This window comes from Silene latifolia, chromosome 10 (genome assembly GCF_048544455.1).
Source record: "Silene latifolia isolate original U9 population chromosome 10, ASM4854445v1, whole genome shotgun sequence".
Lineage (NCBI taxonomy): Eukaryota > Viridiplantae > Streptophyta > Magnoliopsida > Caryophyllales > Caryophyllaceae > Silene > Silene latifolia.
The window spans coordinates 6,121,807-6,265,985 of NC_133535.1; the positions used below are offsets into that span (position 1 = coordinate 6,121,807).

General features: G+C 37.9%; 5 protein-coding genes and 1 long non-coding RNA gene across 7 annotated transcripts; 2 read left to right on the top strand and 4 right to left on the bottom strand.

Annotated features, from left to right (window-relative positions):
• Positions 1–15,153: 15,153 nt before the first annotated feature.
• Positions 15,154–18,579, bottom strand: LOC141604864 (small ribosomal subunit protein uS13c-like). The gene is made up of 3 exons (XM_074423413.1): positions 18,317–18,579; positions 17,354–17,578; positions 15,154–15,454 (listed from the first exon to the last, which is right to left on the bottom strand). The coding sequence occupies exons 1-3, from the start codon at positions 18,425–18,427 to the stop codon at positions 15,281–15,283; spliced, it is 510 nt and encodes a 169-aa protein (XP_074279514.1). The 5' UTR covers positions 18,428–18,579; the 3' UTR covers positions 15,154–15,280.
• A 37,414-nt stretch (positions 18,580–55,993) lies between these two features.
• LOC141604865 (nitrate reductase [NADH]-like) lies at positions 55,994–61,871 on the bottom strand. Its single transcript, XM_074423414.1, has 4 exons — positions 60,698–61,871; positions 60,458–60,598; positions 58,818–59,050; positions 55,994–57,622 (listed from the first exon to the last, which is right to left on the bottom strand). The coding sequence occupies exons 1-4, from the start codon at positions 61,737–61,739 to the stop codon at positions 56,291–56,293; spliced, it is 2,748 nt and encodes a 915-aa protein (XP_074279515.1). The 5' UTR covers positions 61,740–61,871; the 3' UTR covers positions 55,994–56,290.
• Positions 61,872–84,661: 22,790 nt separating this feature from the next.
• On the bottom strand, positions 84,662–90,436 carry LOC141604867 (uncharacterized). Its single transcript, XR_012526241.1, has 3 exons — positions 90,326–90,436; positions 89,201–89,368; positions 84,662–85,920 (listed from the first exon to the last, which is right to left on the bottom strand). It is a non-coding gene; the product is annotated as an uncharacterized LOC141604867 (long non-coding RNA).
• A 3,758-nt stretch (positions 90,437–94,194) lies between these two features.
• Positions 94,195–100,193, top strand: LOC141604868 (uncharacterized). Its single transcript, XM_074423415.1, has 5 exons — positions 94,195–95,262; positions 95,366–96,144; positions 96,234–96,320; positions 98,593–99,345; positions 99,690–100,193. Exons 1-5 carry the CDS (start codon positions 95,172–95,174, stop codon positions 99,807–99,809), a joined length of 1,830 nt encoding a protein of 609 aa, XP_074279516.1. The 5' UTR covers positions 94,195–95,171; the 3' UTR covers positions 99,810–100,193.
• Positions 100,194–101,998: 1,805 nt separating this feature from the next.
• On the bottom strand, positions 101,999–107,055 carry LOC141604869 (beta-1,3-galactosyltransferase 7-like). 2 transcript variants are annotated; one of them, XM_074423416.1, is made up of 11 exons: positions 106,612–107,055; positions 106,180–106,276; positions 105,881–105,939; positions 105,565–105,773; positions 105,397–105,460; positions 104,835–104,907; positions 104,624–104,744; positions 104,426–104,513; positions 104,187–104,312; positions 103,116–103,225; positions 101,999–102,571 (listed from the first exon to the last, which is right to left on the bottom strand). In XM_074423416.1, the coding sequence occupies exons 1-11, from the start codon at positions 106,704–106,706 to the stop codon at positions 102,423–102,425; spliced, it is 1,191 nt and encodes a 396-aa protein (XP_074279517.1). In that variant the 5' UTR covers positions 106,707–107,055; the 3' UTR covers positions 101,999–102,422. The 2 variants fall into 2 exon arrangements, with proteins under 2 accessions (XP_074279517.1, XP_074279519.1); XM_074423418.1 differs by lacking the exon at positions 106,612–107,055 and adding an exon at positions 106,499–106,611.
• Positions 107,056–113,213: 6,158 nt separating this feature from the next.
• On the top strand, positions 113,214–117,496 carry LOC141604870 (putative eukaryotic translation initiation factor 5-2). Its single transcript, XM_074423419.1, has 2 exons — positions 113,214–113,370; positions 115,699–117,496. The coding sequence occupies exon 2, from the start codon at positions 115,984–115,986 to the stop codon at positions 117,280–117,282; it is 1,299 nt and encodes a 432-aa protein (XP_074279520.1). The 5' UTR covers positions 113,214–113,370; positions 115,699–115,983; the 3' UTR covers positions 117,283–117,496.
• Positions 117,497–144,179: the final 26,683 nt, after the last annotated feature.

Sequence of the window (144,179 nt, forward strand, 5' to 3'; positions counted from 1 at the left end):
TAGTGCGATATTAATGGTGAAGAAGCCAAAAGAAAAGAGTAGTGAGGATTAAGGGTGAAGCAAACAAAACAAAAGAATAGGGCGAGATTAAGAATGGATAAACCAAAACAAAAGAGTAGTATGAGATTAAGGTTTAATTTGAAAAGAAATCGGAGAAAGAAAATTGATTTGAAAAGGGGTGATATCGTACACGGTTTGTTTCTTCGTGAAAAAAAATTCATTCGCGTCTTTCTTTGGATATGCATGTCGTCCTTTTAGAGAAGAATATGTTCCATTTTCTTCTATGGAATCAGAGCTTAACTTAGTCTAATAGGAGATTCTCGGGAAAATGTCTTTCTTGCTCCAATCCCATTCCTATATACAAAACATGTTATAACTGTTTATTCAGACGACGATAGTGAAAAAAGTAATGAAACATGTAAACAATGAGGAAGTCAATGATTCATCCAACTCTGATAAATAGGATATGGATAATGAGTATGGATGCCCCGTGTTTAATGAAGATAAGAACATTATTGGCATGTTCTACTTTACGATGTCTGGTTAGCAGTATGTCCTATAGGCTATAGCTACCAATATCATTCTTGAACACTTTTCTTTCCTACTCAATCTCATCTCTTAATAAAAGAAGGTTATCTAGAAAAAGAAAAAGAATGGAAACTGTCAGTAAACCTACAAAAAAATAGAAATTGGATTCTACAAGTGCTGCTCCCCCATCAGAAAATCCAGGTGCACTAGTTCACCTCTAGTCCCTACTACTTAATATTTTATGCGTAAAACGTAATGGTAATCACTACGTATATTGTTATAATATATCGTCAAAATATATTTATTATTATGTATATGACCACAATTTACTGAATATTTGCCACAGTTTATTAGTATTTTGTCACGAATATTACTACGTTTGTTAGTGTTTTGCAACGATTATTGTTATTATTATTTTCTATTTTTTTTTATATTATTCTCTCCGTCTCGGTCATTTTCTACTTTTTATTGTTATATTTCATTAAAAAACAGTTGATCTATGTAATTAATTTAACCTTTTTTTTTCAAAATATAAATTTCTATATTTTTATTTGCGAACGATAATTCAAGGTATATTGAATGGTTAACATTGTTTTGAGAGAATATGGTAAGAAATATAAATGCTGAAAAAAATATATGATGATTTTGTCTGTAAAATTTATTCTAAAAATAAAATCCCAAAATTTAATTAGTATATGTTTTGATGTTTAATTTCCCGTTAGAATAAAAAGCCAAATTGTGATGATTATATTTAATGCTACAAATAGTTTAATTTTCAGTGAAAATCATGGGATCTCTATGACTCTTAAGTAATAAAATTTTGTTCACATGATTTTTTTTTGTTTCTATTTTTTGCCATGTCTTGATATTCACATCGTTCTTTAATATTTTTTATTGTTATTATAACATGTTATTATGTTATTCCGATTCTCATCTTAATTTTTGTTGCCGACCAATATCATTTTTGCTCGACGTCAAAATGATATTTTTGTTAATCAAATGTTATTAAATCTATAAATCTAATTAAAAGGCTAACTAAAATAATGTGACATGACAACTTTTAATGCGACATAACATTTTTATTGTGACATGACATTTTTAATGTGACATGGATTATCAATTAATTATATGACATTGATTTAATTCATTTATTTATAAATTTATAAATAAAATAAAAAGGCAAGCCAAAAATATCTCATTTCACCATTAGAGTCCTAGCAAATACATGATTATTTCTTATTTAAAAAGGAAAAAAGAAAAAAAAATCCGAATCATCAAATGCAAATAGTAAACAAACATTAAACTTTCGCCTTTAAATTTGTAGATAAGTTAAACAACAATTAAAAATCAAATTCATACTAAATTTTAAATTTCGACGTTTATTGTTAGAGTATTTGGTACACGGGTAAAGACAAAAGTCGTAATGGAGTGGGTATTGTCATTGATAAAGATTACATTGATGATGTGGTAGAAGTATCGAGAAAGAGTGATAGGATTATGAGCATTAAGCTTGTAGTCGGGGATGAGGTGGTGACGGTTATAAGTGCTTACGCACCTCAAGTAGGTTTGGATGCTTCTTTTCGACGAGCCTTCTGGGAAGATTTGGAAGAGGTTGTAGAACGAGTCCCTATTGGAGAGAAATTGATCATTGGTGGTGACCTCAATGGGCATGTGGGTACTAGTCGAGTTGGCTTTGAGAACATTCATGGGGGTTTTGGGTTCGGGGAGAGAAAGGAAGCAGGAAGTGACATATTGGATTTTGCTTTGGCATATGACTTGGGTATAATGAACACTTGGTTCGAGAAAAGACATTCTCATTTGGTGACTTATAGAAGTGGAGGTAATGCTAGTCAAATTGACTTCCTTTTGGTAAGGAATGTGTGGAGGAAAGAGTACACTGATTGCAAGGTCATACCTGGGGAAAGTGCCGCAACACAACATAGACTAGTGGTTCTTGATTTTCGGAGTAAGAAAGACTTGAGGAAGAGAAAGATAATCGGTGAGGCACGGATCAAGTGGTGGAAGCTACAAGGAGGAAACCAACAAGCGTTTTTGGATAAGGTTGGAAGTAGCGATATTTGGTCGGATTGCGAGGAGAAAGATATTGATGCAACGTGGGATAAATTGGAGCATGTTGTAAAGGATTTGGCGAGGGAGGTGTTAGGGGAATCTAAAGGGAATAGACCATCAAGTAAGGACACATCTTGGTGGAACGATGTGGTGAGACAAGCGATAAAGACTAAACGTGAATGCTATAAGGTTCTGGGGAAATGCATGAGTGATGAGAACTTTGAAAAGTACAAGGAGGCTAAACGAACCGCTAAAAAGGCCGTACGGGAGGCGAGGGCAAAAGTTAACCAAGAAGTGTATGCCAGGTTGGACACGAGAGAAGGAGAGAAGGATATCTATAAACTGGCTCGCATAAGAGACCGAAAGACGAGAGATATTGGGAGAGTTTGGTGTGTGAAAGATATGGACGACAAGATTCTGGTTCAGGATAACGAAATAAAGGCTAGATGGAGTTCTTACTTTGATAATTTATTCAATGGGCACCAGGAACAAGGTTTTGGGGATGTAGAGGTAACACCAAGCATGGTTAATCGGGAATTTGTGCGTAGAATACAAAAGAGTGAAGTTAGAAAAGCGTTAAGGAAGATGGGGTCAAAGAAAGCAGAGGGTCCGGACGGTATACCCATAGAGGTTTGGAGGTGCTTCGGGGAGAAAGGGATCGAATGGGTAACCATGCTCTTCAACAAGATTTGGAGGAGCAACAAGATGCCATCGGCTTGGAGGAGAAGCACTCTTGTCCCTTTGTACAAGAACAAAGGTGATGTTCAAGAGTGTTCCAATTATCGGGGAATTAAACTTATGAGTCATACGATGAAGTTATGGGAGCGGGTAATCGAGCAAAGGCTTAGGAGATGTGTAGACATCTCGGAAAACCAATTTGGATTTATGCCCGGGAGATCGACTATGGATGCGGTTTTTATCATGAGACAGTTGATGGAATACCATCGGGACAAGAAGAAAGACTTACATATGGTTTTTATTGACTTGAAAAAGGCATATGATAGGTGGTAGGCTATCGCACACCTATGCAAAAATAATATTTATACCCTAGACACAAATTAATGTAGTACGTAGGGGTCGAACCACAAAGAGACGGGAGTTGTTAATTAGTTGTTATGGAGTGAATTTTATCTTGGTAGATTAACGTTTGTTGATTGGTTGGTTGGATTATGGAAGAAAACAATAATGATAAAGAAATAATCTAGGGAGGTCGGGTCACACATGCAAATTATGTAAATGCTCAAATTAAACATAGGAGTTGATAAATGTAAATTGTTTAGGCTTAGAGACACCCACCTTACGGCATTAGTGTCAACCATAGACCGGGTCCTAGAAAAACTCTCGTCCATGACTAGGTCGTCCTACTACACATGCTTAGTCTAATTCAATTCCGTGCCTCTCGACTTTAGAACGAATGAACAAACTTAATCAATGAATAAGGCCTTTAAACAAAGATTAAACATTAAGGTGCAAACATGTGATAGAAACAATTTAGATAATATTATATCAACCTAATTTAACATTTTACAAATACTTTTTATGCATGGCTCCCTTCATTCCCTAGACAAAAGAAACTACTCTAACATAATGTAAATGTAAACTAAACTAATAATAAATGAAAACATGAATAAGAAATTACCTTGAAATTGGAAATGGAAATGGAAATGGAGATCAATACTTGTAATATAAATAACTTGTAAATGTAAATTGTTTTATAACTTGTAATGTAAATATGAAATGTAAATAACATAAAGTAAATCTAAACTAAACAAAACTAAAAGCTAACCTAAACTAACTACTAAATTTAGAGAGAATTATGAGAAATTGTGTATGAAAAGATGGTCTAAAGGTGTGTGATTAGCATCCCTTATATAGGAAATAAGAGAGCAAAGTTTGTAGAGGAATCCAAAATGACATCCTAAGCACACTCTTAATTTTCTCTTCAATTCTTGGTTTAATGCTCAAGGTATCCAAAGTTGGTGCTTTAATGCCTTGTTTATGAGTGTGGTTAAGAGCATTAAGGAGGGCATCTTAAGTATTTTGGCATCCTAAGCTCTTCTTTAGCATCCAAATTTTCCACCACATTTTGGACTTGAATTCTTGGGCTTTGAGTTGCACATTGACTTTGCTTGCATTTTCATTTTGATCCAACACTTTCTTCATGCAAAATCCATGCACTTCCAACACTTAGTCCAATCTTGCTCTCATACTTAGCCTTGCTTCTAGTGTTAGCACATTTTATAGTACTTTAGCTCATTTAGCTCATTTTCCTACAAAACACACTTGAACACACAAATGCACTAGAAACACAATATTAGCTTAAAAACACTTTGATAAGTGCTAAAATGATATATAAAATCAAACTAATATAAGGGGTTAAAATGTATAAAATATGCACTTATCAATAGGGTACCAAGAGAAGTACTTTGGTGGGCTTTGGCGAGAAAGGATGTGTCGCGAAAATATATTGACCTCATAAAGGACATGTATGAGGGGGCTAGTGCAAGTGTTCGCACTAATGTTGGGAGAACGGAAGAATTTCCTATTACCATCGGGGTGCATCAAGGTTCCGCACTTAGTCCTTTTCTCTTTGCTATAGTTATGGATGAGTTGACAAGGGATATTCAGGACGACATCCCTTGGTGTATGATGTTTGCTGATGATATTGTGTTGATTGATGAGACAAAAGAGGGGTGGAGAGAAAGTTGGAATTGTGGAGGCAGACTTTAGAGACTCGTGGGTTCAGTGAGCAGAGTAAGACCGAGTATTTGAGGTGTCTGTTCACTAAGGTGGCGGGGTTGAGATCGACAGAGGCGGGGAGTATTATTTTCGATGGGAATGTTGTTGAGGGGTCGGATTTCTTCGATATCTAGGATCTATTATTCAAAAAGATGGGGAGTTAGACGGAGATGTGGCTCACGAAAATTAAAGCGGGATGGTTGAAATGGAAGAGTGCTTCAGGGTTTCTATGCGATAAAGATATGCCCCAAAGATTAAAGGGAAAATTTTATCGCACGGCAATTAGGCCTGCCCTACTTTACGGCTCCGAGTGTTGGGCCGTGAAGCAGTGTCACATTCAAAAGATGAGTGTGGCGGAGATGCGCATGTTGAGGTGGATGTGCGGACATACAAGGAAAGATCGGTTAAGGAATGAGGTGATTATGGAAAAGGTAAAAGTGGCGCCAATAGAGGACAAGATGATGGAAAACCGACTAAGATGGTTTGGCCATGTGAGAAGGAGACCTATGGACGCACCAGTTAGGAGGCAGGCTGGAGACTTGGAGAACAGAAAAGGTCCCTAGAGGCAGAGGAAGACCGAGACAGACATGGTTGAGAGTGATAGAGCACGATATGAGAGTTCTGGGGCTTGAGGAGAGTATGGTGACGGAGAGGGCACAATGGAGGGAAATGATACATGTGAATTTTTAGTATTTGATGTTTTTTGACAGATTTAGTGTTTTTTTTTATTTAATTTAAAGAAATTAATTTATTTATTTTTCTCCCCTTTATTACACTTTTTCACCAACCACTTTCTTATAGATTTTACCTGGTTCATTCCGGATCCTTAACTCTATTTCGGTTTTTAAAAATCGTTTTAATCTTTTCTCTCGATTTAAATTTTAAGTTTTTTTATAAAAGATAGACGGAATTCGATTTTAAAACCCCTAAGTTCACCTTGACTTTCCATTACATTTTCGTTCTTCCTTTTTGTTTTTCATCTTCCCTTTTTTTATTCGCATTTTGAGGCGTGCGTTCACCCATAGACGGTTCGAAAAGATGATTCATGTCAGCCGACCCCAAATCATTTTGGAATTAAGGCTCTGATGTTGTTGTTGTTGTATTGTTAGAGTATTTTAAGCAACAAATAAATATCACATAATTCTAATTTTACGTCCTTTATAAAATAATAAATAAATTTTAAATATTAAGGGCAATAATAACATACTTAACATTAAACATTGGCCTTTTAATTTTTAAAACTAGAATAGGTTAAACGACAAATAAAAATCACATCATGTACTCTAATTTTAAACTGTTTATGTGTGCAATTCCCAGTTAAGTCTTATTGCTATAAACTTGCTCTCTTTCATTATATTTTTTTTTTAAAAGAATGGTATTTCTCATATATTCCAAAAGAGGATTTACATGAGTTTTCTTGCAAAGAATATATCCCTTATATGCTTTACATACATGTAACTTCCTCTATCTATGCGGCTTTTTACAAAGTGTGTGGTATATCAACACAAATTTAAAGCTTCTACTATCTCTTCATGTACATGTTTAGGAAGAATGCTAAATATCAGAGCACTAGTTGTAAACTGAACAACTCTAAAGACTGCCTGAGGGTCTCGTTCTTTACCTTCAAAGGCTATTAAGTTGCGTTCCTGCCATATTAAGTACACCAGACTACCCAGAGCACATCTGATCCATCTGCTATGCCAGTGCTTTATCCTCTTTCGATAGAACAGATATCAGTACTGTACAGGTTCAGTTTCAGTTTCATCCAATGTTTGAGCTGACACAGGAGGCCATTTGCATATGAACACTGGAAAAATAAATGTTGAGCACTCTCAGCAGCATATTTGCACAAAAAACACCTATTAACCAGCTGAATACCCCTATTTGCCAGCAGTTCAATTGTAGCCAGCTTATATTGAGCCGCCATCATGACTGTGATTTTGTGTCTAGAGACCATAATGCTTTGTTTAATGGCTTTGAAAGAAGCCATGGTTTGGTAAATTGTCCTCAGCCCCTCATAAGCTTTCCTAACAAAGAACCTGCCATTAGCAGTGCATTGCTGTAGCAGACATTTGATATCCTGCTCACTTCCCAGTTGTGCAATACATTCATTCCTAGTTTGAATAACCCCTCTTAGACTTTCAGAATACCGAGCCTTAGCAGCCAGGTCCCAAATAGAGCATTCAAAAAATTATATATGTTAATCCAGTAGACCCAGATGACTCATGTGCATTGATCCAGATGCCAAAGCCATTTGAGCATAACAACTTTGTTCCAATTATCTACTGCCTTAATCTGAAACCCTCCCTCTTCCCAGGGAGAACATATACTCTGCCATGACTTGAACACCTATTTCTTGGTATTATCAACCCTGCCCCAAAAATGTCCCTACTTAACTTTGATATATCTTTCCAAATTTGTTTAGGGAGTAGCAAGGCAGCACACCAGAAGTTACTTAGGCCAAAAAAACCAGAATTTAAGACCTGAACCCTGCCTGCATAAGATAGATGTTTGATAGAGTAGCTACTAATCAAGGTTGGAGTTTAAGAGTCAGGCTTCCATACATGTCAACTGTAAGCTTAGAAGAGTTGATAGGTATGCCAAGATACCTGAAGGGGAATTTACCTTCCTTTACACCCACGACATCTAGAATAAGATTCTTCAGAGCAAGCTGCACACCCCCAAAGTAGGCTTCTGTCTTTTCAAGATTAGCTGTAAGACTAGACCATTTGGAGAATATGGCCAGAAGGTGAGTAGCTGTCTGGACTGAAGGCAAGTCCCCCTAGTGAAGATCATAAGATCATCAGCAAATACCAAGTGAGTCAGACCTAATCTTGAATATTTTGGATGATAGGATACATTTGGAGCTTGGCACATTGTCCAGAGACTTCTAGATAGAATTTTCATACTGAGAACAAAAAGATAAACAGATAAAGGGTCTCTTTATCTTACTCTACTCTACTCTTTAAAGAAGGCATGATGAGAGCCATTTACTTTCAAAGTGAACCAGGATCCAGTGACACAAGCCATGATCCACTTAATGAAGATAGGAGGAAATTTGAGCTCTATAAGCATGTTGTGAATGAATGGCCATTGCAGGGTGTCAAAGGCTTTGCTGATGTCAATTTTAAGCATACATCTAGGGGATAGATACTTTCTTCTATACTCTTTGACCAAACTCTGAGTGAGCATCACATTCTCAGACAAACTTTGACCTTGAGTTATGATTATGGAGATAAGTGCATGTATAAAGAAGTATGTCATTTGGCGGTAATGTTGAAGAGATGGAGTAGTGGTTATGCTGAGAATTTTATGATATAGGTTAGATGGGATGCAGAATAATTAGAGGCACGAGAGTTGTTAGGGAGAGAGAGCCTTGGATATGGGATGGTTGTCGGTGTTGAAGTTACAGTCGGTGACAGGTGATATAAGATGAGGATAAGGAGAAGACTACAACTAAGAATCTAGTATTAGTGGGTTACAAGGACGTAACATTTATCTTAAGAGGAGTAGGATGCGACAAAGAGAGTTTGATGGTTGTAAGTATATTTGGAAGTTTGAGTCTTGGTGTAGAATAAAGGACGGATTTGTGTTGTGGTTGATTTTATTAAAAGCAAGGGCAGTGCTAGTACTAGTATGGAGACTATGAGTGTGAGTATACTTCGATAGTGTTGACAGTTTGGGTGATGATGTTTAAGAGCATGAGTAAACTTCGAGGACGAAGTTCATTTTAAGGGCGGTAGAATGTAACATTCCGTGTTGGTGGTTGATCTTGTTTGGTGGATTGTCTTGGTATTGAGTTTTCTAGTGAGAGTTATGGAAGTAAGACAGAGTTGGCAACACTTATGTTGTTGGTATTCGATAGTATTATGGAGTTAGGTGAGTTATTCTTTGGTTGATGTTATGTTGTGAGCTGCATTGTTGAGATAGGCGTTGTTGATTGAGTTAGCGTCGAGGATGTAGGATGAGAGTTGAGTGATGTTGGTTGGCTGAGTGGCATGTGTGTATGCTATGTAGGTATGGGTTTGAACTTCGAGGATGAAGTTAGTTTTAAGGAGGGAAGACTGTAATATCACAGTTTTCTGGGTCTTGTTACTCGGCCGAATTGGGCTAGCTCGGCCGAGTAATGCGTCGTGTGTTTCTGGTCAGGCTACTGTCTAGGAACACTCGGCCGAGTATGGTAATACTTGGCCGAGTAAGGGACATACTCGGCCGAGTATTCTCAAAACTCGACCGAGTATCCGGTCTGACATGAATTATTTTCGCGGTTTGGTTAAAGATGATTCGAGTTATAAATTACGATTAACAGTTTCACTTTTCACTTTTACCAAAACCTAAAATATTTCTACGTACTCTAATAATCTCTAATCTCTCCAAGATCTTTGATTGTTCGTGAGTCCTTGTTCATTTGTCTTTTGCGTCATTTGTGTGGTAAGTCACCCGCCTTATATCTTTGGTCAGTTTTGTCTTTTAGGTTTTACCCTAGTATTGGAAATTGGGGGAAAAGGGATGTTTTGCATGTTGTGATTGAATTATTGTGATTGTTGTTAGGTGGAGAATTTGTAGAAGAGCAATTCTATCTTCCATTTGTTGACTCGTAATCGGATCTGAGCTAAGGTAGGGTTTCTCTACTCAGTTGATTGCATAATTGATTTAAGATGTGATGTTGTGATTTAATTGGTATGATAAGTATTGTTGTTAATTGTATTCTAGAGTATTGGAGTTGTGATGCATTAACTATGATTGTGAGGCGTGTCCTCGGCTGAGTGGAGTCACTTGCGGGAGTGGCTTCACGCCCTTGATTCACCCCTTGTGAAACTCACCACAAGAGAAGATGTGCACATTAAGGAACATGAGTTATTGCTTGTTGCGATGAGCGGGGCTTAGGTGGGCAAGGCTGCGGTCCCCCACTGACGGTGTGGATTATCTGTTGCGGCAATGATCTGACAGGGCTATACACTTAAGTGTGTAGTCAGATATGTGACATGATTGGGAAGGGATAATGGTTGTGGAATAGTTGTTATCGATATTGTTGTATTTTTTTTATCTTAATTATTCAGTGAATTGACCCCGTTGTTGTTTTTGTAAAACTGTGGTGATCCATTCGGGGATGGTGAGCGGATTGTGACAGGTGATGGTTGTCTTTAGCTACGAGGACAAGGATGGGATGTCATCACTTCGAGTCTAGATTCCGCTGTTACAAGTTTAGATGTTTTGGACTTCATTTGTATTGAGTTTTTATACACTTTAAGTTTGGTATTTTTTTTGGGACAATGCAATCGTTTAAACCATATACTTTAATAAATGTTTCTGAATGGTTACTTTTGATATACTAACCTCGGGCAACCTAGATGGTAACATCTTCTCATGCTGGGGTGGTCCTTGGTAAGGCACCTTGGTATGTGAGGGTGTTACAACGTGGTCCAGTACGACCCTGAAATGGCTCAAAATGAAGTGTATATATAATACACGGTTTTTGAGATTCCAGGATTCCTGAACAAAATTCTCTGTAAATGACACTGAAAGTTCCTCGGATTAGGTAAAGCGGCTACACAAAATTTGAGGAACAAGAAAGGACATTTGGGAGTGCCGGTATGCGATAAACCAGCATTCGTCGATTTTCGGATAATCGTTAAAAAAGGATTAATACTCGTTATTTGAGGCTGGAATCGTATAGGTTAACTCCAGAAATAACCTCGGACACGCGATAGAAAAACCAGGAGGAAAAGAAAAGTGGTCCGGTACGACTTCCAGAACGGCTCAAAATGAATTGTATAAGAGCATCCACAATAATGGAGTTCCTCATATTTTACTCCCTTTTTCTTATTCGTCTACCTCATTTTCCACTAATTTTCCCACCTACCCTCCCCAATTTATAACTACGTTTATGCAACAATGAGGTTCCCCCCATTTACATGTAAAAATTTGGGAACTTCCCCAAAGGGAAAACAATTTGCCATTACTTTTTTTGGGGAAGCTTCTCGAAAAATGGTGGAACCTCAAATTATGGGGAAGTTGGTGCATTACTTAGGTTACCCATATGAGGAGAAAGGGTGCATATAGGGAGGCAATTTTCCACCTTTTGCGGATACTCTAACACACGGTTTCAAGATTCCAGGGTACCAGAACAAAATTCTCCTCAAATCACACAGAAGGTTACTTGGATCAGCCAAACCGGCAACACAAAATTTAAGGAGTAACGGAGGACATTCGGGGGTGCCAGTATACGATAAACCAGCATGCGTCGAACGTTAGATAATAGTGAAAAATGTACTAATACTCGTTATTTAAGGCTGAAATAGTATAGGTTAACTCCTGAAATGACCTCGGACATGTGTACAAAACCAGGAGAAAAAAGAAACGTGGTTCGGTACGACCTCCAGAACGGCTCAAAATAAAGTGTATAATACACGGTATTCGAGATTCCAGCGTCCTAGAACAGAATTCTTCGGAAATAACACTGAAACTTCCCCGGATCAGGTAACGCGGCCACACAAAATTTGAGGACGGAGCAAAGGAGGATATTTGAGAGTGCCGGTATGCGATAAACCAAAATTCATCGAACCTCGGATAATCGTTAAAAATGGATTAATACTCGTTATTTAAGGCTGAAATCGAATAAGTTAACTCCTGAAATGTCCTCGAACAAGTGGTAGAAAAATCAGGAGAAAAAGAAATGTCGTCCAGTACGACCTCCGAAACGGCTCAGAATGAAGTTTTTGAGATTCCAGGTTCCCGGAATAAAATTCTTTGGAAATCACACAGAAAGTTCCTCAGGTCATATAAAGCGGCTACACAAAATTTGAGGAACAAAGGAGGACATTTGGGAGTGCCGGTATGCGATAAACCAGCAAACGTCGATTCTCGAATAATCGTTAAAAACGGATTAATACTTGTTATTTGAGGCTGATATCGTATAGGTTAAATCCTGAAATGACCTTGGACACGCGGTTGAAAAAACGGGAGAAAAAGAAACGTGGTCCGGTACGACATCCCGAACAGCTCAAAATGAAATGTAATAATACACGGTTTTCGAGATTTCAGAGTCCCGGAACAAAATTCTCCGGAAATCACACAGAAGGTTCCTTGTATAAGCCAAAGCGGCCACAAAAAAATTGATGAGTAATGGAGGACATTTGGGGGTGCTTGAATGCAATAAAGCAACATGCGTCGAACCTCGGATAATCGTGAAACATGGATTAATACTCGTTATTTGAGGCTGAAATCATATAAGTTAACTCCTGAAATGACCTCCCATGAGTGGGAGAAAAACCGAGAGAAAAAGTAACGTGGTCTGATACGACCTACAGAATGGTTCAAAATGAAATGTATAATATACTGTTTTCAAGATTTCGGGGTCCCGGAACAAAATTCTACAGAAATTACACATAAAGTTCTTCGGATCAGGTAAATCGGCCACACAATTGAGGAGTAAAGGAAGACATTCGGGTGTGTCGGTATGCGATAAACCAGCATTCGTCGAACCTCAGATAATCGTTAAAAATGGATTAATACTCGTTATTTAAGGCTGAAATCGAATAGGTTAACTCCTGAAATGTCCTCGGGCACGTGGTAAAAAAAACCCGGAGAAAACGAAACGTGGTCCGGTACGACCCCCGGAACGGCTCAAAATGAAGTGTATATATATAATAAACGGTTTTCGATATTCCAGGGTCCCGGAACAAAATTCTATGGAAATCACGCAGAAAATTCATCGGAGCAGGTAAAGCGGTTACACCAAAATTGAGGAAGAAATGAGGACATTTGGGAGTGTCGTTATGCGATAAACCAGCATTCGTCGATTCTCTGATAATCGTTACAAATGGATTAATACTCGTTATTTGAGGCTGATATCGTATAGGTTAACTCTTGAAATGACCTCGGACACGTGGTTGAAAACCGGGAGAAAAATAAACGTGGTCAGGTACGGCATCCCGAATAGGTCAAAATAAAGTGTATACTACAGGGTTTTCGAGATTCGAGTTAAAAAAAATCTGCGGAAATTAGGCAGAAGTTTCCTTGGATCAGCCAAAGCGGCCACGAAAAAATTGATGAGTAACGGAGGACATTTGGGGGTGTCGGTATGCGATAAACCAACATGCGTTGAACCTCGGATAATCGTGAAAAATGGATTAATACTCGTTATTTGAGGCTGAAATCGTATAGGTTAACTCCTGAAATGATCTCGGACACGTGGTAGAAAAACTGAAAGAAAAAAGAAACTTGGTTCGGTACGACCTCCGGAACGGCTCAAATGAAGTCTAATAATACACGGTTTTCGAAATTACAGGTTCCCGAAACAAAATTCTCTGGAAATCACATTGAAAGTTCCTCAGATGAGGTAAAACGGCCACACAAAATTTGAGGAGCAAAGTAGGATATTTGGGAGTGTCGATATGCGATAAACCAACTTTCGTCGAACCTCGGATAATCGTTAAAATGGATTAATATTTGTTATTTGAGGCTGAAATCGTATAGGTTAACTCCTAAAATGACCTCGGACACGTGATAGAAAAATCGGGAGAAAAAGAAACGTGGTCTGGTACAACCTCCTGAACGGCTCAAATTGAAGTGTATAATACACGATTTTCGAGATTTCAGGGTCCCGGAACAAAACTCTACGGATATCACACAAAAAGTTTCTTGGATTAGGTAGGCTACACAAAATTTGAGGAGTATCGGAAGACATTTTGGGGTTCTGGTATGCGTTAAACTAGCATTTGTCGAACCTCGGATAATTGTGAAAAAAGATTTAGTACTCGTTATTGGAGGCTGATATCGAATAAGTTTACTCCTCCAATGACCTCGGACAGGTGGTTGAAATACCGGGAGAAAAAAGAAATATGGTCCGGTACGACCTACCGAACGGCTTAAAATAAAGTGTATAATATACGGTGTTCGAGATTTCAGGGTTTCGGAACAAAATTCTCCGGAAATTACACAGAAAGTTCTTCGGATCAAGGAAAGCGGTTACAAAAAGTTTGAGGAGCAACATAGGACATTTGGAGGTATCGGTATGCGATAAACCAACATTCGTCGAACCTCGGATAATCGTGAAAAATGAATTAATACTCGTTATTTGGGCTGAAATCGAATAGGTTACTCCTACAATGACCTTAGACACGTGGTTGAAAAACCGGGAGAAAAAGAAATGTGATCCAATACGACCTACCGAACGGCTTAAGATGAAGTGTATAATATACGGTTTTCGAGATTTCCGAGTCCCGGAACAAAATTTTCCGGAAATCACACAGAAAGTTCCTCGGATCAGGTAAAGCGGCCACAAAAAAATTGAGGAGCAACAGAGGACATTTGGGGGTGCCGGTATGCGATAAACCAACATTCATCGAACCTCGGATAGTCATGAAATGAATTAATACTCGTTATTTGGGTTGAAATCGAATAGGTTTACTCCTGCAATGACCCCAGACGTGGTCCAATACAACCTCCCGAACGGCTTAAAATGAAGTGTATAATATACGGTTTTCGAGATTTCATGGTCCCGGAACAAAATTCTCCGACAATCACATAGAAAATTCCTCGTATCAGGTAAAGTGGCGACACAAAATTTGAGGAGCAAATGAGAACATCTGGGAGTGCCGGTATGCGATAAATAGCATTCGTCAAACCTCGGATAATCGTGGAAAATGGAGTAATGCTCGTTATTTGAGGCTGAAATCGTATAGGTTAACTCCTGAAATAACCTCAGACACGTGGTTGAAAAACGGGAGAAAAAGAAACGTGGTCCAGTACGACCCCCAAACGGCTTACAATGAAGTGTATATTGGACAATAGTTTCCAAGTTCGAATCCGGGATTGTGAGTCAACAACAGAAGCATGCACTCAATTACAACCGAGATTGTGATTTGCAAGTCATTACAACCGAAAATGTATTAGCTTACAATGCACTCAATTACAATAGAAAAAAACAAACATGCTTGAATTATTTAGGACCAGGGGCCTTCTTCTTTCCAGCAATGGCAACTCTTTTACCCTTCAAAGTTCTGGTGTTGTTCTTGGTTCTTTGTCCCCGACACGGCAATCCTTGAATATGCCTTACCCCTCTGTAGCATTGGATCTCCTTCAACCTCCTAATTGCCATTGCATTAAATCGCCTCTGCATAAAAGAAGTTTGCGGTAAAATATCATTATCTACTCTTCAAAACATAAGAATCCTCTACCAACTGCTCAATAAACAATTTGGTCGTCACATTTTTAAGAAAAATTAAGAACAAGCTTTCCTATGAATAAATGAAACATTTCTGGAAAGTAAACCCATATGCACTTATGGAGGTCAGAGAGACTGTGTTAACCAAACCGAAACAAATCTAGAGTACCAGATCTTGGGCCCTTGTGTAAGCCGCAACCGGTAGAGTATGTTTTTGATAGAGAAAATAGAGAGGGATGGGAGGGAGGGAAGGGAATGGGACGGGGAATGGGACAAATGAGTTCTCCCTCCAAAACTTTCATATGTTAGGAGGAATTATCGACTAGTCTGAGGAGGGAAAATGGATCCCTGTTTGCTAACCGAGAAAGGAAATTTGTATCCCTCCCCTTACTTTACCTCCGAATCCTAAATCCAAACAAGCCATTAATACGACTTTAACCACTTCGGGTGTGTTTGCCTGTTTGGATACAAAATGGGAAGGGATGGAGGATGCAGGAAGAGAAATGGAGGGAATGGAGGAGGGAGATTTCCCTCCAAATGTTCCCTTTCGGAAGGACTGTAATCTGCCTTGTAAGAGGAGAATAGAGTGATCCATTTCCCTCCCTTCCAAATGCGTCCAATTCCATTTTGCTACCAAGAACAAAAGAAAATCTCGCCCTTGCCCTCCCCTCCCTTTCCATCTATATCCCCTATCCGAAGTCCAAACACACTCTTAAGCTAACTGACATTCACTAAAGTTGCGATTTTGATAGGTACTCCCTCCGTCCCGGTCAATTGTTGTCTTTTGGTTTTGGCACAAAGGCCAAGGAAAGAGGAGACGGCCAATTACTAAATGACAAGTGGACCAAATTGTGTGTGAATGATCAAATTGCTCATCAAGTTCATTCTTGAAATAGAAAGGGCATCAATTGACCGAGACACCCAAAAATGGAAGACAACAAATGACCGTGACCGGGACAGGGGGAGTATTTTGGAATGATTATAGGCAACAAATTCAAGCGTATTCTTTGCCTCAACATGCATCGCTAATCCAATGCCTCAAAGGCTCAAGAGTGTAACGGTGGGGGTGGGGGGCAGATACAAGCATCCTTTTCCATGGTACAAAATACAAAGACGTTATTGGGCTACTCATAGTGATAATTACATCAACTAGTTGCGGGTAATATTACAAAAGAAGCAAAGACCGTTTAGTAAACGAAGAGTTATGTCTCCTTGCTCCATCTAAAAACGAACAGTTCTCATGTCTCCATGCACAAATATCAACATAATCAATACTAGTTCTCTACATAACAGTTTACATCAAACCAAACCAACCTAGTAACTCTCCATTGTACTTTGAATCAAATAACGTAGAGTACTACTAGAATTGGATTAGACTATCCAATTTCGATCTGAAATCTGTTGGATATCTGAAAATTTGAAAACAATATCCGAATCCAATACGATGTCCAACATTTTCAGAAACGGATATCCATTTTTTGGGTTCAAATTCAGATAATATGATATTTTGCTTAGCCCTAGTCCCCTCGCTCGTGGAAAAATGAACAGATCGGGTGTCTCCACACACAAAAATTGTCGTAACCAATTTAGTTCTCTACATTATCTGCCAACACAAATTACACATACAGACTTACCGTATAGACCAAACCAACCTAGTAACACTTGATGTAGTTCAAAACATCAAATCAAATAAAGTTGTAACCTTTGATAGACATTGTGCATTCATTCAAACAAGAACTCCAACTGAATACTTGATGCTAATATAAGATCACAGTCAACAAATCCCCACACAAAAACTGAATCAAAACATTGATAAAGAAAAACATAAGAAAAGTAAAGGGAAAATACCAAATCACCCTCAATCATGTACTTGGAGACTTCATCTCTAACTTGAATAAGCTCCTCCTCAGATAAATCTTTCGTAACTTTATTGTCCAAAGTCAAATCACATAGAATCTGTTTAGCTCGAGCACGTCCAATACCATGAACATACTGAAGAGAATACTCAATCCTTTTGTTATTCGGTACTTCAACCCCACCCACACGCACACATGTTATGGTCAGTCCACCCACCTACAACCAACATTCCCAAAAACCCAACAATTAACTAACATAAATTACGGAGTAAGGGAACCTCAAATGTAGGCAGCATTACCCTTGCGTGTAGCAAGACAAACAGAAAATTTCCAAATCACCCAAAATGAAAATTGCATCGAATAACTGTTACTTCACGATAAAAAGAAGTGCGCTCGTGCATAACTAACCAACTAATTAGAATTAATTACAAACTGGGTAATAACCATGATGGGGATGACTGAATTACCATAAAACCAGCAATTGACCAACTAATTAGCTCTAATTACAAAATGGGTTGTCCTTAAAATGAGAAATTAAGACTGAAACTAATAGTAACAATAACTATAGTAGTAATAGTTAGTCTCGTGTAAGACGGTTTTACACAAATGAGAAATTAGGACTGAAAATAATTGGTACTAATCATGATTGGATGACTGAATAACCATAAAACCAACTAATTATTACTAATTACAAACTGGGCAGTCACTAAAATGACAAATTAAGACTCAAAATCACAGTGCCAACAACAATTTAGTAACAGTTAGTCTCTTGTAAGGCGGTTTTACACCAACCACCAATAAATCATGACCCTGGTCATATTAGGGGAAATGTAGTTATCAAACAAACCCGTTTTACAATAAACTTGTATAAAACCGTCTTACAACACGTAATTGTGTAATAATAACAATAATGATGCGAATTATTGAATAGTAAATAAATAAATAAAGGTGATACCTTTGGGGTTTTAGAAGAAGGGAAAGATAGAGAAGGTACAGAAAAAGAAGGTCTAGAATTGCAAATGAAAGAAAGTGAAGGTGCTAATGGTGTTGCCATAGCTTGCGCCATTGTTCCCAGTTCCCACACTTCGGAGGATAGATAAGGTGGATAATAGTGAATTTATTTATGAAGATAAGCTGAAAATTGAAAAATAAAATTTGGGTTTTTGTTTTCTCAAAAAATAAAAAATGGGTTTTTGTTCACTTGGGTTTGAAACTCTCGATTGAATATGTATGTGTATGTCCATATATTGAGTTTGGTACAAGCCCAAATAAAAGTGTTCAAGAAAAATTACGGAAAAAAAAAACATATACGACTGATTGCCGGAAAGGCGGGTGATCTGTTCACTCAGATTAGTTATGAATTACGAGTCGAGATGGTAATTATTGATACGACACGAAAACAACACGAACCTGGTCGGTTTTCCAGGTCTAGTTACGAGGATGATTAAAGCGGAATATGTTGTGTCGAGTTTGGGTTTTATCGATGAATATTGGGACTAGATTAGATCATGGACGAGTTGATCATCGAGGTGGACAAGTTGGTTCGGGTTAGGTAATCTTATGCTCTTGGCTTTGGATTAATGAGCTCATGTGTAAGCTATTTTTTTTTAACATTTATTTTATTTTGGATTAATGACTACTCTATTATACTAAAAATGCACATTAAAACCGAATATGAGAAAAAAATCTGCATGGAGATCACATCTTGTGTCCCATTAAAACCCGTTCAGATCCGAACTCGCTTGGATGAGTTGAGCTAAACTTAATTATCTTTTCATTAACTATATTTGGGCTGCACTTTTAACTCACACTAGTGATTTCAACTTGAATTCACGATTGGGCTTTTCAAATTTCAAGGGGTACACATCTTCATATTATTTGAAGCTGGCGCCTTAGGCCTCTTACCTAAAAACATGAAATTAAATAACTAATGTGTATCTCCCAAGTCCCAAGTAGAACTGGTAAAAGCTGACCCGACCCAACACGCCTGAAACTAACCCCAATACAATCCAAAAATTGGGTGAACCGTAACCGAAACCGTCCTGACCTGACCCGATAACCGTTATCAGCCTTCTTTTTTCCAATCCTACCCGATCCGACCCGTGAACCGATATTTTCTCAATCCGATAGATGACCTGATAATGAACTAGCTTAATAATGGTTTAAATAAAACAAACTTGATATTCATCTTAATTATTATCACTTAAAATTACAATTAATACATCTACCCTTTGTTTAAACATAAAATTACCATCTAAAACGAAATATATAGGATAAAATATATGTCAATAACTTAACCGACACTAACGCGACCCGAACCCGTCAATGACTCGACATAACCCGAATCTGCTTTGACCCGACCTAACCCGAATGACCCAATTATCACCTCTACTCCCAAGTTCGCTCTGTTTTTGAAGAAAATTTTGATGGATGATTAGTTGATTACCATTGATTTGCTATGTTCCTCACATGAAGACGATTCTTAATCGTATCTGAGTTCCAACTTTGACGAAGTCATGGAGAGTTGATCATTTAATCGTTATACAAAGCATAAATTAAATAAATTGTACTGAGTTTTGGTATTACCGTCTCACATACAATATGTAGAGTCCACTAAAATGATGGACCCTACATAAGAGCTTATGAAAATGTAATAGGAAGCTCTAGGACAAGGTATCAATTGCAATACAAAGTTGTAAATAACATATGATTTTATAATATTTGAAATAGATATATCATGAAAAATAAGACTCGTGACTTGTGACTCGTACATAAGTAAGCCCGAACTATGCACGCTTATGACTCGTAGAGTCCGGAGTCGTAGTCGGAAGCGTCTAAATTACTCCTGTGGTCTGAGTGGCCTCAAAGCTACGAGCAATTCTCAGTATCAAACTAATAGGAATATTTATGATAGATGAACTAACTCAACCAAAACCTTAAGGTGATGGTATCAGAGCCAGTGTGACCGAAGGTCACGGGTTCGAATCCTGACAACCTCAAAACCCCTCAAAAACTCTGGAAGTGGAATACCAGCACACGGTACGGGGGAGCCGGTGCACAACCAACCACTCTTCAAGCCCAATGGGCATTTGAGTGAGGGAGCGTAATAGGAATATTTATAATAGTTGGGCCTCAACCATCACCTTAAGGTTTTGGTTGAGTTGGTTCATCTATCACAAACTATCAATAAACATCGACTATGTCCTCTCTTGCCTCAATCAAAATAGTAAAAAAATGGATTCCTTATTTATTTTTAAGAAATGGAGAGGATTCTAACCTGTCTTGTACTCTGGTATGCTATAAGACCAAGTAAATAGTGGACGAAGTACTCCCTCTGTCCCGGTCATTTGTTGTCATTTTCCATTTTGGGATGTCTCAGTCATTTATTGTTCTTTCTATTTTAAGAATGAACTTGATGAGTAATTTGATCATTCACACTCAATTTGTTCCACTTATCATTTAGCTATTGACCATCTTCTCTTTTCTTGGTCTTTGTGTCAAAACCAAAGAACAATAAATGACCATAACGGAGGGAGTAATAGTTTCCTAGAATATACAGTAGAATACTTTGTCTATGGTAGAAATTATTTGACAATTAAACTTGCATTAGATATTTAGACATGGGATTAGTTGAGACAAAGTCACTCAAATAATTAAGAAATCACTAAAATTTGAGAGACGGTTTCTCTCAAAGAATGTTTAAATTACGTACGGAGTAATATTGTATTTTTAGATGAAAATAATGAAATCTTCATCTTTTTTTTTGTTCTTATTTATTACTCCCTTCTATTCTTTATCTTCTTCCACATTGCTTTTAGACAAATATTTAGTGGAATGATAGTATGTGGAAGAAAATGAAAGTAGGAGAGAGAATGTGGGGTTACATGTAATATGAACCACAAATTGATAGATAAATAAGGAAAGTGGAAGATCATTGTGACTTACCGATTAAGGAAATGTGGAAGATGTTAGTGAATAGGAGGGAGTACTATTTTCTATTATTATGTTTGTTCTCTTCTTTCAAGTCATTTTCATAGTTTGTTTTAGTTATGTAAATCTGATCTAATAAGAGCAACTCTAATAATCCCGCATAAAAGATGTAATTAAATTGGACGAATAAAAAGCCCTACCCGCTCAAAAAATATAAACAATCACGTTCCGTTGCATAAATACACGTCAATACACGATCATAAATGAGCAACACAAATTCTCATGGATAGTGGGGGGAAATGGATATCTGATAAGTTCCGTTATCGGGCCTAAGCCGCACCCGCATGGAGGAGAGAGTGTCCGGCTTATAAGTCTAAGGAGGTTTCATCCCAAAATCAATTGGCAATGGATGGAATAACTCATTGGTTTATATGATAGACAACTCTCTCCTCTTTTTCCAATGTGTGGGATACTCACGTGTGCCTTTAACATGGGTGAGCTGTATCTTGACAATACCCAACTTGCCTTCCCACTTACATTTTGTGAGAGAGCCACTATCCGTCTTCAGCTTATGACGGATAGTGGCTGTCTTCAATGAGACGACTGAATGAGTAAAAGAACATGAAATGAAACACTTATATAGTTGTATCTCATATTCTCATATGACTGATGAGTCTATTTTAACTATCGTAGTTGATACTGAATATTTTGTGGAGACAAAAAATAAATATAATATAATATATGTTATATCAAACAAATCCAATCCAAGTAGAGTTAATGATTGAAGCACACAATCCATATCTATATGTTCTTCAATTCATATCAATTTCCTGCACAAGGTTGGCTATTCACAGCAAGTAAGGTCAAACAAAGTGTAATTAACAGCATTACAGCAACCTTTGAGTGACCTTCAAAGGCGAAGACGGATAAGGTATGGGCCATATTTTAGCCCAATTAAGATGGTTAGAGTCGGGTCATAAACCTTAATGTGGGCCCAATTGTTCTCTGAAACTTCCAATAGCTATTGCTTTCATATCTAGATTCTAGTAGGGCAGAGCAAAAAATCCGATTATCCAAACTGATCCGATATCCGATCCGAATTCGATCCGAATGTTTGGATATCCGATCCGAAAGTTAAGTTTGGTTTGGATATCTGATCCGAAATCTTTGGTTTTGGTTTGGATATGGATATTAGAATTAAAACATTTGGATATCTGATCCGATCCGAAACTATAGTTTTCTTGTATAATTTCGAGAAAATAAAATTTTATTTGATACAACTTAATTATTGTTTAAAATATTAGAGAAATATCTAGGTGGTACTTAAATTTTATGTCGAGAACATTGGAATAAGAATACTAAAGAAACCATCACGTAAGACTATGAATATAATCGTGTTTCAAACTTAATTTTAAAGTAAATTCAAAAGTATGGATATTCGATGGATATCCGCATCCGAACCGATTATTTTGGATACCCGAACATTGGATATCCGAAATATTTGGTTTGGATATTGGATATCTAACTTCAGGATTTTTAATATGAATATCCGATCCGAACTAGCACTTTGGATCAAATACCCGATCCGTACTCTGCCCTAAATTCTAGATGCATCACCATCACCACCGTTATGTGATTTTAGTAATTGTAATACTCGTACGTGCATGATTGCATGCGTGTCATTTTGACACTTGTTTAGTTTGTCACGTAGATAGTGACGGAGTTAAGATTTTTAGTTAAGGAGCGAAATTAGGGTTTTGACTCGTATAAGAATACCTACCTATTTACAAGTGACATGCATGGAGTAGTAACAATTAATTACTTTTGTTATAATTATACATCATACAACGACTCTATTTTAAATTATTACTAGGTTTGATATTCGGCTTCTCCCGAGTTACCTCTATTTACCGTTAAATTTTATTTTCAATGAAATAAACTATGTTACAGTTGTCTAACTCACACGTTTACTATTTGTATAATATATTTTTCTATGACATATCTTGTAATTATGATGAAATAAAAAAATTTATTTTAAAATTATGAGACACGTTCGCTATCCCGCTATTAATATTATTACTTTCACGACATTCTTCTTAATATCATTAAGTTCACTACTCCCGTGGTTACTATTGTTTCTTTTACTAATTCCTCTATTTTTTTCTGTTAAATTCATTATTTCCGTTAATTTTATCCGGCCTATATTTAAATAAATAAAATATTTCCTTGAGTCGATTGGTTATTTAATTGTTCATACTTTTTCTCATTGTTACCATTATTACTTTTACTACATTCGTAGTTACTTTCACTACCCCACTATCATTATTATAACTGTCACTACTCCCACATTAATACCATTAATTAAATTAATCTCGGCTACTTTTACTTTTACTACATTTAATTTAATGTATAATTTTATGATGATACTAATTAATTCCATAAGTGGGGCATGTTAATTTTAAGGAAAATCATTATATTCCTGTGTTTTCTAAATTTAATTACTTTAATTTAATGTAATTTTCATAAATATTCTTTATCAAGGCGTGTTTATATTATTATTATACTTTTAACCAAAACTATATAATATTTACATTGAGATTCCTTTATCAGGTCCATCACACGGTGCTATTAATTTAAAACTATATAGTATAATTAATTTGTATAGATTTTTTTAATTATATTGAAATCCCTTGATTTCTGAAATTATATAGTATTGATTTATCTCATTTAGCAATAGTAATAATAATGATGTAGCGTTATACAACGATGTTATACAACACTGATTGATAGTAAGTCATACTCCAAATGTTAAACCAATATTTATTTGTGAAAATATTGTGAAAATGTTTTTGAAAAGTTTTCAATACATTCGTTAAATTCTCTTGTTTCTTATCTATATCTCGAATTTTACATGTCTTTTCTTCCCCGCTCGTCACAATTACAAACTTTCACTATTATTTTATTTTTATTTTTTTGATAATTTATCATATTTTCTTCCAACTGTTTTCATAATTTGAGGCATCAAATTACGGGTATCTCGAGTTGAGACCTAATTGACCTTTCTGGTCGCCAAACAATGAACTAGTAAGCTCAAGGAGACGACGAAGGCCAAGTAATAAACATCACTAGTACTTAGATATTCCTTCAGCCAACAAGTAACCTTGATTAGATTTGCTTTGGAAACTACCTTAAACTATGTGATTTTCAAATCACTTGTCTCCATAAGGTCAACCACTCCATCAATATTAAATCCACATAAGACAATTTTACAATAACATAGTGGATCGAGGGAGCTAGTATGTGCACTTGCCCGGTAGAAAATTGAAAACTATTCCCTCCGTCCCGGTCAATTGTTATCCTTTTATTTTGGCACAAAGATCAAGGAATGAGGAAAATGTCAATAACTAAATAACAAGTGGCACAAATTGAATGAGAATGATAAAATTACTCATTAAGTTCATTCTTAAAATAGAAAGGACAACAAATGACTGAAACACCCCAAAATGGAAAAGGACAACAAATGACCGGGAGTCCGGGACGGAGGGAGTATTAATTTACAATCATTTTTTTCAAATTTACCCTATGACATTACTAGTTGTTGGAGAAATGTATATAACAGAATTAGTTAGCTCTCTAACAGAATTAGTTAGTCTATAACAGAATTAGTTAGACTCCCTAACAAACTCTTGTATATATAGACATGTAACTGACTCTCTTCATTATTCAATAATATACCAAATTAATTTTGTTTGTGTGTTGAGCTAAAGCTCTAAGACTTCATTAATGGAGATTCATAGTTTTATCATGGTATCCCCGACGCTAGGTGAATTGATTCTGCGATTTCTTCACCATTTTTGATCAATTTCCTTCATTTGTTTACATTTTCTTTCCTTTAAGCATCACAAAAACACCAAAACACATCAATTTCTCTCATTTTTTCGATCAAAATACCTCAATTTTTTGATTCTTTTCTTTGATTCAACATTCATTCTTAATCATCATTCCGTTGTGCTCATTATTTTACGATCAAAGATGCCTGCTGCATCAGAATCCTTCTACAAAAATCCTTTACATCTCACTACTGGAGATCAATCACTCACACAGCTTGTTCCTCATGTTTTCGATGGCCAGAATTTCTTACACTGGTCCGGGAATATGCGCGTTGCACTCATTTCCAAGAATAAGCTCGGTTTCATTAATGGCGGTTGTCCTGAACCTGCTGAAACCAGTAATACTCATGCTGACTGGATTCGGACAGATTACACTGTCATGAGATGGCTTCAATTTTCTATGAGCGAGAATATTCCTCGTACTTTCAATTACGTCACTTCTTCGAAGCAGCTTTGGGAGGAGTTGAATGAACGATATAATCAATCAAATGCACCTCATTTGTACAAGCTTCGCAAGGAGATGACACAGATTTCTCAAGGTAACGATTCTGTTGCCGAGTATTATGCTAAGCTGAAGTCTGTTTGGGAGGACCTTCGGTCTGTGGATCCTTTACCTGACTGCACCTGCAATGCTATTGCTGAGTGTACCTGTCAATTACTGAAGCGGATTGTTGCACGAGATAATAAGAACAATCTAATTGATTTCCTCATGGGACTTGATAACAAGTATGATCAAATTCGTGGTCATATTCTTGCTTTGGATCCTTTACCTTCTGTGAATCAGGCTTTTGCAAAGGTGAATCAAGTTGAGATGCAAAAGCAGATTACAGAAGTTGTATCTAAGATTGAATCAGATGCAGTAGCTCTAGCTGCTACACATACTCCTGCTAAACACTTCCAGGCCTCCTCTTCAGGCACTTCTGCTCCTATTCCTTCTCAGAATGCAGCAAGTCAGGATAACTCTAATGTTTGGCGTAGGGATGGCAAGAAGCAGAAGGTCGTTTATTTTTGTGAGCGATGTCAAAAATATGGTCACACACTCGCATATTGCTGGTTTGGCTCTCAAGGAAGAGGCAGGGGTAGGGGAAGGTCATCTGGACCTCCTCATATGTCCGCTGGTGGACGAGGATATGTTGCTCATGTTGAAGAAGTTGAGTATGAGGATGAGGATGATACACCTTGTGAGATTGCAGCATCTGATTCCCAGGCTTCTCATACTGCTGTCAATACTCCTAATCCAGCATTTGTTCAAGCTGTTGCTAAGGAGGTGTTCAGAATGCAGAAACAAAGTGATAATGATACTCTTGTAGCTAACTTTGCAGGTATATCCCTATCATCTACTGTTTTGCATAACACTCCTATATCTGATCATACATGGATTATAGATTCTGGTGCGTCTCATCATATGACCTATGATTTTGGTCAATTTTTGAATCATAGGCAATTGGACAAGTCTATTGCTATTACTTTACCAGATGGCCAAGTAAAGTTAGTCAAGTACATAGGAGACATTCAGTTAACTGATAAACTCAAGATTTCTGATGTGTTCTATCTTCCTGATTTTAGACATAATTTGCTATCATTAGGAAGACTATTATAATATCAACATTTCCCATTTCCGTAAATTGGTTTAGGAGACTCCTCTAGCTTCTCTCTCTAGTTCCCCTCTCTCTAAAAAACAAAAAACAAAAAACCCTAATCAGTTCCTTGCGCCGCCGCCCCTCCCTTCCACACACTTCCTTTCCTTCTTCCCCTACCCTATCGCCGGAGATGGGTTCTCTCTTTAACCTATCTCCGGCGATGGTTGACGCCTCTTGTGATCTGCGGCTTTCTTACTCCTTTTCTTGGTAACGGATTTTCGCTCCGACCCGATTGTCCGGCTGTTTTTGTGGTGTTCTTGTGTCGTTCGCTGAGGTCGTTCCATTCCTTTCGTTCTCCTGTCCTGTCATCGATGGACTTGCAGGCCACTCTAGGTGTGTTTAATTCCCCCTTTCCATCGCCCCTTTCCCATCTCGGTATGTCCCCGTCTCTTTTGTGTCGTCTGTTGTCTTGTTGTTGAGCTTAGCTCAGTCTTGGTGTTGTCGGCCTTTTGTTTTGGGTGAGCTTTTGGGGACGATTGGTGTTCCCATTCCCCTTGCCCCTTGCCCTACTGATCGTTCCCTCTTCCTTTCCCTGTTGGTGTCCGGTCTGGGTCGTTGTCTTGTTTGGTTTTGTTGCAAGTAGCCGATGGTCCTGGGGGGCTCGATTGGAATTTGGAGTCTCAGGGTCTGTTTTCAGGTTTAGGTGTTTGTTGGGTCGGTCGTGTCGTTCGTGGTTGGTTTGGGAGATCTGTTTTGTTCGTTGGTTGGAGTGAGCTGTCGGCTTTTCTTGATTATGGAGGTGTTTTTGGGTAGGTTGAAGTTGGTTTGCTGGAAGTGGGGTTGGTTGGGTCGGATGCGGTGGATCCGCCTTTAACTAATGTTTATTTCCGTTTTTTCTTGTTTTTTGTTATTCCATATAATAATCTTCTTGTGGTTTGGGGTGTCATGTCCCCTTATCCGCGAGTTAGTTAAGCTGACTGGTACATTGCATCGTGTCGGTGTTGAGAATAGCTTGGTGCGGTCTCCTGAGATCGTTCTGGTAAGGGGGTGGTTTCCCCCTTTGTTATCTACCTTTTTACTCGATTTTCTTGGCTACGAGGTTCTGGTCAACGGGGGTTATGTTCCAAAGTGTAGGAGTTTGATCTCCTTTAGAGACAGATCTTTGTGGTCTGCTTTTCGCCTTTTCTTTCTACGTCCTTGGGGCGTAAGTGCACTTTGTTCTCTTTCGTTGGGTCAAGGGGCTCGTTGGTTTTTAGATGAGGTGTATCACAGCCAAGGAGATGAATCTCCGAGACGCTATCTTGAGTCTTGTAGAAGGTATTTCTCCGAAGCTATATCGTTTATGAAGAGTAAAAATGTGTTTGTGGGGGCTCGTTGGTTTTCCGAGGAAGATTTTCACAGCCAAGGAGATGAATCTCCGAGATCCTTGTTTGGGTCTTGTTGCAGGTATTTCTCCAAAGCTCCATCAATCAAGACAAGCAAGTATGGGTATTTTCCTTTGGCCGACGCTGCTCATCCATTAGAGAGTGTGGTAGATTTTGAGTTTGAAGAGCGTGTTCTGACTTCAGTCGTACGCCGTCAACACAACGTTATTAACCGATGCAAGTGTTACTTTGCTCTTCCACTGGTTGCATAATTCAGGACCCTTCCACTGAGGAGGTGCTCTGTATTGGTTGGAGAAATGCTGGCATATACCAGTTGCATACAAGATCAAGACATCTAGATGTAGTCTCAAATAACTGTAATAATGCAGTTTTGTCTGCTGTTAAAAGTGACAGTTTACTGTTAATGCATAGTAGGCTAGGACACTCTTCTTTGAATGTCATTCAACATGTATTGCCTGGTTCTACTCATAATAAGAAGGATTTTCATTGTGAGACATGTGTGCTTGCTAAGCATCATAAATCTCCCTATCCTATAAGTACTACTGTTACTAAATTTCCTTTTGAGTTATTGCATATGGATTTATGGGGGCCGTATAGACAAAAGTCTTTAGGAGGTCACTCTTATTTTTTCACCATTGTAGATGACTACACTAGAATTACTTGGACTATTTTTTTGAAAAACAAAACAACACTTGCAGACACTCTTCTTCATTTCATTGCTTATGTTAAGAATCAGTTTGGTACTACCATCAAAACTATTAGAAGTGATAATGGCAGTGAAATATTTCAGTATGAGTGCCATCAATTGTTATCTGCTAATGGTATAGTGCACCAAAAATCCATTCCTGGTAACCCACAACATAATGGGAAGGTTGAAAGAAAGCATCGTCATTTGCTAGAAACTGCAAGAGCATTAAGGATACAAGGCCATTTACCAAAAAAATTTTGGGGAGAGCTCATCTTGGCTGCCACCCATTTAATAAATCTCATGCCTACGGTAATTTTACAATGGAAGACACCATATGAGTCATTGTTTGGCAAGATACCAGATTATACACATCTAAGAATCATAGGGTGCTTATGCTATGCATTTCATAAAAGTCCTGACAAATTGGATCACAGGGCACTTAGATGCATCATGTTGGGTTATCCCTTTGGCCAAAAAGGATACCGGCTATATGATCTGGACAATCACAAAATCATCCTCAAAGATATTCAAGGAGGGATTATTTCCTTATCAGCCTGGTTACCACTCTTCAGTGACACCTAAGTTTATTGATAAACCAGTTCACTTTCAGCATCTTGAAGATGTTGGTTCTGCAGCACCTGATGAGACATTGTTCAATGATGTTACAACTTCACCTGAATCAAGAAGATCACCAAATAACATTAGCCCTTCCATTCCAAATAATACTGTCCATAATAATAATATCTCTTCAAATAACACAAATTCCCTCACAAACACATCTACTACTACATTACCAGTATCGAATCCTATTCTTTTTGAACCAAATATTCCCATTCCTTCTCCCATAAATACCAATGTTCCAAACTTATACAAAAAATCCCAAAGATCTAGACAAATCTCTAGCAAGCTACAAGGCTACATTTGTAAAGGATTGCCTCCTTCCATTCTGCAGACTACCACTTCTGATTCTCCTGCAACAACTACTGATATGAATCTAATTGCAGCAGCTATTGATTTGAGTGCTTATTCAACTGATTTTCAAAAATCATTCCAAAATACTTTGCCACTGTTTAAACCTTCCACTTATGCTCAAGCAAAAGAAGATCCTCGTTGGCAAGAAGCAATGCATAGAGAACTTCAGGCACTTGAACAGAATGAGACATGGGTGCTCACCTCTTTACCTCATGGACAGAAAGCAATTGGTGCTAAGTGGGTCTTCAAGATTAAATTTAATCCTGATGGCACTGTGGAACTCTATAAAATAAGGTTAGTAGCCAAAGGCTACAATCAAATTGAAGGCAAGGACTACAAGCACACATTCAGTCCAGTGGCTAAGTTAACAACTGTCAGGATCATCATTACTCTAGCAGCAGCACGTGGATGGCACTTACATCAACTTGATATTAACAATGCCTTCCTTCACGGTTTTTTGGAAGAGGAAGTATATATGCTTAAACCTGAAGGTTACACTGCTGGTCACAAGGATGATGTATGTCTTTTAAAGAGGTCCCTCTATGGCCTCAAGCAAGCATCACGTCAATGGGATGCCGAATTATCCAAATTCCTGATCAAGCAAGGCTTCACTCAAGCAAAGTCTGATTACTCTTTATTCATAAAAGCTGATCAGGAAGGGAGCTTGACTATTGTTGTGGTCTATGTGGATGATCTTCTGATAACTGGGAATAATGAATCCCAAATCTCATCCATCAAACAGTTACTTCATAAAGCCTATACCATCAAAGATCTTGGTTTCTTACGTTACTTCTTGGGGATTGAAGTTGCCAGGTCTTCTGCAGGAATCCTTATCAATCAACGTAAATATATCTTGGATATCCTCAAAGACAGTAAAATGGAGGGTTGTACTCCTGCCAAATTTCCTTTGCCAAGAGGTTTGAGACTTACCACAGATGAGGGTGAAGTCCTGCAACAAGCTGAAGTCTATAGGAGAATTGTTGGACGCTTGTTATATCTGAATTTAACCAGACCAGATGTGTCTTACAGTGTACAGCAACTCAGCCAGTTCCTGTCCCAACCACGGGTACCTCATTTACAGGCTGCTCTCCATTTAATTCGTTACTTAAAGGGCACCATCAATCTAGGGCTCTTCTATCCTTCTACTGATGATCTTACCATTACAAGTTACTGTGATGCTGACTGGGGGACCTGTGCTTACACAGGACGTTCTTTAACTGGCTATTGTGTTTTTTCTGGGCAACTCCCTCGTCTCCTGGAAAACAAAAAAACAAGCAACAGTGAGTAAGTCATCTGCTGAATCAGAGTATCGCAGTATGAGCCAAACTTCAAGTGAATTGGTCTGGATAAATGAACTGCTTAAAGAGTTACATGTCTCTATTTCCTTGCCTATCACTCTTTATTGTGACAACAAGGCTGCTCAGCATATTGCAGCAAACCCTGTCTTCCACGAACGTACCAAACACCTCAAGCTTGACTGTCATTACATTCGGGAACGCATACAAGAAGGTCTCATAAAAACTGCTCACATTTCCAGTCAATCTCAGCTTGCTGATGTCTTCACAAAAGCCTTGGGAGAACAACAACATTTTCATTTTGTTTCCAAGTTGGGCCTTCTTGATTCCTCACCAAGTCCCACTTGAGAGGGGGGGGGGGGGGTGTTGGAGAAATGTATATAACAGAATTAGTTAGCTTTCTAACAGAATTAGTTAGACTCTAACAGAATTAGTTAGACTCCCTAACAAACTCTTGTATATATAGACATGTAACTGACTCTATTCATTATTCAATAATATACCAAATTAATTTTGTTTGTGTGTTGAGCTAAAGCTCTAAGACTCCATTAATGGAGATTCATAGTTTTATCACTAGTTCACCACTTTTTAACTTCTTTGGCTCCCTAACTGGTAAATCATTTCACTGACACTAAATAAACTTATTGTGATACCCTCTAACATAATTAATAAGAGCATTTTTCATATACACCATAAGTTACCATATATTGTACTCCCTCCTATTCTTAATAACCCTCCCCTTTCATAGAGGGCACGGGAATTAAGGGAGAGGAATATTATATGGTAAAGTATAGTAGTAGGGTTGGAGATTGGAGAGAGGGAATGTATTGTGTGATTAAAATAAGTACTGTTGTGGGGTAAGATGATTAAAATAAGTATTGTTGTGGGGTAAGGTGATTAAAATAAGATAAAGTATGAGTATTGTGGGATATTGTTGTGGGGTGGGGTGATTAAAATAAGTATACAAGCTTTCCAAGTAAGGAAATAGAGAGAGTATTGTGAATAGACGAAAAAGGAAATAGGGAGAGTTATTTAGAATATGAGGAAGTAGTTTAACTTGTCACACAAGTATTTCCAAACAACTTCAATAGGTCTAATTCATATTAATGAACTAATAACAAACTAGTTACTTTTCTTTTTCGAAAACAAACAAGCTACTTAAAGTCAAGCTTGTAGCTTAGTAGATCTAGTGTAGTTTCGAGCGAGTCATATTTTTCCAGCTCTAATTATAATAGTGAACAACCTGCTAAAAAATTTAAAAACATTGCAAGCATTTGAACTTACTTGCAATTTTTAAAATTTTTCAAGCATCTCCAATAGTTAAAAAGATTTGGTTGATTTTTTTTCGGAAATTTTTACCATGGTATCCCTTAATTATAATTTTTTCTTTTTGATAATTCATCATATTTTTCTTCCAACTGTTTTCATAATTTGAGCATCAAATTACGGGTATCTCGAGTTGAGATCTAATTGACTTTTCTGCTCGCCAAACAATGAACTAGTAACCTCAAGGAGACGACAAAGGCAAAGTAAACATCATTAGTAGTGAGATATTATTCCTTCAGCCAACAAGTAACCTTGATTACGTTTGCTTTGGAAACTATACTATAAAGTATAAACCACGTACGTATGTGATTTCCAAATCAATCATGTGACCATTCTCAATAAGGTCAACCACTCCATCAATACTAAATCCATTAAGACAGTTTTATACTAACTCAGAACTGGATCGAGGGGGCTAGTATGGGCACTTATCCGCTGAAAATTGAAAACTTTGAAATAAATGAATATTTGATAAGATTATAGAGGGAGACTGCATAAGAGAATTATATTATTGATTGTTGTGATCTTAAGAGTAATACAATACATCATTATATAGTAAAACCGAGACCCCAACATAAGGAAACTAGATAACTGAATATCTTATACTCTAAGATATTATCACTATCTCATAATAGCTAATATATTATTCTAATGAGATATGTCGATATCTCGACAATATCTCAACATCCCCCCTCAAACTCATGGTAATTTGTTAAAATTTCCATGAGTTTGCACAAAATAAAATCAAAATAAAAAAAATCAATCTTCATCGACTTCTTCGTCTTCATTATCCATCTCCGTCTTCGCAAGGTTGGTAAAATAGACGAGTGTTAAGACTCGCTAGAAATTTCTTCGAACAAGAACGTTAAGTTTTTCGGACTTGTCGAATATCAAATAATTTGTTAGGAACACTAATCGGACCTAAACAAATTTCAGTAAAACGGAAAATTATCCGTCAATTTCAATATTTGGAGAACGCTAAGTTTTTCGAACTCCAAACAAATTTTGTACCACCTTAAACGAATTTGAAAACTTTTAATTAAGTATCAAAGAAGATGAAAACAGATTATCAATGGCTCCGTTCAATATGCCGAGGGGATTATCATGATTGTTATTGTACGGTCTAACACTTCCTAAAACAAAGAAGAGCACATACAGAATCCTTACTAACAACAATCTGTTAGTAATAATGCTCCACTAGAAAATTCTTCAACTCTTAGCCACAACTTTGATGATCCGACCAAGATCAATAGTCATAATTTTTTTTTTTTTTTTTTTTTTTTTTTTGAGTATTAGAAAGAAAGAGTATTACTATATTGGAAATCCCACCGGTGGGCGTTGTTCATTTTCGCCCACCGGTAAGAAAGCGGAAGCAGCGGTTTTTAGAGTCCTCAAGAAAGAGGCCCTGATACCATGATAAGATTATAGAGGAGAGACTGCATAAGAGAATTATATTATTGATTGTTGTGATCTTAAGAGTAATACAATACATCATTATATAGTAAAACCGAGACCCCAACATAAGGAAACTAGATAACTGAATATCTTATACTCTAAGATATTATCACTATCTCATAATAGCTAATATATTATTCTAATGAGATATGTCGATATCTCGACAATATCTCAACAATATTTTTTTTATTATTTCCCCTATAACATTATTCGTTCACCTCCTTTTTAATTTATTGGCTCCCTAATTAGTAAATCCTTTCTCCAGCAGTAAATAAACTTATTTTCTCACGATACCCTCTAACATAACCGATAAGAGAATCTTTCAAAAGCTACCATATATTGTAGTTTGACTTGTCACATAAGTATTTCAAAGCAACTTGAATAGGTCTAATTCACATTAATGAACTGATAACAAACTAGTTACTTTTTTTTTTAGGTCTAATTCACATTAATGAACTGATAACAAACTAGTTACTTTTTTTTTTTTGAAAACAAACAAACAAGCTACTTGAAGTCAAGCTTGTAGCTTAATAGATCTGGTGTAGTTTTTGAGCGAGTCCTATCTTTCCGACTCTAATAGTGAACAACCTGATGCTAGAAAATTTAAAAACATTGTGATGGGGCATACTCTGCACCCGCTGACCAGTCAACATATTGAGCAAGGTCAAAGATATCCAAAACAAGTCAACGGCTTAGACAGCCTAACCGACGCAGCCTGTCGGCCTGTCTCTTGGGTCCCGGCTGGGGCAACTGGCCAGCCGATGCACACATCCGCGAACTCATATCCAAGACCCCTCGGCGGTGAGTCAACAGGGCCCGCCGGCCTGCCATGGGTCCCTCGGCCGAGGGGTAGATCAGTCTTTCCACCTACTAGCCACTTGGCCACTACGTGACAAAAGGTGAAAGTCTATAAATACTCCTCAACTCTCATTGAGGAGGAGATCCACAATTTAACCTAAGAATCACTATTCATCTGGTAATATCTTCCTTATCTCTCTACAATATATACTTCACCAAGTAACAACAACTTATCTCTCTAAGTTTACTGACTTGAGCGTCGGAGTGAGTTCGCTCGGTCCAAAGCCGAGCCCTCAGTTTGTTCATCGTTTCAGGAGACCGCAAGGAGGATTCAACCAAAGACGTCATTCTACAAGCACGGGTGGTAACAAATAACTGCTCTGGAATTACACCCGGAACAATTGTCGCCGTCTGTGGGGAAAGATACTAGAAGCTAGTCACATTCATTCCCAAACAAAAAAAAAACAAAACAAAAACCCACCCAAAAAGCTAAGAAGATGTCAAAACAACAAGAGGTATTCGTAACTGACGAAACCGAATTCTGCCAAGATGATACCGTCCACAATTCTGGAGTTGCGCAGCCCTCCACCGGCCGGGTAATTCAACCGGAGTACGGGATGCCAATAATACCGGATACGCCGCTGCCCGCCAACCAGGTCACCATCATGGGACATGTGGTTGATGTAGCAAAACTGAAGCTACTCCTGGACCTCATTGGTAGTACGTCGGCTCACACTGTCACACCGACAAGAGCGGCGGAACCCGTCCAGGAGACCAGGGCCCAGAATGTGACTCCAAGAGACTTAAATGGAGCACTGGAAGAAGTTGGCCCTGTCAAGACGCCGGAGGAGCCCAGAATGCTAGTGGTAGACCCGAGTCCTTCCCGCACTCGCGGGAGGACGGCGTCGCCGCAACACCGACGAGGCATCCCCCAGAGGAGTGAAAGAAGTCCGACTCGCCAAAGTCGGAGAAGGAGTCCGACTCACCAGAGTCGGAGAAGAAGCCCGACTCACCAGAGTCGGAGAAGAAGCCCTTCCCGCCACGGGGAGAGGAGCCGGACTAGGGATGTGAGGAGTCGATCACCGCGTATCGTTCAAAACGTGGTCAGACAGCCCCTCAGCGCCTACGTCCTAGATACCCCGGTGCCAACTAAGCTGAAGTTGCCACCCATAGCATACAAAGGAGAAGGCGACCCAACCGACCACGTAGAGGCTTACGAGTCTCACATGTCGGTATGGGAGCAACCCGATGAGGTTTGGTGCCGAGTCTTCCCGACGACACTGCATGGGATGGCACAAAGTTGGTACAAGGGGCTACCCGACGGGTCGGTGTACTGTTACGCCGACCTAAAGGACACATTCTTAGCCCAATATTCTTGCAACAAGAAGAGGGCCGTTGAGACATCGGACCTCCTTACTATCAGACAGGAGGGAGGCGAGTCTCTCCGAAGTTACGTGAAGAGGTTCGACGCCGAGGTTCAGCAGATTCGTGAGCTGAACAGCGAACTGGCGGCCTTCGCGCTGATGAAAGGCCTCCCAAGAGGGCACCTAAAGAATGAGCTCATCAAGTGCGGCGGCCTGAACCTGGAGTCCGCCAGGAAGATGGCCGACCAAGCCATCAAGGTAGAAGACTATCACAAGACCTGGGTAGGCCACAGCGAGGCTGGGCACTCAGAGAAGAAGAGCCACCGGGAGGACAACCCGGATGAAAGACGCCGTGACAATAATAGGTCAGGGTCTGACAGGTCCACCAGGAAACAGAACTCGGCGGACGCCGGAGGGAGTTCGGGAACGAATCGCCAGAAGCGGTACAATGATCACACCCCCCTGGTCGTGTCCGCCGCCGAGGTCTTCGCCCTGAGCAAGAACGAGGGTCAGAAGTGGGAAAGGCCTCCCAGGCCGAGGAGTGACGGTGACACGAGCCAGTACTGTGAGTACCATGGCCACACCGGTCACTTAACCGACAACTGTCGGCATCTGAAGAATGCCATCGAAGAGCTGATCCGGAAGGGGAGCCTCGACAAATATGTCGCCAAAGGCCAAAAGACTGATGCCGGCGGCTCGAATAAGAAATCCGTCTTCGAACGGATAGGAGTAATCCATGTTGTCATCGGGGGTAACGAGAACGGTGGGTCCGCTCATGGGCACAAACGGCACCTGAACGAGCTGTATCAGGCCATCAACTTTGTGCCCAACACAGCGGCTCCCGCTTCCAACATCCCCGATATAACTATTGGGAAGAAGGACTACGAGGGAGTCATCGCCCCTCACAGCGACCCACTCGTGGTCCACTTGGACATAGCCAACCACCTGGTGAAGAGGTGCCTGATTGACACAGGCGCCTACACAAACATTATGTACAGCGAATGCTTTCTCAACCTCGGTCTGAAGGTTGAAGACTTGAGCCCCTGCACCAACCCGTTGTACAGCTTTTCTGGGGCCGGCCTGGTACCCCTTGGGTCAATCAGGCTGCCGGTGAGGTTCGGCGAGGGAAGTGCGGCCAAGAACGTTATGTCTGAGTTCGTGGTCATTGACGGCTCGTCCGCCTACAACGTTCTCATAGGCCGAGTCACCCTGAGCGAGGCCGATGCAGTAATGTCCATCCGGGCTCTGACATTGATGTATGTCTCGGACCGGGGGGAAGCGCATAAGCTCGTCTCAAAGAACGAAAAGGACGAAGTGGTCAATGTCCAAGTGTCCACCAGAGGGTGCAACATGCAATCCTTTAAAGTGGCGAAGAAGTCAGAGAAGGGGAAGAGCCCATCCTTGCAACAGGAGGGCGAACGCATGGATACCACCGTCGGCATGGTCGAAGGAGCGGAGACCGAAGAGGTGGAGATTGACCCAGGCTGTGACACCCCGCGATAAAGCGGAAAATAAAACTTATAAATTCAAGCGGAAAATAGGAAATTTTTGGAACTTTTAAAATTCAAAGCGCGGGTTCATTAAAATACAAAACACAAATAAAGAATGCGGAAATAAAGTTTAAATTATACAAACGTGATAGTCAAAGGTGAGGGAAAATATATCCCTCGAATGACAATACAATAAAAGGTGAGTCTAAACAATTCTAAGAAACCAACTTCTAGGCCAAAGTGCTCGCTAGCTCACACATGTCTTCACCCCATAGATGCACCAACTAAAACCTGTCATTCATGTAAACATGAACGCCACAGTCAGTGGGGAGTAACTCAAGGTTCTCCCAGCCACAAAATGTCAAAACGAACATAACAAGGAACTAAAGCAGGTAAGTCATATAAGATACATACAAAGATAAGAATATCAAGTTTATATGTAAACATGGCAAATAATTGAGATGGAACAAGATAGGCCAACATTAGCATAATAAAGATTCAACTGTTCACGTGAGACCATTAAATAATATGAAAGACAAGAATACGGTCATTTATGCAAAAGTACGCATTTCAAGGAATTACAACATAGATATGAGATTAGAATCTAAATCATGTGAAGCAATTAAGTAAGGGATCAACCAATGCAAATTACAAGAATAGAAACCGTAGCCATTATTTGGAAAACCACTTAGAAAACATTGCACGGACGTGGCTACTAATGTCACATTCATACTTATGGCTTGCATCTCACCATAAGAACGGATGGGAACATCAATCCCGACGATCATATCGCAACTAGAGGGCTTATAGCTCACCCCTAGTATCCGATAGGACCAAGACAAACAACACAAGGCATAACTCTTGCCTGGAAAGACAAATACCAATATCTATAACCAAGCAAGACCTTTACTACTCATATATCAATATATAATTCCCCTGGTAGGACGACAATGGTACTCCCAAGACTCGGTCCTAGTCTAAATCGCCGACTCTCGGGCGAACGGTCCCCGATTCGACATGCGGCGAAAGTCCGCATCCAAGACTCGATCGACGAACGGAAGTCGAGAACCCACAATCGGCGAACAGTCCGAAAGAGGCGGAAAATATGAGCTAAACCCACAACCGCAAAAAGTCCGAAAGAGGCGTAAAGACAAGTCAAGCAAAATGTATAGCATAAAGGCATTGTCACGAGAATACGATATGAGGTAACCCGCAATCGCGCAGAAACATCCGAAAGGGGCGGGAAAAACATAAATCAACCAACTCCCTAACGGCACGAGAGCGGCGTAAACCAATACTTGCGAACGTCACAAGTAAGGCGTAAAGATATATCATAAGAATACGACTCAACCAAGCGATACGAATCAACTTGGAAAGAGACTACTACAAAGATGAACCGATGATAATCCAAGTGAGACATTTCATGCCAAATCCTAATCACGAATATGAATAAGTAACCCATTTCTTCAATAATTGTCACTTGAATAAAAATGTAAACAAACGGAGGTGAACCATTTATAATAAGCAAAACAAGCATCCAATTATAAATGACTCAATTTAATTAAATAAGTTGAATAATTCACTCATATTTGAAGTACGATAGATAAATGAGAATGAACGGATTTAAAATTCGTATTATAGGTAAGTGAGACATTTCATCGAATTTTGACATGAATAAATACTAAATTCCACTTTTATGATTAATGTGAGAAAAATATGTGAATGAACGATATTTAACGAATTAAGTTATATAAAGCATGAGACGGAATTAAAATAATTCAAATGAACCAACTTATGCCGAGACAATCATTAAACACGACTCAAAGACCCTTTTTGGACAGCACCCAAACACGACTCAAGGGTGTCATTTGTACAAACCCTATACACGACTCACAACTAGACATGACCAACCCGCAAAATAGACCGATTACGGCCGTGTAAAGCGAGCCAATGCAGCCTTGAACCGCCCGATTGCGGGGGCAAAACAGCCGCATTGCAAAAGACCGCTAACACGGCCACTAAGGCACGCCGTGCCGTTCCACAAAAAGCGCGAGCAGCCCCGACATAGCTACCATTTGATTGCCCACAATCACCGATTATGACGCCCTAAAATAGCACCTCCACGGCGGTCCAAAACAGTCAAAGACATCAGATAAAAACCGTACCAAGAATGGTACCAAGACAATCCCAACAACCGTATTTTACCATCCAATTTCAGCACTAAAACAGTCCACTTCTAACCCGTTTTAAGACGACTCATGAGGCAAGGTTAAGGCGGAAACTAAACCCAGTAAATCCCTGAATAACAACGACCAAACAATGTCCAACAATACTCGGAATTACCATGAAACAAAACAGCTCATAACTGAGACAAATTTCCGCATTAAAACAGTCCCAAAATAGCATTATACAGTCCCTGAGTGACCTGCACAAAACGACTCAAAACAGTCCTAAAATACATACAACCCGTCCTCTAAACTCGACATGTATCCGCCTCAATTTCGGCTTTTAATACCTCCATTCCGACTGACCACAACACTATACCAACCAGACCAAAGATGGTATTCCAAAACAGTCCTTAAATCACCATTTTTACGGCTAAAAACAGTCCCGAAAACGCAATACAGAACCGTCCAATTTCGACCATTATTACCACAACAATAATCAACTTATACAAGTAACTAGCCATGGAGCTAAAGCCTCGATTTTTCTTCAAGTAAACACAATAAGGGAGCAAGATAAACAGCATACAAACATACATATGAAATAAACGATTCACATGAACACATAATCTTGACATAATGTCGAGTAACCTATCACCGTTACCTTTTTGCTCTCCTAAACGACAGAGGAATCGCCCAAGGATGATCTTAAACCCAAAAATGAAAGGAAGTAGACCAAATCCGAATCCTTAGTAAGCCGGCTGAATTGAAATAGGATCAAAGCTTGGGCCTTTCTTACATATAAAGAAAGAGGATGAGATGGGGAAGCTATTGGTGTAAAATAAATCGAATTTGGTTAAGAAACGGAGGCGGGATCTGAGGTTTAAGCTCGAAAAAATGGAGTTTGAAGCTCCTTTATGTCGTTGCTGTTGTTGCTCTATAACAAAAGAAAAGGGACGGGGGAAAAAGTGAGTAACAGGAGTGGTGGGGTATTATAATAATAATAATAATAATAATAATAATAATAAAAATTATAATTATATTTTAATTAGAGATAAGGTGAGTGTGAGTGTGTGTAGTAGGAATCGGATTAGTTCGGATAAATTAGCTTCAAAATGAAAATGTGACGGTCTTATACTAGACGGGAGTACGTCTCAAACCTATTACAATTTAAGACGAAACTTTTCTGATATTAATATTATCGTTACTATCCTGTTCGACTAACAAAATATATTTTTATATAAACAGGCTTATAAAAATATAGTTTTTATAAAAATCTTGTTTAAAATAAAATTAATAATTAAGTTAAATAATTTAAAATATAAATAAAATAAGAGAACGGTTAATTAAATCATAAATGTTAAAAGTGGGAAATTCGCGGGTGTTACAATCACCCCATCTTTTAAAAAGTTTCGTCCTCGAAACTTGAAAGTAGAAATGAAAGACTATATAAAATGAAACTGGAATTGGAATCGGTAACCAAAACATTTAAAAGGTTACTTGTAGGAATTAAAATTCTTTAAAAAGTTTCAACTGAAATTTTTCCGACAGAACCAAGTCGAAAGGCAAATCATTTGTATAAATCCAAATCAAAACACTTTCAAAACATTAAAGGAGAGCTTTCAAATGTGTAAGTCTCATTCATGGAACGAAATTGCTCTTGTCGTGCACACAAGAACGCTAACTTTCCAAGTCAAAGACAAGTTTAAAGCATAAATCATCCGCCGACAAGCGTAGAACAAGTTATTAAACGTCTCTAATAACGAGTTCTGACATCCGGTCAACGTTAAAATCAAAAGAGAAAGGTAATTTACTCAAATTTTCTTTTGCAAAAGCCACAATAGAAATAGAAGTTTCACTTTTAAAGTCAACAAAGAGTCAAGCTTGTGAAAAGATAACATCAAACCTTGACAAAGAAAGCATAAAAAAAATAGATCAAAGTTAACAGAAATTGGATAAAATTTAATGAAATCTCGGATTTAGCAATTAAAATTATGATAAACGTGTTTATACTCAGAGACCAAATAGGGAACTAAATCAAATTTTCAATTTCAAACCGTTTAAAATAGGTAAAGTTTGGCAAGAGTAATATAGATTTTTAACAACGAACCAAAAATGGTAGCTTGAAAAGTTTAGAAATTGGTCAAAAGAAAAGTAACTTAGACCTCATAAATACCAGGTACACTAAGAGAGTTCAAACTTAACTAATCAAAAGAGCTGTGATGAATTTCATAGGGATAAGATTCGAAGTCAAATCCAGAAGGATATCAACGATAGAGTTTTATAGATTACCAACATCAAATTGTAAGGAGTAGCATGATGAAGCGAGGAGATGGGGTATGAACGGTAACGCTTATGGTCACAGAAGAAGATGAATTAGACAACAAGGAAACGCCAGGAACTCATATCTCAAACAACAACATCATCCAAATGGTCCTGAAAGCTCCCTAACCACAAAGCTTATAATCACAACACTTCCAAGGATTTCCTCAAATCACTTATGTTACTTCACCCTAAGCAATTCCATGAAACAAGGCACTCCACTACGAGTGTAATCCCATCACTCCAAATCCTCAAACATCCACAAACAACTTCCATAAGATCAAAGTCACAGTTTCCAACAAAGCTATACTCATATACAACTAGTGTCAACCAAGGGTTTCCCAAAATGGTAAAATTCTCAATCAAGGATCCTAATTCCAAGCTCTAAATTCCCAGAAAAAGTTCCTCAAAAATTCCACAAGGTTCTCATTTCAAAACAAGGTATAACCTGCCAACCCAAAGTCTTCTTTCATGAAAGTCCACTCTATTACACTTTTTTTTTTAGAAAGATCATAAACACTCAACTTTGCCAAATCAATAGGATCTCGAGTCCTTCTATGCTTTACTTATTACGGATTCCCAAAAGCGGAACTACACTCGACTACAACATCATCCCATCATCTCAAGTACTCAATGCCACCACAAAGTTTCTAAAACCATAGGGTCAACAAAGACTTCTCAACAATGTAGCTTAGTCTCATCACACTACCTAAGTCTTTCCAACATCAAATCCTCCCAAAACTAGGTTATGGGTTAACCACAAACAAACTCCTCAAAAGTCAAATTTTCCAACCAAGGTCAACATTCCTCAATAGAAAGAGTACCATCAAAAGGCGTTAAGGAAGGATAAGTAAGGGACAAAGCACGAGTTAGGGTACAAGAGTAGCTTTCACGGTAAAACAGAAGAGAGTTTAGAAGAAGGATAAGCACCAAGAGACAAGGAAAAAGGCAAGATACACCAAGAATGAGAAACATCTTCGAGGAAGTAGAAGCATTCTTCAAAGGTTGAACAAATCTTCAATCCTTGGTTATAGGCACCAAATCTTGTTCTTCACGTTGGTAGGTTTACGGTTATTGTTCCAAGGGCACAACAATTATTAAATGACAATCAACAAACATGTTAGAACCTAACAAAGAGCAAACACATTACAGACTACCACCTTAGGTCCTTAAGTCTACCCATCTCTCATTCGTTATTTGAGGTCAAGTTCGAATTTAAATTTGGGGTACACGTGTGTGCGTCGGGAGCAACATAGGCTCTGATACCAACTGTGACACCCCGCGATAAAGCGGAAAATAAAACTTATAAATTCAAGCGGAAAATAGGAAATTTTTGGAACTTTTAAAATTCAAAGCGCGGGTTCATTAAAATACAAAACACAAATAAAGAATGCGGAAATAAAGTTTAAATTATACAAACGTGATAGTCAAAGGTGAGGGAAAATATATCCCTCGAATGACAATACAATAAAAGGTGAGTCTAAACAATTCTAAGAAACCAACTTCTAGGCCAAAGTGCTCGCTAGCTCACACATGTCTTCACCCCATAGATGCACCAACTAAAACCTGTCATTCATGTAAACATGAACGCCACAGTCAGTGGGGAGTAACTCAAGGTTCTCCCAGCCACAAAATGTCAAAACGAACATAACAAGGAACTAAAGCAGGTAAGTCATATAAGATACATACAAAGATAAGAATATCAAGTTTATATGTAAACATGGCAAATAATTGAGATGGAACAAGATAGGCCAACATTAGCATAATAAAGATTCAACTGTTCACGTGAGACCATTAAATAATATGAAAGACAAGAATACGGTCATTTATGCAAAAGTACGCATTTCAAGGAATTACAACATAGATATGAGATTAGAATCTAAATCATGTGAAGCAATTAAGTAAGGGATCAACCAATGCAAATTACAAGAATAGAAACCGTAGCCATTATTTGGAAAACCACTTAGAAAACATTGCACGGACGTGGCTACTAATGTCACATTCATACTTATGGCTTGCATCTCACCATAAGAACGGATGGGAACATCAATCCCGACGATCATATCGCAACTAGAGGGCTTATAGCTCACCCCTAGTATCCGATAGGACCAAGACAAACAACACAAGGCATAACTCTTGCCTGGAAAGACAAATACCAATATCTATAACCAAGCAAGACCTTTACTACTCATATATCAATATATAATTCCCCCGGTAGGACGACAATGGTACTCCCAAGACTCGATCCTAGTCTAAATCGCCGAGACTCTCGGGCGTAACGGTCCCCGATTCGACATGCGGCGAACAGTCCGCATCCAAGACTCGATCGACGAACGGAAGTCGAGAACCCACAATCGGCGAAACATCCGAAAGAGGCGGAAAATATGAGCTAAACCCACAACCGTGAAACGATCCGAAAGAGGCGTAAAGACAAGTCAAGCAAAATGTATAGCATAAAGGCATTGTCACCGAATACGATATGAGGTAACCCGCAATCGGCAAACATCCGAAAGGGGCGGAAAAACATAAATCAACCAACTCCCGAACGGCACGAGAGCGGCGTAAACCAATACTTGCGAACGTCACAAGTAAGGCGTAAAGATATATCATAAGAATACGACTCAACCAAGCGATACGAATCAACTTGGAAAGAGACTACTACAGCATGAACCGATGATAATCCAAGTGAGACATTTCATGCCAAATCCTAATCACGAATATGAATAAGTAACCCATTTCTTCAATAATTGTCACTTGAATAAAAATGTAAACAAACGGAGGTGAACCATTTATAATAAGCAAAACAAGCATCCAATTATAAATGACTCAATTTAATTAAATAAGTTGAATAATTCACTCATATTTGAAGTACGATAGATAAATGAGAATGAACGGATTTAAAATTCGTATTATAGGTAAGTGAGACATTTCATCGAATTTTGACATGAATAAATACTAAATTCCACTTTTATGATTAATGTGAGAAAAATATGTGAATGAACGATATTTAACGAATTAAGTTATATAAAGCATGAGACGGAATTAAAATAATTCAAATGAACCAACTTATGCCGAGACAATCATTAATCACGACTCAAAGACCCTTTTTGGACAGCACCCAAACACGACTCAAGGGTGTCATTTGTACAGCCCTATACACGACTCACAACTAGACATGACCAACCTGCAAAATAGACCGATTACGGCCGTGTAAAGCGACCAATGCAGCCTTGAACCGCCCGATTGCGGGGCAAAACAGCCGCATTGCAAAGACCGCTAACACGGCTGCTAAGGCACGGCACGCCGTGCCGCCCACAAAGAAGTCAAGCGAGCAGCGGCCCCGACATAGCTACCATTTGATTGCCCACAATCACCGATTATGACGCCCTAAAATAGCACCTCCACGGCGGTCCAAAACAGGTCAAAGACACTGTATAAAACCGTACCAAGAATGGTACCAAGACAATCCCAACAACCGTATTTTACCATCCAATTTCAGCACTAAAACAGTCCACTTCTAACCCGTTTTAAGACGACTCATGAGGCAAGGTTAAGGCGGAAACTAAACCCAGTAAATCCCTGAATAACAACGACCAAACAATGTCCAACAATACTCGGAATTACCATGAAACAAAACAGCTCATAACTGAGACAAATTTCCGCATTAAAACAGTCCCAAAATAGCATTATACAGTCCTAAAATACATACAACCCGTCCTCTAAACTCGACATGTATCCGCCTCAATTTCGGCTTTTAATACCTCCATTCCGACTGACCACAACACTATACCAACCAGACCAAAGATGGTATTCCAAAACAGTCCTTAAATCACCATTTTTACGGCTAAAAACAGTCCCGAAAACGCAATACAGAACCGTCCAATTTCGACCATTATTACCACAACAACAATCAACTTATACAAGTAACTAGCCATGGAGCTAAAGGCTCGATTTTTCTTCAAGTAAACACAATAAGGGAGCAAGATAAACAGCATACAAACATACATATGAAATAAACGATTCACATGAACACATAATCTTGACATAATGTCGAGTAACCTATCACCGTTACCTTTTTGCTCTCCTAAACGACAGAGGAATCGCCCAAGGATGATCTTAAACCCAAAAATGAAAGGAAGTAGACCAAATCCGAATCCTTAGTAAGTCGGCTGAATTGAAATAGGATCAAAGCTTGGGCCTTTCTTACATATAAAGAAAGAGGATGAGATGGGGAAGCTATTGGTGTAAAATAAATCGAATTTGGTTAAGAAACGGAGGCGGGATCTGAGGTTTAAGCTCGAAAAAATGGAGTTTGAAGCTCCTTTATGTCGTTGCTGTTGTTGCTCTATAACAAAAGAAAAGGGACGGGGGAAAAAGTGAGTAACAGGAGTGGTGGGGTATTATAATAATAATAATAATAATAATAATAATAATAATAATAATAATAATAATAATAAAAATTATAATTATAATTATATTTTAATTAGAGATAAGGTGAGTGTGAGTGTGTGTAGTAGGAATCGGATTAGTTCGGATAAATTAGCTTCAAAATGAAAATGTGACGGTCTTATACTAGACGGGAGTACGTCTCAAACCTATTACAATTTAAGACGAAACTTTTCTGATATTAATATTATCGTTACTATCCTGTTCGACTAACAAAATATATTTTTATATAAACAGGCTTATAAAAATATAGTTTTTATAAAAATCTTGTTTAAAATAAAATTAATAATTAAGTTAAATAATTTAAAATATAAATAAAATAAGAGAACGGTTAATTAAATCATAAATGTTAAAAGTGGGAAATTCGCGGGTGTTACACAGGCCGCACCGTAACTATCGGTGTTAACCTGGAGCCAAAATTCAGAGCCGCCCTCCTAGATCTGCTAAGGAAGAACAAAGACGTCTTCGCCTACTCAGCGGCCGAAATGCCAGGCGTGAGCCGGGAGGTAATTGTTCACAAGCTAAACGTACTCCCCATCGCTCGCCCTGTCAAGCAAAGGATGAGGAACTCCTCAGCCGAGAAGGATGAGGCCATCAAAGCCGAGGTAGATAAATTACTAGCGGCGGGCTTTATCATGCCTTGTACCTATCCTGAGTGGTTAGCTAATGTTGTAATGGTGAGGAAATCATCGGGGGCATGGAGGATGTGCGTGGATTTTACCAATCTTAATAAAGCATGCCCCAAAGATTGTGATCCCTTGCCTCGAATAGATAGTTTAATCGACGCGACGGCAGGCTACACTATGCTGAGCCTGCTGGACGCCTTCTCAGGGTATCATCAAGTGTTCATGGCCGAGGAAGACATGCCTAAATGCGCATTCATCACTGCTAACGGCACATACATGTACAAAATGATGCCGTTTGGTTTGAAGAACGCCGGTGCAACTTACACAAGACTGGTGGACAAAGTGTTCCAAAATCAAAAAGGGCGAAACATTGAGACTTACGTCGACGATGCTATTGTGAAAAGCAAGTCTGACAGCGAGCACTTAGCCGATTTACACGAGACATTTTGTTCACTAAGGAAATACAAGATGAAGCTCAACCCAATGAAATGCAACTTCGGTGTCCGGGCAGGTAAGTTCCTCGGCGTACTTGTCAGCGCCAGGGGAATTGATGCCAATCCAGACAAAGTCCAGGCAATCCTAGACCTGCCGGAGCCGAGGAATCGAAAAGAGGTTATGATGCTGACCGGGAGGATGGCGGCTCGAGCCCGTTTCATCTCTCGGTCAGCCGACAAGAGCACCCCATTCTTCAAGGTGTTGAAGGGGAATAAAGACTTCGGTGGGGAGGAGCGAGCACGGCTTTCAAACAACGAAAGCTCATCTTCGACTCTCCCAACCCCGTCCAGGCCGATCTTTGGGGAGACGCTATATCCAGTACATAGCGATTACCTCGGCCACGGTCGGTGCGTGATCGTCGAGAAGAGGACAAGCAAGAGACACCAATCTACTTTGTCGACCATTCATTGTTGCCCGCCGAGAGAAATTACCCGCTGATTGAAAAAGCAGCCTTTGCTGTCGTCGTCGCTGCAAGGAAAATAAAACCCTACTTCGACGCACATCCCGTGACGGTCCTAACCGACCAGCCATTGGAGAAAGCATTGGAAAAATTTGAGCAATCCGGCAGGCTCATCAAATGGGCGAGAGAGCTATCCGGCCGGCATTCAAGACAAGCCGATGCCCTCGATAAAGGGACAGACGCGCATTTCTGGCCGAATGCACATACCAAGAAGAGCAAAACCTCGGAGTATGGGAGGTATACACCGACGGGTCCTCAACGACGAACAGCTCAGGAGCCGGCATACTTATCATCAGCCCAAACGGAGACGAGTTCGAGTACGCCTTGAAATTTACCTTCTCGGCCTCAAACAACGAATCCGAATACGAGGCGGTGATAACCGGAGTCGAGCTAGCTAAGGCCGCAGGGGCGGAGCACATCATTTTGAAAACAGATTCACCTTTAGTGGCTAATCAAATCAGAGGAGAGTACGAGACTCGAGACGACGGAATGGTAAGATACCTGGAAAGGGTAAAAGCTGACACCTCAAAGTTGAAATCTTTTCAGATACAATGCATTCCCAGGTCTGAGAACAATCGAGCCGACGCTCTCTCAAAGCTCGCCAGTTAAACCATCAAGAATGTCAGCCGAACCGTGCTGGTGGACATCAGGAATGCCAAGAGCATTACTGAGGCCGTCGGCATGGTGGGTAACATAGAGACCGAGACAACGTGGATGACTCCGATAATGAAATACAAATTGACAAATGAACTACCGAAGGACCGCAGTCTCTCGCAGAAGATAAAGAGGTTCGCAGCAAGGTACTTGGTGTTTGAAGGGGAATTGTACAGGAGGTCCGCGACGAGGCCACTCTTGAAGTGCGTCGGTCCAGCCGACGCGGAGCTAATACTGACAGAAATTCACGAAGGCATCTGCGGCCATCACATGGGGGCAAGAACACTAGCCCACAAAGCTCTCCGAGCCGGCTACTTCTGGCCCACCATGCTTGCGGATTCCAGAGCCAAGACCAAAAAGTGCAACAACTGTCAAATGCATGCTCCGGTGATACATGCGCCATCCCGAGACCTGCAGCCGGTACTTAATCCCCTTCCTTTCGCACAGTGGGGGATGGATCTACTAGGGCCATTTCCAACGGCATCCGGCGGAAGAAAGTTCTTAATTGTCGCCGTTGACTACTTCACCAAATGGGTTGAAGCTGTAGCGGTACCTGCAAAGACGACGGCAGCCGTAAGAAAGGTAATCTGGGAAAATGTCATAACTCGTTTTGGGTTACCCCAAGTCATGGTATTCGACCACGGCCGAGAGTTTTGGAGTGACACAATAATGAGCTGGCTGGAGGAACTTGGTATCAAATTTGCATACTCCTCCGTCTGTCACCCACAGAGCAATGTACAGGCGGAGGCGGCCAATAAAACAATCCTCAACGGTTTGAAGAAGACAGTTGAAGACCTAAAGGGAAGATGGGCCGATGAACTACCCGGCGTCATGTGGTCCCTGCGAACCACGGAGAAAGAAGCAACGGGTGCACAATCCGTTCCACTTAGTCTACGGTCCGGCGCCCCGCCAATTGAAGCAACGGTGCCGACATTCAGAACGGCCACCTTTAACCCGATTGAAAATGAGGAAGGCTTAAGAACCTCCCTAGACCTGGTCGAAGAAAGCCGAGATACAAGACGCCTCAACTTGGCAAAGATACCAAAACCGAATGAGAAGAGCTTACAACCGAAGAGTCCACAAAAGGGACTTGAAAGTAGGGGATCTAGTCCTAAGAAAGTCGGCCGCCACCAACAAAGGAAACATTCATGGTAAACTAACGGCCAACTGGGAGGGTCCCTACAAAGTGGTTGAAGAAATGAGGCCGGGTACATACCGGCTGACCGACATGGAGGGTGTGCCTCTGATGAGCCATTGGAACACTGACAATCTCAGGAAATACTTTGTGTAGCGGCGGAGGTGTCCAAAACAATTGTTGTCACTCCAACGCATGTTTACATCTAATGAAGATCACCCAATTTTTCCATCAAAGTGTTTATCCCCTCCGCAGTCATATCGAGGTAGACGCCACGGCCCAAGCCGGGCAGTCACCCCAAGAACGCTTGTCGCGCCGTAACCCCTAGTCGCCTCGGCCAACCGAAGGCCTGGCGGGGGACACAACGGTCGATACGCCAAAGAACGCTTTGTCGCGCCGTAACCCCTAGTCGCCTCGGTCGCCGAAGGCCTGGCGGGGACACAACGGTCGATACGTCAATATATCTGTTGTCGCGCCAGTAACCTCTAGTCGCCTCGGCCCACCGAAGGCCTGGCAGCGGACACAACGGTCGACACGCTAACATGTTCACAACGGCGGTTGGGAAGCGCAAATCCGACGCCTCGGCTAGACCGAGAGTGAAAGAGGAAGCGACCAACACGCTAACATGTTCAAGAAAAAGACGTTAAACGCAGTTGAGATACGCATTCTAGCTGCCTCGGCTAAGCCGAAGGTAAAAATGAAAAAGCGCTCAATTAATAACGCAAGAAGACAAGAAAAGACCTCGGCCAAGCCAGAGGCAAAACAAGCAAACTTTTATTAAAAATGATAACGGGTTACAAGTGAGGAGAATACAGACGACGGCCGTCCCCATAGTGATAAGCCAAAACGCAACCTACCAAAGTTTTACATAAAACAAGGAAAAGAAAAGCAAAAGGTTACAGACATGATAATTTGAGGCGCCAAAAGATGGCAGGGAGGAAAGGCTCAATAGTTAGCCCCCGAACAGCTACAGCTATCCGAGATGCCGGGTGAGTCTGGTGACGACCGCCCGTCTCCCTATGCTAGTTGTCGCCCTCCCATCTACAGCAGATCATCAGCAGCAAGATCATCTTTCGGTGGCCGGCCCAGAGGAGGGCTCGTCATTTTCACGTGCCTTTAGCCTCTCAGCCTCCTCTTCGGCCTCTTTCACCTTTGCATCGTAGGTCGCCTTGGCCTCGGCTATCTGAGCCGCCTTCGCCGCCTCCGCCTTTTCCGCAGCCGCTTTTTCCGCGGCATCGGCCATCTCATCCAGAAGCTGTTCAAATTTTTCCCACGGGAAGGAGCCTTCAGGAATGAGCTTCTTGATTGCCTCCCTAGTCGCTTCCTCGGCCTGATCCCGGAATTGAGCGCACATGTTAGGGATGATCTCGGTTTGAAGCATCTCGATATCTTTCTCCCTTTGGGCAAGGATATCCCTTGTATCCCTATGTGCCTCCGACTGGGACAAATACAGATCTTTCCATTCGTCCCTCTTGGCAACAACGGCGTCAGAATCGCCCTTATACCTGTCCCGCTCCTCCAAAGAATCGGGCAGAGGTGGCATCGCAGCCTCAACTTTGGCCCTCTCGGCCGAGGGCGCTTCTCGCCTTCCTCCGCACGCTTCCGAGCAAAGAAGGAGGTCAAGCTTAGCCTTCCCGGATTCTCCCTTTGCAGCGGAAAGATCAAGTTTAAGCCGTTCGATCAATGGCCCAGCTTGGGCCACGACCTTTTCTTGCTCCATAATGTGGGAGCCGGCTAGTTGAGTCCACTTCGCCAACCTCTTGTATATTCTTGTACCCTCCGCCACAAGCTCGGCGGGGGAACCTTCCGGAGTAAGGAGTCAACGGTGACATTTCTATCACCCGCCTTCTCAGTCGCTTCTCTAATTGCCGTTCGAAGAACGGCGGCCGCCGACGGCGGATCTACAAAAAATTCACACAACGCATCCATGTCAACATTCATTGACACATCGAGAGTCTCGTCATCGGGAATGCATAATGAACCAGCTAAGTCCAACCACGGGTTAGGTCCGTACCAGTCTGGACCCTCTTAGATGGAGGACCGGGTGAATCTTTCTTTTCCCGGAACGGTAGAAGCCGGTAGTGGCTCTTTTCTCTTCTTCGGAGGAGGAGGGCCCTTCGCAACGGTCACCACCTCCTCGGAGACATCGATGACCTCCACATGCTCCTTCTGGGCCGTGGGGGTTGAAGAGGGAGTTGGGATTGACGCCGTCGCCAACGTGGACGCCGCTTTCGGTTTTCTCTTCGGCACGCCTCCGAGAACCCGCGCTTGAGCCACGGCGGATCCAAAGTGCCTTGTTTGCGCTTGTCCATAAGTTCGTTGGGAGCCGCCTACGATCACGCGCGTCGGCCCTAAGGGTGCCGCTCAACGACGTTCCCGTCCTTATCAAGCCCTAACCTCTTCAAGGTCCTCTCAGACAGATCCTGGCCAAACCGGTCTGCAAGAAACCAGACAAGAGTTACATAAAAGAAGTAAAACAAAGCTATAAAAACAGGAGCGTAACAGGCAAAGATGGGCCTCACACCGACCTTACTCACCCCGGTTGAGGGCCGGTATGAGGCCGACGCGCGGCAAAGCGATTCATCCCGAAGAATAATCCGAGTCGGGGCACCCATCCCTTCTCAAAGATCAAACAACAGTGCATCGCCCGCTCCTCATCCGCACCAAGAGGAACCCTACTGGCATCCATCTTGAGCTTACTCTGGGAGACCCATTTTTCACGCTCCCTCTTACTCTCGCACCGCAAGTTGACTTGGTGCTGGAAGGACCGGGGCAGCGGATAGTCATCCGGCACTTCGACATACACCCACCGCCCCTTCCAGTCCTTGCAAGAAGAAAGCTTATCAACAGAGAGGACGCCCGGCTCCATCTGCACGCTGTACCACCCCACCTTACCGGGGGTCGATGCCCGAAGATGATGAAGCCGGCGGAATAAGTTAACTGTAGGTACCTCCCCCTTAAAAATGACAGAGCCACACGAAGCCAACTATCGTCCTAATGGCCAACGGATGCAGTTGAGCCACGGCGACGTTCATAGCTTTGATGATGGCCGTGACGTATTTATTCAAAGGAAACCGGAGCCCATACTCCAGGTGCCTGATATATACGCCGATATGACCCGGAAGAGGGCAACAGACCGCCTGACCCTCCCCAGGGATAACAATTTTGTACCCCTCACCGAAGTAGAAATGACCCTCGAAAAGAGTTCCACCGGAACAACTGGCGAATTTATTGGTCCAGGCACGGTCAGGACCAGTCATGCAGGCCTCGCCGTGATCCGGGATGTGCGGCCTCTCTTCACCACAAGGAATCCTTTCCTCACAGTCATCATCAACATCATCATCCTCCCAACCCTCCAAAGCTTTTGGATCGATTTCGGGAGACGGAGACCTAAGGCCCCCAAACCTTATCGGGATGCCGTTTAGTATCTCCTCCTCATCAATACGCAACGGGGAACCCCCCGGCGCAGGCTTACTAGGTCCGGCACTAGCAGAAGACATGTTTACAATAAAACTTACAAGTTAAAAAGAGAAAATTTGTTTACCTTGAAGAAAAATGCTACGCCGGAGTAATGATTCTGAAAGCTAGAGAGAAGTTTCGTCAAAGAGGGCTAGAAAGAAGAAAATTTTTGAGAAAATGAAATTGGTGCCCAATTTCAGGGATTAACTGCCCTATTTATAGGGGAAGGCCCATGAAGAAGGATCAATCAGGGCACAGCCCATGAAACGCCAGCCAATCAGCAAACAGACACGTGTCAGACATGCAACCACGGAATGGCAATCGTTGCAACAGTTGAACGTCAATCAATGCAACAGTGACCAAGCGTCTTCAACACGCCCCTTCAAATCTCTCTGCCCATTCATCTTCCTCAACAAACTCCTAAGTATCTGTTCTCCGCCGGCCACACGATCAACCAAGTTTGTCAAAGACCGGTGGGGCAATCAAAAGCACACGGCGCTCACAACCTCGGTCTCGGCCAAAGACCACTTTCTTTTCCACATCTGATGTCCATTACACATCCATGTGGAGGGGGGATATGGTACGGCCTAAGCAGAGCCATGCCGGGGAAGAAGAAGCCGGGGCAGAAATTTTTACTTGCGCAGAATATACGCTCAACATACATCGGAGCCCATACCACGGCATAGACTACGCTGGGGGCAAATTGATGGGGCATATTCTGCACCCGCTGACCAGTCAACATATTGAGCAAGGTCAAAGATATCCACAGCAAGTCAACGGCTTAGACAAACTTAACCGACAAACTTACCGACGCAGCCTGTCGGCTGTCTCTTGGGTCCCGGCTGGGGCAACTGGCTAGCCGATGCACACATCCGCGAACTCATATCCAAGACCCCTCGGCGGTGAGTCAACAGGGCCCGCCGGCCTGCCATGGGTCCCTCGGCCGAGGGGTAGATCAGTCTTTCCACCTACTAGCCACTTGGCCACTACGTGACAAAAGGTGAAAGTCTATAAATACTCCTCAACTCTCATTGAGGAGGAGATCCACAATTTAACCTAAGAATCACTATTCATCTGGTAATATCTTCCTTATCTCTCTACAATATATACTTCACCAAGTAACAACAACTTATCTCTCTAAGTTTACTGACTTGAGCGTCGGAGTGAGTTCGCTCGGTCCAAAGCCGAGCCCTCAGTTTGTTCATCGTTTCAGGAGACCGCAAGGAGGATTCAACCAAAGACGTCATTCTACAAGCACGGGTGGTAACAAATAACTGCTCTGGAATTACACCCGGAACACATTGCAAACATTTGAACTTACGTGCAATGTTTTTAACTTTTTAAGCATCTTTAGTGGTTCAAAAAACTTGCTTGATTTTTTTAATTTCCTAAAGTAACTAATTTACTATACATCACCATTGATGCAACTGATTCTATCCACGTGCTTTTTAGAGGTCAAACTTGATACAACTGGATTGTAATTATGTTAAAACTTAAGATGTTGACCAGGCTTTGAATGTTGACTCCGTCTGGTTAATGCATCCTTGTTGTAGAAGTTCTTGCACCAAGAGAAGGTATTCTAGCTGCAAAGACTTTTAGAGCTTCGAATTTAATAATTGAAGGTGATATATATGTGTATCGACCCAATTTGTAGTTCTTGAAATTTCCAATTTCTTAAAGAAGGTGGCAGTTAAGCATTGTTGCCGTGAGGCCAACAAAGTCGATAATTGTATGGCTTCCGTTAAACACTCTTGTTCATCTCTTTCAAGGTGGTTTTAAAGTCCATGACTTTCACTTGCCTTGCTCATCCATCCGAAAGAATGAAATAGATTGGTTCTACACTCCTACACTTGACGATTAACCAAATTTCTTTACCTTATCAAAAATAAAAATTCTGCTGATTAGCTTTACACCTAGGGAAGCTACTTTTTTTTTTCAACCTAGGGAAACTAATTGTATTCTTATTGAATGAGTTCAATTCATATTGTTCCAAGATGTTGAATCTAAACAAGAATTTTTCAAATCTCAAATATGCATGTTAATTAAATCCGGCTTTCAAAAGATCACGTTTATAATGAAGAAAATATGATACCAAAACTCCTTTTTTTTGGGTTATGATAAATACAACCTAGTGGGTAAAGAGTTAATATATGCATTAATTGCATTGATTTATGTGTAATTTACTCTCTAATTTCTAAATTAATGTCAAATATAGAAGAATATTAAATGTTTAAATACAACTCATTGAGTTGTATTATCATTTTCCTTCCTTTTTTTTTTGGTAAAGAGAAGGGGAAAAAAGAAATTCCAAACTACAAACTCGGATTATAATAGAGTTTCATTGGATGTAAATGCTATCAAATATGGCTTGTAACAATCTATCTTCAGGATCGAAGCATAAGACATTCTTCTGCTACCTAGGTGTTAATTTACCTATCAAAATATGACCTGTTGGACTGTGTCTACCTATAATCGCAACCTTGCAATTCCATTTTTGTCTAAATTGTGGAGTAAATAATAGAGTTGCTTATGAGCTTGTCCATGTTAGACCATGACAAGTAGCCAGTCATAGTTGGGTCGATGTTTTTCCTTCTAACATTGACGCTCTAGCGTCGTTCGATCGTATTAATGCTATTTGAACCTAGTAGGCAGTCTAAATGTTATATGTGTACTATCTCATGATTCACAAATTACACGGACATATATATAACCGAAAAGTTATAATCAAAACATAAATCACATAGCAAGATAGAGGATTCGAGAAAAGACTTAGTTCGTAGTCATTTACGAAATAAAATTCTTAAAATCCTACGTTTCTTACAACACGTCACTGACCGACCAACTTATCGATGGAATTTCTTCCGTCTACTTTCCTTAATGCGAAAATTACAAACTATACACTTATATATGTACATAAATAAACCGACTTACAACACAAACAACTCCTTCACACACATAATTTCATCAACACATTACACATATGAAAACTTAGCAAAGTTTTCAAAAGATCAACAATTGTTCCTTAACATCAAACCCTAATTTCTCCAAATTGGGCTGAACAGCAAATTGGATCATAGGAGGAGGCCCACAACAAAGCACCAAAACATCATCACCAAATTCCGGCACGTGATCTCTAATTATCTTCTCATTAATAAATCCAACATCATATTTCCACTCCTCATTTCCTTTTTCCACTACATACCATACTTTAACCCTTTCTTTATACTCAACGGCCCATTTATCGAGTTCGTCTCGTAACAAAATATCTTCTTCCGTGCGATTAGCGTAGACCACGTGCATCTCCGTCTCATCCTCATGATCTTTTAATATAGCTTGCATGACTTGGTAAATTGGGGTGATTCCGGTTCCCCCACAGATCATAGCTAATTTTTTAGCATACTTGGGCTTTTCATGGACCATGAAGTTACCCTTTCCAAGGTACTCAATGTGGCCCAATGGGCCTTTAACTTCTATGATTGAGCCCAATTGTAAAGTATCTAAATGTTGGGACATGACCCCACCATTTGGGAATCTTGGGTGTTGGTCCTTGAAGTAAATTTTGACAACTAGGTCAAAATACCCTACTTCATCTATTGTGCTGGTAGGTGTGTACGCTCTCATGATAAGCTTATCGTTACTGCTGGCGCAGACGAATATGTGTTTCCCGCACGGGAGACCGAGGACTTGGTCCTTGGAGGGTAGTGCAAATCGGAACCTCCTCACGTCGTGAGAGAGTGAGACTTTTTCGATTAGCTTACACGGGATTTTCTCGCGTGCTTTCAGGGCTACATTGCGGAATGGGGCAATTTCCGTAATTGGTGCTAAGCTAGACATGAGGGACCCACCGTGGACCGAGCTACCGGGGGATGAACTCGTTGAGTCGGACTGGTACCCCGTGGTGATCAACTCGCCAATTCTATAGTCTTCGAGCATTTTCTTAGCCTTGTCGGAATGGATGGCGTCAAACTCCTCAGTACAATCGGTTCCTGCATTTATTAAAATACTGTCGGACCCACCAGGGTGGTCCTTGAGGAAGCGGGTGGCATCGTACACGTGTCCATGTACGACGATCCACGCTGACTCGGCCGAATTGTGCTTCTTTATTTCTGACATTGAGAACATTTTTGAGTTGGTGTTCATGAAAGGAGTGGATGATGTACGCTTCAATGCAGTTCCACCTGGAACAGAGAGTTCGAGGTGGCGCTCACGTGCCATCCACCCGCCCGGCTTGTTACCGGGTTGTGTTGGGTGTTCGAACACAATACCGATTTCGCCCTTATGGGGCTTGCACACGTTGGTCTTCACTCTGAACCAACAGTTGTTCATCATGCCCTGTATATACATATAAATGTAATAGATTAGAAAAATGTGATTTCTATGATCAAGCAACTAAGCAAGATTAATTATTATAAATAATTTATGAATTTACACATCAAAGTCTTCAATTCAAGTCTAGCTTCTAGAGGTATGTTTAACATAAAATTAGGTGTTATATCAAATAAATTCAGGTAATAATAGTTTGTAATCTATCTGTTGTAGATATTTTTAAAGAGGTAAACAAGACCAAAAAGTTTGTTCTGTTCCCTTGAGCATGGATGAAAACTGCTATTTCATGGTTAAGGGACGAAGTAAACAACTTACATACAAAGTTCACTTGATTTTGAGACACAATGGGTTTTGTCCTGGAACAGTTGGTCTATCTTGTGACGGTTTTATTATAAAAATTAACCATTTAAAAATTCTTATTTACTCCGTATTAGATAGTGGTTACTTTTTATCATAAAGTGGTTATATTTCCTCCGTCTCAAGCTGGTGACAGGGTCATAAATTGTGATATAAGAAATGGTCACTTGTATAGTTGTATACCCAAGGGACAAGGGTTGAAAACAAAACATAAAGAAAAATCAAAGGAGATAGTTGAAGTGGTGGGCAAGAAGGTTTAGTCATGTGTAATATTGTAATGCATGTAACATATTCAATGGGAGATATTTTTTAGCTGCTGAAAAAGTGTTCACTTTCCACCATCGCCGGAAGTTCTTAATTAGAGATTGTTGTTATTTAAGTTCTAAGAAGGTCCACCAATCATTCATATAATCATATCATAAATTTAAAACATTTCATGCTCTCCCCTTTTTATATTAGCAGTTATTCTTGCTTGTAACAAAAAGTAATAGAGAGTATAAAACATGGCCAAAGGATGACGATTTATAATTGAAGTTAGTTTACGTCGATGGTGAATCCGACAAAAAAACTTGAGGAAATTTCTACTAAAGAATAAAAACAAAGCAACAAGCTTCCTATGGGCAATGGCAATATATATAGTTTAAGTAGGTGTAGGACCAATCACATAAAGGGACAAATCAACCATACTCACATACGGAGTATTAGAAATGCCAAACCAACCAATTTTAGACAATATAACACAAAAAGATCAAATGAGGGACCATGTAATAGTAGTGCAATCACAATATACTTCTTCAATTTCAATACGTTTATTCAAAATACGTGAAAGGGATTTTGAACATACCATGACATTCCAAATGAGCTTTTCGGGTTGAGTATTAAGTGTTTCATCCCAGGCACGAACCGCAATCTCTTTAGCACCAAGTAAATCAAGTACCTCTACCTCTAATGACCAAAAACACCAACACCAATACTTGCCATATCTACTTGCTTTCTCTTGTATGTCTAATTGTGCTACTTGCCATGTTTCTCCTCCATCCATTGTTACTTCTACTCTTGTCACTTTCTTTCCTCCTCCTATATAAACATTGTTCAAGTAAATATGTTAATATTAACACGGAAAAAATGAATGATATAACGATAACATTAAAGTTATAGTTAGTTGTTAAACTGAAGTGATCTGATGTGAACTGGCCTGGCCTATATATTCGTATATACTTTAGTCGGTAAATGAAAATCCTGATATACGATTCGTACCCACCTAACTGAAATTTTTTTTTATATAAAATTGCATGTAACAATAATTACATGTAGTGGTTTACGATATAGGTAACATGACCCTTGGGTGGAAGGAAACTACATGGCCTTTGACACACAAAGAAAGGTATAGGTAGTAACTAGTAAGGTATGTAGCAAGTGGAGAGTGTGCGAGGAACAAACGTTAGGTTTGCAATAGCTTTTAAGTCCCACGGGTTTTCTGGGTCTAAAGTCTAATTAATCTATAAGATCCATTGTGGGTCCCTTTTTGGAGAGAAAACTAAAACTAAATATGGACTACGGAAAATGAGACGATATCGCAGACACACAGAATGGTATCGAGTTTTAGAACTATTGTTATTCATGCTACCAGGGTGAGATGATTGCACCGATTGTCAGTATTACCCGATAACGCTCTATCATTAATGGTGGACTACAACTCATTACTCAATTGATTGGTTTGAATTGTGATGCAACCATATTCAAGTAATTGACTTTTCTCCAAGGTCATTGCTATTGAACTTTGGACTAGGCTAGTGTCCTTTTTATGGAGGTATAGATGCTTTAGTTATTAGAACCCTTGCATTTGATTGACGCAATACAGAATTTCAACACTTTTATAAGAAAGAATAAACCTCAATTAATATGAACCAATTGTAGTGACATTCAAAATATGTCGAGATTCGAATTGACCTGACCAAGAGCCATAAAATGCAAAAATGTGTGGACATGGAATCACGTGAGACTAATTTAGTCGAAATAACTAAATTTCTAGCAAATGACTAAAACCTTAACCCGAAAATAACATCATATATTCGATATGACTAAGCATGTGTCTAACCCGATTGACCCGTTTTCCCTACCTTTGAAAGTTCATTGCTTATGGTTGAAAATTAAAAAATACCACTCTCACCCATAGTTTATAATGAGAAACTAAAAAAAAAAAAAAACACAAAATACACTTTACAATTTTCCTATTACTTTTGTCACACTTTTCATATTCTGAATCGGAGACCACTACTTTCTTTTAAAGTCAATATGTTCACTTTTCACCTTCCTCTTGCCTTCTACTTACGATATAATACCGTCTCATATAAAAATTAGCACGATTAATTGCTTAAACATACTAGTATTGACAATTGGACTTAACTTGTGTTTCAAAATAACTAATACAATAAAGTAATGAAATACGTAAAGAAATGACTGATCGAGGAAGAAGTAACAAACCCGAATAAGCGTAACCCCTCAACGTATAAGGACGTTGCGTACTCCACGCGTTAATCGGCAATATCTCTTCGTGGCACGGCGTTGTTATCACCGAGTTTATGTTCAGCTCATTTATTATGTACTCTCCTTTGTACCACCATGCTGCCATTTTCCAAACAATCACATATTAAGACGGTTTTAAGTCAGATTAACTGCAAAATTACCAAGTTGTTTACTTATTAACAAAATGTTTGAAAGTACCTTCAGCGTTTGCAAGTTCAGCATCAACATGAGATGGTAAAACTCGATTATCTTTATAATGGTAGTAACTATCGGACTCAACAGGAGTTACGATAATTCTTTTCAACCATTTAACCATACGTCCACCGATACATCCCGGAATAATCATTCGGACCGGAAATCCATGATCAGGACTTAATTTTTCGCCATTTTGCATGTACGCAATTATAATGTCACGTGCCGAATCCATAGCATATTCTTTACGAATACTAGTCCCATACTTGGACCCGCCACCTCCAGGCAGGTCCTCAGCGCCCTCAAAACAAACATTGAGGGCACCTTTTTTAGAACCCATAATTCCACATCTCTTAAGCACGTCCTTTAAGGGGACGCCACGCCATACAGAAGTAGATACGCCGGCGGCCCCCCAATTAAAACCTATAGTTTGTCTAACCATATTTTGTTCCTTTCTGCGGTTCCCAGCACATACCAATGTGACTGGGAACTCGCGGTACTGGAACTCATTGACCAATTGGTCCATACTTAACCGGGTTGGTTTCTTAACCAACCCGGTTATCTCCAAACTCCAGTCCTCCCACTTTGCGTTAGGAACTGCACCGTGGTTCCTAACGTAATGTAACGGGACTGGAGTTAAAAACCCGTGGTGCATTAACCGGGTCAACGGAGGCTCAGAATTAAACGGGTGTTTACCCGTAAGGCGGATCATTGACGGGTTACGTTCAACCCAATGATCCGCCGTGCCTTCGTCACGACTATCTAAAATCGACGGCTCTAATTCCGTATTACCCTTCTTGATTAACTCATTCCAACCGTTGATCATTTCTTCGTCATTGTCGTCATCATCACTATCGCTACCGCTACCACTAGATTCGTGTTTTTTACCGTTACCGTAATTATTTTCTTGGAATTTAACGTAAGGTTTTGAAAGAGCTTCATTTGTAGGGCGAGTAAAGTTACGGCGGGTGGTGAATGGGGATCGAAAGACGCCGTTTATGCGTGGCGGCGTTTGATGATATTGGCGTTGGTCTACTGACGTTGCCATTGTTTAAATGTAGGTAATTTTGAGGGTTTTGGGTAAAATGTATTTGCGGTAAAAAAAATAGAGAGAGAATATATATTTTTTTTTTTTACTTTTTTTTACCGTGTTTCTCTATCTAGAGTTTGTTGTGTTTTTGGAAAAATTGGGAGTGTGGTTGGTGCTATTATATAGGAGTGTAAAAGGGCCTAGTTGTAATTTTATAATTTATTGAAAAGTCCCTGTGAATAAAATATTTAGTGGAAATGGAAAGATATTTGAGCCCCTTGTTCGTGTGATCGTGTGTAGTGCACTTGACCACTTGTTTTGTGGTCTTAAAAAGAACACACAAATGTTATGGGATATAGGACAATATAAAAAAATGTCTCAAAAATTGAGATATTAATTTCGCAGTTAAAATAAAGTGTAATAAGTCTCTGTTTGATAAAATTACCTGAAATTTAAAAAAGTAGATGAAAATGAAAATCTAAAATTTGGAAAGGTAGTTGAAATTGAGAAGCTGATAAGCTAACTGATTATATAAAAATTGATTTACAAATCGAAAAGTTAGTTGATTTTTGACGAAAAAACGTAAAAAAATCTTATAATTAATGGTTTGCTTCTAAAAATGCAAGTAGAAAATGCTCGGTATGTTAGATGGAATTTGATGATTTAATTAGGTTCGAACCTATTAAAAAAAAAATATTTACTGTTATTAATAAAGAGGATCCTACTTTTTTTTCGCGCTAATCATAAGTAAAACTTTTCATTCTATCACGCTATCAGCTATGCTAATTAACATCTCCAAACTTTATTTAATGCAATACAACAATTAAAGTGACGAAGTTAGAAAAGACGAATGGGTAATGTTATAAGATACACACGGAAAAAATTCAAAATATTTAACTTAAAATTCCGAAATTTTTATCCGATAGGAAGCGAGCCCCTGCCGCCCTCACTATCCGTCTATCCCCCTAGCTCGACCGCTGAGAAGTGAGAACCAGAGGCGTCGTTACGGGGGTGCAGTGGGTGCGCTTGCATCCCCCCTGATTTCAGAAAAAAATGTTAATATATATAAAGAAACATCTAAAGACTTGAGATCTATTATGGTGCAATGGTTAGAAACTTGGATTTTATCCAACAGATCACCGGTTCGAGACTTTTAGTAGGCAATTTTTACTTTTTTTTATTTATCAAAGATTTTTGATCTTTCCTAGGGCCTAGAATAGAGTGAGTGGTGTGGAAAAGTACCCAGTAGACGAGGAGTTGCAAATTGAAATAAATGACATTCGAGGAATTTATGGAGTATTTCTGTAAACAATAATTCTTGTGAGACGTCTCACCGTGACTGTGAGACGGTGAGACGATCCCATTATATATAACGACAACTCATTTATTAACACTAAATGAACAACTTTTTTTATAAAAATGAATCGTCTCATAGTTTGAGACCGTCTTATTCTAGAATTTGTGTTCTTTAAATTGGTCTGTTTTGGTATCTTTTAATAGTTATGTTTTTGATCATCCATTTTATATGATATAGGGAGTATAGTTTGTTTGAATTAATACATCATTCTCTCTTAAAAGAGGCTATTAATTCGAAAATTTGACAGCATACAGTATTAAAAAGACGCCTAACTTTGTAATATTCGATTAATATTTCATTTTTTTAGAAGCATATAAATTTGCACCCCTCTAAATAAATCCTAGATACGCCACTGGTGAGAACATATGTTATGAAAAAGGTGTATTTTCTGAAGTTGTGAGTCATTGAAAACGTGATAAATTTTTTTATATCTACGAAAATTTAATCGATAAAACATGTACGTAGTTGATGACTTATTAGTTATTACTGTGGCCTAGGCCGTAGGCTATGGACTTCTCTAGTACACTGATTTACGTTTACCGACTATATTTCTTTTCTTTTTCTTTTTTCTTTTGAAAAGGCATTTTACTATTTTTGCATGGTGCATTTTCTCAATCCTGTTTTACGTAACTCCATGCTGCCAATCTGCCATGCATTATTCGGTGCGATGATACCATGGTCCATTGACTAATAGACAATAGCTTTCGATTAAAAAGCTGCACTATACTCCCTCCATTCAACTCCACAAGGCTATTATTTCTTTTGCACACTATTTACAAGCGAACATTCAACTTCAATTTTCTCTCGATACATAAGTGAAAATATATTCATGTGAGATCTTATTTGATTCGTCTTTAAGAGTACATTAAAAATATCTAACTTGTATAATTTTTGCAAATACGTAACTAAAGATATTTGCCGAGTAAAAGCCGCGTTGGCAAACGTGATAAAGTATAATGGCCTTGTGGAGTTGAATGGAGGGAGTATGAACCTACCCTGGTGATACGTTTTTCGATTCCAACTTTTTAACTGGTCCGTGTTCCAGTAAGGATTCTTTGTTCCATTTGGTATTTTATTTCGTATCTTATTCTCCACACATTTTGACACATCAACATTTTAGCATATGTGTTGCATATTTTTTATTTGCAGCAAGTGACGTGTCAAAAGATAAGTGCGGTGACACATAAAATGTGACACAAAAGTGGAACAAATAATCCTTACTGCCCGTATTCCATGTTCATAGCAAATCTCCTAGTGAATGACATTATATCAATGTCTTAAAATAAAAATAAGTTAAATATACTCTCACTTGTATAATTAGTACATACTATGTATACTGGATAATTTGTTGTTAGTACCCAAAAATCTTTCGTTTAATTGTTTAATTTTTCCACCCATGATGCTTAATTAAGACAGATATTATCATTTTAAACAATACTTTGTGTAATTCGTAACGATGAAGGTAATTAATAACAATGATTGAACAATGAAATATTTAATACGGAGTATTGTTTTTTCAAATTTCGAAACTAAAGTTTTAAAATATTATATATGCTTGAAAAGAGTTCTCGTTCAATTAAATAACCTGTTTCGGGTGTAATTCCGGAGCAGGATTTGTTACCACGTGAGCTTGTAGAATGATGACTTTGCTTGACTCTTCCTTTCGACCTCTCCTGAAACAATGAACAAACTGAGGGCTCGGCTTGGTACCGAGCGTACTCACTCCGACGCTCAAGTCAGTAAACTTAGAAAGGATTAAGTTGTGTGTTACTTGGCAAAGTGTATTGTAGAGAGATAAGGGAGTTAATACCAGATGAATAGTGAGTTTTCGGGTTATTTTCGGATCCTTTTCTCAATGAGAGAAGTGGAGTATTTATAGACTTTCACCTTTTGTCACGTAGTGGCCAAGTGGCAGAGCAGGTGGAAAGACTGTTCTACCCTCGGCCGAGGGACCCATGACAGCCTACCGGCTGGTTGACTCCATGCCGAGGGGACTTGGATGTGAGTACGCGGATATGTCTCCCGGCTGTCTGGTTGCCTAGCCGAGACCCAAGTGACAGGCCAACAGGCTCGTCGGTTAGGCTGTCTAATACGTTGACTTGCTGTGGATGTCTTTGACCTTGCTCAATATGTTGACTCGGTCAGCGGGTGCAGAATATGCCCCATCAATTTGCCCCCAGCGTAGTCTATGCCGTGGTATGAACCTTCGATGAGTGTTGAGCGTATTCTGCGCAAGTTGAATTTCTTCCCCGACTTCTTCTTTCTCGGCTTGGTTCTGCTAAGGCCGTATCATATCCCCCCTCCACATGGATGTGTAATGGACATCAAATGTGGAAAAGAAAACGGCGCTGGCCGAGACCGAGGTTGAGAGTGTCGTGTGCTTTTGATTGCCCCCAGCCGGTGCTGCCAAGCTTTGTTGAGAATGGGCCGTTTGGCAAGTAGATACCAAGGATCGTGTTGAAGAAGGTACGTCGATTGGCATTCTGTCAAGGAGCGTGTTGAAGAAGTTTTGTAACTGTTTGTCGATTGACATTTCATGGCTGCATGCTTGACACGTGGCTCGGCGTTGATTGGTTGACGCCTCATGGGCTTCGCCCTGATTGGTCCGTTTCATGGGCTTTGCTCTATAAATAGAGCAGTTAGCCCCTGATTTTGGCCACCAAAAATTCACTTTCTCAAAAAAATTTCTTCTCTCTAGCCTTCTTTGACGAAACTTCTCTCTAGTCTTCAAAGCGTTACTCGGCGTAACACTTTTCCAAGGTAAACAAACAAATTTTTCAACTTTTATTTGTTAAGTATTTGTTGTCATGTCTTCTGCTGATGCTGGACCTAGTACTTATGCGCCAGGGGGCGAACCGTCGCATCCTGATGAGCAGGAGCCGCTTGCTGTTACCCCGCTAAGGATCGGGGGCCCCAGGTCTCCTTCTCCTGAAATTGATGAGGGATATTTGGAGGGTATTGATGATGACGATGAGGAAGGGACTCATTCTGATGAGGAGAGGCCGCATCTCTTGGATCACGGCGACGCCTGTAAGATCAGTCCAGATCGTGCTTGGACGAACAAGTTCGCCAGTTGTTCTGGTTCTGAACTTTTTGAAGATCATTACTCCTTCGGCATGGGGTATAAAATTGTCATCCCTGAGGAAGGTCAGGCGGTATGTTGTCCTCCCAAGGGCTGTATCGGCGTATACATCAGACACCTGGAGTATGGGCTCCGGTTTCCTCTGAATGAATATGTTGCTGCTATTATTAAAGCCATGAACGTCGCCGTGGCCCAACTGCATCCGTGGCCGTCAGGACGATTGTTGGTTTTGTATGGTTGTGTCTTTTCAAAGGGGAGGCCCCTACGGTGAACCTATTTCGCCGGCTTCACCACCTTCGACAGAATGTCCTAGGTGGCACGGGGTGGTATAGCATACAGACTGAGCCGGGTTATGTCACCGTCTCTAAGCTTACTTCCTACAAGGACTGGAAGGCGCGGTGGGTATACGTTGAGGTTCCGGAGGATTATCCACTGCCCCGGTCCTTCCAGCACCGCGTCAATTTGCGGTGTGAGAGTCGGGGGGAGCGTGAGAAATATGTCTCCCGAAATAAGCTTAAGATGGACGCCTTGAAGGTCTATCTTAATGAGGACGAAAGGCGGGCAATGAAGTTGTTTGAGGCCGAGAAGGATGGGACGCCGAAGGGATGGATGCCCCCGACGCAGATCGTTCTTCAGGATGAGCTGCTCTGCCACGTCGGCCTCATACCGGCCCTCGAACGGGGTGAGTGGGGTCGGTGTGAGGCCCATCTCTGGCTTTTATGTTTCTGTTTTTGAACTTGTTTTATTTCTTTTGCTTAACTCCTGCTGCGTTTCTTTTGCAGACCGATTTGGCCCGGCACTGTCTGTCTCTGCTCTCTAGAGGTTGGGACTTGACGAGAACGGGAAAGTCGTTGAGCTGCATCCTAAGGCCCAGACACGTGATCGCCGACCGGCTCCTAACGAACTCATGGACCAGCAGTTGAAGGCACTGGATGTATGATATGGAGTATTATATTTTCTTTAAATTGTAAAATGGCGATCACAATAAATTTGTAATGAGATCGACCGTCTCTCATAAAGTCTACTACTTATTATCCTTTATTAACGAGCATTCCACAAGTTATAATTTCTAAACTCTACGAAGTTCTAAAAATACGGGGTATTATGTTGTAAGCAAAAAAAAATTATACTCCATACTACAACACCTTATTTATTTTATTTATTAGTAGGAATTTAGGATCCTTGTGATCTTGGTTTTTTGTGCAAATCCTTGTGATCTTGGTTTTTGGTGCAAATCAACAATTAAGAAAAACAATTAACTCGTATTAAGGTCGGATTTGAGAAGTGGCGTATCGGCAGTTCAATAGACAACTAGATAAAAAGGTGGGACTCCATTTAGATTGTTGGTTTACTGCAAAAACCAAGTACTATTGACCATTCCATGTAATATTGTTGATTTGTTTGCACATATTTTGGTATCCGTCACTCCAAAGTGACGGATACGTGCCGTATTCAAAGAGATTTTGTGTTCATTTTAGGCCTTTATATTTTAAGCGTAAGATGGGTTAACTAATTAAAATAAAACAAAAGTAGAATACATGAGAATAAGTAGCATATTTTTCTTATATGAGCATGTAAATGTTAAGACGAATATATCTGACCCGTCTTAAACACACTTATTGGTATTGTTGTTGGTAGATATTTCCAATCCACTAAAAATTGTATTTGCAAATTGTACCAATGATTGAACAACAATCACACACCATTACACCAACATATCTTTATGGAGAATGAATTATCTCCATTTCTTTCTCTCCATTTTATGGCAATTGCAAACCACCTTTTGTTATGGTCAAGAAAAGATGGGACTAGGAATTAGACATGGTGTTTGTTGGTTGGGTTAGGGTCAAATACGAGTCAAGTAAACTATACTCGATTACATATTTTGAACAATGGATCGGGTGGGTGTGAATACTCATCCCCATTGATTAAAGACTACCCACGATTCCACGGGGTTGTGAAGAAGAGTTCAAACTTATATCAGATCATATAATATGTGAGGAATTTCGTCTGTTCGATCTATTATTATCAATTGAATTTATTCTAAGCTTACAAAGTTGTGAGTTTAGCAAGTCTTTTCCTCTAATTGTGCCTTAGACATATCTTTAAAACAATAATAAAACTTACGGAATGTATTAATTGTGAAGTTAATAATAAAACTTACGGAAATAAGTTTATTTGTCAAAATATTTTTTTATTAACCACTCTTTTTCACAAAAGACAATCAATATATTGAGGTCCTTTAAATTTAATTAATGACCATCATTGCCGAGGTTTTGTTTTAGTATATGCTCATTAACTCATATCAACCTGAACCTATCAAAATATCGTCAATTGATCAACTTATTACTCATCCGCAACCACCCAAAATACACAAAAACTCGATTTTGGAAATGAACAAAATTTAACTATATTATCATTACCTAAAAATTAAATATCCAATTTATTTAACATTTTAGCATGCATGTCTACTAGAAAGTACTAGTAAGTTGTAACTAAATTATTTTTAAAATATTATGGACAAAAATAATTAAAGAGACATGTCATAAAACAACCCAAGACATCACCAAGAGACAGATGACTCCTTTTAGTATTGACTCCCCTTCCCTTCGTAGTTCGTCCTTGGACCGTCCTCAGATGTAACCTTGTTTTAACCTTTACTCGTATTTGATTTCGTTACAATTGTGTGATAATTTTAACATTATTCAATTATAACAATTCCCCCACATATTCAAATTCTTTGTCTTATACTTTTAATGCCTGGCATCCATAGATTTGGGGAGCCATATTCATGTCCCTTTCCCCTCGTAAAAACGACCACATGGTTCTACATATGTTAGTGACATCATCACATCGATCAGATTTACGAATTTTTATTTAAAACGGAAATATTCAGCTGTAAAGTCAAGATTTATGATTAGAGGGGGAGGAAATTTTTATCGAGGACAAACAAGTATGTTGTACCATAAGACAAACTCGAAAAAAGGTCAAAAAATTTGAACTAAGACTTTCGCATTTTTCATAGTTAGTTCAATGGGGCTGAGAAACCAAGTGATCGTGATTAGAGGTCGAGTTAATTCACCAGTTTCAATTATTTATTTACATGTAATGTTACTCCCTAGAGTCCCTACTAAAAAAAAGGTAATGATAAATGCAGCTCTTAAAATTGTATTTATGCATTTAATATCATCCATATTTTGATAGTATTAATTTAAGAATTACTAAATTACACATAAATCAATGTAATTAATGCATAATTAAGATTTTATTTACCTCTTTTGACTCCTTAAATACCGCACTAATTTATCATTTTCCAAAAAAAGAAGAAGTAAAAGAAGAATAGTCCTGAATAGATGAACCAAGCTCACTTTATTTGTCAACACGGAGTACTTAAAACAATTATATTCGTGTAAGTTTCATCTCACTTCTCTATATTTTTCACTATTCAATAATATACATTATTTCGAGTAATATACATTAGTTTCGGTATAAAATGAAAGTGTGAGTATTATTTGGGTTATATGAAAAATAGAATAGTCAGTATTGCATTTTTACCTCAAAGTTTACTTATTACTTATGAAAAATGAGTTGACGACACTAGTGACACCCAATCTGAACGTCATTCTTTCACATGTAATAAGTGAGGACCCTTACAATAATAAAAGCATGTGAGAGGGTGACACCCAATCTCGGCGCCACCTGGTGACGCCCTATCATTATATACAGAGTAACTATTTTTGGACCCTCGAAATTTGGGACTCCAATTTTAAAATCTTTTGAATTTACTTTTTTTTTTTGTCTAAACCATCCGGTAATCCGAACCATATTGGACCGACTAATCCGGATTTCGGGGCGTGTCCAAGGATTACGGTATTTAAACCCCTCCCAATCGCAGTTGTGGGGGATCGATCCGCAGACCTCCCTACCAAGCGTAGCCCCATGCTACCACTGCGTCAACCAACGATTGGTATCTTTTTGTTGGAGTAGCAGCGGAAATTATAGGCTTCTAATAGAATAATATGAAATATATTCTCACTAAAGTTGAACAAGAAATAATATAGCTGAACAATAAACGTGTATGAAGAAATGTAAATGTCTACGAAAAAAGATTGATTTCTGACAATCTATTTGTTGATATATATTGTGATGATATAAACTACAAAACTTCTGAAGAATTTATAATAACTTACAAGCTAAACAATTTGTGGATTACATTAACCACAAATATATGCCTCACATTTCTCCCTATTACTTCTCTACCATTCACTGAAGTAACTCACCAAATGAAATGCACTTTTATTTTCACTTTCCTTATTTAGCACTCTATATTTAGCTCTACTAAATACTCCCACAATTCTCCACCTCGTTCACAATTTGAAATCCTTAAATTTTGGACGAACAAATTGCGTTATCTTAGTCGTCGGCTGCACCACAATGACCATGGTTGCCTACGTACCCTGAAGCGGGATCAAGCCAATCGTAGTTCAAACAATCCCTTCACATGACTTAACATGCGAAAATATTTAGCAAGTCCTTACAATGCTGGAACTTACTACCTGCAACAACCTTGGTTAACATATCGGCTGGATTTTCATCAGTATGTACTTTCGTGAGAGAAATATGACCTTCCTCGACAACGTCTCGTACAAAATGATACCTTACATCAATATGCTTGGTCCGAGCATGATGAACTTGATTTTTAGCCAAGTGAATTGCACTTTGACTATCACAACTCAGTTTAACATAGTCCTGCTTCATACCCAAATCATCTAGAAGACCTCTCAGCCACAACGCTTCTTTCACTCCTTCTGCAACTGCCATATACTCGGCCTCTGTAGTAGATAGTGCCACTGTAGCCTGTAACATCGATCGCCAACTAACCGGAGCACCGTGTATTTTAAACACATAACCAGTAGTAGACCTTCGTCTATCTAGATCACCAGCATAGTCTGAATCAACGAACCCACTTATCTGACATGTTTCTCCACCAAAACACAAACCAGTGTTAATGGTACCTTTCAAGTACCTCAAAATCCATTTCACTGCTTCCCAATGCGCCTTTCCCGGATTCGCCATGAATCTACTGACAACACTAACCGCCCGTGAAATATCCTGGACGTGTACACACCATGGCGTACATCAAATCGCCAATCGCACTAGCATAAGGTACATATTCCATGTTTGCCTTATCTTCCGCTATAGTGGGAGACTGGTTACCAGAAAGCCTAAAATGTGGAGCTAATGGAGTAACCACCGATTTAGCGCCTTTCATCCCAAACCTTTCAATAACTCGTTCAATATAGCCTTTCTGACTCAAGAACAATTTCCGGTTTGACCGCTCTCTTCTAATCTCCATACCCAGATTTTCTTTGCAAAGACCCAAGTCCTTCGTCTCAAACTCTTTACCAAGTTGAAACTTTAGCCTATCTATCTCCACCTTGCTTTTAGAAGCAATAAGCATGTCATCTACATACAACAAGAGATAAATATAATCACCTCCAGAAAGTTTCTGAATATAGACACAACTGTCGTAAGAACTTCTAGAGAATCCTTGTTTTATCATGAAAGAGTCAAATCGCTTGTACCACTGTCTGGGAGATTGTTTTAACCCATATAATGATTTTCTTAAGCGACATACATGACTTTCTTTTCCCTCAACCTTGAATTCCTCAGGTTGATACATGTAAATTTCCTCATCTAAGTCTCCATGCAAGAAAGCTGTCTTGACGTCAAGTTGTTCCAGCTCAAGATCACCATGAGCAACTAAACTTAACAACACCCGGATAGAAGTATGTTTCACCACCGGAGAAAATATCTCGTTGTAATCAACTCCTTCCTTTTGTGCAAACCCCTTGGCTACTAGCCTAGCCTTATATCTTGTACTGCATGACTTAGTATGATCTTCTTTTCTTTTATACACCCACTTACAACCGATAGCAGACTTTCCTACGGGCAACGGGACCACCTCCCATGTCTTGTTCTTGTGAAGAGATTGCATCTCCTCCTTCATAGCAACCAACCAACTCTCTCTATCTTTGTCTTTGATAGCTTGTTTGAAGGTGACCGGCTCATCATCCTCCACCGAGAGTGCATATTCCACCAAGTTCGCATGCCCGTAATGTCTTAGAGGCTTGTCTGACCCAAGCTTATAAACAAGTTTATATTTCCTCTTTGGCTTAGTAGCATCCAAAGATTCATGCTGCCGCTGTTGTAAAACATGTGTATTCTCCTGCTGAACCTCCTCACGATCATGTTCATCCTCTTCCTCATCTTCACCAACGATAGGACGATTCTCCACCTGGCCATGACTAGAATCTGGTTGGTCTTCAGATTCTATCTCAACAACCTGCTTATTTGATATCACCGCATCACCGTCATTAGGTACCGTAACTTTTGACAAAGCTACCATAGATTTTTCGTCAAATGTAACATCCCTGCTAATCACAAACTTTGAATCTTCTACACTCCAAAGGCGATAACCTTTGACTCCTTTTGCATATCCTAAGAATATTGCCTTCTTAGCTCTATTATCAAGTTTATTATCTTTTACATGATAATAAGCTGTGCATCCGAAAACTCTTAGCTTGTCATAATCCGCATGTTCACCTGACCACACTCTATATGGCGTGTCTCCACCTAAACTAGAATGTAGGGACCGATTTACTATGTAACAAGATGTAGCAACCGACTCAGCCCACCATTCTCTACCTAACCCAGAATTAGAGCGCATACACCTCGCTTTCTCAAGAAGCGTACGGTTCAGTCTTTCCGCAACTCCATTCTGTTGGGGTGTGCCTTTTACCGTCCAGTGTCTCACAATGCCTTCCTGATCACAAAACTTCTTGAAATAACCCTCTGTATATTCCGTACCGTTATCAGATCTTATAGTTTTCAACTTTCTACCCGTTCTGTTCTCAACCATTGCTTTCCAACACTTAAAGATATCAAATACCTCATTCTTATGCTTCAAGAAATAAATCCAAGCATACCTAGAATGATCATCAACAAATGTAACAAAGTACTTCGAACCACCTTTAGAAGTAACTTTAGCCGGACCCCAAACATCAGTATGCACGTAGTCTAACAACCCTCTGCTTTTGTGTTTGCTCGTACCGAACCGCAAACGATGTGCTTTGCCATACACACAATGTTCACAGAATTCCATGCATGGCTTTTTCATATTCCTTAGCAAACCTTTCTTACCAAGCAGTGATAGACCTTTTTCCGACATATGCCCAAGGCGCATGTGCCACATCCTCGTACATTCAGTTTGGTCTTTACTTCCAGTGATTCCAACTGCCAAATCGCCTATGACAGTCTTTCCCATAAGAGGATAAAGATTCCTGTAACGAACTCCCTTCATTACAACCAACGAACCACGAACAACTTTTAAAACTCCATTTTCCAAGATTATTTTGCAACCATTTTCCTCCAATACACCTAGAGAAATAAGGTTTTTCCGCAAGTTAGGGACGTGTCTTACGTTCATCAAAGTCCTCACCGCTCCATCATGCATCTTGATTCGTATTGTGCCATATCCCATAATTTTACAAGCATGGTTATTACCCATTAAAACTGTTCCACCATCTGTACTTTGATAGGTAGTAAACCACTCCCTATTTGGGCACATATGATGTGAAGCCCCTGAATCAAGCATCCACTTACCGGAGATATCATGGTCTTGCTCTGACACGGAAAAACAATCGTCCTCACCATTCGAGACGTAACCCGCCTCCTGAAAATCTTGGTGTTTACCCTTGTTGTCGTTGTTGGTCTGTTTCTTGAATGATACCCTCTTATTTGAACAATTTGCCTTGAAGTGTCCAAGCTCACCGCATTTGAAACATGCCCTTTCCGTAGGGACTCTAGATTTTGATCTAGACTTTTTATCCCTACCATTTCCTCTTTCATTGGCCCTTCCTCTAGTAGTAAACAACCCTTGCGCTTGTTCGTTATTTTCTCCACCATTATTAGACATACCACTAGTAGCAACCTTACGAAGATCATCCGCTAATAGTGATGTTCTAGTTTCATCCATGGTAAGAGTATCACCCACAAGCATCAATGTTTGAACTAGATTTTCATACTTCTTGGTCAATGAAAGCAGCAACATAAGTGCTTGGTCTTCATCATCAATCTTCACTCCTATATCCTTCAAGTCTGATATAATCCTATCAAACTTGTTGACATAATCTCGGATTGTGGTGTCTTCCTCCATCTTGCAAGTATACAACCTAGATTTTAAATAGATCCGATTTGTTAGAGTTTTCAGCATAAAATTTTTCTCTAACTTTTCCCAGGACTCCAGTAAAGTTGATTCTTCATTTACCAAGAATGCGACATCCCTCTCAAGACATAAGATTATGGCTGCTCTTGCTTCGAGATCTAATTCTTCCCAATCCTCCTCCTTCATATCCACAGGTTTATGTTCTTTTCCTGCTAACGCCTTATGCAACTTTTGTGAAATAAGCAGATTTTTCATCTGCATCCTCCAATACGAAAAATCATTTTTTCCATTGAACTTTTCAATTTCATATTTGCCAACCTTGACGGTTCCACTAGAAGAAGCCATTCTATTTGGCTCTGATACCAATTGTTGGAGTACCAGCGGAAATTATAGGCTTCTAATAGAATAATACTCCCTCCCAGTCGTTATAATGTTCCCTCTTTCCCAAAACGGATTATTCAAGTAATGTTCCCCTTTCTATTTTTAGAAACTTTTACTCTTATTTTATTCATTTCTCTCTCCTATCACCAAACCCCACACAACTCTTTTACTCATATTTTATTACTTTCCTTTATGTTTTGGCCCCACAATTCTTATTTAACTACTAATAATTCATCCCTCTCTCCTACCACCAACCCCACCCAACTCTTTTACTAATATTTTAATACTTTTCCTTAAGTATCGTGCCCATATCAAAGGGGAACATTATAACGACTGGGAGGGAGTATGAAATATATTCTCACTAAAGTTGAACAAGAAATAATATAGCTGAACAATAAACGTGTATGAAGAAATGTAAATGTCTACGAAATAAGATTGATTTCTGACAATCTATTTGTTGATATATATTGTGATGATATAAACTACAAAACTTCTGAAGAATTTATAATAACTTACAAGCTAAACAATTTGTGGATTACATTAACCACAAATATATGCCTCACATTTCTCCCTATTACTTCTCTACCATTCACTGAAGTAACTCACCAAATGAAATGCACTTTTATTTTCACTTTCCTTATTTAGCACTCTATATTTAGCTCTACTAAATACTCCCACACTTTTAAACTTACTAATCAACGGTATTAATGAGCTTCTTAAGGGAATAGCAATCAAAATCTATACAATACTATTAAAAGGGGAACTTGAAATGCCACGTAGTAAATGTCACCTTACACTACCAAAAAGCCATGTCACTTACTACACATGACATGGCAAATTTTAATATGACATGGCGAGTTAATGTGATATAAATCATCAACTTATTATTATATGACATTAATTTAAATATTTTTTTTATCCAAAATTTATATATCCCTTTCAAATTTACATCAAAATTTCATAATTTATAATTAAAATTTACACCAAAGTTTACATCATTATTTCTAATTTTAAAATTAAAAAAGAAAAAAAAAATATTAAATGCAAATAGCATAACAAATATTAAACTTTGGACTTTTAAGTTTGTAGATAAATTAAACAACAATTAAAATCAAAATTCATATTAAATTTTAAATTTCGACGTTTATTGTTAGAATATTTTAAGCAACAAATAAATATCACGTAATTTTAATTTACTCCGTTTATTAAAAAAATAAATAGTTTGTAAATATTAAGAGTAAATAATAACATATTTAACATTAAACAAGGTGGCTTTTGTCAACAAAAAAATAAAAAATAAAATAAAAATTAAAGCAAACCTTTAACATTTCATTTCTCCTTGCTCCATATTTATGTTTATATTAAATTTGCTAATAATGATAAAGAATGCTCAAAAGTCCTAAAACCTTACTACATAATTATTATATATATTAAATTTGATGATAATAATAAAAAGACACCCAAAAGTCATAACATGAATCCTCAATTGGATATAAATATTCGATGTAAGACAACATTTGTGAGCCAAATTTCACGCCAATATGTTTTTGCCCTCATCACCAACAAAATCGTAGTTGTATATGTAAATAGTCTTTTTTAAATCTTATCATTATATCAACATCAAGGTAAGTGTATTAAGGTAAGGTAAATATATTAAGGTTTTAAATTAATAATTTAATAATTTATTTTTAATTTCCATTGGTTATGAAATGCTCATCACTTTTTAAAACTTTCTTATGTAGGAACTATCAAGATTTGTGGTCAACAAATCCGAAATTAATATAAAACACACGATTAGAATTGTTGTGACAAAAACTAACATTTCACAGCACCCATAATATTGTAGCTAGTACTATAATAAATTGCGGAACTAAGAATTTGAAAGGAGCAACTCGTAATAATTGGATCATTAAGTCCCTATACTTCATCCATTAAACAATATTAAGCAAAAATGTGCTTTGACATTTCTCCAAATTTCCACCTTCGGGATTCAACCGTATACTTCAAAATAGGTAAACTAAGCATTCCACTCAATCATGTTTTCTATCAAAAGCCATTTTGAATAGGCATGTGTCTCATGTGTATAATTAAAGAAAATGAAAATTAAATTTAACGTGTACAAAAGAATAATGTAGATGTAAATAAACTTTTTAGATTCCTCTCATCTTTATAGTTATTAATAATTGATAATTAATTCACCCCACTAATTTAACATCTAACTCCTTTCTTAAATGATAATTTTTGGGCTTTTCACTCCATTATTTATGCTACCTATTATCCATGTCAATAAGATTGAGATCCTCGCAAATTTAGTTTCATTTTATGAGTGTTATTTTTCTAAGGAAAAATGATGATTAAAAAAACAACACATATCAAAATAAAGCATACATTTGAAAGTTTTTGAAATACTAATTTTTTTTATGAACCTAAAAACAATTAGTCATTTACATTCATGTTGTCAATCTTATAGTTAGTTTATAATATAGTATTAAGTCGAATGAATAGAGTATTTGTTTAAGTAATTCTAATATTTCTCTTCTTAGTCTTCTTTCTTCAATAAACCATCCCTACATAAAAAAAAAATCACTTAGTCATTAATTTTTGTTATTAATTTAAGTTTCTCTTAAATAATGGAAGAAAGATGACATTGAGTCTAAAGATGTAAGTATATTTACCTTTGAATAGCACAACACCACAAATCTCAATATCCCTAAATAAGAAATAAACAACAAATATGCGAGGTTTAAAAATGTGATGTACTTCATAACCAATGGAAAATAAAATAAATAAATGAATTCTTAATTTAAAACCTTAATACATTTACCTTGGTGCTGATACAATGATAAAAAAAAAAAAAAAAAAGTTAGTGACATATACAATTCTTTTCGCGATAGCGTACAAAAATATTTACTTAATCGTTGTCTCACAAATGTTGTCTTCCGTCAAAAACTTATAGTCAATCTTGTAGTTAGTTTATAATATAGTATTGAGTGGAATGAAGGGAGTAGTTGTTTAAGCAATTCTAATATTTTCTTTCTCCATATAGTATTTTTTCTCCAATGAACCATCTCTAGGGAAAAAAAGGAAAAATCCACCGAGTAATTAATAAGAAATAAAATGGTGAAATTTGATTTACGTGATATTAATCTTATCGTTATTAATTTAAATTTTTCTTTAAATAATAATACAAAAAGGGCATTGAGTCATAAAGATGTAAGTATATTTATTTACCTTCGAATAGCACAATACTACAAATCTTGATAGTTCCTACATAAGAAAGTTTTAAAAAGTGATGAGCAACCAATTGAACTTAAAAACAAATAAATGAGTTATTAATTTAAAACTTTAATACATTTACCAAACCTTAATAGATTTACCTAAAATCTAATTAGTGAGGGTGTTGCATGTTTGGCAATCTTTGTTTGATAATATTATGGTTTCATGTAATGTGATTATGCGAATACCTGTATTATTAATTAATTTTAATCAGCTTCCATTGAGTTACTTCAGTTTTCGATTATGTGAATACCTGTATTATTAATTGATTTTAACCAGCTTCCGTTTGCGCATATTTGACCTATCACAAATCACGTAAAAGGATTGTAGTAACACCACTTACCATTTAAAACCCTCATAAAAGAACGTCAAATAATGGCATGGTTTTGATAAAAGTATTTACTATATAACACTTTAGTTTCTGATTTTACATAAAACTATTGTACAAAAAAACTAATTTGTCTTGATTTTATAGAAGTCTTAAAACATGAAACCATATTGTAGAATGTTATGATTTGATTCACTAAAAATATCATAGTAAAAAACAAAAGATCCCGTGAATTTCACGGGTCACAAAACTAGTTCTGACTATAATCGCTATGGCCTTAGATAATGCTTGAAAGAGAATGTCATTGCAACGTTAACGATATTTTACAAGTTTATGAACACGTACAAATGTGCTAGGAGTCTTTGACTGCTTTATACAATTATACATTTATACTCGTGGCTTTTAAAAAAAATGAAGGCATTATTGTAAAATGGCAAAAATAGCTTTCGATATGTAACGTTATAACTTATAAATAATCTAGATGAATATTTTATTAACTCTACATTCACATGATTTTATCAAAGAGTCATTAGTTTAGTGGTAAAGGACGTAAAACAAAGGTATTGTGATGTCAGAGAATTGAATCCCCATCCCTAAACGGCTAAACGCAAGACCAGTACATGCATGACAACATGATCGGAGGGATTCGAATCCATGACATATTATCACGACATCTTCCTCTTAATTACTAGGATAAGAACTATTCTATACTTCCTCGTTCACAAGATCGGAATATATAATCGGACACAAACAAATGAACAGTCGATATACAAGTTTATCACGCAGTCTAACAGATACGGTACCTAGCAGTCTAGCACTTCACTTTTAACCCATATTATTATATTTACACCAGTAGTATTATTATATTTACATTAGTAGAAATTTAAATATGGGCTCGACTTGAGCTTGCTCAATTTTTCCAAACTCGGGTAAGTTTAAAATCAGCTCGATCTCGTTATCAACCTACTGGCCTACTCTAGAGCCTAGAGTCATCTAGATGAATATTTCTTTACCTCGACATACTCATGATTTCATGAATTGAATTAAACAATCAATTTATATATATCACGATCGGAAGGATTTACCATGACGTACAAAAATACTACTTCGTATATCGTGAATCGACCTTTGCATTTTAATTATTAACCCATATTATTATTTATTTACTCATACTCCCTCTTATTTTCCATATTCTTCCTCTTTGTTGTGGGCACAAGAATTAAGGAGGGGAATAAAGTATGAATTGTGAGTTTGGTGGGGTTTGGTGATATGAGAAAGGAATGAATAAAATAAGGAATTGTGTGTTGGGTGGAGTTTGGTGATAGAAGAGAAAAATGAATAATTAGGATTAGGAATTAAATAAGGAATTGTGAGTTGGGTGGGGTTTGGTGATAGGAGAGATGAATGAATAAAATAAAATTAAAAGTTTTCAAAAATGAAAATGGGAAGAAAACCTGAATAATCCGTTTTGGGAAAGAGGAAAGAAAATGGAGAATAAGAAGGAGTAATAGATTTTATACTTCCTCTGTCCCGGTCCTTTGTTGTCCTTTTCCATTTTTGGTGTCTCAGTCAATTGTTATCCTTTTTATTTCAAGAATAAACTTATGAGCAATTTGATCTTTTACACTCAATTTGGTCTACTTATCATTTAGTAATTAGTCTCCTCCTCTTTTCTTGATCATTGTGCCAAAACCAAAGGAAAACAATTGACCAGTACGAAGGGAGTATAATTTTCATACACTTGACATTAGAAGGTAGATGATATCCCCCAGATATTTTATCGTGACCTAGCATTTTTAACCCGTATTATTATATCTACTCGTAATATTTTTTTCACACTTGACATTAGAAAATTTACGTTTTAGAGTCTTTTTGGGTAAATTATTTATGTTTTATAAGTCCACTAGCACACCAAAAACATTATCAAACTTACTTAATTAAGAAACATCACCATCTATTCCAAAGAAATTGGACACTTTCCTTATAAAAGTAATTGAAAAGGATGGATTGTATACAACTAGTATTCATGGTTAATGCTATATATGAATATATGTATGAAATTGGCTTTTAAGATAATCGAATGGCTCTCTAGTCTCCAGTCTCCACCATTTACTTACTCTTTCGCGAATTAAACAAATAATTGTGAGAGACGAGATAATATCTTATGTTAATTGATGAGGTTATTCAGGTAGGGTATTCTATTTTAACTGAACAGGTCAATGGATAAGGTTAAATGATTATTGCTTAAAAAGAGAGTGAAAGAGTGTTTTTTTTTATAGAATATCGTGATAAGAACTTTACGGTTAAACATATTTGTTGAGAAGTAGTCTTGGATTAACTCCTCGGAAAGTTTTAAGGATGTGCATGAATTAGGTCAAAATGCGATAATTTATGTTGGTTATTAGATTCTTAACCACAAAGAACAAGTCCTAGATGAAAACGCAAAATATTTACTGATGGGGCATATTCTGCACCCGCTGACCGAGTCAACATATTGAGCAAGGTCAAAGATATCCACAGCAAGTCAACAACTTGGACAGCCTAACCGACGCAGCCTGTCGGCCTATCTCTTGTGCCTCGGCCACGGCAGCCAGCCAGCCGAGGCACATATCCGCGAACTCATATCCAAGAACCCTCGGCGGCGAGTCAACAAGGCCCGCCGGCCTGCCATGGGTCCCTCGGCCGAGGGTAGAACAGACTTTCCACTTGGCCACTACGTGACAAAAGGTGAAAGTCTATAAATACTCCTCAACTCTCATTGAGGAAAGGATCGAATTAATCCACAATTTAACCTAAAAATCACTATTCATCTGGTAATATCTTCCTTATCTCTCTAGAATACGTACTTTGCCAAGTAACAACCACTTACCTCTCTAAGTTACTGACTTGAGCGTCGGAGTGAGTTCGCTCGGCCCAAAGCCGAGCCCTCAGTTTGTTCATCGTTTCAGGAGACCGCAAGGAGGATTCAACTAAAGACGTCACTCTACAAGCACGGGTGGTGACAAATAACTGCTCTGGAATTACACCCGGAACATTTACTAACGTTACCAAATTGAAATTGAAATGCGTAACAAATAGATAAAAGGAGTGAAAAAATTGAAGTTTTCACCGGATATTCTTTTTATCTGTCATTTGTTTATCTGTTATATTCATTGTAAAAAGATATTTTAAATAAATGTTCCAAATAGAGGGATTACAAATCAAATGCCACATTTTCTTCTATATACCACATTACCACCTATATTTTTCTATGTAAAAGACTTGCAGGTCCGTTTTTTTTAAGACCGTTGCTTTTGGTCTGAAATAAGACGGGTAACATGTCATCATTTTATAATAAAATGTTGTTATTTTTTGATAACATGTTACCATTATTGTTCACATCATTTTCAGGGTAAAAAATGACACATCTAGTCATAACATTTTCTTAAAAAATGGCAACATTTTCTTAAAAAATGGCAACATTTTATCCGTCTGACAAATAAGACCAAAAGTGTCCGTCTGAAACAAGAATTTGTGTCAGACCGCCTTATTTCAGACCGCAATAAAACCTCTCACAAGTTAGAAGCACATGGGAGGTGGGACACTCCCATGTGCTTTCCCACTCACACCCTAAATGGGTTTTTTGTGAGAGAAAATGGTATCCGTCTGACCATTTCAGATGGATATGACGGTCTGAAATAAGAATTTGTGAAAGACTTGAAGGTGCTCTACTGCTATGTGGTCCTAAGATTTGATTCGCTACAATGATTAGTATCTACTCTATATAAAAGCAGAAGACAATACTGAGCAGAGAACGCGCCACGTCATTATTGCATTTTCTTTTTTTTTTTTTTCGAAAATTGACATTATGGTGGGACCCATGTACGTGCAACGTATTTAATTACTGAGATATCCGTCTTTCAAAGCATGCGCTTAAATCCGTCTCGCAACAAATCCAGAATGAATACATACCCAACCTACAAATTCTATAAAGTCATCTTACGCAACATTTATATTCTTTTTATTCACAAACGAAAAAAAAAAGCAAATGAAACAAATGCTTAAAATACTCAAAAAATTTAGTGCTTTCTTAGCATGTTAAAGCAAAAAAAAATGATTTTTCCATGAAAATCAAACCAAAAATTACAGATCTACCAAATTTACAATTACGGAAAAAAAATTACAATATTTGAATAAAATTAAAGAAATGGGCCAAGAAAGTAGAAACAACTACCAGAGAATAAATTTGAGTAATTTTTTCAAATAAATGAAAAATAAAGATAAAAAAATGATGATCGAGTATCATTTATGGGACAAAATTACAGAAATAAATTATAATGGCTAGATCTTTGAACTAAGTCGTCTATGATACTCGAGTATCATAATATATGCAAAAAGAAATGAAAAAAAATGCTTAAATTACAGAAATAAATTTAACAAGTACTCATCATTTATGAGACAAAATTTATGAGTGCTTTAAAATGCTTAAAATACTCGAGAAGTGTTTTTTATAATATGCGAAAACAAAAAATTATACTTTTACATGAAAATTATACTAGAAATTACAGATCTATAGCATTGAACTCTTTAAAATGCAAAACGAATGCAAAGAGCTCAAGATCAATTTGGTAAGATACATGCAAATTTAAAAAAACATTGATATAAAAATAGATTAAGAATATACATACTTGAAGTTGTTAAGAATAAAAATAGATAAATCATACGGAGTATCATCAAAAATGAAAGGGAGAATAAAAAGTGATTGAAACATGGAATTAACAGTGAGCGGCGGAAATCGGAATATATGTGAGGATATAAAGAATAAAGAGGGTTTATAGAGGAGTGACTAAATATATGTGGAGGCGTTCAAAAGACTGCTTTAGTGTTGGATTTTGGGCCAACTATTTCTTTTACATAGTAATGTTTGACCCACTTTGTTTCACATATTGTTCTTTGTGGGTTAATATTTCATCACCAATTCTTATTTCAGACCAAGGTATCCGTCTTATTAATAAGACGGATACCATATTCTCTCACAAAATACCCATTTAGGGTGAGTGGAGAAGCACATGGGAGGTCCCACCTTTGTCCCCTCTACCCATTTCCTCTCACACAACAATCCGTCTTAAAATCCGACCCGTTTTAAGCAAGACTTACTCATATTTCATACAAAACGTCTTGCTTATGACGGGCTAATTCCGTTATAAATTAAAGACCTCTCATAAAAAGGGAGGGGGGATAAGGTGGGGCACCCCCATGTGCTCCCCCACTCACATCTCATGGGTATTTTGTGAGAGAAAACGGTATCCGTCACAAGCTTGTGACGGATATCGCCGTCTTCAATGAGATTTTGTGTGTGTATTTCATAACAATAGTTGGTTTTTTAAGAGGATATATTTGTTTTAAGATTAAACGGGTCGAATAATATGTCATATATATAGATGAGATAAATATTTATTGGGTTTTCTAAAATGTGCCCAATAGGCACATGTTAAGATGCTAAAAAAAAGAAAGATTTACATCAATAATTTTCTAAGTATGGTAATAATGAGTTTGGATTTCAATTTCTCATGATATATTGATGTAAATTTTTATTTTTTTAGCATCTTAACATGTGCTTATTGGACACATTTTAGAAAAATCCATATTTATTTTAGTCCTTGATACATTTTACTTTCAGCAAGTCTTTTCCTTCTAACGGGTATATCCGACACAGGTTTTTGACGTTAAGTATTACTTTATGTGTGGGTATATAAGACAAAAACAGTTATTCTACTCCCCATGCACTCTGCTTTTGTCTTATCTACCCACATGGATAGTAATTGACCCGTTGCAAGCTTGCGACAGATATGCCCGTCACAAATGAGAATTTGTGTTTTACTTTTGTCTTATCTAATATACTTGACCCGTATTTAGCTTAAAACGGATACGTCTGTCTTCAATGAAATTTTGTGTCTCAAAAATTGGTCGAAATAGTTATCAATTATTTTAATTATTTATTTAGGTAGGGTAATATCACGGTTTGAATATTTAACATCGTTGATTTAGACCATTTAGATAGGTACAATAGAAATGCAAAAACAAATATACATTAAAAAAAATCATCCTGGCCCAAATACATACCCGTGCAATTTTGCACGGGTTTAAAACTAGTTTCTTTATTATTATTCATATAATCATGTTTTATGATCACTAATTTACTACTGTAGTAATCTTTTGCATGATGCTTGATTTGATTCGTTAGGGAGTGGTTAACCATAATTAGGAGTCGTCTTTCTTTTCGAAAAGGCGCTTAAAATGCAATGTCGAGGACCAAAGAAAACACAAAGTATCACTCCCTTATGAAATTGTCAAAGAATTTCGTTACACGCTACAGAAACAGTAGAAAACCGCGAGCAACACAACATGGAAAAGAAATTGAGGTGTCGCTCGGGAAGTGCCTAGTTTCGATACCACCTTGCATACATGAGGTAGGTAGATATCCGGCGGCCTACAAAGCTTTTTGACAGCATCAGATGATGATCTCTTAAAAAAAGATGGATTTTCTCTCGTGTACCCCTGAATTTTTTCGCTTTCTACGGTGTATCTCTCGTTTTTCCTAAAAAACCTTGACTGACAATAATTCTTTGTTACAAGCTCAGAAAACGGCAATTTTATTTTTTCAAACAAATTATATTGTCAAGGCCTTGAATTTGAAAAAAAAAATCACCGCTTTTTGAACTCGTAGCCGATAATTATGGTTGGTCAAAGCTTTTTTAACGAATAAACTTTGACCGATCATAATTCTCGACTATGAGTTGAGACGTCGGTGAATTCTTTTTCAAACTAAAGACCTCTTAAAGACGGTCAATTTGGAAAAAAAAAATTATTGTAGTCTGAACTTATAGCGAAGAGTTATAAGACGGTCAAAGTTTTTTACAAGAAAAGAAGGGTACATTTGAGAAAATGAAAAAGTTGAGGGGTACACGAGAGTATCCCAAAACAAAATTACATGCTTTCAGAGTTTTTCTCGGTATATTTTGAATTTCTGATAAGCCTCTATAATCAAGAATAACAAATCTTGTGTAAAAACGTAGCCACTATTTCTAGTCCTGGATGATTTTTTTTTTTTTTTTTTCTCCGGTTAACCCTGTCTGATTTAGGCCGGATTTGATGCCCACCAAAAGGGCGTCAACTATCTCCATCCCGAGTTTCAACATCATCTTATTAATTACTCTCTTCCAAATATCCCTTGCAACTGACAACCGCTACCTCTGAGTCGGTTTGCGCCAAATTTGTGTAGCTTCAGATAGTCATCCAACAAACCGTCCACATTAATGTTTAACAAGGGATTGGTATTCGGGTCAGTAACTTAATCCAAAAAACTACTGTAACGGGTGACAGACTGCTAACAACATTCATTCATTACTCTCAAGTCTCTCATTTCCAGAGCTTGGCCAGTTTGTATTTAGTGGCGAACAGGTCCACTTCCTTTAGTGCCTTAGGTTGTGCCCAAAGATGATCGTCTTCGACACGTTTTTGAACTGCTCGTAGTTGCCAACGAATGAGCATTTTTCCTGCAGACTTATACTGACAAAAAAAAAAAGTAAATTCATTGAATCAGCAAATTACATGAAGAATTTAATGCAATATAGTCAAAGAAGTGTAACTTCAATGTCACAACACAAACTCAGCATCTTCAAAATTTCCAAAGATAAATACCAGAAACATTGATACATTGAAGCAAAACTTTCAAATTCATGACGCAATTTTTACCTCACATTTCCGAACTTTACATCCAAAAGCCATTAGGCGGAAACAGAAAGGCTCAGATAGAAAGATCAACTACTAGCTTCTAATTATTCAAACTAAAATGTAATAACCAGCGAATGAGCTTAACACTTGGTCACAACAAAACGGTCAACGATAACATTACAACAACCAGAAGACAAATCCGGCAGCCAAAAGAGGTTTACAACAATCCAACATAATAATCTTTGACAAACAGAGTAAACTGCACTATGCGGCCAACCTCCCTAAAGTTCTAAAAAACTCAGAGGCAAAGTGAAGGCGCAACAGATAATATTGTGCTCATAAAAGTCAATATCATGGTAATTCTGTCAGGTTATAGAAAGTTACCCTGAGGCCCCCCATACGTATAGAAATCAAAATGCTAACCAATATAAAGCATTCTTACCAAATGACTAGGACTTCACAAACATGAGAAGAAAATGGGGGATACGTTAGAAAGTCAGAAGAAACAAAATCACAAAAACATTTTACGACTTGTTTTCACCTACGGAGAACAAGAAAGAGTGTCCACTTATTCTAACACGATTGCCTGAAGTAGTCTTTCTAAGATCAAAATTTAAGGCAGGGGTCATCGTGCCATAATTGGTAGGAAATCGTCAGAGGTTATCTTAGGGATGCACATTTGTTGTGATGAGTTTGACTAATCCAATATTAAACGATGAGATGGCGCTTAGCCCATTTTCGACATTAAAGGCAGTAAGGGCATTATGGACCAAAACACCACTAGAGGTAGAGGGTTAAACAAGATATCTATTAGTTAGTGACTTTGTGTGGCCAACCTCGACTCATTTTGATACGGTCGTTCGAGCTGGTCATGGAACAGTTGGGAAGCTGGAGGCGAACGCTTAATTCACCCCTGAAACTCCTTCTCTGGTCATTGGGTTATAATTGATTTAAAATTGTCAGAGAGAAGCTTAGGGGTGAATATTCATTCTAGCGATGACCATTACTCCAATATCAAACAATAAGATAATGCATCAAATCATTTTGCGTGTTCCACGAGGTAGCCCTGGTAGAGGCAATGTGGATAGAAACATTGTTACATAGTTAACTGGACACCCATGTTGCATAAAAGTAATCCACTGGCGTCTATGAGTTAGGTGTTGACAAGTATGGCAATCCCTCTCATTCTATCACAGTAGGTCGGAGCTAAACTAACAACAATTGATTTTTATAATTCTTGTTCCGAGACACCACCTTCTCAGACTACCATATTGGAATTGCATGAGGTTCATAAAAAGGGTTCCTAAGGGTATGTCTCAACGTTATAGGCCACATTTTATACCCATCTGATGTGATCGACACGCCAGGCCAAAATAAGTGAACTATATGAGCTAATGTTAACGTTAACTGGTACCAGTAGTGGTAGTGGTTGATGTGATAGTATGGTATCCACCATCAAGCTGTGTGATGTTTCTGTGGGTTACCAGTTTACCACATTGGTTTCACATTTAGCCTTTAAAGTTTAAGCGATTTAGAAGTCGCCGTCATTACTACGCTTCCCTCAGGGTATCAAATTTTGCTAAGCTAAATGGTTGCCTAATTATTAGCATCAAGCATGAAGAGCCCAAATCTCCCATCTTCCTGGATAAGGTATTATTTCTTTAAATCTGATATTTGCTTATTAAAGTTTGTTACCGATGGTGGGCATAGTCTTCGGGTAGCATTAACATAAAATTCCAAGATTTACGTATGTACGGAGTAACAAACTAGCAGTTCCTGCTTAAAGAAAATGAAACAAACTAATCCAAAATCTATGGAGTACTCCATAACTCAATTATAACTGAAATACTGAATATGAAGAAAAAATTCTAATATCCCTTCTAAAGCGATTCTATAATAATAGCGACAAGAAATTGTAGAATATACAACATGATCTTCACCCTGAAAATCTACTATATTAACTATAATACTAATACCATCAGTTGAAAAGCTGCAAGCATAGCCAGTAAAAGCCAGCAGCATTACTTCACCTTAAGGTAACGTTTGGGAACCACAATTTCATTTGAATAACTTGATTTAAAATTTGTAATTTGAAATCATGAAATCCAAATACACTATTTGGCAAAATCAATAACTTTCTTCAGTTTCACACTTTCAATATATAGTCAAATAAGTGAAATAGATAATTTCAGAAGTCGACCCTATTCAGCATTCCCACATTCATGCAAAGCTACTCTCAAAAGTTTTATTCACCAAGACAACTTATACCCAAAACTAATTTGATATGCTCTCCCAACCTTAGTTTAAGTGTCCATGGCATGCGAGCAAATAGGGGCAAGGAACACTCACACACCAAAAGGCCGTAACTGTGCCTTACAGAAAAGATATGGCCTAGTGAGACGCACTAATACGCACTTTTCATACTTCTTCCTTCTATTTTCTTATGCACTTCTTTTTGCCTCATAGTCCCTGACTATTACGAAGTACTTCTCTACATGTTAGCTCACTCTAAAATCAAATCTAAAAAAAGGTATTGTTGCACAATGTTTTATTTTGCAAACACAAATTTTGTAAGTGAAAAAAAGTGTCTAGTTTGCATGAGGCGTGCGCTTTTTTCTCGCGCCTTGCGCCTTCTAGAACTAAGCTCCCTAGAAGCAGGGCCTTTTAAAACCTTAAATTATCATTGACATAGAAGAAGGATGTTACCTCCTTTAAATTATACTCCATGTCATTATTATCCCCTACACCACCCCCGAAATAATACTAACTACAGCCTTCTACCATTAATTCAAAAAAATACAGATTTTCACATATATAGAAAGGTACAAAGATGAAATTTATTTTTAATTATCCATCACATAATACATTAAATTATCCGTAAGTTCATACATCAAAAGTGATAAAACCAACTCACATTCAGAGATTTCAAAGACGATCATACGCTCACAAGAGTATGGAATCAAATGCTTCCTTAACATAAATGACCGAGGAACAAAACAAACAAAAGAATCGACTTATGAGGCTAAAATTCTACATATTAATTATGGATATCCAATATCCAATTGTTTGTCAATCCCCAGAAGAAATGAAGTGAACGAAAAAGAAAAACACTTACATAACACGTGGCCGTTATGTTACTTTAACACTCCAACATTCCAGCAAAACAACGACAAGAGACGTGGACACTCCAACAATCCGGCAAGACAACGACAAGAGACATGGACACTCCATTTTAGGCCAAAAATACGACCTTTTCACTGGATAGGAACTGCCATGTCTGACACTGCAGCCAAACAGGAGTAATATAGCAGCTTTAGCAACCAAGACCACATAAGGCAATGTGGTCACTCTAATTAAACTTAGCACTTTTCACATTGTGAAAAATATGACTGCTTCAATAATGTCGAAAGTGTTGCATCTAATATTTCCAACTTTTTCATTGCACGGCACGGGCCACCGACCCTACTAACCTCCCTAACGAATCGCGAATCGTTAAGAGCGAATTCTATCAGGTCGCTTACTTAAAATACATTTAACACACTAAAAGAGGGAACCGCGAATCGGCAAGGGCATGGTTCATAGCAAATCAAGTTACCATGGTACTACTATACACCTTACAGCACAAAACGTCTCCGAGTAACAACAACAACAACATCAGAGCCTTAATCCCAAAATGATTTGGGTTCGGCTGACATGAATATCCTTTAGAACCGTCTATGGTGAACGCATACCTCAAAATGCGAACATATAGAAAAGAAAAAGTAAAAAACAAAAGGGGAGTGAAACATAATACAAAAGCCGGGTAAACTTATAGGTTTTAAAATCAAAGCCAGGATTTCTTTTATGAAAGCTTAGAATTTAAATCCAGAAAAAAAGATTAAAACGTCTCCGAGTAACACATTTCTTAAATTAATCGGTTCGCATCAAGCTCAATCACAGTAAAACTAACGTTCAATTCACTCTACAAAATCTAATTCTCAACATTTTTGAACATCAGCTGATCAGCATAGTCACGGAAATCAACATGCTCATAAAAATTCAAATAATCAGACATCAAAATACAATTCAAAACGGATAATCGATAGCTACACTCGCAATCATAAAAGACAACATCAAAATGATAAAAACACAAAAATAAGAAGCTCATTGTAGCAGAAGAAATCGCAGAAATTAAGCAAACGTAATCAATTGAGAAATAAATGAAACCCTAAAATACATCGAAAATGAAAAGGGGAAATACCTGGTTGTTGATTGAGAAAACCGTCAATAATTGATCAAGTATGATGGAGGGAGAGGGACTGCGTATTGGCCCGTGGAGGGTCGCATCGAAGAAAAATTCTTGTGTACTCCGGGAGGACGGTACTCCTTACACTCACGCTATTTGAGTGTAAGGAGTACCGTCCTCCCGGAGTACACAAGTATTTTTCCGCATCGGAACGATTATTTTTCCGATTTATTTGATTGTTTACGTTTTTATTTTATTTTTATTCTGGGATATTTTATTTTTGCTAATTTAGTTTTTTAAATGACCTATTAAATTGTCTATTTATCATTTCAATTACTTGATAATCTACTCATTTACTTATTAGTTCGCCAAATTACTCATTAGCCCGCGAAATAGTATACGAAACTAACTAAATTCAAAAAATCTTCATTATTATGTAATGAATTATAACAGATGTTTTTAATACTAGTAATTAGTGCTTATTAAAAGTGTTTTGTAATGTTTCTCATATAGAATGGTAATATGGAGTACAACATTAATAAGTCAAGATAAAGGTCAAAGACGCTCAATAAGTAAGAAGTTTAGGGGTACAATGTAGAATTAAAAAAAAAAAAAAAATACAACTTAGAAAACCGAAAAACTCAGGGGTACACCGTAAAATATCCATTTTATTTTTAAAAGGAGGATTACTCATGAATTTAGAGTATATTTCCGTTTTTCTTTTTAGAGCCAAGTCTAATAACTTCATGTCCGTTATAATACATTTTGATATTTTCAATAAGAAAAATAACACTTTTAAATGAACAAAAAATAGGTAGTGTGAAGGTGTGATCTAATTGGGGTAGAGATATTGGCTTGAATTTGAAGTATATTTTGTGTAATCATATATTTTCTGTGAAAAAAAAATCGCATATATTTATCAATATATATTTTGTTTCATTGACATGATGCAATGCGAGATACATATAATATACACCCGTTTATAGAATATATGGTGAGATCAACTTAGAGCATGTTTGACATAACTTGTTGAAAACGAGTTTTTGTTTTTCAAGCTTAATATTCTAAAAGTATTTTTTAAAGCAGAAGCATAAAATTGCTGCTTCTATTTTTATGGGGAAAAAGATGATTTTTCGGCTTTTAAGAAAATCTTTTCAGCTTTTAAATAAAGATATGTTTGGCCAAAAAGTGTTTTTAAGTACAAAAACACTTTTAAAAATTAGGCCAAACACACACAAAATTGGTTGTTTGTCCAATTTATGTTTTTTAACAAAATAAAAACACTTAGGCTTTGTTTGGTAAAACTGACTGAAAAGGTACCTGAAACCTGTTAAGGTGACTGAAATTAAAGAGTACCTAAAAAACTAACTGAAAATTGGAAATTGATAAGGTAGTTGATTAATTGTAAAGTGTTTGGTAAAACTAACTGAAAACGTAATTGATTTTTTGTAAAATGACATAAAAGGACTTTAATAATTATAATAAATTAATTTAAATAAAGGGTAAATATGTAAAGCAGAATATTTTAGCTACCTGAAACTTTAAAAAGCTATCTTGAGTAGCTTTTCATTTCAGGTACCTGAAATGACTTTACCAAACAGCATTAGGTAAAACAGCTACCTGAAATTTTAGTCAAATTAGGTTGTTTGGTCAAATCAGATACCTGAAACACCTTATCAAACATAACCTTAGATAGGCCAAACGCACACTTATAATAGGAGACTATATGATTAACAATATTATGTACATCTCCACATCACAACGAAGAGAAAATTAAAGTGGTGGTCTATATCTAGTTTAGGGGTGATAAACTACTAATGAGACATGACACATGGCGGGCAACTCGCTATCACCCTAATCAAAGCTCAGTTCGAAAGCTTAACAAGTGAATTTAAACTAAGATTGTCTAGGCTCAAATATGTGCAAATAGATAAGATCATACTTTTATTTCGAATATTCATTGGGAATAGTAGTTGGTGTTGTTCTCTTTTATATAAGGGGAGGGATTCATTGATTTGCCCAGATTTTTATATATCCCATTTGAATCATGTTATTTATTTATTAAAATATGGAGGACTTTTTTTTAAAAAAATTAACATTTATATGTGAGCACGAGTTTGGATAGGGCTTAAGTTGACAAGCGTAATATTGAGCTCAATTTTTCCATCGGGTAAACTTAAGCTTGAATTTTGCTTCATGAGCATAAGGTGACCATAACTAAGCTCATGCTCGGCTCGATTCAACTCGGTATCACCCGCATTCACACCAGTGTGAGTGTGTGACCAACACACCGGTATGCCATCAGCTATAACTCTACTCATAGGTGATTATATGATTCATTCATGTGTTTCACCTTGTTTATGCATATAAGTGAGTTTGATACAAAGGGTGTTCACCCATCCCTTAATCATTAGATAGGGCTTTGATTAGCATAATTTGGAATGGAGCAAATGTTCTAGCCAACTATATTTACACACACAACAAAAAAAAATGTTTCACGGTGTTTATCATGGTCAATAACACTTTTTAACTTTGATTATAATATTTTCTTACTGACGTGAACAATCAAAAATTGAGTATAGTGAAACTTAATATTACTACATAAAGTAATCTTTTTAAGAGATTAGTCAGACCGGAATTAACTAACTAAATTGCCTTGAGTTCGTTGTTAATATCTCACAATTGTCTATAACAGAAATAACCTAAGAAATCGAATATGAATCTTAATTTTTATTGTTATGCGCATACATTTGAGTATTAAAATTGTTGATATATTTCCAATTTAACTTAAGATAAGGTGTTACGTGTTAGACATGTATGAGAGTCATTATGTTCCCTATGTCCGTTTGATGATATTCCATGGCTCTTGTCGTCGAACTTTCAATAAAATAGATTTATGTTTTCACTTTTTAGTGTACAGTCGCATAAAATTTTTTGTTTTTTCAATATACACTATGCGTATTTTATTATGTCCAAAGTCAAGATTGCAAAATCCCTCAGATCAACTGCAATTGTCATCCTTAATCTTATTACATAAGGAGAATCCTTAGGATTCTATACCACCTCATATACGTGTATAAACGTGCCAATGCTTAAGTAGTTAAGTACTAGCAAAAAATCATGACTCATTTAGCGAAGTGATATTTAACTAATTTTTAATCTTAAACGAATATATATGCTTGTTTTAAGACATACCAACCATATTAATTAAATTGGATTTCATAATAACTATCATACAAAATTTCCTCATAGTATCACATCTAGATTGACACGAGTGTCTTCTTTAGAATCTCGTATTCGTCTATAACAGGAATTATCAAGGTTTCAAATATAAATCTTACCCTTTATTGTTACCCATATTGAGGTTAAAATATTGATATATTTCCAATTCAATTTTAAACCAGGTGTAACATTCACTGATTCACATACCTGGATGAGAGTCCGCGAGTCACCATGATCCAAAGCATTAATGCCAATTTTGCTCCATCTGCAATAAAACAGAACTACAATTTCGAGATTACGGTTAACGCCTAACTAACTCTCCCGAGTATCCCCAAACAAAAGGTATAGATACATTATTGTATATATTCTCCCGCTTAATTTACATAATCTTAACCAGATTCTTGTTTACATCCAAAAGTACTACCGCAAATATTCAAAAGTTACCTTCATAATATGTGTATAGCTTAGTACAAACCTAACATATCTAAACTTCTATACCACCTCATTTCTACTTCGTAATAACAAAACCCGATCTCATAATATAATAATTAAATTATATAATAATAATAATTACGTAAATCTTATTATTATTATATTTGTAATTATGGGGTAATTATTATATATTTTTTAATTTTTAATTTTTTTTATTTATTTTTGCAACTAAAGAAAAAAAGAAGGGCGGTTATTGTGAAGTTTATTATCCCTCTTCAGAAATACAAACTCTCCTCATTCTCTTTATATCTTCCGCATTAAACAACAACAATAACATAAACCCTAATTCTGTAATCTCAATTTCCCTCTTTTAATTACTCTTTTCAATTCGATTTTCAACTCCTATTCACTTTACGCGTCGGAATTTCACATTCGATTTCAACAATTAAAACCGTCAATTAACTCCCACGACGCTACGCTGCGAAACGCCGTCGTTTTCGATTCTTACGGTTCCAATTTCATCTTTGAAATTGCGTTTCTTCGAGGTTCGCTTCGAATTTATCTTCGTTGTTTATTTGATGATTTTTCGTTGTTAATTGATTAGATGATGTTATAATTATATTGGAATTTGGAATTAAGAGTTGTTAATTGTGGTGTTGATACTCTGATTAAGTTTGCATTAGGGTTTCTGCCGTAATTTGTTTGTGGAATTTTGGACTTGTTTGTGATTTTTCGGGAATTAGGGTTTCCGGATGCCGGTTTCGGGTTTAGGTTTAATATTGTGATTGTGTTTGATATGAGAGTTGAATTATATTCGAGCATGGTTGAAACGATGAGGGTCTGCTGAAGTGGGTCTGAGTTTTGCGAATTCATCTTTGGTTAGAAGATGGAGGCGTAGGAGTGGTTTTGGTCGGTTTCGTCTTACGCCTTTGTTGGCACTGGTGCTGGAAACCGTAGTTTTCGAGTTGTACAGCAAAAAGAACACCGTCAACTATTGTTGATGTTGGATAGTTAGTAGGAAGACATACTAGTTGCTCGATCGTTTGGGATAACGACATAGAAAGGGTCTGAAATCGGGTTTAAAGCCGGTATATTAGTTTGAGATAGGTAATATCGGATTCTAGGTGGTGTAATTCGTGGAAGAGGTTGGGGGTAGGTTGTTTTAAACATCGTCCTGGTACAATTACTATCATGCTCAAGAATCATCATGGAAAGAAGTGAACCCAGTTTAGTCCCAGAATGGCTGAGAAGTAATGGAGGTGGCGGTTCAGGTCACCAATTTGCAACTTCACAAGCAGGTGATTATAAAAAATATCTTTTGGTATTGCATTTAATTCTTGTAGTAATTATGATTTTATCGGATGTTTTTGTGAACGTTTTCTTGATGTCTCTTTGTTGTAGATGGTCCTGTCCTGGCATTGCCGAGAAGAACTAGATCTTCGAAGAACATTAGCAATTCTGATTCCTTGCATTCTCCCCTCCTAGACCGTAGTAGTTCTTCTAATTCTAGGAGAAGTTCAAATAGTAACGGGTTTCATAAGCATGATAAGAACTCGTATGCACGGCCTTATAGTAGTTATTCTAGAAGTCATCGTGATAGGGATAGAGAAAGATCAGTAATTACTGACAGTTGGGATTCGGACTACTCTGATCCCTTGAAGGGAGTGTTCGGTGGAAGAGCTGAGGATCCGCTATGGCGTCCTCAGTCATCGATTTCTAGGAGACAGGATGAGGCTCCCTCGCGGAGAATTCCTGCAGATATGAGAAATGGGGTCCATAAGAATGGTAGTGGCAATGGTAGCCAGTCTTCTGGGGTCAGTGTTACTGGTATTCAAAAGGGGTCATTTGAAAGAGAATTTCCTATGCTGGGGGTTGACGAGAGGCCTAAAACTCCGGACGTAATAAGAGTCTCTTCTCCTGGTTTGAGCAGGGGTATCCAAAGCATGTCTATTGGCAACTCATTATCAGTTGGCGGTGAAGGGTGGACTTCTGCTCTCGTGGAGGTTCCCTCTGCTCCTGGAAGCAACAGTAGTAATGGATCCGCACCTGCTATGCAACCTGGTACTGCAACTTCTGTTTCTAGCCCTAGTTCTATGTCGGATACGTCAAACCCTTCGTCCAGTCGCAGTTTGGCAGACCTTGTGGGGCAGACAGCTGCCCAAGGACATAATACCTCACAGGTACTGCATTTCTTTTTCCCCATAAATTCCTTTTTTGCTATTATAAAAGTCATTTCTGCTTAACGACGCACTTCTGATATTCTTTGCAGCCGTCAGCTCAGTTCCAGAGTGATGAGTTTGCTCTTGCACAGTCCAAAAAATTAATTCCTATGACACCATCATTGCCCAAAACTTTGGTGAGTATTTTCTTCTACCATGGCATAAGCTAGTCTGCTGTTGTGCCCGCACTTGATAGACCTGCTTTCTCAAACTGTTCACTGTAAAAAAATTATTGCTACAACTTACGTTGAAAAGCCTGTCTTTGCTGCTGATAGATTGAAACTAAAGTGTTCACCTTAAATTTTTTAGCATTCATCTCTTACTGTAATGCTGAAGTTTCCAAGAAAGTGGTAGGATGTGGTAACGGAGGTGTCAATCTATGTTGACTATGTTGCTTGTGATATTTTTATGCTAGACAGTTTGACGTGTTGAGTTGTTGCCAACCTTGTAGTATGTGTGAATTGTTATACCATACTACTCAGGTGAACATTATAGATCAATTTCCCATATAGATGGGTTAACATATTCATTGAGGGCAAAGTGGCAAATTGACCCCAAAAGTTTGTCATTAGAGGCAATTGAGCCCCCTTCTCTTTCAAAACGAGCAAATTAGTCTCAAGTGTTTTCACTATTGTGTAATTAGGTCCAATTAGGTATTTCTGGTTCTACACTCATTGGAAAAATCCGACATGGAATGGAAAAAGATTTTTAATTAATTTAATAGAATAACATCATTTAGAAATCAAAAATAAATACACTCATCTTTCATAATTCATATCCCTCGTAAAACAGCGTAATTTTGTCATCTCCTTCTTTTCCCTTTGTTGCCTTCATCCGTCTTCAACTAATCTCCCCATCAATTCCCTTGCGCTAAGACAAAAAAAAACTTATTTTGTACCTACTTTTTTGGAATCTGCTATTTGTTTTATTTGATGGATCTTCTAAGTTGTCTTTTATGGCTACTCATTTTGACGAGTATTAGTTTGTTCCGCATGAACTCTTTTTTATGAGATGAGTATAAAGGTGTGTATTACGGGGTGCTTGTCTTTCCCCTATGTTTAGCTCTCTACCCTATGTGTGCAGATAACTCAGTTTCTGACCATCTAGACGTGCTCCTTGATCTCTGTTGGCTTTGTTTCGCCAATTGTTTATGCATAGTCATAGAGGTCTGAAAATAGTATGCGTAGTGTACATATCTTTTAACACTATGCTGTCGTAATGAATTTATCCCTCATCCTAAGTTAATGACAATTACCATTATTATTGATCCTTTTAAAATGGTTGAAGATCACGCCATCCAGGCATGCTTGTCCTTGATCTATATTGGCTTGGTTTTGCCAATGGTAACCAATCATCTCAAAATCTAAAACGGTTTTCTTTAAAAAAAATAATCAGTGTTCGGTGTACAACATGCAGAAAAAGGGGTATCCTTGTATAAAATACTAACCTGAAGTATTTTTGTCCACTTCCTCTTTGCTCCTTGTGCACTATTTAAAACTTAGAATAAGATATTACTTCCTGTATACACTTGACAAGGGTGTTTGTGGCTGAGGTTTGCTCTACTGTTTGGCCGAAATTTTGAGGAGTATTATCTTTAGTAAAGATCACCAAGTTCCGTAGGTAAATTTTAGGATATGCTCATACAAGCCAATCGTTGAAGAGGTAGAGTGCTCATGGAACTGAGCCTTTTACATTAGATATGGTAGGCTTCTACATTATATTGTGAAGCAACAATGGTCGACACAGGTCTCGACATAATTTGTCTATGGGTCATATGCAAAGAACCCTTTGCGTGTTTTCATCATACTAGTAATACTGTAATAGTGCATGCATCCTTCTCCGCTTTTCCTCTACATGTGGTCTCATTGTATTGTGGCAAATCTGGCAATGTTGTTCGGTGGCGATGTGTGTTGCTTTAGTGATCATTTCTGGTGTTATCTCGTGTTTTGTTTGTATGTCTTAGAGTGTGTAGTTGGTTGATTGGAACTTCACGCCTCTGTTTTAATTATTTTGCTGATCTTAAGACCATCTGTCTTCTATAAACTTTATGACACAATAATAGGTGCAAAATATATGTTCAGCTTAACCTCCGATTTTTTTCTAATTCCTCCTGTCACTTACTTTATTTGACTGTCAGTTGATGGTCATGGTCGTGTGACTTTTAAGTCGTGAGTAATGACATCCTGTTGCTCAGCTTAACCTCCAATTTTTTTTGTAATTCCTTCGTGGTATAATTTCGGAAGACAAGGAGACTCCAATGTTATGGAGGCTAACATGCTATCCCCTCTATGTTTCATCCCATTACTTTCCAGATTATAACAACTCTTTGGGAGAGGGGTCTTTATGGGGAGACTACATTTCTTTCTAGCTGTGTAGAATTGTTATAATAGTTTGTCCGCTTTTTCTCAGGTTCTTAGCTCATCTGATAAGCTGAAGCCTAAGGCGGCTATTAGATCCAGCGAAACTATAGTTACGCCGAAGAATGGGTTATCCCATCTGTCATCTTTACAGCCTGGCAGTCAACCTGCTCGCGGAGTCAATGTCAGAGGAGATGGTCCTACTCCTAAGTCACCTTCTTCAGGCAAGCTGCTGTTACTTAAACCAGGACGTGAAAATGGTGTTTCCTCTGGGTTGAAGGATCTTCAAAGTCCTCCAGCTATTATAAATAACAAAGTTGCAAATGGTCAGTCCACTGGCAATCCATCACTTGCTTCTGGTTCCACAAAGAACTCACACAACCCTAACCCTAAGATTTTGCCCGGTGAGAGGAAGGCATCAGGCCATGGTTCAAATCCCGGTGCTGGAGTTGATAAGCGAACTTCTCGCAGTAACTTTTTCAAATTAATGAGAGAGAAGTCTCTGAACAACACGTCGGGACCCGTTGATTCTGGAACTTCTGCCTTATCTGATGTGGTAGACAAGTCTGACAAAGATGCAAACGAACTGGCTTGCGCTCAAATGACCTCCGCCGAAAGTAGAACTGAGTTGAAATGTAGTGGCGAAACTTGTACAGTTGATGATGCTGTTATTTCTCCTCCCTCCGTGGTCATCGACAATGAGGAAGAGAGAGCGTTCTTGCTTTCTCTTGGGTGGGAGGATCATGCGGAAGATGATGATGAAGAAGGGCTGACCGAGGAAGAGATACGTGGCTTTTATGTTGAGGTACGCAGCCTGTCCGCAAGGGTTCAAACTCCAGGCCCGTGAATTGTTATTTCATGTTTTAACCAACTCAGCCAGCGCATACGAGCATTATTTCATGTTGCTAAGATTAGGAATGTTCAACTTATTTTTTTTTGTGCAACATAGAAACCTTCTATTTTTTTGGTCAGTCGAAGCACGCACTTAGTCGCATTACAATAAAGGGGAGGGAGGATTCGAAACTGGGACCTATTGTCCATAATACCCCTGTCTTAACCACTAGACTAAGACATCTTCGGTACATAGAAACCTTATATCAGGCAGATTTCTAGACTAAAAAAAGTATATACCATCTTTTCGTTTTCCAGGTTATGAAGCAGTGCCCTACTTCCAGAGTGTGCCGGGTCATACAAGCAAAGATATTTTCACATGTTGGATGCTCTTCATCTAATGAAGCAAACAGTCCAGCTTCTCAGACGGAAGCTTGAATCGGTAATACATGCTACTTCTTACTTCAGCCTTATATTAAGTAGAAAGATAATTGCGGAGTTTGGATATTCAAGCATCAATCAGCTTTTGGTTAGAGGCCCTTGACGAAGGTGGTGGTTTGCCAGTTTACTGCAATAAGTTTCAATTGCCGAGTTCTGCTAAATCTGATGTCAATATCTGTTTTTTAGTTTTTTGAGATGCTTGAGAAAAAGGTAGGATACAACTTCTTATGGTCTTCAAAAGTAGATTCCTTGGTAAATGGCTCTTTTAGGAATCCCTTTTTCGTCAACGATATAGTTTTTTTATCTCCCAAATACGAGTAATTTTTTCCGATATTCAAGGGAATGGCTGAAGTAATGAGAAGTCACAATGTTTTCATCAAATTTTTTTTTATGACAGATTGTTCGCTATATTTTCTTTCCCATATAATGGCCTTTACTCTAATGAAGGCATTTTTAGCACTTCAACCTTAGTGTTAGAAGATGGCCCGAAGGGAAAGAAAGGTTATTGCTCAACAAGTATTTCGTGGTGACGGAAAATGCAATTGAATACGGAGTAGTTTGTTGCAATCTTTCTGTAACTTACTTGTTACATTGCAAGTATTTTCAAGAAGTATATTTCTAGTGCCAATTAGTCTCATTGTAGACGGGTATATCCGTCTAAAGATGTAGACGGGTCAAATATGTCACCGCTTTTATAATAAGACAATGCCCATCATCCCACTTGTTGTTTGTTTTATTATGAGAGTGGTGACATATTTGACCGTCTACAACGACGGATAGTGTCCGTCTAAAGTGAGATTTCAGATGTTGGTTTTCTTAGCCTTAAATTAGTGTTGGGCCGATCCACTATAAAGTATCCGTCCAGTTCAGCCCAAATTTTCTCCCCCTTTGACTTTTTCAATGATTTCCGAGACGACTTAATATCCGAATAACGTTGCTTACGCTTCCTACCTCCCTGATTGCTTTGGCAGCAAACCAGCCAATCCGCAGGGAAGTTTGGCTGAACAATTCGATGAAAACTTGGCTGATACGAACGGTGATTGTCTGATAATGCATTATATGCGTATAAAAATCAACATTTGAATTCACAGGCATAGAATTTTCCGGCGCCGGGTCTCGAAATTGCCGTCTTCACCTAAAATATGTTGCGTTAGTTAAATACCTCAAAACATCGATGAATTTCTTGACCAAAAAAAAAAAACATCGATGAATTTCAATTTTCAAACCCTAACTTTCTTCCCTTTTGACGTAAAAATAACACTAATAAAGATTTCACCTACTTTCAGACTCTATTTGTACCTAAATAAGAATGAAAAGACGAAGAATGTGAAATAAAAGGTTATCAACTTTTTAGGGTTTTTGGTTTCTTCGATTGTTGATTTTGCAGATTGTTTATTTTATTTTATTCCTTGTCGGTTAATGTTATGTGTTCAGTAATTTTCGGTTTTTTGATATCAAAAGAGGATAATTTGGGGAGATAAAGGTGAGTGATGTCTTTTAGAAGGAGAAATTTAATCAATTGAGCTACGGAGTATTTCTTTTTTCAATTCTGCACGTTTGTTTTTGCACGGATATAAAGTATTTATGTATTATTATGCACACGAAATGAAAAAACTTTGGGAAAATGAAAGATACCGAAATAACGAAAACATAAGGAAATGACTATCACATCAGGGAGTATTTGTGTAATACGGAGTACATTATTTGTCTGAAAAGAACTGAATAAATTAAAAATGAACATAATTTCCTTTGATTCCTACTTACCTTTCACTCAATTGCATATTTGCATCATTGCATCTAATAACGCATCGTGATCTATGGTCGCAATAGCTTACCGAGTTATAAGTTATTGGTATCAAAATCGACTATTGGTGTAATATCAAACTTAATTCTTATCGTAGTGATCCTACGTAGTTGGAATCCAAACTGTCACGACGACAGCACATATCACACGTAAAATAATCATATACGGAGTACGTCACCTTCTTAGAACTTAAAAATAGCTAAATCAATTCAAAGTGGCAATATAATACTACAAGAATTTCGAAGAATGAAGAAACGACAGCATTGCACTGTCGAAGAAGACATCGCATCAGAATCATAGAACATATCAGTGACATCACAGCAGAAATCTCCAGCTCAATCTCTAGAAGTAAAGCATGATTGCTTGTTCGACACGCCAGATTAGCACAAACACAACTCATTCATTAATCATTACCAAAATTTTCGACTGTCATTATTTTCAGTTACAATAAACAACCAAATTACACGAGTACGACAACTCAGTGTATTCTGCCTCGTGTAGAGTACCTAGTCCCGAACTATACATCGGATACCAGATAACCAGAATCCAAAATCTGTACGAGGGGTGATTGGAAGATTGGGTCTCACATAATGTGTCGTCCTACGAGATGATCGGAGAAGTAGGTCACACATAATGTGTCGACGTGTCGTCCTACTCGGCCTCATATATGGTCAGTAAGTAAGTCCTTGTTAAGTATTAAGCTCCAAATAGAATACCTCTTATAAACGCGCTGTTCTGATCATGGTCTACCGACCCTTTTGTCTGAACTTAAATTGTCGGCCAATGAGGCAGTCCTATTTCACGTGTCATAAGAGAACGCCCCAAATTCCATCATCGCCTTCACCACATTTTTCGTGAACAGATTTCATCTTCTCCACTGACTGACAGATGCCACTGCAACTCCAATCAAATGATGCTACACACACGGTACCTGCCTGTGCCTTCCATTCACAATCTGCAAAGCCATGGAAACACCCGAAAAGCATGAGTTTGAGGGATTGCGTGAAGGGTGTACGTTGTATCAAGTTGCGGTAAAGTAGCTTAAATTACAAAAATAATCTCATCGGGGTGCCTATTTTACAAGACTCGGGGTTCATGCTGAAGAAATACTATAAATTTTAGGCAAATTTTACAGCACCAACAAAAAATGAGAAGTACGCGACTCGGGTTTGAGTCTAAGTGTCGAACTTGACTATTTGATGAAAATTTCTCATGTTTTTGGCTTAAAATGGAGTGTTCATGTACCAGATCTGAGTGTTGATTGTTGTACATAGGCTAAATGACGACATGACGTAATTCGACGAGTAAGTGTATACCATCTTTGACCTTTAGAAAATTCAACATAAAGGGAAATTAAAGAGAACAGAAACAAGTTTAGAGTCTTATATCGATTTGATTACGTAACAGAAAGGAAACATTTTTCACTGTGGAATATAAGGTCCACAGACATACTGCATTCAAATATTGCTGTCATATAAAATGACAATTCAGATAATTACCTGGTGGAGTTCCACAGCACATGCTACGTTCGTCAATATGCTCAACGTCAAGCCCAATAAACCACGAACCAAGAGATACATCTTCATTTGCAAATTTGTGCAATATAGGTCTGCATTGACATCCAAGTGAACATCAAGGAAAATGAAACTGCTTCCACCTATGACGAGTTCAATAATTACGGGAAATGTCCTATGTAAGCCGAATCCCACAAATTTAACATGCATCAAACGACATAATGTCGCCTCCCCAAATCCAAAATTTTTAGGAATTTGTCAAATACTATACCAATAGCTTCACATGAATAGAATAAACTTTTTCTCTCTCTCTCTATCTCTAAAAAAATCTCTTTAAAAACCCTAGGCTCCATCAGTTATAAGCGGGGCTTCCATTGATTATCAATCGATGGTAAGCCCCAGAATTATTTCATATTTCAATCAATAGTATGCAGATCTATCTTCTATTCAATAAAAGTCTCCTTTTTGGTGAGAATCGTTTTTCTGTCCCTTATTTCGGGGTTTTTCCATGTATTTGTGGGTTTAGTCTCAAGTTCGTAGCGGGTTTTTTCAAAGGGTACAAGTGATTTTTCAAAGGGTTCGTAGCGTGTTCTTTCCATTACTTATCTCTCTCTCTCTAGTTCGTTGATAGTTCGTAGCGTGTTCTTTCAAAGGGTACAAGTGATTTGTCAACGATCTTTGGAACCCGTCACAACTCACACACAGGTAAATTTTATCTCATAAACCAAACGAAGGATCCCCTCAAAAGCTAGATAGCGATAACAGGAGGAGCCGAATTGTCAGATGCTGTTTTGAGATCCCTAGTTTATAAGAATTTTTTTTTTCTTTGGTTTCCATTAGATTTGTTTTCGATTATACCTATTCTTTGTAAGTGTTGTATGACGTTCTATTAATGAATTGTTCTTTTCTTTCAAAAAAAAAAAAAAAAAAAATAGCTTCACATGAATCCTTTTATGTCAGATGAAATGATAGACAATGGATGCATCATAGAACGATAAAACCAATGATAAAAAGTATGCCTATAGCACTTCGCAAAGAGGTAAAATGATGTCTTACTGATTTATTGAGATATATGTTGCCAGATCCTTTGAAATGGCATAGATTTGCCCAGTTGCATGGCGGAAATACTTATTCCCTTCTTCCCCAAACTTCCAGAATTCCGGTTCATGATACTTGACGTTCCTGTAAAATAAAAACAAAAAAGCAGGAAAAGAAAACATTTAGACCCTCACATTGTTTTTCAAGAATACAAAATAACAACTTTACGTCAGCTCAAGGAGGCCTTGCAGACTTACTTCTGAGCTAGAACAGGTCCGGATTTCATACATCCAACATATACCCTTGGTTTCGATCGATAATGAGCAAGAGTTGAAGCCAATACACCTAAAATGATAAACAGATAAGATGAAAGGCCTTAATAGAGTGGACCGATATGAAACAGCAAATAAACAATAAAAATGAGTCCGAATGAAACTAATAAATTAAGAATTTACCTAAGTTGACATGGACGTCATCGTCAACCTTAACATAAAAGTCAGCATCCCACATAGCAACAGCCGTGGAAAAGTATATCTTGGTTTTTGCAGACAATTCATGATAACCTTCAATATGGTCCTGAAAATAAATAATTTAAAATTGAGATTGTCTGGTTGACTTGAATTTACCTATACATAAGCATCACGAACTTGGTAGTTCCAATCTTACCAGCCTGAGAAAGTCGTGATGTTGAGCTTCTTCTGAATCAATAGCTCGATCAAGTATGCTGTTTGATGTTGCACTAGTTCAAAAATGCAGAGTTTAATCAGTCGACATGTCATGTTCAAAACACTGTGACTACTAGCAAAAGTATACCACTATAACTTTAAGCTAGACATTAGCGACCTAATATACAAAATGGCGCTAGTGCGATACAAAAGACCACCATGAAAACTTAACAGCTAAACTTTATTACATTCACAAGTGTGTCGGTCTAATCCCTAAATGAACAGTCAACTATTGCATAGGATGTTTCACAACGGCAAACCACGATTACCAAACTAGATATGAATAAGCCAGACCCGATACAAGATACGCTCTAAAAAAATGTTGATATAAACTATACAGACTTTAAGCACGCGCCGTGATAATATATGTGCTTGAATAGATTCGTGATTCAGTGAGGATTAAGCGAGTGGGGAAGCCCGACTTCAAACACTATCTAGTACTAATATTAAGTCTGATCAAGATAATAACCTAGAGCAAAAGAACCACCAATAGAATGAAATACCTGTGACCAATGGTAAACCGTATCACAATTCCCTTCTCCTCTTCCATTTTTTGCAGCTTTTTACCTAATATAGAGTTACGAGTTAAAAAAAGTAATTACACTACTCAGTGCTCAAGAATCAAGATCACGGCATAAGTAGCAATGTAGCATCAGCATTTAAAATCAAACCTTGAGGCATCCAAGTCTCTCTAACTGAATCACGCCGTCTCCTACTACTAAAGGCAGTGTTAATCCCGATTACAACGAAAACCTTCTTCTTAGGTTTGCCATCTTGAGCAGTGGTACTACCAGCGGACTTCTCTAAAGGAACCAGCTCCTTAGAGGTCCTCGTCGCAGCCAATTCCATTTGAAGAACTGAAACCGACTTATCCAATGACCTAAACATTCTCAAAGAGTCAAAGTAGTTCACACAATCACCACAATCATCCAAAAACACGAAATTTTACCCAAAACTAGCTGAATTACAATCCCACCAAATACTCACTTGATTGCATCATGGGTTTTCTGAACTTCATCCATCACATCTTTCTCACTCCCGGATTTCTGCCACAGATTTTCAAATCAATAAATTCACATTCAACAACAACAACAACAACATTACTCGAGCGCCTCAAAGGATCCTAAATGTTAGCAACACGAAGAGACTGTTTCCGAATGACCCACAATTCCAAAACACCCATATCTACATCTAAATTTAGAAACTTTATATCTAAATTTAGAAATCAAAAACTAAACCAATCCCAAATCATACTAATCCTCACTAATCATTACCAAAGTTAATACCTTTTGAGTCACACAATCCTCATGAATCAATTGAAGTTCCTGATTTTGCTGATGACTTGAAATCAATGGACTTTCAGATTCTTTTGGTTCCCAAGATCTTCATTTCAACAAAACAATCAAAACCCACCAAAATTTTAGCTCAAAGATTACTCTTTTACTATTCTAAACTTCTAACATAAATCATTTCACACAAATTACAGAATAAGATCGTCGATAAACACTCATTTATCACACTGTAAGACGGTCGTACACAATAACTACTAATCATTTAATAACATTCAAATTAAAAGGTAACAAAAGCAAACCAAATCAAACCCACCAAATTTTTAGCTCAAAAAATTAAAGAATAAGATCGTCTTACACCGTGAGACGGTCGTACACAATAATTATCAATCGTAACAAAAACAAAGCAAATTAAACTTAAAATTGTACCTATTAGTGAAGAACATCCCAAGAAAGAAGAATGAGATGCAAATAATTGGAACCCATTTAGTAGAAATTTTACCATTATTTCTATTCTTCATCATAAGATCTTACTAATTACTATAATGGGTATATAATTTTAAACTTAAAAACAATAGAAATTAGTTGAATAATTACACAAAAATGAACTTTATTAATTAAATTGAGAGTAGTAAACTAGTAGAATTAAATATGGGATTTGAGTCAACAAGTGTTAGGCATGAAACTAAGAAAATGAAGGGATTGAAATGTTTTGTTGCAAAGAAAAGAGATTTCGTGGAAAGTTGGTTGGATGACTTGTATTATTATTAGTTGATCAAATTAGACGGGTCTAACAATCTTGAAATTTAAGGAATTTTTTTTGGGTCAATACTAACTTTTTACATGTCTTTGGGGGTTGATTATTTTGAATCTTCTCTCAATTGTTGTGGGTCTTTTTTCGGGGGTGTTTGGTTGGAGGTGTTGGAATGGAATGGAATGGAATGGAATGGATTTGAGTGATTCTAGTGTTTGGTTGGGGTCTTTTGGAATGTAGTTAGAATCTTGATTCTAATTCCACCCCAACCCCTTGAAATCTCATACCCACCTTCCCAATCAGGTTTCTAACTCCATTCCCACTCCATACAATTTTAGAGTGAACCAAACAATAAATAATGGGTATGGGGTTCTGAATCCATCACCTCATCGTATCTCATTCCATTCCAATCCATTCCGACCTTTTGAATCAAACGGCCCCTTAGTCTTGCTGAAGACGGGTCAGAGTAAGTGACGGATAATGACACTCATAAAATGAGTAGGGGGACAAGGTGGGGGCACCCCCATGTGCTTCCCTCTCTCCTCTATTTGGGTCATTTGTGAGGGAAAATGGTATCCGTCATTCCAAAGTGACGGATACGTGCCGTCACAAATGAGATTTTGTGTTTTTCATACGGTCTTGCTTCTGACCGTCACAAGTAGTGTTGTCTTCGAGTTGGATTCGGGTCGGGTTTGGTTGTCACAGAGGCGAGCCGGGCTTACCTGGCTAAGCCCTGGACTAGCCATGGGGAGGGGCGGGTTTACCTGGACCTGGTCGGGCTAGGAGTATGTTCGACCCTGTCATGCTCGCGGCGAGCCAAGGGCATGCTGGATTTGGGTTTCGTGACCCGGGCTAGGCCGGGTCGAGCCTGGTTGTGTGCATAAAGAGTCTGCGAGTCGGCCCGTATTGTTGGCTAGCTCAAGTCACAAGCTTGTGATCTTTCACATCTTCTCTTTCACTTGCTCTCCCTCCTTGTTAGAGGTTACAAGCTTGTGAGCTCTGACGGAATAGTATCGTCATAAATGAGAATTTATGGTCTTTTTTATACTCAACGGTTTTACTTAAATATTGTGTAAAATGGCTTTAGTTAATAAATTCTGAATTCGAGTTTGGGTGGAATTATTGGGATGGTGAAACTCTACCTCATGAAATTTGACACGACTGTATTTCCAGAGCTCGATCTCGAGACTTCTTGTTAAGGTATAACCAACATTTTACCAATTCATCATGATAATGGATCTATTAATAGTTGTAATTACAATAAAGGGTCGTTTGGTTACCCACTAAATAACACAGGAAAAATTCATGTGAATTGCAAAATTGACATATTGTTTGGTTACCTCAAATTCACATGAATTGGGAGTTCCCATGAATTTCAATTCCTCCATAATAGAGAAAGTGACTTACCTAGGTCCCTCTAGGTAAGTGAGAATGCCTACATGAATTGCACTTCCCACATGGCAACCAAACAATATTTACTAATTCACGTGAATTCTAAAATCCCGTGTTTTATAATTTCCTAGGCCATACGAATTCCTACATACAACCAAACGATTCCTAAGAGTAATTTTGTTAAACTCCTTTTAAAAGTTTTTGAATTTCTTTACAAAATTACTTTACTAAAATTAACTAATACATTTGATTGTAGTTGCAACTAATTGGATAATCACTTTCTCTCAAAATTTTATTATTAAATTAACTCGTGTTCGTGTAAAGTCGGGTAAATTAATAAATTTTCATTTATGACGGATAAAATTCGCCACAAACTTATAACGTGAGACAAAATGACAAGTGGGAGGATAAATGTAAGAGGATTGTGAGAAGTCACAGACTTGTAACCGTCACAAATAAGACGGATTGGGTAAAATTACCTTACACTAGTATTTATTGGAATTCTTCCAGTCTTCTTCACTTTTGTGCATGTGTGGGTTACCTGAATGGGCCTTTACAAGTTTACAACCTAGTGGAAGTAGGTTTTGGTCATTTGCATTTTTGCAACTTGTAACTTTGTAAGTTATGTCAGAGCCATGTTACACGCATGATATAATTACGGACTACGAGTAAATGAGTCATTTAGGTTGTGTTTGAATCGGTTATTCTTCCCGGGCTAATAAATTGTTGGGTAATTTTTGAATCGAAGTATTTTGGATCGGATCACTGCAAAACGGATTATTTTGGGTCAGTTTGTTCTAGATCTCTTTGGATAATTTTGGGTCAAGATTTTGCATCAACGAGTAATTTCAGGCCATTTGGATCACTTCAGGTTGGATCACTTTTGGATCAGCTCATTTTGAGTCATACTTTTTGGGTCATTCTTTTTATCCCGTCCAACCTTATCGTTCGGTCAGTTTTGCTAACTCTAGACATAACTCACTCCTTGACTCCTTGTATTTGATTTGTCTAATATTTTGTTTCATTTAACTCCATAAAATCTCATATTTAATAAATGAATAGATGATTCTACGTTTTTTTCGCCAAAAATATTAACTTCTATTTGGGCTTTTACTTTTTACATTCTACTATGTGCCAAGTCTAACGTAAAAAATGATTGCCAAAAAATATGTATAACGTTCTTCTATTCTACTATGGGCTAAATCTATATCATAATTCATATCAATGATCTTGCCTAAAAATAAGGTAAAAATTGATTGCCAAAAAATAAGTATAAAATCCTCAATCATTGCCAAAAAATAACGGACTTTTCCTACTTAACTTCTTATCATGTGCCCTAAGGGCACATGTTAGAAAAACCCTTACTATAATTATCTCATTAATTCAAGATATATTAACAAGATCAAATCTTCAAGCTCATAAGACAATCATTGCTATAATTAGAATTCATCATCTATCTACTAAAAGAATAGGAAAATTAACAACTTTTTCCTCCAAAAAACATCTTTTTAAATACGGAAGGTATTGATAATTTAATTGTATTCATTAAATAAGTAAATTAATAATTATAATATATTTATTATATAATTCTTTTTATTAAAATTAATCTTTTCACCAAATTATGATTTTTCACTAAACAGTAAACTATAATATTTTAATTAAAGTATAAATAATACATAAAACTACTATAAACCATTAACTTTGTGGTATAAAAAAATAATTTTGAAAAAAATACATTTCAGCACATTACTCAATTCTCTTTGATTAATTTTCAGTTTTATTTTTTTTGGCTCGAAACAAAATACATAACGAGAAAAATGAATAATTAATGAGATACCACTATTATTTTACAGTGGAATTTTATCCAATTTTCTTGAATAATTTTATAATTCAATTTTTTTTTTCTCATATCAAAATATAATGACGGGAAAGATGAAAAATTAATGAGGTGTTAATTTAGCATGATTAAGTAATACAAAAATAAAAATACTATAAATACCGCGCATTCATTGCGCGGGTTTTAAACTAGTATATAGTAATTGAGTAACTCCCTTGAATCAAATGTTATTGTTTTTGTATTAGCTTTTCTTGTTGTTTTCAAAATGGAAACGATTAGATTAAATTTTATTTCTACTTGTTTTCTTTTTTTACAAAACCATCAAATTTCAGTTTATACTCGAACTAAACGCTTTTTTTTGTCAAAGTAAACTGCAATAACACAAGATATGACTGGGTTTCCACCCACTATGAATTTTTGCAGTGATAAAAAACAACATAAATATTTGCTTAGTAAAATCGAAAATAAATTAAGATTGATAATTATGAATTCACATTACGGAGATATGATGTAGTATCTGTTTAAAATGATGGATTTTATTTGAAATTAATCTAAAACCAATAATATACCTACCTTCCAAATGTTTAAACTTCGAGAAACTTAAAGAGGATCAATTATATAGTAGTATAGACAACTAGTTAACCATTATATTTTTACTCGTTACAACTTACAATATACATTATACTATTTCCCCTTCATTCCATATCATTCGCCCTTATTTATCTCATCTCATAACCAACCATACACGAAAACACCCATACCCTACCCTCCATCGACTTTGGCCAACCCTTACCAATCGTCGGGCACTCAACCAACATGCCTAACTCTGGTTGGTGACCACGGGGCCAAACTATCGCCCTTGCGCACTCTTCTCCCCTTCTTTTACGTTATCCCCTCCATCCACTAGTGACCTGCTCACCGTCGTCCCCTTACCAGCAACCCAATCCCTTTTCTTTCCGGCTATACCACCCTTGTGTCACGCTTGATGAATCCATTTACTTCTTTCACCATCCCCCCCCCCCCTAATGAAGACACCATTATTACCATCACGAATAGACATGACAAAAGCAATCGGACTCGATTGACCTGACCCGACCTGAAAAGGATGATCCGAGACCCGAACTACATTACCCAAATATGACCTGAAATCCAAATTGACCCGACCCGAACATGACCCTAGTTTTCTTGACCTTTTACTGTCTCGACCCGAACATGACTTGATCTGAAACTACAAAACCCGAAAATGACCTGACAAAACACAACTCTAATTGAACCGAAAAGACTTGAAACAAATTTTTTTCTCTTACTCATTGACACGAAAATGACCCGACCCGAAATAAACCGACCCGTTTGACCCGGCCAACAAACCCGAAATGACCCGACCGAATTAACCCTAAATCAATGAGTGACCCGAACTGACCTGACCTGAATTAGCCCGACCGATTGACCTGTTTGCCAAGTCATTCACGAACACGTACCTGCCATCATCGACCACCATGTTCCACCCTCTTCCCTTACCGTCCTTCACTTAAGTTGCTAGCCCACCACCATCCAACAACCAATAACTAACATTAAAAATATCAAAAAAACCATATAAACAACTCAAAATTCTATAAAACAACTATAAAAAGGAACATGTATTTGATCAAGATGTTAAAAAATTAAACATATATTTTACATTTAAATTATCATTTATAATTAATTTTTTTTAATTAATCTGTGAGGTTTTATCTATAATATTCCACCGAACCCAAGACGTTATTCGGTTGTGGTGACCTCTTGAAGAGGTCCATTAATTAACTTAAAATCTGACTAGTGCTTAAAAGGATTGATAGTACTACTCATATCAACAAAGTGGGGTTTCTTTTATGGTTATCCATGCGAAAGAACTCCACAGTTAAGCGTGTTAGGCTAAGAGTAGTCTTAGGATGGGTGACCTATTGGGAAGGTTCTCGGGATGCATGAGTGAGGACTAAATGCGCTGGAAATGACCCATGTTGATATGTGGGCCATGTACACATCCAAGTAAGCTATCGTGAGTGACCGCTCCCGACCCATGGACTGGGACAGGGTTTTATATTATCGATACAAATTTAGGGGTCGTTTGGTTCATTCGAACATTAGGAATAGAATGTGATGGATTTTAACTCATGGGAGGTATGGAGTTAGAATCTCATAAATGTTCATAGTTGTTTGGTTCAATCCGGGAATGAGGAATAATAATGTATTTGGTGGAAGTGGAATGAAGTTAGAACCTTGGGGAAAGAGGTGGTACGGTTATAAGATTGCAAAGGGTTGGAATCAAGTTAAAATCTATTGGATATCTAACTCCATTCCAAAATGTGCCAACCAAACATTGGAAATTTGGAATGACTTGAATTCATTATAATCCATTCCAAACCTCCAAAACAAACACTCCGAGAGTTGGGTTCAAAGTCTTTTAGTTAGTGACATAAAAATCGAACAAACTAACATAAAATTAAGAATACCACTACCTAAATAAAATACGGTCCAAAGATAAACTACGTTCGTTAATTAACTGATAATCCAATAATTAAGCTCCGTTTGACAAAACATTTCAGGTACCTTATTTGGTTTAAGTAGCTTATTTGACCAAAATTTCAGGTACCTTATTTTTTTTGCAAGCGTTTGACAAGTAACTTATTTAAACAAATAAGTTACCTGAAATTAAATGCTACCTAGATTAGCATTTGAGAAATAAGATACCTGATTTGATGTTATTTTCTTTTTTTATCTTTTAAATCTATTCTATTAAATAATTTCCATATCCTTTTAGGTCATTTCATCAAAATCAGCTACCTTTTTGGTTAATTTGACAAACATTTTTTTATATAATCAATTATCTTATCAGCTCTTAATTTTCAGCTACCTCATCAGTTAGTTTTTCAGGAGTTACGCCAAACAGAGTCTCAACATTATAAATTTCAAAATTATAATTTATTTAATTTAAGCTAATTGCTACTCAAAATGAAAAACGGATTATAATTTGTGTGACCTAATAAGAGATAGCCGACATTACCCTAATACAAATTCATCCAACAATACCCTAATTGGGACACCACTTATAAAACCAACCAGCCCTAATTTATCCAACTACTCCCTCCTCTTATCTTTCTTCATCTTTTCGCCACCCCCAATTTCTAGGGTTCTTCCTTTCTCTCTCTATCCATCCTCAATCATCAAGGTATACTTTCTCTCCATTTCTTCTTCTTCTTCTAATTCCTTTCATCGATCTACTATTCCTTTCATTTCCGATTCATCTGTGTGTTTAATTGTTCGATAGATTTATCTGTTTTCGTTAGGCTATTTGATTGATTTGATTTAATTTAATTTAATTTCAGTTGATGTGTTCGTATAGTAGATTAATTATTATCAGGAGTGATAGATTGACATACTTGATTGCTTATTACGGATTGAATGAATGAATTGAATAAGTGAATGAGTAATTGGATGTGTTCGTTTTATCGAGTTATGGATTGAATTAGAGAGACATATGCTAAATAGTAAATACCCTTGTATTGAAAAGTGGTTGGTGGTACTTAATTGATGTTATTAGAATATGGGTAAATCTCCAATGCTTGTCTTCTAGTTTTCTCAGATGTTTTGTACATCTAGCTGTAAGAGTATTTGTTAATTTTGACAGTCAATGATTCTAGATTGAATGAATGAATTAATCTGTGTATGAAAGAATGATTGGATGTTTTTGAATAATCGAGTTGCGGATTGAATTAGATGGACATATGCTAAATACCCTTGTAGTGAAAAGTGGTTGGTACATACATTTTGTGATGTTATCACCTGGAATTTGCTCCTCTTATGAAACTTGTTGGTCGTGTCGGTTGTGACAATTTTGTGCTCATCTCGTTTAATTGTTGGAATGCTATGACATTTTTCCTTCTTAGTTTAGTTCCACTATATATGCTAGTTTGGATATATATTGAATCTGATTGATTTTAGTGGATTAGTTACTTAGTTAGAAGCGAAATTTTTATCTTGGGTAAGACTGTATACATCCGACCCCCTTACCTTGCAAATACCGCAATTTACGGGAGACATTGAGGCATTGGGCTGATGTTGTTTTTGTTCTATTTGATATTGCCGTTGTTTTGACGGCATTGGATGGTGACTAAATTAGCTATTCACGTTTTACTTTGTATGTGATAGTCAGTCAGTCACCTATATTGACATTTTGTTTTTGATGGCACCAGAGTTTTCTACTTTGGAAATCATTTAGCAAGATCAATTTGTTGTTGCTATAGTGGTTGTCATCTGAACTACATTTTTTGTTGTTATTCCTTGGTTTTATTTGGGTGTCGGGCTATTGAGTATATCAATTCTGTGACTTCTTTTTGAGTCATTGAAATGATCTAGCAACTTTCAGTCTTTTTTGCTCATCTTCTCGTTCCTCCATTGATTGATCATGAATTCATGATTGCTGCTTCGCTCTGTTATCAGATCCGTGATAGTCAGTCGCTGTGCTGCTGTAAAATGGTGACTAAATTAGCTACTCATGTTTACTTAATACATGGTATAGTCAGTCAGTCACCTAAATTAACATTTGATTTTATGATAGCAAAGTTTGTAACTTTGAAAACCAATTAGTGAGATTATTTTTCTTTCACTACCTTGGGCTGTCATTTTAACTACATTATGCGGTTGGTGCTATTCTTTGACTGTGCTGTTTTCCTAGGGTTTTGTTTTGGTTACATATGTGGTAACACGACTTTTGGTTGTATATCTCTTCTTTTTGTGTTCTCTTTGTGCTGCTGGAAATTAGAATGCTTTGGCATCGTACCCTTGTTTTTAAATTTTCCATCGTGCCGTTGTGTAACTTCTAAATCCATTTAGTGGGGGTAAATTTGCTTTCACCATAACGGGCTTTCATTTTTTTAAAGTACATTTATTTATGTTATTTTTTGACTGGGAATTTTGTTGGTTGTGTGCCTTGTGCGCGTAGAAATATTATGCACAGACATTTTTTCCACTTCCTTGTTCTGTTAAACTCTGTACATTTTTTTAAAAATAGGGGACGCAGTTTTTGAAAAACATTTACAGTCAAATGGAACAAAAGGAAGGCGGTATTTTCAAGCATGTTATTTGTTAGATTGGATTAATTGTAGACGTGGTTGCTTTAATAATTTACATATGGTAAATGTCAGATGGGTTTGAAGTTGAATCACTTCTCTAGTTTCGATTATAAGAACCAATGCTTGCCTGCCTATTTAAGTTGGGATTTTACCGGGTCGTTGCTGTAGTCTGCTGTTGATTTGGTAGTATATCCAACTGATTATATCACTATTCTAGTAGTTACATGTTACGTAGTAGTACTGATTTTGTTAATTGTTTTCTAATACAGTATATTATTAGTAATCCCAAAAAAATACCTTTTTTCTATGTTCCTGTTTTTCTAAACCTGAAGCTACTATTTGATAACTTTGATTCTTATGTGCTGGTTTGTTTATATTCTAATTTATTATTTGCTTCTTACAAATCATTGGGTCTTACTTTGCAGGATATTGGCGGCATTGCGGTTTTCTTAAAGTGGAGTTTGAAGATCCTTTTATGTCTATACAGGAGACAGTTTTTGCGTCATCAGTTGATTGGTGTGGAGAACATTGTTTTACACCTGGAAAAAAGGATAAACCATTGTCTCTCGACGTTATCTGCATGCATCTCGGGCCATTCGAGGGGAATTCAGTTGAACGTTGGGGTTGCAATTTTATGCGACCTTCCTATCTATTAGGCTCTGCTCATATTATCTCTTCGTAACAAAGTCCAAAATCATCTGCAAAACAATATGGCGCTTCAGAACATTGGTAAGGACAATGCTGACGATGCCTTCTACAGGTATAAGATGCCAAAGATGATCACCAAGATTGAAGGCCGAGGAAATGGCATCAAGACCAATATTGTCAACATGGTTGACATTTCGAAAGCCTTAGCTAGGCCTCCCTCCTACACAACCAAGTATTTTGGCTGTGAGCTTGGAGCTCAATCCAAATTTGACGAGAAAACCGGCACTTCCCTTGTCAATGGGTCCCATGATACTGCAAAACTTGCTGGACTTCTTGAGATCTTTATTAAGAAATATGTCCAGTGTTACGGATGTGGCAACCCGGAGACTGAAGTTCTTATAACTAAGAGTCAAATGATACAGCTGAAGTGTGCTGCATGTGGGTTTGTGTCTGATGTGGATATGAGGGATAAACTCACATCCTTTATACTTAAGAATCCTCCGGTTGTGAAAAAGTCGTCCAAGGACAAAAAAGCGATGAGAAAGGCTGAAAAGGAACGTCTCAAGGAAGGGGAAGCTGCTGATGAGGAGGCAAAGAAGTTGAAAGCTAAAAGTAAGAAGTCCTCTAAAGAAGGTGGTTTGAAAAGTACTGCTACTTCTACCAAGAAGAAGGCTGGATCAGATGAGGATCGTTCACCCACTGGAAGCCAGAAGGATGACGATGAAGCTGGCATTGAAGATGAAGATGATGACATCCAATGGCAAACCGACACATCAATGGCGGCAGCTCAGAAGAGGATTCAAGAACAGCTTAGTGCCGTGACATCTGAAATGGTTATGCTTACCACAGAAGAGGACTCATCAAAACCTGAGCCAAAATCAAACGGCACTCACCCGGTTGACCCACATGAAACCAGAGTCAAGGACTTGAAAGCGTACATGGCCACTGGTCCTACTGCCAGCCAGCTGAAAGCCCACCTCGGGTCCTGTTCAGGGACTCACCAGGAAGTAGTGAATGCACTAATGGAGGCTCTGTTTGGTGATGTGGCCAAGGGTTTTGCTAAAGAGGCTAATAAGAAGAAAAATTTCCTTGTTGCCGCCCTCGCTTATGCTGATGGTTCACAGTGGGTTCTACTTCATGGTTTTGAGGCATTCTGTGGGAAATCAAGCTCGGATGCTGTGAAGGAGATTGCGCTGGTCTTGAAGAATCTGTATGACAGTGATCTGCTGGAGGAGGAGGTCATTGTTGAATGGTATGAAAAGGGATCAGCTGGAGCCAATAAAAGCTTGGTGCTGTGGAAGCACGTCAAGCCGTTTGTTGAGTGGCTTCAGAGCGCAGAGTCCGAATCTGAGGAAGACTGAATCCCAAGGAGTTCGCATAAAAAGAAAACTGAATAATCCTTTGATGTTAATGAATGATCGATCGTGGTGTTTACTATTTACTGTTACTCTTTTCTTTGTTTCTGGTTTGGTTGTGTGTTGAGTTCATTTAATTTCCGTTGGTCTTTTGATGTTTAATGAATTCTCGGACTTTTGCTCTTCTTTAATAATGATGGCAGAATTATGCTTTTTGTCATTTGTTGATCTTTGGTTTTAGCGAGAGAGTTGTTGTAAACAACAATCCGCTCCTGAAAAATTATCGCAACAATCCCTTTATGGGACACATACTCTTTAGCACCCATTTCCTTGTACGGATTCTTAATCTTTTGGGGCTTTAATTATACTTTTATTTGACTAGGGTTCCTTGCGCTCCAAACTTAGTTTTGCATTAGGTTAGGAAGATAGGCGATAATAGCTCCTCCGCCTCCCAAAGCGTAATGTCCTGTCAGACTTAGTCGTTTTGTCAAGATCAAGAGCGCTTTTATCTCCCCACTTTTATTGCCCCCTCTCTCAAGACGGTCAAATGTCGGCAATCTAAGCATAGTCTCACGTAGGGATGGCAAAGGGTAGGGTCTGGGTAGGGTCCGCCTAGACCCCGACCCGGACCCGAGATTTTTCCTTTGGACCCGTGCCCGACCCAGACCCGCAAGGGTCTAAAATTTGAAGACCCATACCCGGACCCTAGGGGTAAGGGTAGGGTCCGGGTCTACTCGTGGTCCGAGTTTCAGCCATTTTAGTAACAGGATTAACAGCTATGGGGTCTATAATATTAAAAAAAAAAAATTCATATTACTTTAACATTATGAGTTTATTAATCTCTATTGTACACTACCAAATCCAATATACATACCAAAGAGATTAAGAAAGACAAAGAAGACCTAAATTAGTTTTACATCCAAATACATGTGAAAGAATCAAACTCGGAACCCAAAAATCAATACCGTACTTGATAGCCGTCTCCATCTGACCGTCACTGGCTGCCGTTAATGGTGGTTGTCGGTCGCCGCCTATTAGAGAGGTGGTTGCCGGTCGCGTATCAGTGCTGTGGTGGTGGTTTTCTTATGTCAGTGGTGGAGTGGTGTTATTGTCAGGAGAGTTTGGTTGGATTTTATTACTTTATGGGATGAAGAAGAGAAAGAGACTTTAGTTGGGTTTCTACGGTCTGCCAGTATGAATTCAGAAAAGTTGTGATTTTGATTTTTTTTTTTTTTTTTTTTATAATAAAGGGTCTAAGGGTCGGGTATGGGTCTCATAACTTAGACCCGGACACGGACCCGAAATATTTTCTTAAGACCCATACCCGACCCATACCCATTGGGTTTGAAAAAATGAGACTCATACCCGACCCATTAGGGTCCGACCCTCAAAGTCTGGGTCGGGTCCCCGACCCACTGCCATCCCTAGTCTCACGTAGGATCAAATAACCTTCTAGTACCAAAAAAAAAAAAAAATGTAGGATCAAATAACCTGTAGAATCAAATCCCAAGTAAAGATCACAAGCATCCTTGTACATTTTGGTTATTATGTAAAACCATCTTACACGAAATTACATGTTTTATTTACTACTACCCTACTTTCCTTACTTAATCGTCTTGCTTTGTACAATTTTCGCTTTCAAAGAGGACAGAGGTAAGGAGCCGCCATCCTACTTTTGTGTTAAATGATCAAATGTCCTACACCCACAAGCCTAGCTTGGTCCGTTACCACGCTTTTCGGGTTTTATTCGATAATTAGGATACCAGCCAATAATAAGGCCTATCCATATAGATGTTCGGTATGGGCCAAGCTTTTGCCTGAATATCCGCCTAGTCTGAATTACGAAGCTTCACGATTAGGAATCAAACTCAATTAAAGCATTAACAAAAAGTATGAATCGCGTCTAAGCTTGTAAAACCAAATACTTCACTCTTTGCCATTTGTGAATAGAGTTAGCCTTGCAAAAGCCATTTTGGTGCAAAACTTGGTACCACCTATCAAGGATAATAAAACCTAGTCAACTACTCAATTATGGGAAAGTTTATATCATAGTCATATCCCATAATTCTCTCCTAATATCATGCCATATATTTGTAAATTAAGTATTTTGTTATCAAGTTTTATATCTTGTTCACACTTGTACTCTATACTATATATTGTCATCATCATAATGTAATTATTATCAAATTATAATCATAACAATTCTTTAAATGGTATCCGCCTAATCGATCCTCACAATAAAATTTTCCGTCTCTAGCTTATTCACGTCAATCCCACGCCCCGACCAACCGTTCTAAATGGCCAACCAACTTCAACTTGCAAACCCCGCTGAACCCACCAACCCGCTAACCATTGTTACCTTCGCGATTTCAAGTCCGTGCTATCATGGTCTTGCCTTATTCTCGTTTCTTGACGGTTCTGGTGTTGTCCCTCCCAAAACCATCACCACCGATCCCACCCCACCCGAGATACAACCCAACCCCGCCTACACCACCTGGTACCGCCAAGATCAATTAATTCTAGGCGCCTTTACTGGTACTCTTGCACCTCCTATCGCTGCCCTAATTGCTAATGATCCGACATCTCATGATGCCTGGACCACTCTTTCCAAAACATTTGCCAATTCTTTTCGCGGCCACCGTCTTCAAATCAAGGACCGCCTTGATAACATCTCTCATACCGACAATATGACCATCACTGACTACATGACTGCCATCAAGTCATGTACAGATGACCTCGCTCAATTGCAACACGCAATGGATGTTGACGACGATATCACCGCTAAAATCCTCAACGGCCTTAACTACAACAAATATCGCTCTGTTATCGAAGCCGTTCGCGTTCGTGACACGCCCATTTCCTTTGAAGCACTACATGAGAAACTGATACAACAAGAACTTCGCCTAAAATATGAACCCACCTCCTCCGCTTTCAACCCATCTGCCCATGCGGCTAACTATCGTCCAAATAATCGCACCTCCTATCAAAACCGCTCCCCCATCTATACTCCTAAAACTACGACCCCCAACACCACCCAACCCACCTACTCGAAACCCTTCAAAGGACGTTGTCAATACCGTGACATTGTCGGTCATATGACCTTTGATTGTCCCGACCTCCAAACCAAATACCCGTCCTTTGTATTTCCCACCCCTAAACCCCGCGGCCCTCCACCCCAAGCCCACACAGCCTCCCACACGACCCCACAATCCAGCCGCTCCTGGAGTGTCGATACAGGGCTTCGCATCACATTACTGACGACCTCAATACTCTCGCTCTCCATCAGCCCTATGATGGTCCCGATGACCTTGTCATAGGCGATGGCTCAGCCCTTCAAATCACTCACTCCGGTTCTTTCTCCTTTCCCTCTTCTTCTGCCTCTCTTTTATTTACCAACGTTCTCGTAGTTCCGTCAATTTCCCGTAAACTTTTATCCGTTTCTCAATTTTGTAAAGACAATCATGCTTATGCTATTTTCTCATCGTCTTCTTTTTGTGTTAAAGAACTCCAGACGGACCAGGTTCTTCTTCAAGGACCACTTATTGACGGCTCATATGTCTGGACACCGTCTTCCCCACACGCCCACATTGTTACATCCCCGAGTCAAGCTTCGTGGCATCATCGTCTTGGCCATCCGTCTTCAAAAATTTTACAACTTATTGTAGACACCTCGTTTCTGCACCTCCCGCAAACCACCCGGTGATGATTGGGCCGCATGTTTGGTATACGGAACGATTTGTGACAGTTCGTAAGATTATCGTCAAGTGATTGCTCAAACATTAATGTCTACCTCTTAGTTGTCATCTACGCGCCGATACGGTCGTTTTGGCAGTAATTAGAGTACATTTGGAGTCCGGGTCAAAAACCGTCTTCATTTCCTAAAACCGTCAAATCCCGAGTCAAAGTAATGTCCTTGTCTACCTAAGGTTAGGATGTCATAAAATGTTGAGATTATGTCTCATTTTGAGTCACATGTCACTTCTTTAGGCTAAACTAAAAGTTTACATTACAAAATGTGCATTTCATTTAGCTAAAATGACAACCCGACCTTTGGGCCCGTTTTACGAGGTCATAACCACTTTTGTGGGTCAGGCCTATTTCACATAAAGTTCTAGATCTTTCTCTTAGCTTTCCAACGCCACCGAAATCACCTAAATACGAGTCTTGTAGAGAAAGTTATGCCTAAAATACGACAGGCTGTCAAACGCATTTTCTACGCGCAGAGGAACCTACCCGGGAAAGGACGCAGCAAGTGCTGCGCCTCTTCCAAGGGACGCAGCTCTGCTGCGCCTCTTCCCCAGGGCTTTCTTTTTGTCCAAGTTTCCGCGTTTAACCTAAGTCGGTTGTTTCCGGATCTTTCTTTCCGTGTCCTAGTCTTACCATAATTCCGTCGCGTGATTAATATAAATAGGAGCCTTCGTTCCTCATATTTCTCACGCGAGTGTCCGCCCTTCTCTTCTCCCTTTGCATTCTAGACTTCGTTCTTACTAATTGGCGCCTACGTGCTTGGACTTCCGACCACGTAAGCTCGGATCCTTCCGGGTACCAGCCTCTCCGTTGCATGACCGACCAATTTGACCAACTCCACATCAATCAACTTAATTTAATCAATCGTTTTCCTCTTACGAGGGCACTCTTTCATTGCATTCGCGTCGAGCATTCACTAGTCGATACTTAGTTTATCTCGTTCCGTCAACATGTAAGTCTGAGGGTGTAATAATTCTCTTTTATTTATTGTACTTTTATTTTATTGTAATCATCGTTGTAAGATTTACGTCGAAAATACCGTTTAAAACCGATTTCTAAAACCCCTTTGTTAAAACCTGTTTTTACGGATTTCCAGTAAGTAACCATCGAGAAAGGACGCAGCAACTGCTGCGCCTCTTCGAAGGAGCGCAGTTCCTGCTGCGCCTCTTCGTGAGGCTGCCGCAGTTCCTGCTTCCTTTCTTCTTCGTTTACTCTCTGTAATTCGCTCGTGTTTTTACTTGTTCCGTTTGTTCTTGTTAATTCTTCGACGTCATAATAACATATCAATTCACATGTATATAATTAATCATCATCATTAATATGTTTTATTCATTGTTAATCCGACTTAGATCCTAAATAATCGATATTTACGGGTTTTTTTGTCGTTACATTCAAATCTGGGTTTTAGAGATTCAATCTGTCCATATTGAGTTTCTGAGATTCGTCATTGATATATTTGCATCCATATTCATTGTTAATTCGTCATGTTTAGTTTGTTTCATTCACCGATGTCACTAATTAATCATTCATTAACATCGTCCCTTCACATAATTAATTCGTTTGCATCCGTATTACCCATGTTTTACTGTTTTATGACTCCTTCATATGTAAGTAATTCATTAAATCACTTTCATCCGAGTCAATTATCAAATCAATCCATTAATTTACCAATTAGCATTAACGGTTTGCAGTTCCGGCTTCACAGCCAGAACTCACCCTTGGAACAGACGCAGCAACTGCTGCGCCTCTTCCAAAGGGCGCAGTGCCTGCTGCGCCTGTTCCAGGGTGAATTCTGTCCCTGAACTCCTTTTCTGCCTTGACATAGTTTAATTAGCTACGTATTAATCAACTAATATTCGTATTATCACCTTCTGATCCGTCGTGTTTTATTCTTTTATTCCTTTTTCTCAAATCATCCGTTTTAAAGGTATTTTCGACATAAATCGCCTAATCCAATGTAATTATTGTAATTTTCATTATTGTATTCATAGTTATTGTATTGCTTTTATTGCTTGAATGTTTTCACATGTAATCAATATTAAATCCTACTTCGACAATAATTGTATGCTAAATTAATTGTTCACCGACTTAGTTAATTCTCACATGCTAGGATTAAAACTTGGATGTTGCATTGCATGCATATAACCGACGATATATCAAGTACGAATAAACTCCCTAATCATTAGTAGAGGCCGCTATCGAGGCGGGCGGGATTAGGTGTTCGATCAAAAGAGCTTCCTAATACGTACCCTCACCCCTTACTCCAGATCTCCGTGAGCACCCGTGTTCATTGGCATCCACGAGAGTCATTCTAGACATAGAATGCTAAGGGTAACGATTGCTTAGTGTTCATGTCACTACTTTGTGTCTTGACATGACACGAGGTATTCGAACGGTTCCAATTTCCCATAAAAATTGGTGGCGACTCCTTACAAAATGCAAACGCTTGTCCCTCGTTTCTCACCAAGCGCCCCCGTGGGCGGCCCGCTGTCCACACTTATTAATTCCAAATTTCAATTACGCATTTCTGACTCCGCACCTTGTATTTCTTGCAATTTAAATAAAAGCCATAAACTTTCTTTTGGCCAATCTACACTACGTTCAACTGCTCCCCTCGACTTAATTTTCTATCATGAGCATATGAGAAGGTGGTGCCGGGGTATTATCTCATTTTCCCGAAAAAATAGAGTAATGTGTTTTGGTAGGGCAAAAGGAGCCTAATATTCTCATATAAACATCAAGCTAAGTGAGGACTGAGGAGTAGGGTTCACGACATCAGGCGCAGAAGGCCTCTTTGGTAACATCGGTATCAAACCCCAAGAATGCACCTTCAATCTCTATGTCGCCATCTTCGCTTGACGAACTGTCATCCCCATCTGCAAAAGTACTTGGACTTTCTCCATCATTGTAATTTAGCCTTCCCCTGTTTACACCGTTACAACTAGCAGCAGCAGCCTCGCCACAACTCATATGCTCACAAACAGCAGCTATCACATCCTTTTCCAGCAGTTCACCAAAAGCCTCGCTTTTCGTTCCTTGGGAGTTCCGTGCTACAAAACAATCATAGCAGTATCACCCTAATGTTGTACAACTACAAGGCAGCAAGTGCTTTGTGAAAAAGATGAGAAGAGTCACAAATTAATTTTATTTTTAAAAGATAACTTATTCTGATATAGCTGCTGAAAACGGAAAACTAACTATGTATTTTCCCTAAGGTAAGCTGCGTACAACCTACCCCTTACCTTGCTGGGTTGCCATAGGGCGAGCATTTGAGCCACTAGGTTAATGATGATGTAGAACATACAACTATACGGGTACATTTTTTGCAAGATGGTTGTTTACAGGCTCGATATCTTAATGAGTTACAAATCGAGGCTCCATTAAAGAATATAAACCAAATGAACGGGATAACTTACCTTTTGATCTATCAAAACCCATGGATGCGAGCTGTGAAACTCTTGCTTCCACGTGTCCTTGATGTCTTCTCCTTTTCTTTGATTTGAGATCAAGCTGTAATTCGCCAGTATCAGGATTTGAATAGGAATACACCAATTCAAGTCATAAAACATCCGAACTAGAGAATTATTTAAACCATGGAAAGGGTTCATTAGTAACCTGTATTTCACATTCACGCTATAACTTACCCCTGTCGTGTATCAAGGCGCATCCAAAAAAAGTACAGACATAAGTGGGGCAAAATAATCAATATATATGAGGGATGGTAGATCAGTAAGATCACGGCGAATCATGAATTAAGTAAGATATGAGTGCAATGTGGGTAGATAACATCCAAAACACAAGTCCTAATATACAGTTGTAAGTCGGAAAAATATAGTGCGTCTACCTTTCCCAAGCCTAAAACCTCCCGAGCATCTTTAAACTGATGTGGAGTAATTAGCTCCTTCCCCTTTGTGTGTTGCAGCAGATCCATCTTAATTGCCATGTCAAATCACAAACAGTGCGGAATTGGCTGCTGATACAGGTAGCCTAAGAAGATAAGAAATGCGATCACTCAATACAATACCTCTGATGACTCTCAAATTCCATTAAATTTCCAGATTGTGGCAGGTCAGAAGTATCCAATTGTGCTTGTACTCCTGTACTAAAAAAGAAACGCGTGAAATAACCAATAATGTCGTAAGCAGTATGGACTAAAGGTGAACAAACATACTTGGATTTGGATTTTGTGAGGGAGGGAGGAGCGTTACTGGTAGTAAAAGGAAGATGAGGGATACTTGTCCAATCTAGGATCATTACATTCACTTGTCAAAAAACCAAACCGTAAATTCATAAATCTTAAATCGATTGCCGGAGTAGGACTAGTAATTAATAAGAGTGTAAGACCCTAGTAAGGGCATAAACAAGCTTAAGAGTCGACTTAACGACATATCATACAAGACGGAGCAGCACGATTCAATTTCTTTCTATGAAATCAAAGCTTAGCTTGAGTCTAATAGAAGATTTTCAGAAAGAGATTTTTCTTCCTCCAATCCATGTAATTCAAGTGCATGAGTTGGACATTAGACTCGGATCACATGGATGCCCCGTGTTTAATGAAGATAATAACATTATGACATGTTTTAATTTACGAGTTTTGGTTAGCAGTATGTCTTACCAATATCATTTTTGGACGTTTTTCTTTCTTACTCAATCTCATATCTTAATAAAATAAGGTTGTCTAGAAAAAGAAAAAGAATGTAAAGTGTCAATAAACCTCCAAAAAAATAGAAATTGGATTCTACAAGTGCTGCTTCCCATCACAAAATCTTGGTACACTAGTTTACCTTTAGTCCCTACTACTTGATACTTTATGCGTAAAATGTATAGTCCCTACTACTTGATACTTTATGCGTAAAACGTAATGGTAATCACTACGTATATTGTCATAATATATCGTCAAAAAATATTTATTGTTATGTATATTACCACAATTTACTAAATTTTTGCCACAGTTTATTAATATTTTGTCACGAATATTACTATGTTTGTTATTGTTTTGCAACGATTATTGTTGTTGTTGTTATTGTTATTGTTATAAAAAGGATGCGTGTAGCTTTCATGAAAAGAAAAAATAAAAGTTTACAAGAAATTGGTGAGGAGCCGAGAGACAATCTAGGCTCCCACACCCTTAGCAACATCAAAGCTAAGCGGGTTTATTTAATATTTTAGGTTTTGTATTTTAATTAAAGGTAAACAAATTATTGGGACGGAGGGAGTACATAATATGTGGTGCCACCCTAGTATCTAAAGGGTGTCTATTTATACCTCAATTTTACTCTCGACCTTTTTCTCATCACATTTTACTATTACATCTTCCAGCTGTAAACCGGAGAAATAAGCAGGACTGTCTTTTTCAACCTGTTACATAGAAGGCAATCAACAATTGAAAAACAATAGCACATTCGCAAAATAGGTACCAATATAGATCAATACACTCCAACATACCACAATTTATCTTCGCGTGTAAATAAATAATACAATGCTAGAAACAAGATCGAAAACATACCTTTTTCACAACAACATCGGTGCTTATATCCGAGAATGTATTTCTGATCTCTTCCAGAAAACTCAAGCAAACTTCAGACAGATTAGAAATTTCCACACCAACCCAAGGTCGACATAATTCTCTACAACAAAGAATCATCATTAAACAAGAGAATTTGCATTATACACGGAACAAAAGAGATCCCTCTCTTTTTCCATAATTTGGGTCCCATAAAGCAGCATATATCTACCTGATCGACAACGTCTGATACCAAATCTTCCAACAACTAAATGACGCCCCCAAGTTCCTCTAATGTGCCGCAATAAAAATGAAATATCCAAATTTTCAATGAAATGACAGGAAGAGAGTAGCTTTTCATTTTCAGAAACAAGGATCTCGTAAGAAATAGAAACAGATCAGAATCCGACCTCTGATAGAGCACTGAAAGACACTGGGAATTTTATATCCACCACTGATGTATTCAAGTCTCAAGCACGTTGGAGCATGTATGAGTGTATCTAAACAGCCTTAGAGTATTTCAATAATGAAACAAGAGAATAAGTAAATGCGTAAACAATTCATTTTGATAGTCCGGGACAAGGACAAGATAGTTCAGATATACAGAGTATCAAATTGCACAGAAAAGAAATCAGACAACCTTTCCATAGCATTTACCTGTCACATAAGGTACATGTTTTAGTACCAAAAAAGCCAAAAAAAAAAAAAAAGGCATTGCATGTTGCCACGAACATGAATAGCTTTCAGAGGGTTTGCATGATCGGAGTGGGGCAACATTCTAAGACCATTCTGACGGTCTTGTGCAGAATAAGTATAGAAAAGGACCATGGATAACTGGTTTCTCTAGTGGCAAAGAAGCAACGTGTGATACGTTAATGTCCTAGATTCTCTCGGAGATCACTCTATTTTCAGGGACATTAACGTATCCCACGTTGCTTACATCTTGCTTCTCTCGGAGATCACTATTTTCAGGGACATTAACGTATCACCCTATACCGTGGACATACCATGGACAAAACTGGTGAATTGTACTCTACAACATACTGCAATAAGTAAACTTAGAAAAAAGCACTTCCACAAAGTAACAAATAACGAATCAAACATATTAGCAAATCAACAATGTGACCACGAAATATGCTGATAAGTTGAATCACTCACCTCGTGGACGTATAATTATTCCACCACCTTGAAATAAAGTTACTTGGTAAAAAAGAAGAGTTATGAAACATGATTCCCAAAAATTCTCCAGAAAAATTGATGACGGCTCCCGAATGCTTCTTCTAGAAGAAGAGAAAAAGTTAGCTTTAAGGGTGGCTTACATACATTTATTTGAAAGAAATAAGTAATGTCTTGGATGGTGGATAAAGAACCAAAAAACTTCATCGTACTATATGTGCATGCAAAAAATATTATTCCCTTCCGTTCTTGATAATTGTTTACATTTGCTTTAATCAAATTTTATGTAAGCGTTCTCCACCCCCACAAAACAAGCCTAAAGGTCTAAACTCAATTTATACCATACAAAACATAACTAAAAAGGAAATGTAAACAAATGGCGTGTGAAATAATACAGTAAAAAGTCATTACTTACAGCGATCTTAGCACAATCAACCCAATAAAGCTCTTTGCATGAATAACTGATTTTGTGAAATGAACTGAGAAAAAGATGAAAGTAAGATGTAAGCAGCCACCCAGTTCCAAAAATATGAATGTTAGAAAACAAAAAAATGTTTTTACCGAAAAACACCGCAATCAGCAATGACGGAAAAGGGGTAGAAAGAAAAATGAAGGATTATGCCGAATGGAAGTCCAACTTTGTTGAATAAAACCCTAACTTGATCAAATTGTATAAATTTTTTTAGTCTCACATTTTTAATAGCAATGGAATGTTTTGGGATATTTTTAATATATTCGTAACTGTTAATGTGTATTTAATTTATTGAGACTGATATTAACAACATATTACAAATGCATTAACCAAAGCAAATTTAGTGTAAATATAGTATTCTTTATGTTTTTTTATCAAGTGACTTAATAATAAATTTATACTTTCTTTGTAGAAATAGTATACCTTTTAATTTTAATGTAACAAGGTTGCATGAGTATTGATGTTTTCTTTGTCTATTACACCCTTCTCATTTAAATTGTTTTTACTTGATTAAACGTTACAACGGTTAATAGAAAATGAGGAAATAATAATTAACTTTATAAAATATCATTGTTATTTCCAAACGTATAGAAAAAAATAAAAATAAGTATATACCTATGATTAACACTTTTTATTATCATTTTGAAAGAGTTGGACTAAGAAAAATATAATTCAGTCATCGAGCAAAATTTATATAATTTCGTAACAAAAGCGAAAATAAGAATAAAAGAATAATAGGTTACAATAAAACACACACACACAAAAACTCAACATAATTATGTGAATATCAAGCTATTACAAAAGTAGTAAAAAATAATTTACGTGATTTTCACGAGAAATTAAACTAATATATACTAAAAAAAGACATGATAAAGCATCACATTCCATTTGACATAATTTTTGCAAACCATGTCGTTATGCATTTATTTTATTTTATTTTAGCAAAAAAGGATAAATTGTTGTAAGAGTGTATATGATTAAACACAATCATTAAAATTGGCTTTTCATTTTCAAACTAATTAAACAATCGTTAAACATCAAAATAAATACTAAATAAATTTTGAAATTTTATTGTTAGAATAAATTTTAGGGATAAAATAATATTTATTCTTTCAACGTTTATAATCCGCACCATATTCTTTCAATACAATGTTGACCGATTAATTTACCTTGAATTATACTCCCTCCTATTCACTATTATGTTTCACATTATTTTTTGAGTAGTTTTTAAAAGAATTGAGATTTGTAGTGGAATAGAGGAAATGGAAAGTAAGAGAGAAAATATGAGGTCATAAGTCCTAAGAATCACAAATTATAGACTAATAAGGAAATTGGAAGATCTTAGTAAATTGGTCGTTGTAGAAAATGTGAAAGATGTTAGAGAATATGAGGGAGTAGTTCGCAAATAAAAATAGAAAAATTTCTATTTTGAAAAATTATTTTTGGTTGAATTAATTACGTAGCTCGACTGTTTTTAATGAAAGAACAATAAAATAAAATAAAATAAATGACTGGAATGAAGGGAGTTTAATAAAAAAAAGACTTAAAAAAAATCAAAGACAACAACAACAATAATAACAATAATCGTGGTAAAACACTAATAAACGTAGCAATATTAGTGGCATTATACAAATATACGTATTGATTAATAGATTTTTTTTTCTTACAAAACCTTTTTGTCCTCAGTATTCAGTGCGATCGCAAACATGAGTTTGCATAACACATTAACAATATAACGCCCCAACTTAGCTAGACCCGTGAATTTCACGGGTAATAAAACTAGTTACCTATTAAAAGTCTTGTCAATATAAAAAGATAAAACAACGAGGATATAAAATAAACAAAACTTATTGATTAATATGTAAATAAATAACCAATTCTGTGATGAGTAGCAGATAATCCATGGTTTGGAAAACAAATTGAGTAAAAGGAAGAGGAGGGATACTTGTCCAATCTTGGATCATTACATTCACTTGTCAAAAAACCATACCGTAAATTCATAAATCTTGAATCAATAGCGTCAAAAACCATACCGTAAATTCATAAATCTTGAATCAATAGCCGGAGTAGGACTAGTAAGTAATAAGAGTGTAAGACCCTAGTAAGGGCATAAACAAGCTTAAGAGTCGACTTAACAACATATCATACAAGACGGAGCACCACGATTCATGAATATATACAAAGACATGGCATCAAAAATCAAAATAGTAGAGACTATCTAATATCCATATCATACAAGATGATCCGCCCATTAAATAATGTCTTGGTCTAGGAGGGCAGTATCAGACATGTAATCAGTATCAGACATGCCGTCATCAGAGCTAGTATCAAATAGGTCATCGTCAGATGATGATGGTACAGCCACGTTTATAGCAGACGGAATCTTCCACCTGAAGAGCAACATAAATTATCAGAACCAAATAGACTTGCCGAACACACAGCCTTCAAGATTTTGTGAGCACGTCGTGTAACCAAATTCTCATGCTTCTCAAGTTCTGAGTAGGGCTCAACTTTTATTAAGAAAAAATGGAATAAGACAATCATCATTGAAAATGATTGAAGACGAGCATTAGTCAATGTTATTTAATCAAGTAAACGACAAAATATGGATATCTGAAATATTTTAAGGGTTTGAACCTCACCGATAAAATTCAGTCGGACTAGTTTCTCCAATTGAGATGTAGAGCTCCAAAGGCTGACGATTACTTACTCTGATAATAGTTAACTTCACGGCTTTCCCAGCGTTGTCCCATATCCTCTCAAAAAACTGGAAAAGAGACTTATTTATAAAAAAAGTAATCCGTGACATATATATATATATATATGTATATAAGATTTTCCTAATCATTTATTTAATACTAGGTTTGGTGCCCGGCTTCGCCCGGGCTACCTCTATTTACCCTAAAATTTTATTTTCAATAAAATAAACTATGTTGGAGTTGTCTAACTCACATGTTTACTATTTGTAATATATTTTTCTACGGCATATCTTGTAATCATGATGAAATGTAAAATTTATTTTCAAATTATGAGACACGTTCACTACCCCGCTATTAATATTATTACTTTCATGACATTCTTTTTTAATATCATTACGTTCACTACTCCCGTGGTTACTATTGTTTGTTTTACTAATTCCTCTATTTTTTCCTGTTAAATTCATTATTCCCGTTAATTTTATCCGGCCTATATTTAAATAAATAAAATATTTCCTTGAGTCGATTGGTTATTTAAATGTTCATACTTTTTCTCATTGTTACCTCCGTTACTTTCACTACACCCACTATCATTATTATAATTGTCACTACTCCCACATTAATACCGTTAATTTAATTAATCTCGTTGCTGCTACTATTACTTTTACTACATTTGATTTAATGTATAATTCTATGATGATACCAATTAATTCCATAAGTGGGGCATGTTAGTTTTAAGGAAAATTACTATATTCTTGTGTTTTCTAAATTTAATTACTTTAATTTAATATAATTTCCATAAATATTCTTCATCAAGGCATCTTTATATTATATTTTTAACCAAAACTATATAATATTTACATTGAGGTCCCTTTATTTGGTCCATCACACGGTGCTATCGATTTAAAACTATATAGTATAATTAATTTGTATAGATTTCTTTAATTACATTGAAGTCCCTTGGTTTCTGGAATTAATATATAGTATTGATTGGGTTATTTGATAAAGATATACTTTCTCAGTCATAATCATTTGTTTACCTTTGTATTTTAATCAAAGGTAAACAAATTATTGGGACAGAGGGTGTACATAATATGTGGTGCCGCCCTACTATCTAAAGGGTGAATATTTAAATGCAAATTGAACGAACATACCTCAATTTTACTCTCGACCTTTTTCTCATCACATTTTACTATTACATCTTCCAGCTGTAAACCGGAGGAATAAGCAGGACTGTGTTTTTCAACCTGTTACATAGAAGGCAATCAACAATTGAAAAACAATAGCACATTCGCAAAATAGGTACCAATATAGATCAATACACTCCAACATACCACAATTTATCTTCGCGTGTAAAAAAATAATACAATGCTAGAAACAAGATCGAAAACATACCTTTTTCACAACAACACCGGTGCTTATATCCGAGAATGTATTTCTGATCTCTTCCAGAAAACTCAAGCTAGCTTCAGACAGATTAGAAATTTCCACACCAACCCAAGATCGACATAATTCTCTACAACAAAGAATCATCATTAAAGAAAGGCAAATTGCATAAAAGATTAAAAGCAAGCGTATTATCTCATTACTCTAAAGGTAAGAGCATCTATATACGATTATACGGGTAATAAGAATTTAAAGCAGAAACAAGAGACAGAAGAGGAACAATTAATAATAAATAAATAAACTTTTCAATGCACGGATTACCGTGGCATACTAGTGACACAGTCATTTGATCCCTTGGGAACTTCCTCAATGATAACCATACTATAACTCTCCGTCCCCTCGGTTTGTGACGTTATGTCCAAAGTCTTCCTCCAAATATAAAGCGGACATAAACAAATGAATGGGACAAAGGGAGTACATCATCCAATCTAGAAATCAAAGCATCACTTGCCAACGCCTCACTAGTCATAGTAGAAATTGTCTAACATTCAGTTAACAAGAGAATTTGCATTATACACGGAACAGAAGAGATCCATCTCTTTTTCCATAATTTGGGTCCCATAAAGCAGCATTTATCTACCTGATCGACAACGTCTAATACCAAATCTTCCAACAACTAAATGACGCCCCCAAGTTCCTCTAATGTGCCGCAATAAAAATGAAATATCCAAATTATCAATGAAATGACAGGAAGAGAGTAGCTTTTCATTTTCAGAAACAAGGATCTCGTAAGAAATAGAAACAGATCAGAATCCGACCTCTGATAGAGCACTGAAAGACACTGGGAATTTTATATCCACAACTGATCTATTCAAGTCTCAAGCACGGTGGAGCATGTATGAGTGTATCTAAACAGCCTTAGAGTATTTCAATAATGAAACAAGAGAATAAGTAAATGCGTAAACATTTCATTTTGATAGTCCAAGACAAGGACAAGATAGTTCCGATATACAGAGTATTAAATTGCACAGAAAAGAAATCAGACAACCTTTCCATAGCATTTACCTGTCACATAAGATGTTTTAGTACCAAAAAGCCAAAAAAAGGGCATTGCATGTTGCCACGAACATGAATAGCTTTCAGAGGGTTTGCATGATCGGAGTGGGGCAACATTCGAAGACCATTCTGACGGTCTTGTCCAGAATAAGTATAGAAAAGGACCATGGATAACTAACTGGTTTCTCTAGTGGCAAAGAAGCAACATGGGATACTCTATTTTCAGGGACAAGCAGACAAAATATTAGAGATTTGGACGAGATGATAACAACTTTACTGCGTGTCCTCACGGAAGTTTGTGTTCCTCAATTATGAAAACCACTGATTAAGTCTTATCTTATGTAAGAAAGAGCTAGTGAATGTATTGCCGTCCTCCAAAAAATAGACAAATAAAAACAGAGTAGAGAACACTATGCCATTTTCCTCAATCCAAATACCAGTGTGTTGACGAATGCCATTTTGCTCATTTCAAATACCAGTGGGTTAACGAATGTGAGTGCCTACAAGTACAACTAGTAAGAAGGAAACTTCAATGGAGCAAGAGCAAAAAAAACCTATACCGTGGACATACCATGGACAAAACTGGTGAATTGTACTCTACAACATACTGCAATAAGTAAACTTAGAAAAAAGCACTTCCACAAAGTAACAAATAACGAATCAAACATATTAGCAAATCAACAATGTGACCACGAAATATGCTGATAAGTTGAATCACTCACCTCGTGGGCGTATAATTATTCCACCACCTTGAAATAAAGTTACTTGGTAAAAAAGAAGAGTTATGAAACATGATTCCCAAAAATTCTCCAGAAAAATTGATGACAGCTCCCGAATGCTTCTTCTAGAAGAAGAGAAAAAGTTAGCTTTTTTTTTTTTTTTTTTTTTTTTTTTTTTTTTTTTGACAGCAAGAAATAGCATAGCTTACAATAGAGCTTCCTGGGCAAGATTATGAGCTATCCTATTCACTCCCCTAGGACAAAAGCTAAGAGAGCAACAGTGAAAACGAGACGCAATAGACTTAAAATCCTGGATAATGCAAGTAATTGACGCAATAGGCTTATCCGCTCCGGCCACCTGCAAAACCAAGACAAGACAATCCGTAACCAGTCTAACGTGAAGATACCCTTCCTCCAAGGCCCATTTTAGCGCCTGGATTACAGCCTGACCTTCAGCTTGCAGGGCAGAAGAGGCAAACGATCGAGCATGCGCAGAACTCCTTAAAATCCCATCACCGTCCAACAAGCACCACCCCATGCCAGAAGTTCTATCAGCCTTCCAAGCAGCATCACACTTAACAGTACAAACATTTCCACACATAGGTCCCCCAACAATCCAATAAGGAAATGAGTTTCTAATTCTCTTTGCTAAATCAAAATCAGAAGAGAAGTCCAACAAAGACGGTTGGAGGAGGCTGATAAGGCTAAAGTCGTATCACCTTAATCAAAGTAAACCTAAATTACTACTAACAAAATAGCTAGCGGTAAGTCAGGGTCGAATCCACAGGGAGGCGGTGATTATCTAGTTTGTTTATATTTAATTTCGTCTTAAGGTAACCAATTTTGGGGGTTTGATTGTTTGTATGCTAATCAACTAATTGCAAGTAAATAAAAGATGAATAACAATAATATTAAAAGGTCTAGGGATCGGGTTCACTAGGTCGTCGTCAAAGTGTAGAATTTAATTCATTGATTGAGCAATGTATATTGTTGAAAGTCATATGATCGGTCGATTCAATATTTCTTTTAGATCTAATTTAACATGCGGTCGCTGTCATTAAATTATCTCTATTCAATTATCGTGGCCTATACTAGTCTTAACCCGGTCGGTGATAATCCTAGTTTATGCAAGACTAATTAATCAATTCTGATCAGTAATTAACTAATTAGAAGTAGTACGATAATCAAACAACAATTAAGAGCAATTTAACAATCAATTCATAATAATCCCTTTTCTAACAACCTAGATCCCCTTTCACCCTAGATAAGAGATTTAGCTACGCATAATAGAAACAAGAACAACAATAACATTAATAAGAAACATGATTGCAAGCATAAAAGATGAACAATGAAATAAATGATTAATAATAAAGGAAAGATTAAGAACAATACCGTAAATAGCTAGATCCGGAAGTAAGAACAATAAATAAACTAAACTAAGTATTTTAGAGAGTTTTCTAAGGTAGCTATATTAAACCTACTGAAAATAAAGCATCCCATAACCTAGGGTACGAGTTTTGGTATTTATATCAATACATAACCGACTTAAGGAAAGTTGCGGGAATTATAAAACTGGAAGGTTCCTCGATCGAGTCGAGAGTGACTCGATCGAGCATGAAGTTCCTCGATCGAGTCAAGGTTGACTCGATCGAGGCACCAAATTCCTGCTTCGCGCACTGAACTTCAAACGGCCGCCATTTCTTCGTTACTTGTCAGAAACAAGCGATTTTTGCGGCGTTGGAAAGCTAAGAAGATAAGCTTTCACCTCCAATTAGAATCACTTGAAAATCTGTTGTATAACTCGAGATATGGCTCTTCAAAGTAGGCACTTGTAATAAGAAGCTCTTTTCTTCGTGTTTTCTTCGTAACTTCTCTTCCTTCGTTCTTATGGATTCTCGTGCCATGCTTCGTGTATCCCTTCATGCTCACTCCGCGATGCCCATTTCATTCATTTGCTCCTCAAATGCATCATTCCTGCATTAAACATCAAAAGGCGGAAGTATCGACATTCTAACTTAAAAGGCATGTAAATGCTATAAACTAGCACGAAAACCGTATCAAAAGCAATTAAGGGGAGGCATAAATATGTATATAATTATGACTCATCAGAGGCAAGCATCCTTATTGCACACAACCTCATTCATACACTCAATGTCACCAAGAATAGAATTGAGGGCACCCATAGGCCAAGGGCGACGACTCCTGAAGACCATATCATTCCTACAACACCAAATTCTCCAAAGGGTAGCGATAAGTGGAAAAAGGAGTGAGGTAGGATCTGGGCCAATAAAGAAATACTTGATCCAGTTTATGACCCAAATCCTCACATCAATATCCACCCCCCCAGTGATTCTAATTCCTAAAGGGCAGCCAAACCAAAGAGCTTTTGCAAAGCTACAATCTCTGAAAAGGTGAGAGATAGATTCCACACAATAAGGTAAGCCATCACAGAGAGTACAAGAGGAGCGCCAACTCATCTTACGTTTGAGAAATTCAGACCCCACGGGAAGGGCATTAGCCATAAATTTTCATAAAAACACCTTTAGTTTGTTAGAAATAGGCAACTTCCACAGCTTTGATTTGCAGAAGGCCACAATGGTATGAGGCATTCTAGAGCGATCAGCACTCGTGGTAGGTCCATCAGATAAGGCCTTAGCAACATAGTAACCCGACTTGACAGTGTAGACACCATGCTTAGAAAATTTCCAATAGAGGGAGTCATCCAAGGGTTGACACGGAATATAAGTTGCAAGGATTTTCTTTGTAACTTCCTCACCCGGATCAAAACCAAGGGAGGAAAGATCCCATCTTCTGTGATTATCATAAAGGTCACCAACCAAGAGCGTGGAGTCAATAGGAACGTCAAAAGAATCCCCGCAAAGATCACGAAGGCTACAACCCTCTATCCATTTACTCTTCCAGGCATTAAGTCGAGATGAAGATCCAATTGACCAAGCAATGTTATTGTAGATAAGATCGGAACCCCATACAAGACTTTTGAGAGCCCATGACGACGCATTGGGAGCCTTCCAATGATTCTGGAAAAAAGTATTATCTTGGATACCAAGCTTGGGACCAATCACCATACTAATAAGACTACCCGGATCACATAAGATTCTCCAAGCAGATTTAGCAAGTAGGGCTTGGTTAAAGCAACCAATATTGCGAAGACCAAGGCCCCCTTCTCTCACAGGCCTACTAAGAAAGTCTTTACTACACCAATGAATAGACTTATTAGTTCTAGTTCCACTCCACCAAAAATGCACCATCAAAGACTGAAGTTTTGATGTTACACTTACCGGTATGCGAAATACCGATAGAGAGAAAAGAGATAATGAAGAGAGAACAGAACGAATAAGAGTCAATTTACCAGCCGAAGAAAGAAGAATATTATTCCAGGAGGATAGCCTTCGCTTAGTTTTTTCGACAAGAAATTTAAAAAGCTCCCTCTTAGAAGACCCAATACTCGTTCACTACAAGAATTTCAGTCTCGGGCGACCAAAATAGGCGACTGATTTTAGTCGCTAAAAGGAAATTGGCGACCGAAAGCAGTCGTCCCGCGTTAGTCGCAAGGCCTCGTCGCCTAAATTACTCGGGCGACCGATTATGGTCGCCAAATTGGCGACTACCAAATAAACATCGTCGCCAAATCAGCGACTATCATCCGTCGCCAATTTTGGCATTAAAAAAATAAAAAAAAAAAATCGAGATCTGCATCTTGCATAGAAAGAAAGAGGCTTCCTAGCCACTTAACAAAACCAAAAAGCCATTCTTTATTTACAAGATTCCTACAATAAATCTACACCAATAAATTTACATCAAATATTTTCTCATGAGTCAAAGTTATTTACATCAACAAATTTACAATACAAACTTGTTCATTAATCAAAGCCATTTACATCAATAACATTAAAAATTTACATTACATATCGGCCAAAAAAGCTATTACAAAACAACCACTGAATTTGCACATTAATCAAAGCCCGATCCGTCTTCGTGCTTCTCTTTTCCTTTTTGTCTTCAAATTTTTGTGGGTTTGGGTTTGGTAAAGTAAGTAATTATTTTATCAATTACACCACTATATGACTATAATAATAACTTATTTGAATTTGAAAAGAAAAATTAGAATCAATACCTTTAATTAATCAGACAAGGATAAAAATAAGATGAAATTCGAATCAATACCTTTAAAAATAAGATGAAATCCGAAAAAAGAAGTAATAAAATTGAAAATTTGGTGAAGGTTAATCTTGTTTTAGCGAGATGTATGTTTGGAGATCATTGATTTTTTGTGGTTTTATTAGGAAAACACAAGTGAAAGATGAACTGATGAAGTTTGGGGAAGCCAAGATCTATTTAAAAAATGAATTTTTGTAGTTTTTTGTATAGTGAGAACAAAATAGAAGACGGAGTCTGGGATGCGTTTCGGTAAAGTGACTAATGGTTGGTTTTGTTTATGTAAATGAGAAGGTGGATACTGGGGGAGGTGGATCTATGATTTATTTGTGTTCACACAATCGGCGACTGTTTTCGGTCGCCAAATTGGCGACGGGTATTGGTCGCTAAATTTGGCGACTGTTTTCGGTCGCCAAATTGGATAACTTTCGGTCGCCCGTGGATTTCATAGAGATTTTTGGATAAAAAGCTACAGTCGCCAAATTGGCGACTGTTTTCCGTCGCCCGAGTTTTTTTTTCTGTCGCCAAATTGGCGACTGTAGCTTCTCTGTCGCCTTTGTCTTGTTTTCTTGTAGTGGTTGGTAATCCAAGATAGTTACCAAGATCATGCTTAGGACCAAACTTAAAGTCAGTCAAGCACCTTTTGACCATCATGAGTGAACAATTTGGACTGAAAAGAATAGAGGACTTATCTTTATTAAGGCATTGTCCAGAGGCAGCACAATATTCATCAACAAGGTTCATAAGAAAGTCCATATTCCCATAGTCACCTCGTAAAAAGAAGAGTGAATCATCTGCAAACAGAAGGTGGGAGATTTCCGGACCGTTCTTACAAATCTTAATACCCTTAATGAGATTACAATCCTGGGCATAGAGAATCATCTGGGAGAGGACTTCCGTACACAGCGCGAAAATATAGGGGGATAAAGGATCACCTTGCCGAATCCCACAACAAGGTACAACATTTTCCATAGGAGCACCATTAATCAGGATTTCATAGGAGATAGTTTCAATAGTGCTCATAATGAGATGAACCATAGAGTCAGGCAAGTTCAAGTAAGAAAGCACCCCTCTAATGAAATTCCAGTTCAGTCTATCATATGCTTTACTCATATCAGCCTTCAATGCCATCATACCCTGCTTACCATAACTCCTATGATTGATGACATGAAGAATTTCTTGGGCAATAACAATATTATCCGCAATACTTCTATTAGGGACAAAGGCACTTTGAAATGGACTAACCAGATCATCCATAACCCCTTTTAATCTATTAGCTATGCACTTTGTGACAATTTTCATAATAACATTGCATAGGCTAATCGGCCGAAAATCCCCAACTCTCTCAGGGCAATCATTTTTAGGAATAAGGACAATAAAGGTTTTATTAAAATCCTTAAGAACAGTACCCGAATTGAGAATATTGAGAGCTCCACGAATAACATCATTCTTAACAATAGACCAATACTTCTGGTAGAAGGCCGCAGGAATCCCGTCAGGACCCGGAGATTTTAGGGGTCCCAATTGAAACACAGCCTGACGAACTTCATTTTTTTAGTATAAACGGCCCAACCTGGCTCTCTCCTCCATGCCCACTTTACGCTTAAGATTATCAAATAAATAACCGTAATTATTTATGTAATCTTCAAAACACGCAGGCTCAGCATCAGACGTAAAGATATTAGAGAAGTATGTATAAAACAATCCACCAATCTCCTTCATATCAAAAGTCCATTCATTAGTCTCCTTCTTAATACCCAATATGAGATTAGCACCAGAACGTCCTTTAACCCAATTGAAAAAATATTTAGTGCACGTGTCACCCTCACAATTCCATTTCAATTTGGTACGTTGACGCCAATAAGTGCCCGCAGCAATAGAGAATTCCATCAGCTTTTTATGACATAACTCGTAGTTAATAGTGTCACCACCATTCTCAATATCCAAAAGAAAGGACTCTAGGTCTTGATCAAATGCACTCCACTTTAGACCTCATTCATCTTTTTTGTTACAAGCCCAAACTCTGAAAGCGTTATTTATACGACGTAGTTTAGACAAAAGAGCATGAGAAGCATCACCTTTATCTGTCCTTCCCCAGTTATCCTTAACCAGGCCACTACATTCAGCATGATCAAAGCACCAAGCCTCTAGTCTATAAATTTTCTTTTTGGTATGGAGAATCATATTTGTATCAAGGATAATAGGTGCATGATCCGAATTTTGAATAGGCAGGTGTTTAATAAAAGTATTAGGGAATAGAGAGAGCCAATCATTAGAAGCAAAGCCCCTTATCAAGCCTTTCATAAATTCGATGAGGATTGTCCCTATTATTACACCAAGTGAATCTAGGTCCCTTGAAAGGGATATCCATCAGACAGTGTAAATTCTTCCAGTAGGAAAATAAGTTTGCCCCTATAATTAATTTATCACTACCACTTAACTTATCAGACGAGAATTCAACTTGGTTGAAGTCGCCAAAAAGCAAGAAAGGTTTGTCGAAGGAATTAAGATGGCTGGTAAAAGATTCCCATACAGCGCCCCGCTTAGAATGATCAGGTTCACCGTAAACACAACACAAGTACCACATAAAACCTTTACATTGATTAACCAAAAGGATAATAAGGTTGCGACTGGAAAAGATACATTCTAATTTACAACTACTTTTCCATCCAACCCACAGCCCCCCCTTTAAACCATCAGCATCACACCCGGCAGATTCGAGAAAACCCATCGGGCGCAAAAGAACATCAACTGATCGTACATCACACTTAGTTTCAGAAAGGAAAACGAAGTCTAAATTATTATGAAATGACCTACAAATTGCTCTAATTTTAGGGATTGAAGGGGCAAGCGGATCATTAAGACCCCTACAATTCCAAGCCAACCCTATCATGAGAAACAAAGAAGTTGAGACCACCGCAACCGGGCCACCCAACAGCAATACCAGACCCCAACTCACCCTACCAATCACATCACAAACTGGAACCCACCTTCAGACCAAACAACCTTGAACTCGAATTCTGGACAATCACCTTCGAAGCAACCAACCCAGCCGAGACTCCGAAACGAAGGCCAAAGAAGACACAAAAAAAACCAGTACACCCAGCTTCACTAAACACCAACCTGAAAAGAAAAGGACTGACCCGACAACCAACTGGAGAACCCCAAAATAACCTCAACATCCACAATCACTAACACAGCTAAACCAGCATGCCTGGACAACTCAAACCGCGACTGATACACAGAACCGACATAGACACTCTTGCAAGCATCAGGAGCGAAGACTCACCAACAAGACAACCAGGCGTATCAAAACACCAAAGCAACCCAGATCACCAGGGGACACCTCCCAGGACCACCGCCAACAGAAAAACATTCTAAAAGACAGGACGACACTAGTCAAAAAGGGAAAAGCAGAGGGAACGACGGGTGGGGGAAATGGGGGGATCACCGTATCGGACCCAAAGAGCAGCCACTACGGAAGTGGTAGCACCGGCGGAAAGCAAACGCTAGGACACAACCAGGCAAACACTCAAACAAGACAAACAACCCAGGGGTGGGGGGAATGGGGGGATCACCCCTGAATTGAATGCGGACAACGGCGGTGACAGGACAAGGTACCGACGGGACGGGAACAACTAGGAGGGAAACACCCCCAGACAGACGAAATCAATCGATAATCAGAGAATACCAACAACTCAACAAACCAAAGACCAGCTCCGACCAAACGCAAGCAGCGGGGTCGACAGGAACAGCCAGCCGGCGAGAGAGACAAAACCAGCCGAGCCACCATAAAATCAAACGAAGGACCAAACAGGTCGGGTCAAAAAATCAAATTGGCGAATAGAAATCAGGGGTACCGAACTAAACAGAATAAGGACAACGGACCAACCATCACCGAAGATAGGTCAGGACGGACCATCTCCGGCGAAAGAAGAAGACGACGAGCCGGGGGGTTAAAGGGACATGCGACGAAAACAAGGTTGAGAAGAAAAGGGGGTTATAGGTAAAGGGATGTGACGGATCGCCGGAGATAGGCAGAGGGCCGATCCCATCTCCGGCGATCGAGTAGGGCGAGATGATGGAGGGCAAGCTTGGATGGAGGTAACGGCGGAGCAGCGGGGTGATTTAGGGTATTTTTCTGTGTGTTTTAGAGAGAGACGGCCTTTAGCAAAGGAACAGTTTTTACACGCTTTTCTCCTCAAAAACCGTCTCTATGGCGAGGACCATGAAAAAAAAAAAAATAGCTTTAAGGGTGGCTTACATACATTTATTTGAAAGAAATAAGTAATGTCTTGGATGGTGGATAAAGAACCAAAAAACTTCATCGTACTATATGTGCATGCAAAAAATATTATTCCTTCCGTTCTTGATAATTGTTTACATTTGCTTTAATCAAATTTTATGTAAGCGTTCTCCACCCCCACAAAACAAGCCTAAAGGTCTAAACTCAACTTATACCATAGAAAACATAACTAAAAAGGAAATGTAAACAAATGGCGTGTGAAATAATACAGTAAAAAGTCATTACTTACAGCGATCTTAGCACAATCAACCCAATAAAGCTCTTTGCATGAATAACTGATATTGTGAAATGAACTGAGAAAAAGATGAAAGTAAGATGTAAGCAGCCACCCAGTTCCAAGAATATGAATGTTAGAAAACAAAAAAATGTTTTTACCGAAAAACACCGCAATCAGCAATGACGGAAAAGGGGTAGAAAGAAGAATGAAGGATTATGATCTTGGTCCCTGATTGAACCTTGAACAAATTAGTGTGAGGTCGAAGCCCTCGAAGGAAGGGATTACCGCCATGTGATTGACGGTGGCCAGATGATTCAATATTGATAGACGATACATCATTCAAGGCTCGAAATATAGCAGGTTTTAAAGCCGAGTTGGATTGAATTCGGATTGCAGCAAGGTTGTAGTGAAAATCACAAACCAATAGCTGGCCCTTGTATAACTTACCACCCGACACAAGAACATCAATCTGCACACATTAGACACCACCAATACACAGATCTTCAATGAGCTAATTCATGCATACAAAGTACGATACCTAAATTTGGATTCATCATAAATTCTTGCTTAAGACAGGACATATCCGTTTTACTATCAAAACGGGTCAACTAGATATTATTCAATAAGGGAAGTTGACAACTGACTGACACTGTATTATCATTATGTGGTAGTATTTGGGTCGCTTTAGGAGTAAAACGGATATGTCCGTCCTAAGTAAAGAGTAATTGAATTGTTAGCGCACCTCAACTTGGGAAGGTTGGATATCATTAGTTCGCTTAAATAAGACTGCAGGAGCAAGTATAGTGCTAACATAAGTAGCAGCAGACGTAGTCGTGGTCGTGGTCGTATCCAAGTGACTGTCTAATATAATACCGCAGCCCCATAATACAAACTTACAAGTTGAGCCTTCAGCATACTTAACACTTGACATATCATCTGAAAAACGATAACATCACTCCAGCGCTGGAAATCAATGAAATTAATAATAACACAAAGTTTGACGGTTTTACATTATGAGACGTCTATATTTGTAACAAAAGCATTCATTTAATCTAATAAATAAGTGTTCTGTTTAGATAATGGAACCGTGTCAGAGTATAAAACCGTCTCACACAAGAGTTGCTGAAATTAAATAAGAATACCAGATTACCAGGTACATCATGCGTTACTAAACCAACAATGCTAGGAGAAGCCTTTAAAATAGCCGCCTTCGACTTTGGAGTGTCCTGTCGTCGCCGCCTCTTAAACTTAGGGAAGCCCATCAATTTAACACTAGAAACATAAAATACAATTTAATTTAATAAAATTACTTAATTTACACAACTTCGTACTTGTGACGGTCACAAATTGTGACGGTGCTCACACACTATTAAAATAATGTGAAAAAGGGACGGGTTGTGAGAAGTTACAAGCTAATTTGTTTAAATTAAAGAATAGTTAAAAGGAAGG

Coding starts and splice junctions, on each gene's coding strand:
- LOC141604864 (XM_074423413.1), bottom strand. CDS start 18,427: ATGGCGCAAGCTATGGCAACACCATTAGCACCTTCACTTTCTTTCATT. Junction 17,579..18,316: donor CTTCTTCTAAAACCCCAAAG/GTATCACCTTTA, acceptor TGTTGGTTGTAG/GTGGGTGGACTGACCATAAC. Junction 15,455..17,353: donor ACATGATTGAGGGTGATTTG/GTATTTTCCCTT, acceptor TCTTTTATGCAG/AGGCGATTTAATGCAATGGC.
- LOC141604865 (XM_074423414.1), bottom strand. CDS start 61,739: ATGGCAACGTCAGTAGACCAACGCCAATATCATCAAACGCCGCCACGC. Junction 59,051..60,457: donor GAGGGGTTACGCTTATTCGG/GTTTGTTACTTC, acceptor ATGTTTATATAG/GAGGAGGAAAGAAAGTGACA. Junction 57,623..58,817: donor AGCTCATTTGGAATGTCATG/GTATGTTCAAAA, acceptor ATGTATATACAG/GGCATGATGAACAACTGTTG.
- LOC141604868 (XM_074423415.1), top strand. CDS start 95,172: ATGGAAAGAAGTGAACCCAGTTTAGTCCCAGAATGGCTGAGAAGTAAT. Junction 96,145..96,233: donor AAGGACATAATACCTCACAG/GTACTGCATTTC, acceptor TATTCTTTGCAG/CCGTCAGCTCAGTTCCAGAG. Junction 99,346..99,689: donor TACGTGGCTTTTATGTTGAG/GTACGCAGCCTG, acceptor TTCGTTTTCCAG/GTTATGAAGCAGTGCCCTAC.
- LOC141604869 (XM_074423416.1), bottom strand. CDS start 106,706: ATGATGAAGAATAGAAATAATGGTAAAATTTCTACTAAATGGGTTCCA. Junction 105,774..105,880: donor AAAACCCATGATGCAATCAA/GTGAGTATTTGG, acceptor GAGAATGTTTAG/GTCATTGGATAAGTCGGTTT. Junction 104,514..104,623: donor TGACGTCCATGTCAACTTAG/GTAAATTCTTAA, acceptor TTATCATTTTAG/GTGTATTGGCTTCAACTCTT.
- LOC141604870 (XM_074423419.1), top strand. CDS start 115,984: ATGGCGCTTCAGAACATTGGTAAGGACAATGCTGACGATGCCTTCTAC.